Source organism: Pelophylax lessonae (assembly GCF_965119305.1).
Source record: "Pelophylax lessonae genome assembly, chromosome: 2".
NCBI classification, from domain to species: domain Eukaryota; kingdom Metazoa; phylum Chordata; class Amphibia; order Anura; family Ranidae; genus Pelophylax; species Pelophylax lessonae.
In genome coordinates, this window is record NC_138769.1 from 248,329,208 (window position 1) to 248,473,386 (window position 144,179).

Genomic DNA, 144,179 nt, shown 5'->3' on the forward strand with positions numbered 1-144,179 from the left:
AGCGCCAAGCATGTATTTATCTTCAATGGCACCTCCAACACACATCATCAGTAGTGTCCATAATACACTACAACTACTTTAAATATGTTGAGGCTCCATGCAATGCACCAGAATAGCAAAGCGGTAATGGGCCTTTAGGATGTCACTAATATGCTTTGCACTAGGGTTCAGCAAGCCGATGGGATCGACGGCAGGGGGGAGCGATAGGTGGATCATGACCACGGCTCTGCGTCCACCAAGTCGTGCCACTCTCCTGTTAACTTGAGAGAGCGGGGGGGGGGGGGAGCGCAAGAGCTGGATGGTGTGGGGGCTGCTTACTGATTGGTTGCTGGGCAGTCCTAGCAAATATTCACCAGCTTGCTAATATGAGCTCTGGCAGCTCTCCCCTTCAACCCAGCACCATGCTGTCTCCTGATCTCCGCTGAACACACTCTGGCAGGTAAGTGCTACCTACTCAGCGCTGTGTGTATGGGGGTGCCAGGGGTACACTGTTGGAGGGGGGAGGATACTGTTTTTGGGGGGGGGGTTACAGGACACTATTGGGAGGAGGTAGGGGGCAGAAGACACTAAAGTGCGAGGGTTGTGATGTAAAGGGGGCTGAGGACACTACAGTGGACAGAGGGGTGATGTGATGTGAAAGGAGCGGAGGACACAGCATTGGGGGGGAACAGGACACTGATGTCAAGGGCAGAGGACACTACGGGGGGGTGATGTGAAGGGGCAGAAGACACTGCGTTAGGGGGTTCAGAACACTATTGTGGGGGGAGGGGGCAGAGGATACTACAATGGGGGGGGTAATGTGAAGGGGGCAGTAGACACAGCACTGGGGGTACAGGACACTAATGTGGAGGGAGGGGAGCAGAGGACACTACAGTGAGGGGTGATGTGAAGGAGGCAGGGGACACTACATTTGGGGGGTTCAGAACATGATTGTGGGGGGAGGGGAACAGAAGACACTACAGTAGGAGGGTGATGTCAAGGGGACAGAGGACACTACTGTGATGCAGTTTTTTTATTGGGAGCTTGATAGTTTTTTTTTTTTTTAAAGGGTGCCATGTTGTAGCCCCCCCTCCGGGGATCTTTGCTTTCCTCCAAGTTGTCCAGGTAGATCTCAGCCTCTGAAAGGTTACCTACTCCTGCTATACACTGTTCTCCTGAGAGTTTGCTAGAGAGGAAGAGAATAAGAGAGACATGTGTACCTTGGCTTATATATCCCTATGGAATTGCGCTTAATATTAAAAATAAAACAAGAAAGAAAGTCCAATTATTGAACAAGTCCTTTAAATGGTCAGTGCACCATCCATCCTCTTAAAAAGTGCATGATCCTGAGTGAACACCTCCACCTCAAAAAGTGCTCACTTACCAGCTGATGATAACCCCCTATTACTGGAGGTCAATATCGCGTATGGCTCAATACCCAGCCAGGGCCTCTCTCCATCTAGGGGGACTTGAAATTGAAGATAGGAGATAGGAGAATTCACCTCTTTTTAAGAGGACTCAATCATATTGGTTACCCAAGAAAAGATAAAACTGTCCATAGCATAAAATCCTTTAGACATTTATTCCATAAAAAATATTTATACTTACAGACAAACTTATGACACGCATAAAAAGAAAAAGTCGGCCAGCTTCATAAAGGTAGCCCATCCTTCCAGGAATTGCGTACGCAGTGACGTCAGCATGTCGCTCCAACCGATTCATTTTTTCAAACTCGGACGTTGTCCTGGGGCATTGTGTCCCCATGTGTACCTTGGGATCTCCAGTGCAAGCATCTCCCCACTACTGCTTTGTTCAATTGTGGATATATGTCTCAACTTCTCCTGCTGCTTATTGATCATTACCTTACTAGTCATCAGGTAAAAAGCTATAATAGAAGGAGAAAAGCTCTGCTTCATTTCAAGATGCAAGGTAGAAAATGTGTCCATGACCTGCACATCACAAAGCAGACCTGTGTGGGAGAATGAGTGGCAGCCTCAGTCTGGGCTCCGGCCAGACCACCCTCCCAATGTGTTTCCCCATGATTGAGCTCCAGGGAGCAGAGTAAAATGCATTGGTGGCGTAGGTTGGCCGGAGCCCAAGCTTAGGCTGCTACTCATTCTCTCACACGGGCCTGCTTTGTGATGTGCGGTTCATCCTGACCAGCACTTATAGCGGATGGCTTTAGACTGCACCTCTAACCTAAACAGCACCTATATATTTTACTTTTGGGCTACCTCCACAGAGCACCACACAGTGTGCAACATGGCATGGTAAGTCAGTAAAAGGACAAAGATCAACTGCAGGGAACCCTTAGGCAATATTGGCGATTTGTCCTCCACTTGCCTTTTTTGGGCACAAATTCCCTAGTACAGATCCTCTTTAAAGTGGTCGTTAAGCCAATATATACTTTTTATATAATTTTCTCTGTTTCCTAATCCTGTGTGCTCCTGTGTGTGCGTTTTATAAAAAAAAATGCTGTCTATACCTGATTTAAGAGCATCACTCGGCGCTGATGTCAGTCAAGAGGAGAGCAGGAGAAAGGCAGCGGGTCACGTGAGCCCCGCTCTGAAATTAAGTATAGACAGCATTTTTTTTAAATGAAACTGCACACACAGGGGCACACAGGATTAAGAAACAGAGAGGATTATATAAAAATGTAAATGTTATTTTAGAGTGGAGGGTAGGTAGGAGTGGAGGGGATGACACTGTCACTAGCTGACAGGGAGGGGAGGGGGGAGAGGAGGACAGAGCAAGGCTGCAGATGACGGAGGCACACAAACTGACCAGGGTGTCAGGGCTCAGCAGCCATGATAAACCGTGGTCAGTTTACAGGGGGGGGGGCAGATCAAGGCAGGATTAGCCAGGTATTTCAGGTGTTACAGGGGGCCAAATTACACAGCACAAGCACTGCTTTAAAGTAACAGGATCCATTTTTTTTTCTTTAGGGTAACATATGCTTTAAGGGCCGCTTCACTATAAGGCGATGTGGGAATGGTTCCCTCTCACACCTTTGCGAGACAAGCGTGGGTGCCATTATTTTTAAATTATGCTTGCTTTCAGCTGGCCTGAGGATTAAGACTAACAAGCATTAAATCAGCATGATGGAGGTACAATGATAGGGGTGGCATGTTCTTGTCAGAAATCTTCATTTTATAAATTTAAAAAAATTAAATATTTTTTTCTTTAGTCATGCTTAACCAGTTCTGGACCAGAAGGACTTTCCCCATTATTGACCAGGCCATTTTTTGGGGATTTGGCACTGTGTTATTTTAACGGAAAATTGCACGGTCCCGTGGATCAGCATCCCTGCTGCCTAGTGGGCAGCAGTGCTTGCCCCCCCAGCACCACTCCTGTGACCGACGTACCCCTACGTCATTTCGCGCAGCCGAGCCAGCGGGCAGTCGGCAAGTGGTTAAAGCAGATGTCCAGGTTTACTTTCACTTTAGTTTGTTTGGGCCAAGCTGGCTCAAATTAACTATTATCCTCATTAACATGTGTGCCTGGTGGGCACACTGTATAATCTGTGTGTAGCCTCAACAACATGCAGTAAACAGCACTGAGTTCTGGGTGTAAGACAAGACCTTCCTGTCTCACACCTTGAATAAAATAGTGTAGAGTGCATTATACTGTATGTAGCTAAGGCTACGCTCTCCCTCCAGTCTGCTACCCAGCCTCTTACGGTGTTAGCACTTCCATACTGCAAACCCCAGGAGCTGTACACCTTGTCTTCATTCCAGGTCTAGATCTGCATTAATCTCTGCTGTATTGATTTTAGGCTTTTTCCTTCCAGTCACTGTGCTTTTCAGAGGGCATTTCACAGGTGGTGAAGAGGTGTTATATCGCCTCCTTACAGCCTGATTTAACCTTAAAGCGGTTGTAAAGTCAGAAGCATTCTATGCATTAAGATAAAAACCTTCTGTGTGCAGCAGCCCCCTTCAGCCCCACTAATAGTTACCTGTTACAGCTGCTTGCTGTAGGTGCATTAGATAGGAGGGAGGGGTCAGGAGCTCCAAAGAGCAGGATCCCGGCTGCTCTGGGCAAAACCACTGTACAGAGCAGGAAAGTATAACATGTTTGTTATTTTTAACTAGAGATGGGCTTGCTGTTTGAGTCGAACGTAAGTCGATAAACGAATACCTGGGGCGCTAGGCGACAGGTTCGCCGGACGCTGAGCGCCCCATAATGCACTGCACGATTGCAGTGCATTAAGTGCTTGTGATTGGCCAAAGCATGCACCTGACCTGTATGCTTTGGCCAACCACAGCACAATGTCCTGTCAGAGCCATGATTGGCCAAAGGCAGGGTGTCTTTAACCAATCATGGGTCAGGGGCTAAGTCCACACCCCACACTATATAAGGCTGCTGCTTACACGTCAGCAGTGTATAGTGTGTGACAATAGAGATTAGACAGGTAGTTAATGGATAGCGTGTTGAGTTAGTTTAGTGCAGTCAGTGTAGTGTGCAGGCATACCCCACTTTTAAAATGTATAGATATGTTGTAGTCATGGGTCCCCTCTTGGTGCTCCCCAAGTTGTGTGTCCTTGTCACTTATAGTTTGTGAGCAGTGCCATGCCAAGCTGACCAAGATTTCCCATAGACTCAAATGTTAAAGCACAGGAGCGATGCCATGTCAAGCTGACCAAGATTTCCCATAGACACCAATGTTAGACAGGGAGCAGTGCTATGCCAAGCTGACCAATACTTTCCATAGATGCCAAAGAGCACTGAAAGCTGAAAATTGGTCTAGGCAGGAAGGGGGTAAAAGTGCCCTATATTTAGGTAGTTAAGGGGAACCCTATGACAGAACTAGGCAAGGGGCGGGGCCACCCAGTTACATCACCCGGTGGCACCGCCCCCTTATGACGTCCCAAACCCGTTCATCCATGTTTTTATGAATCTTGCTTTGTACACTCCAAATAATTTGGTGGAGGGGGGATTATGGTGTGGGGTTGATCGTCAGTGGTTGGGCTTGGCCCCTTAGTTCCAGTGAAGGGAACTCTTAAGGCATCAGCATACCAAGACATTTTGGACAATTTCATGCTCCTAGCTTTCTGGAAACAGTTTGGGGATGGCCCCTTCCTGTTCCAACATGACTGAGCACCAGTTCACAAACAAGGTCCATAAAGACATGGATAAGCAAGTTTGGGGTGGAGGAAGAGTCCTGACTCCAACCCGATAGAACACCTTTGGGATCAATTAGAGCGGAGACTGTGAGCCAGGCCTTCTCTTCCACATCAGTGCCTGACCTCACAAATGCGCTTCTGGAAGAATGGTCAAACAGTCCCATAGACACACTCCTAAACCTTGTGGGCAGCTGTCTCAGAAGAGTTGAAGCTGTTATAGCTGCAAAGGGTGGGTCAACTCAATATTGAACCCTATAGACTAAGACTGGGCAGGCGTCTCAATACTTTTGGTAATATCCCAATACTTCAGAATATCACAATACTGCGCATATTGCCACAGCACTCAAAAATGCACATTCTTGTATGTGCGCTGCTGTGCCGTTCATTGTTATTGACACCCCAATTTGCCTTGCACTGCACTACGATGCATAGTAAATTATTATCATGCATTGTAGTGTACTGCGTTAAAAGGAAAAATAAATAAAAGCATGCACCTTTTTACTGTGATTTACACTGCTGTGCAAAAGTTTTGGGCAGGTGCGAAAAAATGCTGTAAATTAAGAATGCTTTCAGAAAAAAGAAGTTTTAATAGTTTTTCACTTAACAAAACGGAAAGTAAATGAACAGAAGAAAAGTCCAAATCAAATGAATATTTGGTGTGGCCACCCTTTGCATTCAAAACAGCATAAATTTTTTTAGGTACACTAGCATATCGTTTTTGAAGGAACTCAGCAGGTAGGTTGTTCCAAACATCTTGGAGAACTATACACAGATCTTCTCTGGATGCAGGCTGCCTCAAATTCTTCTTTTTCTGCATGTAATCCCAGGCAGAGCCCCCTTTACATCAGAGTCCACAGAGCCCCCCTTACACCAGAGTTCACAGAGACTCTCTTACATCAGAATCCGCTGAGTTTCCACTTCCACTGTGAGGGGGATCTCTGTGGACTCAGGAATTTCAATGGGAACCTTGATTTAAGGGCTCTGATGTAAAGGGGATTGCTATGGACTCTGGTGCAAAGGGGAACCCTGATATAAGGGGTCACTGCTTACTAAAGCTCCCCTTACATCAGAGTCCACAGAGCACCCCTTATATCTGAAATTAGTTTACTAACTGGGAGGCAGGAGAGAGAAGGGGGGAGACATCACTCACAGTGGACGGATGGAGAGGCATCGGCTATTGGCACCTTTCCTTTTCTGGCTACTGGACTTCAAATTTCCCACCCACACATCCTCATTGTCTGAGGCATAGAACTACAAGGGAGTGTGGGCAGGGCAGACACAGTAGGAGGGCGGGAGGAGGAGAAGCTGATCAGCTCTCTCTCTCTCTCTGTGCGAAGGGAGGGGGAACTGTCAGCACTCTGCAGCCGCTGTGGAGCGATAGCTCGAGCTCTTGGGACCCCTCCGTAGTGCCGTAACTACCAGGGTCCCAAAGGTCACACTTGCTTCCAGGACTCCTTGTTATTTTTTACACTGAAGATAGTTCCTAATGACATTGGCTGTGTGTTTGGGGTTGTTGTCCTGCTACACAATGAATTTGGGTTTAATCACATGCCTCCCTGATGGTATGGCATGATGGATATGTATCTGCCTGTTTTACCATTAACCCTGACCAAATCTCCAACTCAATTTGCATAAATGCATCCCCAAACTTGCAAGGAACTTCCACTATGCTTCACTGTTGCCTGCAGACGCTCATCGTACCGCTCTTCAGCCCTTTGGCCATCAAACTGCCTTTTGCTAAAGCCAAATATTAACAATTTTGACTCAGCCCAGAGCACTGGCTGCTATTTTTCTGCCTCCCAGTTCCTATGTTTTTGTGCATAGCTGAGTCCCATAGTCTTGTTTCCACATCCAAGGTATGGCTTCTTGGCTGCAACTCTTCCATGAAGACCACTTCTGGCCACACTTCTCCAGATAGTAGATGGGTGTACCTGGGTCCCACTGGTTTTGTACTGTTGGCACTGCTGGACATCTTCCAATGTCAAAGGGAAGTAAGCATTGATGAGTCTTTCATCTGCTGCATTAAAGTGGTTGTAAAGACTGAAGGTTTTTTTACCTTCATGCATTCTTTGCATGTAGGTAGAAAACCTTCGGTGTGCAGCTCCCCTTAATACTTGCCTAAGCCCGATTTCGATCCAGCGATGTACATGAGAGCCGAAGCTCTCTCAGGTCTCTCCCTCCTGATTGGCTGAGATGCAGCAGTGGGAGCCATTGGCTTTTGCTGCTGTCAATCATAGCCAGTGAGGTAGGAACGGGGGGTGGGGCTGACCAGTGCATTGTCTTTTACACACAGATAGCTGGTTCGGGAGCGAGCATGCATGAGCGGCTTGCTAATGGGGACACTCGGCAAGGGGGACTGGCCTAGAGCTAGGGTGGCCACCTTACCCAGTTAAAACAGAACACATATTAATTACACAGGTTCTGTGGCTGATTAAGGTGGTAACTAAACTCACTTGGTGCCTTATCTGCATTAAATTAGTCTCAGAACCCGTGTAATTAATATAAGTTCAGCTTTAAAGGGATGAGGTGGCAACCTTACTCAGAGCACAGGCAGGGGACCAGAGAAGATGATTGGGGCTGTTTTGTGCAAAACCATTGCACAGAGCTGGTAATAATGACATCTTTGTAATTTTTTTTTTTTTACAAATGCTTTGTTTCCGACAACTGCATCAAGGGTCCTCAATGGTGCCCCTTTCTTTGTGCTTCTTCAAGAGAGCTTGAACAGTACATCTTGTAACCCCAGTCTACTTTGAAATCTTTGCTTGGGAGAGATCTTGCTGATGCACTTGTGTCTTGTTGCTGCACTCTTGCCATGGTGTATGACCTCTGACATGAAACTGTTTTCCTCAACCTCACCTTAGTAGCAGATTTTGTCTGTTCATCACCAAGTTTTAAACCTCCTACACAACTATTTTTGTTTCAGGTAATGACTGTGTTTTAACCTACATATGAAATTGACGATCACTAGCACCTGCTTGGTATAATTGGTTAATCACGCACCTGACCCTAATCCAACAAAATCCCTCATGTGTGAAGTGTGCAAGAGCTGAAGCTGGTGTGAATTCAAAGAGAAGTCACACTAAATATTGATTTGATTTGAATTTTCTTCTGTTCACTCACTTTATTTTTATCAATTTACAAAATGCAAACAACTAAAATATCTATATTTCTATATTTTGAAAGCATTCTTACTTTACAACGTCTCTTCACGCCTGCCTAAAACTCTTGCACAGTAACGCATGTGCTTTGGGCCGCCCATTCAAATGAATAGTCTGCCCTAATGCAATGCACAATGTACATCTACATGCATGCGTTACTACTGCATATAGATTTGAATCCTACACCTGCTGCCAGGAAGCCCTAAACATCAGGAGGTGGGCTTTATGATCATGCGGCCACTGAGATTGGCTGTACCAGTGGTCACATGGCTGGGAGCTGTCTGCAGGCTATTAGCACAGAAGAGCGGTTTCCCACATACGTCCATGTGTGGCAGCTCTGCGTAAGGCCCAGCCACGCTGCCACATAAACCGGTTAGAATGCTTCCACACAAACTACTTGCATTGCTGTAATGCACATTTTGTGTGTCGGATCACACCAGCAAAACAAAAGAATAGCAGCACAGGATCCTCATTAGCATTATAAGAGTAATTTATTAAAAAATAAAAATAGCACACTTACATATAAGTACAGATAAAAATCTTGACATTCGATATAGGGAGTAGGTGAGAGCACTGCAAAGCTGTCAGGAAGCATCGCCATTTCTACTGTCTCCAGCTGGCATGAGAGAGACCTGTCAAAGAAGCCGCCAATGCATTACAACACCATTACAGCCTCCTGCAACCCTGACCTGCTTGTGAAAGGTGGGGGGTGCTACAGGGAGGGAGGGGCGATAACACGTTTCAGAGGCACATTTCCCCTTTGTCAAAAACCCACCCCTAGGTTGACAGATTGATTTTTATAGAGTTGGTTGGGGTGGGGGCATAATTAGCGCTGTATGTGACTAGCAGTGTTAGGGTCCTTTCACATGGGTGGTCTGATTAGGTCCACCTTTCAGTTTTTCAGGTGGACCTGATCAGACTCTCCATTCACCATTATGAAGCTACAGATGTCAGCGGTGACTTGTCCGCTGACACCCGCCGCTATCTGATCCGATCCTGTCCGCCAAATCCAGATGGATGGCGACCCTATTTTCCATCCGTCTGGAGGATTGGATAAGATCGGATGAAAATAGACAGGAGGTCGTTTTTCACCTGATTTCCCCATAGGGGACTGTTGAAAAAACCCTTACAGTGCTCTGTGTGTGACTGGCAATGTAATAGCGATCTCTTCCCATTTCAATTAACTCAATTGAACTTAACAATCAGAATATAACCAGAGAATGAAGAGTTGCCTGTGTCCTTAGTTAACCTTTTTTTATGCCATGTCCGAAGATTAAAAGGACAAATATATGAAATGTTTGATAAAATCACATAAAATAATTAACAACTAGAAAACATATTCAAGGTTAGCCCCCCCCAGGTAAAAAAAAAAATGTTCACTATAATAAAGGCTCAAACTAGTATAGTAATTGAATCAGTTACTATAATTAGTACATACAATTTTAACAAAAGGGGACAATGTACACAAATATTTTAATATAATACATAAATAAAATTTTTGTTTGTGTTACTTCTTTTAGTTTATGTTTTATGCAAATCAGATATACCGTATAAGTGAGGTATATGGTATACAGTATAAAGGGAGGTATTATCTATCTAAATAAATATATACTTAGAGATATATATATCTATATACTGTATATATATATATATATATATATATATATATATATATAGAGAGAGAGAGAGAGAGAGCTACATACAGTCATGGCCAGAAATATTGGCACCCCTGCTTTTCTATCAGACAATGCCCCACTTCGCCCAGAAAATTGTTGCAATTACAAATGTTTAGGCACTCTCATGTCTATTTCTTCTGTTTTTATTGGTATGACACATAAAGTGGAGAATAATTCCACTCAAAATTCCAAAAATGGACTGGACAAAATGATTTGCACCTTCTCAAAATTGTGAGAAATTATTGTATTGCAAGTTTGTGAGGCTCCGGTAATTTGTAATTAAACTCACCTGTATCAATTAACAGATGCTGACTATATATAAATCACACTGGCAACCAGTTAAAATGGTGATAAATTGACTCAACCGTTCTGTTGTGTGTCTCTGTGTGCCACACAGAGCATGCGAAGAGAAAGAGCAGCAAAGAATTGTCTGAGGATTTAAGAACAAGAATTGTGGAAAAGCATGGATAATTTTGCAGTTACATGTTCATTTCCAGAGATCTTAATGTTCCTGTGTCCACTGTGCGCAACATTGTCAAGACGTTTACGGCCGATGGCATTGTAGCTAATCTCCCTGGACGTGGATGAAAGAAAAACTTAAACAGGATGCAAAAATCCTTTTGTGCGAGTATGCTGTGGACAGAGGAAACAAGGTTACAGCTTTTTGGTAAAGCCCATCATGCTGATTTCAGGAAAAGAAACGAGGCCTTTAAAGAAAGGAGTACAGTACCTACAGTCAAACATGGTGGAGGTTCACTGATGTTTTGGGGTAGCTTTGCTGCTTCAGGCACTAGATGTCTTGACTGTGTGCATGGCATTATTAAATCTGAAGACTACCAAAGCCATTTCATTAGAAGGCTTAGCCAGAGGGAGTCCTTTTGGATTTTCGAAAACGGGGTCCAGTCTCCTTTGGGGTTTAAACGTAGAGTTTGACCTCAATTGTTTTATCTCTGACAGATGATTTCCGTAAAATTTTAAATATTTTAGTTTTCTTTTATTGGTGGAGTTTATGCTTTGTTTATTTTGTATTTATGTATTATGAGATGTTTATTATTATTGTTTGATCGATGAGGATTGTAGCGGGTGATTTTTTCAAGTCTGGATTGGACTAGGTATTAATTTTTGAGATAATGATATCTGTTCAAGTGATTGAATCACGTCTTACCACTAGATGGCACTGTGAGGTGTGTTTCCCCAGCCGCTCGTGGTTTCCATTAAGACCTTGACGCTACTTAATGAAGAGGCTTCACCTCTGCTGACACAGTCCCGTTGGATGATACGCGTTCGGGAGGTGGAGCTGCCTGTCACCCACTGCTATCCTCTCTGCCTTTGATGCCGGAAGCTGCAATCTTTGCAGCGGCACCGCTCTTGCCATCCGTGAGGTGCTTTCCAGGCTATTTAATTTACTGGATAATATTGGTGTGATATTCCTAGCTGGTGTTTTGCTAAAATGTGGGAGGTGCTTGTACTAAGGGAAGGCATATTTTCATGTCCCTGGTTTGTAGGAACACAGGATCAATGCCTTCCCTGCTGACAAAACGAACAATGAGCCGGTGCTGGGGGACACACAGTGGGAGCAGGCCAACAGTGGCGTGCCTGCACACCCCCAACCCAGGAGTGCTGTATCACGTACTAGGTACGTGATCCAGCGTAGGAGAGCCATCCTGCCGCCATATATGTAAATTATACGGTTGGCAAGTGGTTAAGGATCTTCCAATGTTTTTTAAAAAATCCCTTCTATACTATGACACTTGCAGTGGAATTGTGTTATGAATCTAAATTTCTTTTGTTCAGTCATGCCCTGTCCTCTGTTATTCCTGCCTTTATGAGAGGAGGTGTCCAAACATTCAGATTGTGCTATGAATAAATCCTCTTCCTGATATCCCTTATCTTTGAATTTCTGAATCAGGACGTCACTTTGCTTTATAAAGTCCCCCTTATTAGATACATTTTTTTCTGAGTCTATGAAACTGATTCTAGGGAATATTTCATACCCAGATAGGATGGTGGCAGCAGTTTGCATAAATGTAAGAATTACCAGCTGATTCTTTGAAATTATTCTTGCAGGTGATAGTGGTTTTTGTGTGTGCGAACTCTAAATTCAAAAAAACCTAATGTATCACAATTGTGTATGTGGCTACAGGACATGCCTTAGAGATTGCTATTGCAATGATTGACAAATGATGAAACTAGAGATGTGGGACCTTGCCAAATGACAATATCATCATCTATACAGCGAGCATGAAAATTATTTGCCTCGCAAATGGGTTGTTGTTTAACCACTTGCCGACCAGTCACGTTGACTGTACTGTGGAAAAGTGGCTCGTTATCGTCCGGCGACGTAGACCTATGTCACCAGACATTCCCCTCTCTCGGCGGCGCGCGCGAGAGTATTCAGTTACAGCGGGAGTCGGGCCAGGGGAGGAGCGGCGGTGATCACCGCCGCTCTTCCCCGATCGTCGGGGATCTAGTGTGGAAATCCGCCCGCTTGTGTAAACAAAGCGGGCGGATCTCCTAAGTGACATAGCTGAACCTGCGATCTGTCCCTGTGTCACTCAGTCACCTCCCCCCACACACGTCAGTAAGCACCAGGCATACATTAACCCCTCCCTCTCCAATAAAAATGAACCCCTTCCCTGCCAGTGTCATTTTACTGTAACAGTGCATATGTATAGCACTGATTACTGTAGTAATGTCACTGACACCCCCAAAAGTGTCAAAAATGTCAGTCAAGGGTCCGATCTGTCCGCCGCAATATCAAAGTCCCGCAAAAAAAAAATCGCAGATCGTCGCCATTACTCGTTAAAAAAAAAAACACCAAAAATGACAGAAATCTTTCCCTTAGTTAGTAAACGCAAAAACTTTTGCGCAAACCAATAATTGCTTATTGCAATTTTTTTACCAAAAATATGTAGCAGAAAACAAATTGGTCTAAAATGATAAAAAAAAATTAGATTTTTACATTTTTTGGGGGGGGAATTTCATATAAAAAAAAGTGAAAAATATTATTTTTTCAAAACTGTTGCTCTTTTTTTGTTTATAGCGCAAAAAGTAAAAATCGCATAGGTGATCAAATACCACCAAAAGAAAGCTCTATTTCTGGGGAAAAAAGGACATAAATTGAATTTGGGTACAGCATTGCACGACCGCGCAATTGTCCATTAAAATAACGCAGTGCCGAATCGCAAAATATGGCCTGGTCAGGAATGGGGTAAAACCTTCCGGTCATAAAGCGGTTAAAAATATGCTCATTGAGAATTTTTTTGTCAAAGACATGTAGCTTAATACATTTTGGCCTAAATATATGACAAAAATTGAATATATTGGATATTTTTTAACTGTCAAAGTAGAAAAATATTGTTATTTTTTCAAAATTGTCACATTTTTTTATTAATATCGCAAAAAATGAAAATCGCACAGGTGAGCAAATACTACCAAAAGAAAGCTCTGTTTGTGGGAAAAAAAGGACGTAAATTTCGGTTGGGTACGGTGTTGCATGACCGCGCAATTGTCAGTTAAAGTCGCACAGTGTCGAATCGCAAAAAGTGGCCTGGACGTAAGACAGCAAAATCCTCCGGTGGTAAAGTGGTTAAGATGAAAAAGTGTTCCCAGAACCCCATCATTAACTTCAAGTACCATGGCGCAAAACTAGTGCCCAAAGCTGTGCCACAAGTTTGGATATAATACTTTCCATTAGCAAAATTGAGTTGCATTCAAAATGAATAGTGCTTGTACATGATTAATCCCGCTCTCAGAAGTAGGGAAGCGTTCTGAAGCTCTCAGGCCTGAGTCATGAGGGATATACAGTATCTCACAAAAGTGAGTACACCCCTCACATTTATGTAAATATTTTATTATATGTTTTCATGTGACAATGGTGAAGAAATTACACTTTGCTACAATGTAAAGTAGTGAGTGTACAGCTTGTACAACAGTGTAAATTTGCTGTCCCCACAAAACAACTCAACACACAGACATTAATGTTTATACCTCTGGCAACAAAAGTGAGTACATCCTTAAGTAAAAATGTCCAAATTGGGCCAAAAGTGTCAATATTTTATATGGTCACCTTTATTTTCCAGCACTGCTTTAACCCTCTTGGGCATGGAGTTCACCAGAGCGTCACAGATTGCCACTGGAGTACTCTTCCACTCCTCTATAATGACATCAGAGCTGGTGGATGTTAGAGGCCTAGTACTCCTTCACCTTCCATTTGAGGATGCCCCACAGATGCTCAATAGGGTTTAGGTCTGGAGACATGCTTGGCTAGTCCATCACCTTTACCCTCAGCTTCTTTAGCAAAGCAGTGGTCGTCTTGGGGTGTGTGTTTGGGGTTGTTATGTTGGAATAATGGCCTGCGGCCCAGTCTCCAAAGGGAGGAGATCATGCTCTGCTGCAGTATGTCACAATACATGTTGGCATTCATGGTTGGCTCAATGAACTGTAGCTCCCCAGTGCTCCCGGCAGAACTCATGCAGCCCCAGCCAATGACACTCCCACCACCATGCTTGACTGTAGGCAAGACACACTTGTCTTTGTACTCCTCACCTGGTTGCCGCAACACTCTTGACACCCTCTGAACCAAATAAGTTTATCCTGGTCTCATCAGACCACAGGACATGGTTCCAGTAATCCATGCCCTTAGTCTGCTTGTTTTCAGTAAACTGTTTGCGGGCTTTCTTGTGCATCATCTTTAGAAGAGGCTTCCTTTTGGGATGACAGCCATGCAGACTAATTTCATGCAGTGTATGGTCTGAGCACTGAAAGGCTGACCCCCACCCCTTCAACCTCTGCAGCAATGCTGGCAGCACTCATATATCTATTTCCCAAAGACAACCTCTGGATATGAAGCTGAGCATGTGTACTCAACTCCTTTGGTCGACCATGATGAGGCCTGTTCTGAGTGGAACCTGTCCTATTAAACCACTGTATGGTCTTGGCCACCATGCTGCAGTTGAGTTTCAGGGTCTTGGCAATCTTCTTATAGCCTAGGCCATCTTTATGTAGAGCTACAATTCTTTTTTTTCTCTTTGCCATGAGGTGCCATGTTGAACTTTCAGTGAGAGCGATAACACTAAATTTAACACACCTGCTCCCCATTCACACCTGAGACCTTGTAACACTAACAAGTCACATGACACAGGAGAGGGAAAATTACTAACTGGGCCCAATTTGGATATTTTCACTTAGGGGTGTACTCACTTTTGTTGCCAGTGGTTTAGACATGAATTGCTGTGTGTTGAGTTATTTTGAGTGACAGCAAATTTACACTGTTATACAAGCTTTACACTCACTACTTCACATTGTAGCAAAGTGTAATTTCTTCAGTGTTGTCACATGAAAAGATATAAAATATTTACAAAGATTTGAAGGGTGTATTCACTTTTGTGAGATACTGTATGTATATAGTGAATTGACATCTAATGAGAACCAGCTATCATCTTCAGCCCAGGGATAATGTTTGAGGGAGGATCAATTATTATATTAGTTTGAGACCTTATTATGGTCCACAGCATTTTTATTTTGTAGCCTTGGGGGGGGGGGGGGGATAACCTTCAATATGTTTTCTTTATTTTATGTAATTTTATCAAGCATTTCATATATTTGTCCTTTGAAAAAGGCATAATAGGGGTTAGCAGACCACACGGGCAACTGTTCATTCTCTGGTTATATAGATAATTTGTGTTTTAGGTTCAATTGAGTTAACTGAAATGGGAAGAGATTGCTATCACATTACTGGCCACACACAGTGAAAATTATTACCCCCCCCCCCCCCAACCTGAACCAAATCCATTTGTCAACCCTATCGGAAGGTTTTTGACAAAGAATGATTGTGCCTCTGAAATGCATTACTGCCTCCCACAACTACATAGAGGTTGCCACAAGGCAAAGTGTAATAGTGTTGGAAGCTTGGCATTGGTGGCTTCTTTGACAGCTGTCAAAACCAGGTGTCTCTCATGCTGGCTGGAGACAGTGAAACTGCCGATGCTCACGGACAGCTTTGTGGTGCTCTCACCAACTCCTTATGCCAAATGTCAAGATCTTTACATGTAAGTGTGCTATTTTTATTGTTCAATAAATTACTCTTATAAAGCCAATGAGGAACCAGCACTGCTATTCGTTTGTTTGAGCTCACTGGATTTCCTTTGCAAGCTGCAGGACCCTTGTTACATGGAATTTGCTCCCATCAATATCACATTGGCATCATTAATTGATAATTGTAGAAGCTGGAACTTGCAGTGTGCTTAACTGGTTTGGGAATTTTTTTTTTCTTCTAATTCAGGTCACACGAGCAGGTGCATGTTATGGTGCACATGTTCTGTAGTGCATTGTCACAACACATTGCAGTGTTTTTCTTTTTTATTATATTCATGTAGCCAACTATTAAATGACCTACAAAACAAGTAGCACCATCTTTTTATTCTACCGGGCCTGTGTTTTCAGAAAATGCTCTATGAAAATAAAAAATAAAATAAGAATAAAAAATAAACAAAGGCTAAATACTGTACAAATGGTCTGGTCCAGTGGCATAACTAGAAGGGTCACAGGGGAGTCACAATTGCAACCTGCCCTCCCCCCCGGGCATATTTGGTTCTACTGTGCTGAGCTTTCCTAGGCAGTGCAGCAGTGGCCACACAGAGCCAATTTTTCAGCTGTAGCCGACAGTGGCATGAACAGCTGCAGCTGAAAGATCTGTCCTGTGTCCCGATTCTCCTTTCTCTGTCTCAAAGGTGAAACATCAGAGGTCTGTTTGGACCCCTGATATCTCACCAAAGCCCACCAACTGGGCTCCTAAAAAATAAAATTGTAAAAAAAAAAGTAAATAAATGAAATGGTAAAAAAATTAAACTAAAAAAAAAACTACTGACCCCGACCACTGCTTTACTGACAAAGTCTACTGACTCATACTATTCACAGAACTACACACCACCAGTGGCAGAACTACCAGGGTCACAAAAGGTCACACTAGCGACCGTGATGGGCCACAAGATGGGAGGAAAGGACCCCGGCAATGGGAGTAAAGTGCCCTGGAATCAGTGGGAAGGGACCCAGTGTCAGAGTTAAGGGCCTCGACAGGGAGTTAGAAAGGCCCTTTATGGTTTCTTGCACCGGGCCCTGAAGGTTCTAGTTATGTCTCTGATCTGGTCAGAAGTGGAATGCAGAGCCTGGCAGCAGAGAAGAGGTTAACCCCTTCTAACTCGCAAAACTAACCAGCATGAATTGTATCCCTCAGCCTGTTCAAAAGACACCCCTGTATCTCAGGATTTTTTGCTGCAACTTAGTCAAGCCTCAGTAAGGCTTCACCTTGTATAAGAGCAGTGTGAACAGCAAGCTTTTACAAAGCATTTTCAGAGCTTTCAGACAGCTCTGTGGAAGCTTTTAAAGCGCCCTTCAGCTACAGATTGTATATGCTAAACACCGATCTTAATGCCACATTAAACAAGTTGCTAGCAGGCTTCATTACTACTTGAAGCTTGTTGAAAGCCAGCTTGTTTAAAGGGACAATCAACATTCCCCATAACACCTGTGTATAATATTTTCAAACAGGAGCTGAAGCACACCTTAAATGCCTAGAGAAAGTGGCTGAAAGCTTGCTGTAAGTTCACAGTGCTCTTATACAAGCCCATGTGAAAACAGGCCTAAATCATTTTTTGTTGATGTATTTCCAAACATGGATAGTATTATAACAGAAAAACCGACACGCATTTGAAATAAAAACAGTCAGACGCACTGTGCAATCAAATTCTGCAGCACTAATAATGTGATACAAAGCCCACAAATAAAGTGCAAAAAATAAAAATAATGTTGCAAGTCCACTTTAAATACATAAGATGAAAGCAACAGTCCCAATTCAAAGATGCATACACCGCTGTGTGATAAAAGGTGTTCCATATTCACCACATGGGCTATAAACAACTGCATGGACTCTTATCAGAATCTATTACAGAGTCTAATTGGCCTGCAAACAGTATCCTATTATACGATGCAAAAGAACAAACAAAAGATTCCTCTTAATCCAGCCCTGGGGGTTGATAGCTACAAACCACTTGAGGCATACCTCAAAAAAGTCATAAAAATGTCTGTGGCGTGTTTGTGATAAAACGATTTATTGTAAAGTAAAAAGGATTCCAAAAATGGAAAGGGTTAAATTATGGCTAACATCCAATAATGTTAAACATCATGCTCGATTATGAACCTCGATCTAGCCCAAAACTTGGCAGGCTGACTCCGGCATATCAGGGCCAGTGCTGGGGGGCAACCAAAACGTGTGTAGGTGCCAGATGTCGCATGGGCATCCACCAATAGAAGGGATGACAGACCACTGGTTGAACCCGTGAGGGTCAGTTTTGTGGAGAGGCCCCCAATGGACCTGGCAGAGGACTCCAAACCACCAGATGGTGCAGCTGGTGTAGTCAGGTGGCGGGCTGGATGTGACATCACCAATGTCGGACCGACTCACTACAATGAGGCTTGGGATGGAACAAGATGCGGTGGTAGAGCAGATAGAAAGCTGTCAGCAGGCTGTAGTCATGAAAATGCATTTTGGGCGAGGCCCTTTTTTCAAATAATGTGACTTGGACAGCCTGGAAAGTTTAAATAGGTGCTACAGGGGCATGGAAATTAGGTCTTAAAGGCACAAAACATCCTTTTGGCACCCACAGCACCAAGCACCATAACATTATCTTTTGTACAAAATTACCATCCTACAAGGAAGACAATAATTAATAAATAATTAAACTTCAAATTTAAGACCCAAACTTCAAAAAATAAAATTTAAGAAGTTAATATAAATATATCTGTTACCATAACTATTCTATCAAAAAGACGAAGGCTTTTTGAAACGATTATGCGCATACCATCACACCGAACAATATTGGCAACAGCCAAGTGTAATGGAAAAAAAAAAAAGGGGGTGTAATAACAGATAGAAGAGGGGAGAGAGAGAGAGAGAAAAGAAGGGGGAAGCAGTAATAAGATAACAGATAGTAAGGAGGGGGGGGGGGGGGGGGGGGAATTGTAACGCATTATGAAATCCACTTCTCTGATCTCTGTTCATTGACGGACACAGCTCCTGATCTTTTTAATCATTGGGTTATACTGTCGGAGTAGGACACTAATCAGAAAGAGAGACTGCCTATGCCTATGGACTGTATTATGGACTGTATTATGTCTCTACAGGCAAAGAGAGCCTGTAAGCGGTCCAGGGACAGGCGCACGTTGGAAGGAAAGAACCTTTCCGGAGGGTAAGAACGAAACTCGATCTTGTAGCCGGACCGCATTACTTTGTGGACCAACTTGTCTTGCACCAAGTCCACGGGTCCGGGAACCAGCCAAGATGTCCACCCACCCCAGGTATCGGTGAGGGTGCACCTTCATGCTGAAGGAGCCTTGTCCGAGGGTCTAGAGAATACCGCTCTCGACTTGCTAGACCAAGGTCACTTGGATCCTCCCGAGGAGGCTTTGATCCCTTGTCAGCCGACCCTGAGGGATGAAAAAACTTCTTGAATGAAGAAGGATGGGCCATTTCTACGACGAGGATCCCTACCCTTACTAGCCTGAGGAACAAAGGTACTCTTCCCCCCGGTGAGACTCTTAATAATGTCATCCAGGTTATCTCCAAACAGGTGATCTCCTTGAAAAGGGAGACAGTTAAGGCTTCCAAATAGGCATCACACAAACTGCAGCCCCTGGACCAACTGGTCCGCCAGTTCAGCAAAGGCAGGGGGGGGTGCTGCTTTGCCTCTTGGTCACCGCTTAAAAGTTTAGCCCACTCGGTTTGTGACACCAGGGCAATGGTGAATAACCGCCTAAATGCCAAACAAGCAACAGTGAACATATTGCAGGCCACAGCTTCAGCCTTCCTGTCAGCTGGATCCTTAAAGGCCAGAGATTGTTCAACCGGAATCCTGGATGCCTTGTTCAATCTAGAAACCGGGGGGTCCACCACTGGTGAAACAGCATTGCAAAACGCTTAGGGACCACAAGGGGACGTTTTGGACATTCCCACTCTTTTGCGACAATCCTGTCAGGAGGGAAAGGGGAACACCTCTAGAAAGCTTATGAGTGCCAAAGGGGACCTGTGCCTCCGCCGTAGCTTCAGCTGCGTCCTCCACGCACAGACACAATAAGTGTGTCCACCAGTGCCTTTTCATGCGTGGCTACAGCTTTAGAGGAACCACCCCACTATCTGAGAATTCAGGGCACGTGGTCGCAGATCCTGCAGGGTGAGCCACGTCCACAGCGGCCGAATCAGATTCAGGATCTGAGGGGACAGATGAGGCAGGGGGGGTTCTTTTTTCTAGCCCACCGCCCAAAAACCTCCTCCACCTGGGACACAAAGGACTCCAGGAACACCGTCAGTGCACCAATGGCTGGTTGGGACCTGAAGCCTCTGAGAGGGGTTCAGGTGGGGAAATGTGCTCCAAGGATTCCATGAGAAAATAGGGGGACCCCCACAAAGGAAAACACTGCTAAGGGAAACCCCCACCGTGCTGGCCAAACCACCTGGTCGCCAGCAACAGAGCACTCGTCGATCATGCAGCAGAGAGGACCCAACCAGACTCCCCACCCCACAAAAATGGCACCGGCAGCACCAGGGTAAACTGCACTCCATGTGTGGTGTCCAGAGAAAGAAGAGAACCCAGGAGAGACTCCCACAGGCAAAATAGCTGCCCAGAAAGGATCCACCGTTATGGCCGCCATTATTTTAATTGCCAGACTAATGCAAAATGGCTGCCGGACTACACAAACATGGCCGCTGTGTATTACAGAATACAGGCCACAACAAATGGCGGCCTGGCGTGGCACCACGAGGCACTCAGGGACTCAGTAGGGATCCCTAGGCCTAAGGCAAGGCACAGAAAAGGAGGGCCGTGGCAGGAGCCCCCACCAGGTACAGCCCCTCCCCCTACAGCTGATCGCCCGGTTGCTGGCAGTGCACCTCCCCCCCGCCCCCATCGCCAGTACAGCACCCTGCCCCAGGCCAAGAAGGTATTCCAGTATAGGGGGGTGGAGGGGGCGGATGGGGGGCTATATGACCCACCAGACCCAGAAGAGGGTTGCCTCACAGGAAGGAGGGGAATCTGGGGGTCCAACTGCCCCATGGAAGGACCCACGTCCACCCCAAACCCTCCAGGGGGAGAAGGGGGACAGCTACTCACCAGGAACCAGGCGGGCATCACTCCAGACAGAACCTCCTCTCCATCGAAATGGGGGAGGGGGTGTCGGCCAAGAGGAACGCTGTGACACAGGCCGAGACCCGTTCGTATGCAACCTCGCATTTAACTCGCAGGCCAGCCCCGTCTGGTGGGGCTATGTCGCAGCCAACCTAACGCGGAGCTAAAGTCTGCACGCGATCGCTGGACAGACTGGGGTGACCACTAGATCTAAAAAAAAAAGGTTAGGGGGTAGAGGGGATAAAGATCCTCTCTAGAAGGTTGCAATAACTAGGCTCACTAATTTCTATAGTGCATAAATAATTTTATTAGGTCATATCAAGTAACATAGATAGACAAACAATTTCATAAAGCTGCCATTACAGCAAATATAAGGTAAAATCGCAGGACCCTATGGACCAGGAAAGGTATACTGCTTGATAAGCAGTATCCCTACCATACCAAGTCCACCCTGTGGAAATAATCTTGAAGTTGTAAGATTATGAAGAAGCTTGGGTGATCCATCTCTGTGGATCCTATTCACCTCTACTGGAGTCTAATCTTAGAGTATGCAGATATGCCTTTAAGAGTGCACTATACAGAATATGTTGATATTTGCATAATTATACAGAGATAATCAAGTACATATTAACATCATGTGCATATAATCATAGGCATTGAGCTTCTTCCAACCTTGGAAAGATAAGGAATGTAACTGGTTAAGAACCCAGTATGTGGAAAAAATAAATATAAATATAGAGTGGGGAGTCAAAAATGTCCCTTGAAAAAGAGTGTGTGTTTGTATCTCTTGCGCGTGGGTTTAATCGTTGGGAGCTCGTGTAGTGGAAAAATATTTGGAATGTTGTAATCCGGATTGGTTACATCCAGAGGTATGACACTATGCAGCGGCTTGGGGTACCATGGAGTACTATGTTGTGGAAAAGTGGTATAGATCAAATATCTGTGGAGACTGATGAGACTTCCTTTCTCTTTGCTGAGCAATGCATGAATGACTTCTTTTAGAGCTTTTTGCTTGCTCGGCTGTACAGAGGGGCTCGTGGCACCCGGGACCAGGACACCTTTGTTTAGGGGAGTATATCCTTGTGAGTATGCATACAAAGGTCTCTGATTTGGACTCAATAGTGTAGTGATGTTTAGGGGATGGTGAGTGTTTGCATCCGCTCACCGTTACTCACCCGTAGATGTCCGGTCAACCTGCCTCGGTGTCACTGAGCTACGTTACCTTGTTTCCTTCTGGGCACCTCTAGATCTGTGTCATCATGTGATGCAGACAGCCTTGATCGTATTTTTTACCACTGTCCACATATAATCACTGTCAGCCTTCTTGCTTTGTTTTTTATTGATGACCTACATTAACATCAATACGGACTGGAACTAGCAAAATAAACAGGACATTACTGTTTAAATCCACTAGATGGCACTTGTTCAGCTAAGCAATTAAGACTATCACAAAACCGTCCAATCAGAGAAAGACAATGGATACATAAACAACGGCTGAACGGTACATCGACGTTCTGAAGAAGCGTGCGTCATCACGCGAAACGCGTAAACGTCATACGCCAGCACCACGCCCACCCCACCAAGGAACCTCCGACCGCTCATGGAATGAAAGACACAGGTACGGCACATGCACGCGGCAACCAGGAGAGTACCAGAGACGCAAGAGATCACGACTCCAACCCCTCTCTTCAATCCCTCCCCCCACCTTAATCCCCCGGACCTCGGAAGACTACCTACATTTCAGTGACCGAAGGAACCGCATCCTGAGATGAGCAGCGGGAGATCAGATACGATCAAGGCTGTCTGCATCACATGATGACACAGATCTAGAGGTGCCCCGAAGGAAACGAGGTAACGTAGCTCAGTGACACCGAGGCAGGTTGACCGGACATCTACGGGTGAGTAACGGTGAGCGGATGCAAACACTCACCATCCCCTAAACATCACTACACTATTGAGTCCAAATCAGAGACCTTTGTATGCATACTCACAAGGATATACTCCCCTAAACAAAGGTGTCCTGGTCCCGGGTGCCACGAGCCCCTCTGTACAGCCGAGCAAGCAAAAAGCTCTAAAAAGAAGCCATTCATGCATTGCTCAGCAAAGAGAAAGGAAGTTTCATCAGTCTCCACAGATATTTGATCTATACCACTTTTCCACAACATAGTACTCCATGGTACCCCAACCCGCTGCATAGTGTCATACCTCTGGATGTAACCAATCCGGATTACAACATTCCAAATATTTTTCCACTACACGAGCTCCCAACGATTAAACCCACGTGCAAGAGATACAAACACACACTCTTTTTCAAGGGACATTTTTGACTCCCCACTCTATATTTATATTTATTTTTTCCACATACTGGGTTCTTAACCAGTTACATTCCTTATCTTTCCAAGGTTGGAAGAAGCTCAATGCCTATGATTATATGCACATGATGTTAATATGTACTTGATTATCTCTGTATAATTATGCAAATATCAACATATTCTGTATAGTGCACTCTTAAAGGCATATCTGCATACTCTAAGATTAGACTCCAGTAGAGGTGAATAGGATCCACAGAGATCGATCACCCAAGCTTCTTCATAATCTTACAACTTCAAGATTATTTCCACAGGGTGGACTTGGTATGGTAGGGATACTGCTTATCAAGCAGTATACCTTTCCTGGTCCATAGGGTCCTGCGATTTTACCTTATATTAGCTGTAATGGCAGCTTTATGAAATTGTTTGTCTATCTAGGTTACTTGATATGACCTAATAAAATTATTTATGCACTATAGAAATTAGTGAGCCTAGTTATTGCAACCTTCTAGAGAGGATCTTTATCCCCTCTACCCCCTAACCTTTTTTTTAGAGTTTTCCTTGGTTGCCTGTGGTTCCTGGTATAAACTACCATTTAAATTGTGATTTTTTTTCCCATAATAGGAAAATCTATTTCCTACACATTCTAAAATCCTCCTCTTTCCCCGGATTTTATCTTTTTTTGTGACCACTAGATCTAGATTATCCAGCCTGTCGCCCAGTCCAGCAGTTGATTGTAGATCTTGCAGGAAAAAAAAAAAAAAAAGCAGGAAAAAATTTAAAAATCTATCTATCTAAAGGGAAAACACTGGGGAATTAACCGCGCTAAAGGAATAAAACAGACAAGCAGCAACTTCAAGTGTGACCACACCCTATAGAAATATGTAAATTAAGTTGCGCTAATATGATCTATGGAGGTATAAAGTCCACAAAGTCCCAATGTTGATAACAAATGGAAAGTATCCTGGGTAAGGTCCTGAGCCCGACTCCCTTAAGAGTGTACGCTTACCAGATTGAGGTAAAATTGAAGCGGATATGCTTAATCTTGTCACTTTGATAGAAGATCCAGGCCCGTGTGAGCAGTAAACTCTGAGGTCATTGGATCATGTAAAAATACAAATAAACGCAATAGAGCGTAAAACCCAACAACTAAAATAGTATCACCTTGAGTGTGACTTATAATAGAAATTGGGAAAAGTGTAAAAAGCTACCACCAAGATAGCTAGGAAAAAAAAATTTTTTTTATTTTTTTGGAGTGTAAAACCCTACCAAAACAAATGTGAGATAAAGTGCAAAAGATATCCAGTTGGAGTTTCCTCTTACCAGACCAAATTATCTTATAAACCCAAGTGAATGATAACAATATTGAAGATAAGTGCTTGGACCATCACCAGCTAGATAAGCCTCTTACCAAAATCAAGTATAAGCAAGTGTGTATAAATAACTCCAAGTGACACAGGATGCAATGTCAGAAAAACACCAGTAGGGGTCGCCTCTTACCAGACCTTAATTCAGTCAAGTATGTATGGAAATCACTAGTCAAGGTCCAACCAAGAATTCTGGGACAAATCCTCGCTCTAATTTCCCAGCATTTGACCCTCACAGCACCGTGTTGTCATTGTTCAGCCTTGATGGTCATTTCACCATCAAACAAACATGGAGGCAGAAGCCATGTGCTCACATCTGTAGGCCACTCCGAAAAAATAAATTTTTTTTTTTTTCCTAGCTATCTTGGTGGTAGCTTTTTACACTTTTCCCAATTTCTATTATAAGTCACACTCAAGGTGATACTATTTTAGTTGTTGGGTTTTACGCTATTGCGTTTATTTGTATTTTTACATGATCCAATGACCTCCGAGTTCACTGCTCACACGGGCCTGGATCTTCTATAAAAGTGACAAGATTAAGCATATCCGCTTCAATTTTACCTCAATCTGGTAAGCGTACACTCTTAAGGGAGTCGGGCTCAGGACCTTACCCAGGATACTTTCCATTTGTTATCAACATTGGGACTTTGTGGACTTTATACCTCCATAGATCATATTAGCGCAACTTAATTTACATAAAGGGAAAAAACTGCCAGGACCAAAGATCCCATCCCAGCAAGGAGTACCTATAGCAGAGAAAAGGAGTATACCTCCTGGGACTGCCCACAGGCATAGTCAGTCTTTTTTTCTGCCTATTGTCCTACTCCTGTAGGGGGCAGTATAACCCAATGGTTAAGAAGATCAGGAGAGGTGTCCATTAATGAACGAAAGAGAAACTAAAAACGAATGATACAATATGAAAAAAATGTAATAATGATATGTATACTAATATAAAAAGAAACTCAAATGTGCCTTATATCCTAGGTCACAAGGTCTCAACCCCTATAGTCAAAATTACATGAGACATATTAATGGAAAGAAAAGACAAACCGGGAGCTGACTAGAGGGACTGCATCATAGAATAGCGTGTACTTCTAGTCCCTCATTTAACCTATTAGGGGACATGGTGGACAATTTGTATATCCAAAAGGTCTCCCTTTTGCACAACAAAGCTAACCTTTCATTCTCGAGTTTGCTAGGTGCTATGATGTTTTTGACCACATGTGGTCTCTTAAAGGTAACTTGAGGAGCTGAGGGAAGATTAGGACCTAACTTAGGATCCATTTGGAGGAGAATTTGGCAATGTTTTTTAATGATTTAAGTAATAGGCCTGTAGCTACTATTAAACCCTGTTATGAATCTGACATTGTTAGTGATGTCTTTTTTTTTACCAGAGAGGGGCCTTTCAAAAACTTTTTTAATTATGTCTCAGGATATCCTTTTTGTTTGAATTTAATAACCAGCTTAGGACCCTGATGGACTTAATCCTCTCTCCTGGTACAGTTCCTGCGCAACCTTTGGAACTGCCCCGGGGGAATGTTATCTTTCCACACAGGGTGGTGGCAGCTAAAAAAATGAAAATAGGCGTTCCCAATAGTGGGTTTAGAGTCATTTTTAGTTTTAGTCACTCCTCCTTCATGAAACAATTCCAGATCTTAAAAGATCGTGTACATTTTAGACCTAGTTCATTAGTTACAGTGTCTAGGGGATCTTAGAAGTTATTTTAAGGTGGGTGCGCATCCGAGAACCTCCACTATATCACATTCCATCACTCAAGATAACCCAAAAAGAGTAATGTTTTTTCAGGACTCACATGCAAGTTCGGAAGGAGAACCACCTGCTGGACAGCAAAAGATGAATTGAAGCATGAAACTTGTCCAGAGGAAGGAACACTCTGGCTAGAGCTGAATCCAGAGTTCCGAATTTTCTTGATGGAATCAGCAGACTTATGGTAGTTTAGAAGCCAAATGAACTCCTGCAGGGTCTGTATAGTGATCTCCATGTTGTCCAATAAGGCAGAAGAGGACTTCGCTTGCAAGAGGAGGTCATCCAGGTAGCCCAGTACCACAATCCCCCGCTGACGTAACAACGCCAGCAGTAGGGCCAACCCTTTTGTGAATACCCGAGAAGCAGAGGGGAGACCAAAGGGTAACACCACAAACTGATAGTGCTCCTACTGCAAAATGGAGGAAATGCTGGTGTTGGGCACATATCAGAATGTGCAAGTAAGCCTCCCTAATGTCGATAGAGCCTAGAAAATCCCCTTGATATAGGGATGCCACTACCGAGCGAATGGACTCCATTCTGAATTTCTGTACCCGCACAAAGCAGTTCAGGGTCTTGGGGTTCAAGAATCAGACTGTCTTTAGCCCTCCTTTTTTGGGACCGTAAACAGGTTTGAATCTTGAAACCGTTCCAATACCAGAACCGGCACAAACACTCCCTGTGTAACAGGTCCTTCACTGCCCGAAGAGAGCTTGCAGTCGGTCGGGGGACAGATTTATATTGGAAGGAAAGAACCTTACCAGAGGGCAAGAATTAAACTATCTTGTATCTGGACAGAATAACTTAGTGGACCCATTTGTCATTTACCAAGGAGGTCCACAGGCCTGGAAATCAACAGAGCTCATGGCATGGGTGAGGGCGCACCTTCATGCTGAAGAAGCCTTGTCTGCGGGTCTAGAGAATCCCGCTCTCGGCTTGACAGACCAGGGCCGATTGGAACCTCCAGAGGAGGACTTGAAAGGTTTTGAACCCGTGTCAGTGAACCCTTAGGTACGAAAAAACTTTTTGTGTGCCTAGAAGGGCAACGTCTGCGACAAGGTTCTTTCCCCTTCCCAGACTGTGGAAGAAGGGTGCTCTTCCCCCCAGTGAGACTCTTATTGATCTCATCCATGTAGCCCTAAACAGGTGATCACCTTAAAAAGGTAAATTAGTCAGAGTTTTTTTTTTTTAGAAGTCTGGTCCGCAGACCAACACTTAAGCCACAACACATGCCTAAGCACCACTGCTGAAACAGATAGTTTAGAAATCAAGGGAGCCACGTCCAAAGAGGCATTCCAGACAAATTGCAGCCCCTGGACCAATTGGTCCGCCAACTCAGCAATAGCAGGGGGAATCTGCTAACCCCACAGATCATGAAGCAAAAGTTTAGCCCACTCAGTGTTTGCGACAACAGGGCAATGGTCAGGACTGGCCTCAGCGCCGAACCAGCAACAGTGAACATATTGCGGGTCGCAGACCCTGCCTGTCAGCCGAATCCTGGGGATTCCTCCACCCAAATCATAATAGCCTTGTTCCATCTAGAGACAGGGAGGGTCCACCACTGGTGGGATAGTCTACTTCTTGAGGAGTGACTCTTCAAAGGGGTACCTCACCGCAAAGCATTTAGGAACCACAAAAGGGACATTTTGGACGCTCCCAATCTTTTTATACAAACTTGTCAAAATAGGAGGGATAGAGACACCTTTGCTGTGCGAGAAAGCTTGTGGTTGCCAAAAGGGATAGCCACCTCCACAGCCGCTTCAGCTGCATCCTCCATCTTCAAAGTCGCCCACACAGATGTAATCAGTGCATCAACCAGCGTCTTCCCGTGCACAGCTACAGTTGTGGAGGAATCATCCTCACTATCTGATAGATCAGGGAGCATGGCTACAAATTCCACAGAGTGGTCCATGTCTGCAGAGCCAGATTTAGGATCTGAAGAGACAGATGAGGCAGAGGGCACTTTCTGCTAGCCCGTGGCCCAAAGGCCACCTCCACCCAGGAAACAAAGAACCCCAGAACCGCTGTCAGAGCATCAATGGAGGGTTGGGACCCCGTGGGACCTGCTGCCTCAGAGAGAGGGGGTCAGGTGGGGAAACATGGTCCTGAGACTCCATGAGTTAAAGGGGAACCCACCAGCAAAAGTGTCTAGCACCACTAGAGGACTCCACCGAAGGCACCGCACTCATATCTCCACAGGGGCAACCGAAAGCAGAGCATCCCACAGCCTGCAACAGAAAGAGGGAGGGACCCAACCAGAACAGCATCAGAGATAGCCAGTATCCATGTGCAGCTTCCAGGGGAAATATCCATGTGCAGCTTCCAGGGGAAAAGGAAACCCAGGCGTCAACACCAAGGAAATCACCGCCCAGGGGCTCCACTGTCATGGCTGTCGCTCTCAATGCACGCCAGACCAACAAAAAATGTCCACTAGACACTGGCCGTTGGTATAAAGGAACCCAAGGTAATGGCCGTCATGTTTGGAGTTCACCCCAGCCAGGAAGTTCATCCCGCCAGCATGCCCAATATACCAGTACAGTGCTGCGCACCATCCCCCATCCACCTGCCAACCCACCGTGCTTCCCTGGAGGGGGTCAAAGGGGAACCCGCAGGTCCGAGGGGGTACCTGCGTCCCCCCCACACCTCATCAAGGGGGAGAAGGGGGGACAACTTACTCCCATACTTACCATACCACGGAGCCAGGTGTGCGCCACTCCAGACAGAACCCCTCAATGAAAGGGGGGCTGTCGGTCACAAGGAATGCTGCAACTGGGGCCCGGCCAAGATCTGGTCATATGCAACCTCGCGAGGCATTTAACTCGCAGTCCAGCCCCCCCGTCCAGTGGGGTTATGTCACGGCCAACCCAGCGCAGAGCTCTGGTCTGCACGCGCTCACTGGCCAGACTGGGGTCGGGGGGTGGGGAACACTAGATCTGTCTATCCAGCCCGTCGCCCTGCAGTGATTGTAGATCTCACAGGAAAAAAGCAAGGAGAAAAAATGCCAGGACCAGCGATCCCAGCAGGGAACTAGGTCCTTGTTCCTGACTAGGTGGAAAAAACTGAAGCCCTATAGAAGAGAGGGAGATATATACCAGCTAGGGATGCCCATAGGCATAGCCAAGTCTTTTCTCTGCCTTATGTCCTTCTCCTATAGGGTGCGATATAACCCTTTGTTATGACTGTGGAGTGCTGTGTCCCTCAATGAACGAAAGAGAAATAACCTTCCCCCGAGGGGCAGTTTCAAAGGTTGCACAGAAACTGTTCAAGGAAAGAGGATTATGTCTATCAGGGCGCTAAGCTGGCTGGTAAATTCAAACAAAAAGGATATCCTGAGAATGTCAGATTTAGAACAGTGTTTAACAGTAGCTACAAGTCTACTATTAAAATCATTAAAAAACATTGGCATAGTCTCCAAATAGATCATAAGTTAGGTCCTAATCTTCCCTCAGCTCCTCAAGTTACCTTTAAGAGAGCACACACGGTCAAAAATATAACACCTAGCAAACTCAAGAGCATGTTTAATAGGGGGTCCATAGATATACACTCCTTATTTTGACAGTAAGATGGGCTCTTCAGTGCAAGAAGAGGGGCTGCCTTCCTCAGACATGGACAGACTTCCTTTACTGACAGAGAAGGCAATACCTATGACATCAAGTGATTTATAACTTGCTTGACTGAGTATGTTGTTTATATGCTTAGGTGCCCTTGCAATCTCTCCTACATAGTATGTACTATGTGTAGTCTTGGAAAACGCATAGGAGAACATTGTTGTTTCATTACAAAGGGCCATGACAAACACAGTGTACCTCAGCACTTTCAAATTCTTCAAAAGGAGGACATAAGCAAGCTATACGTAGCAGCGATTGAGTGCATACCAGAAGGCTCCCTTACTGCCATTGAAAGATTAGCTTTGTTGCGCTAAAGGCAGATTTGGATATACAGATGGTCTACCTAACAGGTAAAGGAAGTACACACCATCCTATGATGCAGTCCCTCCAGGAAGCTCATGGTTTGACTTTTCTGGCAATTCTCCCTAGCTTCTCTCTGCATTGGACAAAATGACCCCCACAGCCACTCTAATTCCCCCTGGTCAAGGCAGCACCGGATTCTGCCGACATTAATGTACTGTAGCTGCCCTGCAGTTGCAAGCTTCCCTGCCTGCCTTCCCGCTGGCATTAGGTGCAAGGGAGCCACAGCAAAGTAATACGGACTAAGCAGATGGCCTGAATACACTTAATATACCAAGAAGTGTATATCATTTGATTTGATTTGTGTGTCTACAAACTACTGTATATATTTCAAAATTGATCAATCCTGATGTACTGACGGCCTATCATTTCTTGAGGTCCCTAAAATGCCAGGACAGTAGAAATACTCACCCAAATTACCCTTTTTTTTGTAAATTAGGCATTCTGAGGTATTTAGTAAGAGGTATGGGGAGTTTTTTTAATTTGTAATTTTTTGGAAAATGAAGAAATTGAATAAAATGTATTTTTTTTCCACTTTTTTTTTTTACATATGGTTTACCAGAGCAGTGTCATAATATGACTGGTGTGATAGTGGTTAGGGATACTGAATGGTGACAGTGTATAAAAGGGATTATATATATTTTGCCAGGGGTGCTGTGATTGGCCCAGGTACCATGTGATTGCTGTGCGTCAAATCACAGCATCACAATGCTAAGTACAGCTATCATGAAGGAAACCCATTCAGAGTCATTGTGTTTACAAGCAATCAAGTGATACCTTTGAGCGTCTTGTACCAGGAGCCACAATCCGTTGTTTAGTGGACACAGTGGTTGTGGAAACGACGTGCTGCACGCCCACTAGCCAGCAATTCTACAGATGGTGCCTGGTTGTGCTGCTTGCAGTAAAATTACTGTGGGCAGAATGGCGAGTGGTTAACTGAGGTCATATGCAAATCAACGGTAACACATGAATGTTGATACATTGCATTTCTAAATAAAGCTTTGAAACATTGTACCTAAGCTTCATTTTATACAGTAAAATATAGAACTTTGTTGCTTTATAGGGCATATCACCTATGATATGATCTGCAGATGGGTAATTTAGTCAGTGTGAGAATCTGCTAGGTTTATTTTGATTCTTCGCCCAGTGCGAGAGTTAAACAGCCCTGGAAGTGACTGAAAATATCTTCAAAGTAGACCCATGGGGGGATTTAATATAACTTAGAATCTGAAGTGGCTGTGCATAGTAACCAATCAGCTTCTAGTTTCAGCTTGTTTAGTTAAGCTTTGAAAACGAAAGCCAATAGCGGTTTGGTTGCCATGCACAGCTGCTCCAGATTTGGTCTGCTCCTGTTTTAGCAAATACTCTTAAAAAGAGTAGTAGAAACTACAGAGACAGTCCTTTCAAAAATAAATACGGCTTAAGCAATACAAGGAAAGTACTTTTTATTTTATTAGGCATTTTTTTCCTCTCACAAATACTGTATTTGATAGTCTGTAAAAAAACAAAAACCCACAAAAATCTTGTTTACGTGCACATACAATTGTTTATTCCATGGGTACAAAATAGCCTTATTTAGTATACCTAAATCACAGAAAGTGATACTTTTACCACCAACTTCTATTTAAGTCATGGTTGTGTAGCACCTTATTCTTGATTTTAAAAATCAGATGAATTGCAATGATGTATTCTTTTTAAAAGCAATCTCTTGTTGGTATTCTCCTCTCCTTCTACAAAGTCTGTGCAATGAATCAAAAGAAGGCACTGTTATTAATAACCTAAGGGAATGTTAGATTTGAAACAAGATAAATTAGAATGTGATATTAAAAAACAAAAAACGTGCAATCTCTGAAGAGGTACAAATCTGCTCCACAACTTATACTTGGAAAAAAAGGCATGGTTTCATAAAAATGGGATTTTTGACTTACCGTAAAATACATTTCTCTGATGTTCATTGATGGACACAGCACCTGATCATCTTAACCATTGGGTTATACTGCCCCCTACAGGATTAGGACACTAGGCAGAAAAAAAGTCTGGCTATGCCTATGGGCAGTCCCAGGGGGTATACTCCCTCCCTCTACTATAGGTACTCAGTTTTGTTACAAGCAGTGTCAGAAGAATTACAACTCCAGAGGGGTGGGTGCTGTGTCCGTCAATGAACACTTTCGAGAAATTGATTTTACGGTTAGTCAAAAATCCATTTTCCAGGTAAACAGGAGCTCAACCAGAACAACTGAAGCTCACCTGAAAAAAACAATACACCCTCAAAGAAGACCAGATCCTCTAAACAGCAGCCAGCAAAACCTTGCGGCCAAAGGAAACATCCGCAGATGCCAACACATCCACTTTATACAACTTGGTAAAAGTGTGCACTGACGACCAGATGGCCGCCTTGCAAATCTGCGTCAGACGCCTGATGGCCCAGGAGGCACTGAGCACCAGAGTAGAGTGCGCCTTGACAGGGAAAGGAGGAACCTGACCCCTGATGGAATAGGCCTAAATCATTGTGTGTCTGTTCCATCTGGAAATGGTCGCAGAGAAAAAATGGACAACCCTTTCAAAGGCCCATCTGTGAGAAAAATAGGGAGTCCGAGTTCCTAAAAAACACAGTAGCTTCCAGGTTCACCTTAACTGCCCGGTCCACATCCAAGGCATGCAAAGCAACTTTCTTCAGATGTGTTAGCCTGGGACACAGGGAAGTTAACACAATGTCTTCATTCAAATGAAAATCAGAGACAACCCGAGGAAGGAACGACGGACAGGGGCGAAGAACCACCTTATCACTGTGAACCACCAGTAAGGTGAGCGACAGGATACCGCCGCCAATGCAAACATCCAGCACACAGAGGTGAAAGCCACCAAAAAGGCCACCTTCTGGGACAACATAAGCAGGGGAGTCTCCCAAAGATTCTCAAGCGGAGGCTTCTGGAGGATTGAGAGCACCAAGTTGAGATCCCAAGGTGGAAACAGACCGCACTGGAGGGGTCAAGTGCCTAACTCCTTGGAAAAAAGCATGCGCCAGGGAGTATTTGGCCAAGGGCTGTTAAAAAGAAGGCCGCTAAGGGTGACACCAGACCGTTGAAGGTCAAGATCCGAGCCAACGAAAAAGAGCGAGGATGAACCCCAAGAGACTCACCACGCAATGTACGTCTTCAACGTACGATTGTAGATCTTCCTAGAAGTAGATTTCCTAGCTTTTAACAGCGTTGGACAGCCAAGCCATCAAAGCCAACGACTGTAATGCAGGAAGGAAGATTGGGGCCTCGGGACAGCAGATCCTCCCTGAGAGGAAGCTTCAAAAGGAACGCCAGCGACCAGCCGCGTACCAAGCCTGGCGAGGCCAGTCCAGGGCCACTAAGATGACCGGAATCCCTTCTGCCTCGATCCTGCGTAAAGTCTTGGTAGAAGCTTGAGAGGAGGGAAGGCGTAAATCAGATGATACTGGCTTAACGGGGCCAACAGTGCGTCTGTGGCGTTAAACCAGAGGATCCCGTGACCGAGCCACAAACCTCTGCACCTTTCTGTTGATTCGAGACACCAACAGATCCACCTGGGGGATGCCCCACCGGAGACATAACTGATGAAAACAACTCCGAAGAGACCACTCCCCTTGGTCCAACTCCTACTGACTGAGGTAATCTGCCTGCCAGTTTTCCACCCTGGGAAGGTGTACGAAGGAGAGGACCGGAACGAAACTAAACGTTCTGCCCACCTTAGAATGCTGGCTGCCTCCATAACCGCCAGGACACATTTCGTGCCCCTCCTGGTGATTGACATAAGCCACAGCCGTGGAATTGTCCGATGTAATGTGCACTGGTCATCCCTGAAGACGATCCGTCCAATGTTCCCGACACAGTCTGATCGCTTGGAGTTTCGGGACAATGATCGGTAGTCTGGACTCTTGTAGCGTCCAGACCCCCTGAGCACAATTTGTGCAGAGGACTCCTCCCCAGCCAGACAGGCTTGCATCTGTGGTGACCACTGTCCAATACGAGGGGAGGAAGGATTTGCCTAGTCGAAGCGCTGAAAACTAAGCCACCACCATCTGTGGCGTCCGCCAGAGGATCCCATGACCAAGACACAAACCTCTGCACCTTTCTGTTGAGCCAAGAACCCAATAGATCCACCTTAGGGATGCCCCACTGGAGACGAGACACAACTGATGAAACACCTCTGGATGAAGGGACCACTCCCCTTGGTCCATCACTGTCAAATACAAGGGGAGGAAGAATTTGCCCAGCCGAAGCGTGGAGAACGAAGCCACCATATGAGAGACTCCTTCGTCCCCCGGCTCAGCCAGATCTCATTGTCCAGAGACTGCGGGTCTTGTCCTATTTGGTCAGAAACTCCCTTTGCAGGGACCTCATATGGAACTGTAACGGAACCTCTTTGAAGGTAGACACCATCAGCACCCTCATGCAAGTCCGGACGGATAACCATCTGCTGGACAGCAGGAGAGGAATTGCAACCTGCAGTTTCTGGAGTTTGTCCAGAGGAATGAGTACTTTGGCTAAGGTTGAATCCAGAGTCAGACCCAGATAGTCCAGCTTTGTGGATGGAACCAGAGACTTTGGAAAATTCAGAGTTCAGCCAAACTCCCTCAAGCTCGTATGGCGATTTCAAAGTTTTCCACTAGAGCAGTAGGAGACTCCGCTCCCAGAAGGAGGTCATCCAAGTAACCCAATACCACGATCCCCCATTGGCGTAACAATGTTAGCACCGGGGTTAACACTTTCGTGAAGACCTGAGAAGCAGAGGCGAGACCAAAGGGTAACGCCACAAAATGAAAATGCTCCTCTCCCACGGCAAAGCGGAGGAAGCGCTGGAGACCGACGCATACTGGAATGTGAAGGTAAGCGTTCTTGATGTAGATGGAGGTGAGAAAATCCCCCTGATGCAGAGAGGCCACCACTGTGCGAATGACTCCATTCTGAAGTTCTGCACGCGCACAAAGCAGTCAAGCGCCTTGAGGACCAGAATTGGACGCAGCTGGTCATTCTTCCTGGGGACTAAATAGGTTTGAGTAAAACCCCTGAAAACATTCCGAAGTTGGAGCCATCACCCTTTAAAGTAAAAGTTCTTGCACCGCCCCAAAAAGAGCCTGTAACCGGACCGAGGACAGTCGCACGTTGGAAGGAAGAACCTTACCGGAGGGTAAGAATGAAACTCAATCTTGTAGCTGGACCGAATAACTTTGTGGACCCACTTGTCTTGTACCAGGGGAGTCCACGGGTCCTGGAACCAGGGGCGTCCACAGGTCCTGGAACCAGCGAAGAAGTTCCCCCACCCCAGATACGGGTAAGGGCGCACCTTCATGCTGAAGGGGCCTTGTCCGCAGGTCTGGAGAAGCCCGCTCTTAACTTGCCAGACCAAGTTCGCTTGGATCCTCCACAGGAGGCCCCATAGGGCTTAGATCCCTTGTCAGTCGACCCTAAGCAACGAAACAACTGCTTATGAGCCAAGGAGGGCACACGTCTACGACGAGGGTTCTAGCCTTTAGTAGCCTGCGGAAAAAAGGTACCTTTCCCCTGTAAAATCTTTAATGGGGTCATCCAGGGTAACCCCAGTAGGCAATTTCCTTGAAAGGAAAGATTACTCAAGGCCATTTTAGAAGTCCAGCTGCATTTGAGCCAAAAGACATGCCGAAGGACCACTGCTGAAACAGAGCCGAGCCACTAGGGGAGCCGCATCCAAAGAGATAAACTGCAGTCTCTGGACCAGCTGGTCCGCCAGCTCAGCAAAGGCTGGGGGGAGCTACTACCCCTCCAGGTCATGGCGCAAAAGCCTAGCCCTTTCAGTCAGAGTCTGCGACACCAGGGCAATGGTGATGGCAACGCCTCAGTGCTGAACCAGCCAGGGTTTTCATAATGCAGGCCACAGCCTCCGCCTTCCTTTCACCTGGGTCCTTAAAGGCCAGGGACTCTTCAACAGGAACCATGAATGCCTTGTCTAATCTGGAAACCAGAGGGTCCACCGCCAGTGGAACAGTACACTTCTTAAGAAGGGACTCCTCATAGGGTTATCGCCTAGCAAATCGCTTAGGGACCCCAAGGGGACGCTTTGGTCGTCCCCACTCTTTAGTGACATTTCTGTCAAAACAGGAGGGGAAAGGAAACACCTTTTTCCCTGTGGATGGCTTGTGAGTGCCAAAAGGGAACCTGCACCTCCTTCGCAGCTACATCCTCCATCTTTAGGGTTTCACGCACAGCTACAATCAGTATGTCCCCCAGCGCCTTTTCGTACGCAATTGCAGAAGCGGAGGAATCAGAGCACGTGGTCACAGACCAAGCAGGGTGACCCACATCCTTGGTGGCAGAATCAGATTCAGGATCTGATTCGACAGATGAGGCAAGGGAAGACGGGGGGCTTTTTGCCAGCCCGTCGCCTAAAAACCAACTCCACCAGGGACACAAAGGACTTCAGGACTACCGTTTATAGTAGTGCATTAATGAATGGATGGGACCCTGAGGGCCCCGCAGCCTCAGAGAGGGGATCAGGTGGGTAGATGTGCTCCAAAGACTCCATGAGTCAACAGGGGACCCCACAAGAAAATGTAAAACACTGCTAAGGGACACCCCCACCGCTCTGGCAGCACCACTCGGTCGCCAGTAACAGAGCACCTAATCGATCCTCAGCAGAGAGGGCCAGGACCCCACCAGACTCATCACCCAGCAGAAACAAGGCACCGCAGCCACCAGGAGAATCTGCACTGCACGTGCGACGATCAAGAAATCAAAGGAGCCAGAAGTCAGCACCAGGGGATGAGGAGGGACTCCTACTGCCGAAATCGCCACCCAGAGGGCTCCACTTTCAATAGCAAACCACTGCAAAATGGCAGCCAGAATACACAAACATGGCCGCCGTCGGAGGAATTCCTAGGCCTCAGAAAATGGCACAGGCAGGAGGGGGGCCTGGCAGGAGCCCCCACCAGGTACAGTCCCCCCCAGCCGATTGTCCGGTCACCAGCACATCACCCCCCTGCCCCCATTGCCAGCACAGCACACTGCCCCCACCCCAGGAGGTGGACACAGCCACCCACAGCCCCAGTGAAGGGGGGGTGGATGGGGGGGATATGGACCACAAGGACCACCAGACCGATGAGGGGGGTGCCTAATGGAAAGGAGGGGAACCTGGGGGTCCGACTACCCCTTGGAGGGGCCCACATCCACCCCAAAACCCTCCAAGGGGATAGGGGGCCAGCTACTTGCCATAACAGGAACCAGGCGGGCACCGCTCCAGACAGAACCCCTCGACATCGAAATGGGGGGGGGGCTGTTGGCCAGGAGAAATACTGTGACTCGGGCCGAGACCCGGTCGTAATCATCTTCACAAGGCTTTTAACTTGCTGGCCAGCCCCCCGTTCGGTGGGGCCATGTCGCGGCCGACCTAGTGCGCAAGCCAGGTCTGCACGTGCACGCTGGCCAGACTGGGGTGACTCCTCCCATATGGAAGAAAAATGTATTTCCAATATATTTAGGGAAAAAATATTTTGAAATATATTGAATATGGCCAAAATTTTAGCATTTCAAATATATTTCCAATATATTTGGACTAAAAATTGTAGAAATATATTGAATATGGCCAAAATTGTAGCATTTCAAATATATTTCCAATATATTTGGGAAAAGTTAAAAATTTTTATTTTAAAATATATTTTTAATATATTTTTCTTCCATGTGGGCTGGATCTAGATTATCCAGGTCAAAGGTTGTTCAAGAGATGAAACTCCCTCAACAACCAAGTCCCCTGCACTGCCATTGTACACAGGGCTCTTCCCCAGCTTGTCAGGTTGGCGTCAATCATGAGCCTCTTCCAAAAGATGGAAATAAAGAACTTCCTCAATTCCAGGGTCACTAAGCCAGAGACAACCTTGTTGTCTGTTCCAAATAATTCAGTCTGTCCAGGAACCTGATTGACCTCTACAATGATAAAAGATGCTGCACTGCAGAGAATTAGAGTGAAACTGGGAAAATGGGATCGCTCCAATAGAAGGCTACCAGAAAGCCCAAGACTCATTCAAGAGAATAAAGTCAGATGAGTCTTGAATTGTAGAGCTTATATCGGATATCAGAGCTTGAAATTTCCCTTGTGGGAGAAAGACCCTGGCACCTGAGCTGTGTCAAAGAGTAGACCCAGATACTCTGGACAATGTCAGTTACAATGCGGGTTGCTGTAGTAAAGGATCCATCCAAACCGCTGTAACGTCTACAGTCTGAGGCATTGTCCGATGCACTGTTCCTGCAACAGGATTTCATCCTAGTATCCCCTGAGTGAGAAACAGGGCTAGTACTGGGGTCAGCACCTTGATGAACATCTGGGAGTTTGTGAGGATAGTTTAAAAGGTCATGAACTGGTAAAGCAGAGGCCCCACAAAAAAAAAAAAAAAAAAAAAGTTCACAAAATGTTAACAAGCAGGCGTTTTCCATTCATTTCAGTGTGGAGATGCGTTTTTGGTGCGCTTTTGAAAAGCGCATTAAAGATGCATGCAGGACTTTTCAAAACGCACCACATCCACAGCTCAGTTATGTGAAGAATTCCAGAGGATTTAAAGGAAAATAATTTTTGCAAGGTAAAAGCAAAGCAAACAGTGTAAAAGAGCCCTATCTCTTGAGTTCATTGAACATGGTTGAGCTCTGTTTGGTTGGAACCTGGAGTTACAGAAGTGGGGTATTTTCATGCAGGCTAGGAGCAGTAACATTCCTCTACATGTCTATTGTTAGTAAAAATCGGTATTGGTTAGAGCTGTGGAAAAGATTACCATTTTCTTAGGACAGCATTAAAAAAAAAAAAAACTGAGGCATGCTGGGAGGAGTTATATTGGGTCAGATCCTCCTGCGGGTGGCAGTATAACTCAAAAGGTGAAATAATTTCCATGTCCCTTAATGGACATGAAAGAAAATACATTTTAGGACAGTGGTTCTTAAACCTTGTTGGAAGTACTGAACCCCACCAGTTTCATATACGCATTCACCGAACCCTTCTTAATTGGAAAAATAAAATATGATTTTTTCAAATTTAAAACATAGGTATATATTTATACATAGGTGCACAAAATGAACAAAACCATTAAAGAACAAGGCAGACTAGTCTTTCCATCGAATCTGGCTCTCCTCACCTTGAATTCAGCGAGCGTTGTGTTCTTGTATTTTCCATCTCCATGCAGCTTAACCACTTGCCGACCGCCGCACGACTATCTACGCCGGCGGTCAGCCCCTCACAGGCAAACTGACGTAGGTCTACGTCGCTTGCTTGTGAGGGTCTAGGGAGCGAGCGCGCGCCCCCGGAGGCGCGCGCCCACGTGGTCACGGACCCCCCCGCGCGTGTGACCGGTGGACCTGATGTCCGCCGGCCACTCTGCGATCGGCGGGGGAGAGGGAGAAAGTCAGGCGGCTTGTGTAAACAAGCTGCCTGTCATTCTCCCCTGTGTATGAGAGATGATCATACGGTTCTACTATGTAGAACCGTTGATCACCGTTCATACAGCTGAAGCCACAGCCAATCACAGTAGAAAGCACGCCCCTAGGGACACACACAGCCCCTCCCTCTCAAATAAAGTTAACCCCTTCACTACCAGTGTATTTTTACAGTATCAGTGCATATATATAGCACTGATTACTGTAGAAATGTCACTGGTAACCCCAAAAGTGTCAAAAATGTCAGTCAAGGGTCCGATCTGTCCGCCGCAATGTCGCAGTAACGCAAAAAAAAAAAAAAAAAATCGCAGATCGCCGCCATTACGCGTTAAAAAAAACAAAAATGACAAAAATCTTTCCCTTTGTTAGTAAACGCGATAACTTTTGCGCAAACCAATCAAAATACGCTTTTTGCGATTTTTTTTTACCAAACATAGGTAGCATAAAACAAATTGGCCGAAAATGTTAAAAAATTTTGATTTTTACATTTTTTTGGGGGGGAATTTCATATAAAAAAATGTGAAAAATATTGCTATTTTTGCAAAATTGACGCTCTTTTTTTGTTTATAGCGCATGATCAAAAAAATCGCACAGGTGATCAAATACCACCAAAAGAAAACTGTTTGTGGGAAAAAAAGGACGTCAAATTCGTTTAGGTACAGCGTCGCACGACCGCGCAATTGTCCGTTAAAGTCACGCAGTGCCGAATCGCAAAATACCCCCTGGTCTTTCAGCAGCCAAATCCTCCGGGGCTTAAGTGGTTAAGGAAGTGTTCTCTTAGTTTTGCCGGAGCTAGACTAGAATTGCTCAACTTGGCATTGCAAATCATGCAGTTAGGACGCTGACTCCCATCACGTTCCTTTATACATGTGAATCCATATTGTACATATTCGTCCGACCACTTTCTTTTTTTGCTCGACATAGTATGAAGGGATTAATATTAAGAAAAAAAATCACACGACGTACCATCACGACAGTTACAATTCGACTACTGCGCGCACCAAATTCCCTGCAGCACAGATATTCCAAGCGATGTTGCGTGCTCACCTGCAGCCAATGAGTGGGGCATGTCATCACGAATCATGAGTTGGGTGTGTGTCTTGACCTCCGCCGAACCCGCGAGACTGACTCACCGAACCCCTGGGGTTCGATCGAACCCAGGTTAAGAACCACTGTTTTAGGAGTAAAGAAATTTTGAATGCTTAAGCTGGAGAAGAGCTCAAAGTACTTAACCCCTTAGCGCCAACAGAAGGCAAATACGGGGCTTCGGCTTTAGGGGGTTATACCGGGGTGATGTCTGCAGCTAGAGGCATCACCCTAGTACCGTTGTTTAGAGCCGACGGTCGGCTTTCTTGTAATGACAATTGATGCGGCTCATCGGGGAGCAGGAGGGGGGGAAAAAATAAAAAAATGTAATTTAATTTTAAAAAAAAGCAAAAATTTAAAGCGCCCCATCCCTTTGTGCTTTCGTGCAGAAGCAAGTCACACCCGCATATGTAAACGGTGTTCAAACCACACGTGAGGTATCGCCGCGATCGTTCAAGCGAGAGCAACAGTTCTAGCACAAGACCTCCTCTGTAACTCTAAACAGGTAACGGTTAAATATTTTTAAAGCATTGCCTATGGAGATTTTTTAAGTACCGAAGTTTGCTGCCATTCCACGAGTGTGCGCAATTTTACAGCATGACATGCTCTGTATCTATTTACTCAGTAGAACATCAGCTTTAACATTATACTAAAAAATTGGGCTAACTTTATTGTTTTTCTTTTTTTTTTTAATTCATGAAAGTGTATTTCTTCCTTAAAAAATTGCATTTGAAAGACCACTTCGCAAATACCGTATGACATAAAATATTGCAACGATCGCCACTTTAAAAAAATTATACATAATGTTTGGAGTTCTAAGTAATTTTCTAGCAAAAAATACTGATTTTAACTTGTAAGCAAACAATGTCCGAAAAAGACTTAGGTTCCAAGGGGTTAAATATAAAATAAAAATATTTACCTCCATCATCACTTAACCAAATCCAATTATTCTCTCCCCATAGAATTAAATCCCCTTTTACACGATCGGACTGATTAGGTGGAACTGATCGGGCCACCCATTCTACTCTATGGGGAGGCAGATGTCAGCGGAGATGTGTCCGCTGACACCAGTCTGTCATCCGATCGGATCCGCCTAAAACAGACGGATGGTGATACGTTTGCCATCCGTCCAGTGGGTCGGATCGGATGAAAAACAGACATGCTGTCCATTTTCATCCGATCTCCCGATAGAGGAAAGTGGGACACTGACAGGTCCGTCTCTGCACAGTGTCATCCGCCTGCTCAGCGGGGATCAACGGAGCGATCCCTGCTGAGCTAGCGGAGTTGGCAGAGTGAATCCACCCCGTGAGAAAGGGGCCTAAGAACCAAACCAGGCTCACAGAGGGGAAGGGGTTGCTTGAATAAGCCGTCAAAGTGAAAGTGTAGCTGGAAAGCAGAAGTTACTTTGTCAAAGTCTTTCTACATATTGGTGGTCACACACCTCAGACTTTAAAGCAATGTCAGACCCCAGGACTGGCTACACAGAAAACGGAATGTTACAGTAAACAATGGTTATGATAAATGTTTGAAGTAAATTTTAGAACATTAGACTTGCTTAACCACTTGCCGACTGCCTAACGCCGATCTACGTCGGCAGTCAGCCCCTCACAGGCAAAGTGACGTAGGGCTACGTCACTAGCTTGTGAGGGTCTAGGGAGCGAGCGCGCGCCCCCGGAGGCGCGCTCCCGCTCCCGCGTGGTCACGGACCCCCCCGCGCGTGTGGCCAGCGGACCCGATGTCCGCCGGTCACTCGGCGATCGGCGGGGGAGAGGGAGAATGTCAGGCAGCTTGTGTAAACAAGCCACCTGTCATTCTCCTCGCTGTAAAGACACTGATCAAACGGATCTAGTATGTAGATCCGTTGATCAGTGTCCTTACAGCTCAAGCCCCAGCCAATCACAGTAGAAAGCACGCCCCTAGGGATACACACAGCCCCTCCCTCCCAAATAAAGTTAACCCCTTCACAACCAGTGTATTTTTACAGTAACAGTGCATATGTATAGCACTGATTACTGTAGAAATGTCACTGGTAACCCCAAAAGTGTCACAAATGTCAGTCAAGGGTCCGATCTGTCCGCCCCAATGTCGCAGTACCGCAAAAAAAAATCGCAGATCGCCGCCATTACGCGTTAAAAAAAACAACAACAAAAATGACAAAAATCTTTCCCTTTGTTAGTAAACGCGATAACTTTTGCGCAAACCAATCAAAATACGCTTTTTGCGATTTTTTTTACCAAACATATGTAGCATAAAACAAATTGGCCGAAAATTTTAAAAAAATTTGATTTTTACTTTTTTTTTTGGGGGAATTTCATATAAAAAAATGTGAAAAATATTGTTATTTTTGCAAAATTGACGCTCTTTTTTTGTTTATAGCGCGTGATCAAAAAATCGCACAGGTGATCAAATACCACCAAAAGAAAGCTCTGTTTGTGGGAAAAAAAGGACGTCAAATTCGGTTTAGGTACAGCGTCGCACGACCGCGCAATCGTCCGTTAAAGTCACGCAGTGCCGAATCGCAAAATACCCCCTGGTCAGGAAGGGGGTAAAATCTTCCGGGGCTTAAGTGGTTAAGGAACTCAAAGAATCAATATAACTGATAACTTATGTAACTTGTTTTGAAAGATATATAGATAGTGAATGAGACATAGAAATTCATGGCAGAAAGCCTTAGAGCTCTATTGGTGGGAGAGAATTATATAAAATATAATGAAGGTGGTGATAATTCAGAGAGTATACATGCATGTTTAGCACATAGTGTAAGAAAAAAATAAATCTTAGCATATGGATAGTTTCTTAATGACAAACTGCTGCCTAGTGCCTAAGAGGACCTGAAAACTACCAAGCTGAGATATTTGTGACTGTACATCATCTGCATTTTAGGGCGTTTGAAAGCATGGGAGAGCAGAGTTTCATTACTATATAATGCCCATATATTTGATATTGAATACCTTGTAAAGCAGATCGAACGTTAACCTTTAAATACATTTATCAGCCTAATTATGCACAGGTAAATGGACAAAACCATTTATTCAGCAAAAATACATATATGAACACACACCAATATATACATATTCCAAGTACAAAGAATTAACTGTTGAACAGTAGCTAGGAAAAAATAGTCCATTATAAAAATGGTTTGTTTACCTTGGCAACAAGTAATCATGGCTTTAGCATTTCATGAAGGTAGACAGAGTGCATGCGATAGGCAGACATCCAGTTGGAGCATTTGTAAAATTTCCTGTAATAGGAACTAGAAATCGCAGAGTGGTATGTTTGCCATGCTTGATAATATGATCGCCAATAGTCAGCATAGCTCATTGTGCCATATGGAAACCCAGATGGATTTCTATAGTCCAGCTGGTACATATCACCCTGAATTTCCTGGCAAAGCTCATTTCTCGAAATATGGGTTACTTTTTTGCTGCGTTTTCTAGGCTTTATTACATTACTGAAAACAGGCTCCTCAACATAATGAGTTTTAGCTTTGACTAAGGTTGACTGCTGCACCTCCTCTAGGGACATGTTCAAACCTTTTACATTTAATTTGCCAACATCAGCTCCATCTGTCCTTTCAGTAAAGAGGTCTGGGCAAGAACTTGAAAGTTCCATAGACCTCAAATTTCCTTGTGAACAAGTAGATTCTTCACTATCACTCTCTGATAAAGAACTGGAAGAAATACTTTCAATCTTCTCATCTGAATTCCCACTACAGTCATGTATTTCAGAGGTGCTAGCAGTGTCTGAATGCACCACCATATTACTTTCTTTTTTAAGGGTTTCAGCTGTTTGAGTGTTTATATGGCTTCCACTACCTGTGTACACACGTATGACTTCTACATGTTTTTCAAGTCCTTCTTTAATAAACTGCTCGTAGTCTTCAACAAGTTCAGCAAAGGACGATGTGCAAACCACAGGACGCTTGAATGATGACAAGCTTGGGATTTTAGGTAATGAACTTTCAAGCATGTCCTGAACTCCATTGTCAATTCCCACATTCTCCACTGTTTCTGTAGGCTTGCCAGTATCTTTTGGTTTCTTTGGTAAACTAGAAGTCTCTAGATTTGGCAGGCCCTCAGAACTGGCTCCCTCTGTAGTCTTCTTTTTGACAGCCTTTTTAGGCTTACGTTGAACAGCTTTTGAACCAGTTTTGTTCATGGAGTGTTCTGGATAAGGATTTTTATCAAGATTAGTTTTTACCACATTATCTTCTTTGGCTTCTACAGGTATACCGCTACATGCAGTTAAAAGATCAGACGTAGCCTTCACTGGAGTCACTTCAATATCCCAGTCACAGGCCTCCTCCATCAGTCCATCAGGAATTGGTTCTGTACAAGAAGAATATTTAGGTTATACTTAAGTGAAATTAAGGGTAGCCCCCAAGCTAAGTGTATGGATCTGTACAAGATTATTTATGTTTCATTGAGTGAAATTAAGTATAGTCCCTAAGCAAAGTATTTTCAAATGTATAAATATAAAATAAAACTTTGCGCTCAGTGAAAAGGTTCAGAAATAGCAGCACTCAAAACGTCAAAATACAAGATAAAGAATAAGTTAAAAAAAAGGTGCACTATCCCTCCTATAACCGCTTGCCGACCGCCGCAAGTACATATACTGTGGCGGTCAGCCCCTCACAGGCAAAGTGACGTATGGGTACGTCTCTAGCCTGTGAAGCTCTGGGGAGCGAGCGCGCGCTGCCGGAGGCGCACTCCCGCGTGGTCACGGACTCCGCGCATGTGCCCGGCGGACCCGATGTCCGCGGGGCACTTGCGTTCGTCCGTTAGAGCGGGAGAAAGGCAGGCGGCTGATGTAAACAAGCCGCCTGTCATTCTCCCCTGTGTATGAACAGTGATCATACAGTTCTACTATGCAGGACTGTTGATCACTGTTCCTACACATCAAGCCACAGCCAATCACAGTTAGAATCACGCCCCTAGGGACACACACAACCCCTCCCTCTCAAAAAAAAGTTAACCCCTTCACTGCCAGTGTCATTTTACAGTAACAGTGCATATGTATAGCACTGATTACTGTAATAATGTCACTGGTAACCCCAAAAGTGTCAAAAATGTCAGTCAAGGGTCCGATCTGTCCGCCGCTATGTCGCAGACCCGGAAAAAAAAAAAAAAAAAAAAAAAAACACAACAGAAAATTACAAAAATCTTTCCCTTAGTAAACGCAATAGCTTTTGCACAAACCAATCAAAATACGCTTTTTGCGATTTTTTTTACCAAAAATATGTAGCATAAAACAAAATTGGCCGAAAATGTTAAAAAATTTTGTTTACATTTTTTTTTGGGAATTTCATATAAAAAAATGTGAAAAATATTATTTTTCCAAAATGTACGCTTTTTGTTTATAGCGCATGATCAAAAAAAATCGCACAAATGATCAAATACCACCAAAAGAAAGCTCTGTTTGTGGGAAAAAAAGGACGTCAAATTCATTTAGGTACAGCGTCACACAACCGCGCATTATTTCGAAAAATGTGTGATGAATAATGAACCATATATCAAACTGGAAAAATCGGAATAAACCAAGCTCATTTATGAATAAGTCCAGTGTGACCACTAATAATACACTCTAAACAAGTCATGTGAGAAAATCCACTTCAGTCACGATACTTCCGTATCCCCACATCCCCAAGTGCACAGGCTTTTCATAAAAAAAAATTAACTGAATTATGCTTGGAATGGTACATATGCAGTGTTATGAGGAGCTGTGATATATACTACCACATATGCTGAAGACCTCCTATAATTTAGAGTTCATCTGTTTTTGAGAAGAAGCCTGTGCACTTGGTGGTGTGAGAGCACTGAAGCGTCACGTGACTGAAGTGGATTTTCTAATATCACATTATTTAGAATGGTTCATATTTGAACAGTCTGTTCATATTTTCCTAAATAATCCTTTTTGATAAACTATATGGCTCATTCATCACATATGTTTTAAAATAATTTGATATATGGTTCAAGATTCATTATTGATTTAGTAGTCCCTATTATATATGCTCTTAAAAGGGATAGTGCGCCTATTTTTAACTTTAGACCAATACCAAATTGTTACTCACATTTGTAAGATACTGAAGCTAAACATATGTACTATGAATGGAAAGGTGTTTACATCTCAGTAGTACATTTTTTGAATAGGAGTCTACATGTCTACTCCCACCACAAATCACTAAATAAGATTTTGTAAAAATAGAATTTTTGTAAGAACTGTAAAATTATTTTCTCTGAGTCCTCAGACAGTCGCTGCCCACTCATACAATCTGCACGTCGGGGTATTGGCCTTCTCCACAGGAGTAAGCTAGACAGAAGATTTTGTTAGAATATTCACAAAAACTTTGTATACACACACCTACAGGAGGCTGTCCCTTCTGGTCAATACCCCCAGCTAGCTCCATTCCCAATTCAGTTTGGTAGCAAGCAGTATAGAGATCCATGAACCCCAAAAGAGGGGTGGGGGGTGGCGACTGTCAGAGGACTCAGAGAAAATAATTTTACGGTAAGTTCTTACTATGTCCTCTGACAGTCACCACCCACTCATACAATCTGTACGTCTGGGACGTCCCAAAGCAGTGTAGATGTGAGGGGTGGGAAAACGTAACCGTCAAAAAAGGCAACGCAGCACCCAGGTCAGAGAAAAGAACCTTTTCTGAACCAGAAAGGTAAAACAATGGGCAACAAGAAAGCTCAACAGGAGCGAAAGCCCAGGAAAACAAACCAAAAAGGGAAACCCCCCAACAGGAGACAGGCCAAAACTACCCCGTCTCCCCTAAGGCACTGCCGCTCTCAAAACTTTGCGGCCAAAAGAGGCATCCGCTGATGCCAAGACATCAAGTTTGTAAAATATTGTAAAGGTATGCACGGACGACCAGGTCGCCGCTTTGCACACCTGAGTCACCGACGCCTGATGGCGGAAAGCCCAAGACACACTAATCGCCCTGGTAGAGTGCGCTGTGACAGGGAAAGGTGGAACCTAATCCCTAATCGAATAGACCTGCACAATCGTCTGCCTGATCCATTTTGAAATGGTTGCCGCAGACGCAGCCATACCCTTCCAAGGTCCCTCAGGAAGGATAAAAAGAGAATCCGACGTTCTGAAGGATTCAGTAGACGACAGGTAAACCCTGATCGCCCGGACCACATCCAAGGAATGCCAAGGCAAACTCCTTAGGATGCTTAGGCTTCGCACACAGCGAAGGTAAGACAATGTCCTCATTGAGATGGAAGTCCAAAACCACCTTTGGAAGAAAGGACTGTTTAGGTCGCAAGACCACTTTATCCCTATGAACAACCAAATAGGGAGAGCGGTGAGACAGGGCCGCCAACTCCGACACTCTGCGAGCAGATGTGATCGCCACCAGAAAGGCAACTTTCCGTGACAGCACCGGCAGAGGAATCTCCCGGATGTTCTCAAAGGGAGGACGTTGCAAAACGGAGAGAACCAAATTCAAGTCCCAAGGGGGCAAGGGTGCCCTCCTAGGGGGAGCCAGATGATGCACCCCTTGAATGAAGGTGCGAATCAAGGAATTTGACGCCAAGGGGGGCTGAAAGAATGGCCAGCGCAGACAACTGGCCCTTAATAGTGGTCAGCGCAAGACGCTGCTCCACACCAGTTTGCAGGAAAGCCAACACTCTCACCACTGAAAAGGAGCGTGGATGGAAGCCCTGCGACTCGCACCAGGTGAAATAAGCCTTCCAGGAACGATAATAAATCTTACCTGAGGAGGCCTTCCTGGCCTTGAGCAAAGTAGTAATGACCACCGAGAGACCTCTGTCTCTCAAGACCTGGCTTTCAACAGCCACGCCGTCAAAGCCAGCGACTGTAAAGCAGGATAGAAGATGGGCCCTTGAGACAGAAGATCGTCTCTTAGCGGGAGCCGCCAGGGAGGCTCGACGACCAGTTGCATGATGTCCGCGTACCAAGACCGGCGCGGCCAGTCTGGGGCCACCAGAATCACCAACCTCGGTTCTGAAACCAACCTGTGAAGGAATCTGGACAACAACTGAATCGGGGGAAAGGCATAAATCAGCCGATAACGATTCCAAGGCACCACCAACCCGTCCGAGGCGTCCGCCAGAGGGTCACGCGTTCGTGCCACGAACCTTCCCACCTTGTTGTTGAGACGAGATGCAAACAGATCCACGTCCGGGGATCCCCACAGCGCACACAGCATCTGAGGGACCATTCCCCTTGGTGCAGGGTCTGGCGACTCAGATAGTCCGCCTGCCAGTTCTCCACACCTGGAATGTGAACTGCCGAAATCGCCGGGACCTGCGTTTCGGCCCAGGACAGAATCTCGGCCACTTCCCTGGTGCCCCCTTGGTGATTGATGTAAGCCACCGCAGTTGCGTGTTACGTCTGCACACTCACTTGGCAGCCACGAAGACGATACGACCAACAGAGCAAACAGAGCCGATTGCCCGCAGTTCCAAGACATTTATCGGCAGGGAGGATTCCCCCTCTGACCAAGTGCCCTGGGCAGACAACTTGCCCAGAACTCCACCCCAGCCCAACAGACTGGCATCCGTGGTGACCACAGTCCATAGCAACGGATGAAAGGGCTTGCCTTCCTTCAGAGCTGGAGACTGGAGCCACCACAGGAGATCCAATCTGACTTGGGGGCTCAAAGTAACCCTCCTTTCCAAGGACTGAGGATGCCTGTCCCACCGGACCAGAATCTCCGCTTGAAGACATCTCGTGTGAAACTGTGCAAATGGGATCGCCTCGAAAGCCGACACCATCAAGCCCAGGGACCGCATGCAGGTCCGAAGCGAGGAGAACTCATTGTCCCTGAGGGACCTGACCTCGTCCTGCAGGATCCGGAGCTTGTCCTCCAGAAGAAAGACCTTCGCCTGGGCGGAGTCCAGAATCATCCCCAGGTAAGGGAGGCGAACAGAAGGGGACAAAGTCGACTTCTGAAAATTGATGGTCCACCCAAACTCCTGGAGCGTCTGAACCGTGATTGACAGATCGCGCAACAGAGTGGCACTGGAACTCGACCTCAATAGGAGATCGTCCAGGTAACCGAGGATAGCAATCCCCTGCACCCGCAACAAAGCTAGAACAGGAGCCAAAACTTTGGTAAAAACCATTGGAGCCGAAGCAAGGTTGAAAGGCAACGCCACAAACTGATAGTGCTCCTCCGCTATCGCGAATCGGAGGTACCTCCGATGATCCTCGTAAATAGGGATGTGTAGATACGCATCCTTGCGGTCAATGGAAGCCAGGAAATCCCCTGGACTCAGGGATACCTACCACCGACCGGAGGGACTCCATTCGGAACTTCTGAACCCGCACAAAGTGGTTTAAAACTTCAAGTCCAGAATCGGACGCACCTTGCCCTCCTTTCTGGGCACTGTGAACAGATTTGAGTAAAAACCCCAAAACCTGCCCCGCTGTGGAACCGGGACAACCACCCCTTAAGGAGATCCTGAACCGCCCGATGAAGATCTCAGAAACGATCTGGGGTTCAATGAAGATTTGAGGGAAAGAATCTGTCTGCTGGGCGTGATCAAAACTCGATCTTGTACCCTGACCGAATGAGTTCTTGAACCCACCTGTCCTGAATCTTAGCCAGCCAAGGTTCGGGAAAATAGCGCAGACGTCCCCCCACCCCTGAAACGGGTGAGGGCGCCCCTTCAGGTCGAAGCGGACTGAGCCGATGTGCCAGTGTGGGCGGCTTTGGCTTGCCCGCCCAAGGCTTCTTCTGTCCACTAGAGGCCTTGAAGGACTTACCTTTGTCTTGTGCCTTGAAGGCATGAAAGGACCCCTGGTTGGGTTTGAAGGAGGGACCCCGCTTGCCGCAGAAAGATTTTCCACTGGACACCTGGGGCAACAGTGTGCTCTTGCCCCCAGTGATCCCCTTGACCAGTTCATCCAGAGAGTCCCCAGAAAGACGACTCCCCGCATAAGGGATGTCAGACACTGTCTTCTTGGAAGATTGGTCGGCCGACCAGCTTTTTAACCCCAACGATGCGACGAATCGCAACTGCGACCGCTGAAAGTCGTGCGACTAAAGGGGCCTCATCTAAGGCCGCGTCACGCAGGTATAAAACAGCCTGACTCATTTGATCCACCATCTCCAGAGCAGCAAGAGAGGCAGCGTCAGCAATCAGAGTGCGCTTAAGCGCCTTGGCCCACTCCGCAACAGCCTGAGAGAAAATTACCGCAGCGAACACAGGTTTCAGCAAGGAACCCGCTACTAGATAGATGTGGTGGGAAAGAGTTTCCACCCGCTTATCCGCCGGGTCTTTAAACACCGGAGAATCCTCCGCGGGCATCAAAGTGGCCTTATTTAACCTGGACCCAGTGTGGTCCACCTTATGGGCCGCAGTCCAGCGAGAATCCACCGGATCCGTAAAGGGATAACGGTACTGAAATCTCTTTGGCACCACAAAATTAGGTTTTAAATGGCGCCATTGTTCATTCACGGTTTCGTGAAACTCTGCAGGACAAGGAAAAACCTGACCCGATTTTTGGGCTTTGCTATGGGAAAAGCTCTGAGAAAATGGCCGCTGACCACATAAGGACATTTTGCTCACACTAAAGATGGCGCCCGATCGGCGCCAACAGCATAGTAGAAAATGGCTGCTGCCCTCACTATGGGGCCAAACAGCCTGCCCACACCTAAAATGGCGGCCATCCGGTTTCGCGCCGATTGCCACCCCCACACACCATGTACTGTACCCCAAATAGTTGCACAAGCACCTCAGGGACATAGGAGACCCCCGCAACCCCCCATACAGCGGTGGAACCGCCACAGCACCCCTGCAGGGACCGGGAAGGGACACGCAGGGACCGGGAAGGGACACACAGGGACCGCACCTACAGACATGAGGGGGACATCACAGAACCCATACCGAACTGCCATCCCCATAAAACAGAGGGCCCACATACACACCCCGACAGACAATGCCAGAGACAGAGGGGTAGCATGGTACTCCCCGGTCCAGCGAAAACGTGGGTACCGCTCTGTGACAGGAAGCCTCCCACTCTGGGTGGTGGGGCTGTCAGCCAAAGGGGACGCTAGCAACACGCGGGCGTACCGCAGTTGAGACATCCCGGCGAAGATAGCAACTTCGCAGGCTCGACCCTGAGGACAGGGACATTGTCGTTTGCGAGGCCTGGGCGTACCAATAACCTGCCAACGCTCGATGGCAGGCTGGGATTCCGTAAAGCTCTAGAATAAACAGTGCGATTCCCAGCTCCGCAAACGCTGTAATCTTCTGAAGTCCGACTAACTAAGCGCAGGAACAATTAAAAAGCTGTCTTTTAAAAGAAAAATACTTTTCTAGAGAGAAAAAATAAAAAGAAAAAAGTCTGGGACCGCAGCCCCAGCCATGGAAAAGCCAGCCTACTCCTAAGCTAGGCAGCAGCAAACTGAATTGGGAATGGAGCTAGTTGGGGGTATTGACCAGAAGGGACAGCCCACTGTAGGTGTGTCTATACAAGGTTTTTGTGAATATTCTAACAAAATCTTCTGCCTAGCTTACTCCTATGGAGAAGGCCAATACCCAGACGTGCAGATTGTATGAGTGGGCGGCGACTGTCAGAGGACACAAGAGAAATATTTTTCTTCCGTTGAGGGACAAGGGAATGGGAATGCAGTCATTCTTAAATATTTGGGTTATATGGCCATCTTCAGAAGGTTTACACACTGGCAAAAAAAATTTAAGCCAACCCCCATATGACCCTGCCTCCAACTGTCATACCTTTTGTGAGCAAGCAGCACGCAAGTAAAAAAAGTGGGATTTTTGACTTACCGTAAAATCAAATTTTCTGCAGGTTCAATGACGGACAAAGCTCACAGGAAAAGCTTGACTACGCCTATGGGCAGTCCCAGGGGGTATACACCAACAATCAGCTATAGGCACTCAGTTTTGTTGCAAGCAGCGTCAGAAGAAAGCCAAGTCCACAGAGGGGTGGGTGCTGTGTCCGTCAATGAACATCAGAGAAATGGTTTTTACGGTAAGTCAAAAAGCTGGACTTTGTACTTTGCACCAAATCCTTTTCTCTGAGGTTCATTGACAGATGCAGCACCATATCTTCTTGACCAGTGGGTTTACTGCCCCCTACAGGAGTAGGACACTAGGCAGGAAAAAGCTTTACAACGCCTATGGGGCTGTCCCTGCAGGCATATCCCACACACTCTGCTATAGCCTTCAGTTTTATTGAAAGCAGTGTTTTAGAAGACCACAACCCCATTCCACACATAATAGAGGGGCGGAGGCTGCATCTGTCAAACTTCAAAGAAAAGGATTTTATGGTAAGAGATCCAGTTTTCTCTATCGTTCATTGACAGACGCAGCTCCATTATCTTCTTGACCAGTGGGACGTTCCAAAAGCAGTATTTGCATGAGGGGTGGGAAAAAAATGCAAGAAAAAAGGTAATTCCCCAAGGGCTAACCTTAGCCAACCAGGTAACATGGAGCTCAACCAGGAACAACTGGAGCTCACCCAAGAAAAACAAAAACAAACATACACCCTCAAAAGAGAAAAAATTTCCCCTTTTAAAGAGCAGCCTGCAAAACCTAGCGGCCAAAAGAGGCATCCGAAGATGCCAACACATCTACTTTTTAGGAATTTGTAAAAGTGTGCACCAACGACCAAGTTGCCGCCTTGCAAACTTGCATCACTGATGCCTGATGAGGAAAAAACCCAAGAGGCACTCAGCGCTCTAGTAGAATGCGCCTTCATAGGGAAAGGAAGAACCTGACCCTTGCTTGTAGTTCGCCAGGAACTCTAAAAGAAATTGTGAAAAAAAAGAAAAAAACAAGGATCCCAAAATTAAACAGCTAAGACTGAAGTCCCAACCGGGAACTAGGTCTTACTCCTAAACTAGGCAGAAAAACTGAGGGCTATAGAAGAGTGTGTGGGGTTATGCCTGCAGGGACAGCCCCATAGGCGTGGTAAAGCTTTTTCCTGCCTAGTTTCCTACTCCTATAGGGGGCAGTATAATCCACTGGTCAAGGAGATATGGAGGTACGTCTGTCAATGAACGATGGAGAAATACCATTTTCTCTTTCGTTCATTGACGGACAGCTCCTGATTCTTCTTAACCATTGGGACGTCCCAAAGCAATAGTAAGTCTGACTTCCTAAAAGACTCCGTAGCTGCCAGGTACACCCTGATTGCCCGAACCACATACAGGGAATGCAGAGCAGAGAAATTTCCTTAGGATGATGTTTAGGCCTGAGACATAGGTAAGGCAACACAATGTCTCCATTAAAATGGAAATCAGAGACAACCTTTGAAAGGAACAACGGTCAGGGAAGAAGAACCACCTTAGCTTTGTAAACCAACAGATAAGGTGAATGACAAAACAACGCCGCCACCTCGGACACCCTGCACGCAGTAGTAATAGCCACCAAAAAGGCCACCACCTGGGACAACATAAGTAGGGAAAACGCCTGAAATTTACAAAGGGAGATTCCTGGATAACTGACAACAACAATTTGAGAACCCACTGCAGGAATAGAGACCACACTGGAGGAACCAGTGTCAAGCATCTGGATAAAGGTACATACCAAGGAAAGAGTGGCCAATGGACTTTGAAAAGAAAAACCACCAAGGCCAAAACCTGGCCCTTGATGGTACACAAGGCCAGGCACTGCTCAATCTCTCCCCCCCCCCCCCCCCCCCCGTTGGAGGAAAACAAAGATTAGAGCTACCGAAAAAAAGTGAGGGTGAACCCCAAAAGACTCACACCACGCAACCTACATCTTCCAAATACGATGGTAGATCTTCCTAGAGGTAGTTTTTCTAACCATTAACAACGTAGGAATCACCTGATTCAGACAAACCTCTATTCCTCAGCACCTGGCTTTCAACAGACAAGCCGTTAAAACCAGCGGCTGTAAAGCAGGATGGAAGATTGGTCATTGAGACAGCAGCTCTTCCCTGAGAGGAAGACTCCAAGGAGCATCGGCGACCAGCCATACCAGAACGGCGTACGAAGACCAGCGAGGGCAGCCTGGAGCCACCAGAAATTCCCTTGCTGCCTTGACCCTGCACAGGAGTCTTGGCAGAAGTTTGAGAGGGGAAAAGGCATAAATCAGACAATACTGATGCCAAGGAGCCACTAATGCGTCTGCGGCCTCAGCCAGAGGATCCCGACCATGCCACAAACCTCTGTACCTTACATGGAATTTGTACAGCAGAAAGGCTGGAACTATCGTTCTACCCACCTTAGAATACCGGCTACTTACTGATCCGCCAGGACAGTTCTTGTGCCCCCATGGTGATCGACATAGGCCACGGCATTGTCCAATTGAATTTGTACCGGACACCCCTGATCATTGTCCAATGATCCAGACAAAGTCTGATAGCTCAGAGTTCCAGTACATTGATCGGCAGTCCGGACACTTCCCGAGTTCAGACCCCCTGAGCACAAACTCTGCCGAGGACGCCTCCCCACCCGGACAGGCTGTCATCCATGGTGACAACCGCCCAGTACAGGGGGAGAAGGATTTCCCTGTCGAAGTGCCGGAGAACGAAGCCACCTCTAGAGACTGTGGATTCTTGTCCCATTTCACCAGAATCTCTTTTTGAAGAGATCTCGTGTGGAACTGTGCAAAACGTAACTCCCTCGAAGGTAGACGCTATCAGGCCCAGCCCCGGGGGATTACCATCTGCTGGACAACAGAAGCTGAACTGCCTCCTGCAATTTCTGGAGTTTTTCCAGAGGAACAACACTCTGGCTGAGGCCGAATCCACCCAGATAGTCCAGTTTTGTGGACAGAACCAGAGCAGACTTCTGAAGGTTCACAATCCAACCAAACTCCCTCAGAGATCGCAGAGTCATTTCACAGACGATCGTCCAGGTACCCCAGTACCGCGTTCTCCCGCTGATGTAACAATGCTAGCTCCAGGGGCCAACACTTTGTGAAGACCCGAGGAGCAGAGGGGAAACCAAAGGGTAACGCCACACACTGATAATGCTCCTCGCCCACGGCAAAGCGGAGGAAGCGCTGTTGACTGGCACATATTGGAATGTGAAGGTAGGTGTCCTTGATGTCAATAGAAGCAAGAAAATCCCCCAAATGTAGGGATGCTACTACCATGCAAATGGACTCCATTTGGAACTTCTGTACCTGCACAAAGCAGTTTAGCGCCTTGAGGTTCAGAATTGGACGTGCCTTGCCTTCCTTTCAGGGAACTATAAACAGGTTTGAGTAAATCCCCTGAAAACATTCCGAAGCCAGAACAGGGACAATCACCCCATGAAGTAACAAGTCTTGCGGTGCCCCAAAGCGAACCCAGTAAGGGATCTGGGGACAAGTGCAGGTTTAAAAGGGAAGAACCTTTCCGGAGGAAAAGATCAAAACTCAATCTTGTAGCCGAATCGAATTACTTTTTTTTTTTTAATTGTCCATTGAGATATATAAGAATGTAGTCATTTTTAGATGTCCAGAAAGTCTGAAAACCGTTCAGCTGAGGAATGGGCAACATTGAAGAGTGAAGCAAAGTTCAGTTTCCCTGAACATAGCACCCATACCCACTGATATAATCAAATCTCATAATTTCTTTCTGACCTTTTTCAAGTCCAATTTGCAAGCTTTTGGTAAAACAACAGCATAGTTTCTGTCACATGTACCAAAGCAAAATGTATTTTTTTTTTTAATTCCTATTTAGTGGGGACCAGGTCTTTTACTTTCAAATTCAAAAGGAAAAATTTAAAAATACACAATTCCTTTATATAACAACATGCTTGGGAGATGCCTTAAACCTGCACATTAAGTGGGACACCTTTCAGGGTATACTTCAGCAAATATTACAATTAAAAAAAAAAAACATTGCCGCTAAGTGAGAGATTGTGCCGGCGTCTGTTTGCAAATAAAGTCACCAGAAAATTCCAGGTGATGCCATTACCACAATGTTGCACAATATAAATTCAGTGTCAATCATAGAAACTGTCAGTAAAGCCAGAAAATCGGACATTTAGTTAGACATCCTTAATATTCACAGATACCAGGAAGTCTTTCTGATGAAGTAAAGCAATCACCAACCAGATAAGATTCCATCCTGAATTTCTGTACCTTCTAAAATGTGTTAAGACCCTGGAGGTCTAGAGTAGGCTGGACGTCTCAATTTGGCTTAGAAACACTAAATAAATTACAATAAATGTCAAGAGACTTCTCTTCTAGCACTGCAAAGAAAACTGCTCTTTTCTGTGGATTGGAAAATACCCTTAAGTAGAAGTAAATTTCCATTGATTGTTTGTACCTATACGTAAGCCTATAATAAGGCTTACCTTTAGGTACTGTAAAACCGTTTAGGAGATATTTACTGCATATGCTGCTGATGAAGTCATAGGCGCATGCGCTTTGAGGGAATGGCCACCCGTGCCATTTCTTCAGATCCCTGTGCCATGACCGGCGGGCTCCCACGAACATGCGTGGGAGTGTAGCCATGCGGCTCTTGCCAATCACACAGCCAGAATTTGCAGACCCGGATGGAAGACGGGCGAAGATGGATACAGCCTCCAGCAGTGACGAGGGCTTCATTTAAAGGCAAGTTTCACATTATGTGCTAGTATGCGATGCATACTAGCAGATTATGCCTTTAATTTGCAGGTCAGGGAGGAAAAAAAAAGCCAGCAGTTTACTTCCTCTTGTTCGCCATGTCTACATCGGCAGACCGCCGTTCTGTCTCCATGGGGAAGCGATCGCGGGTGCCTGGCGGACATCGCGTCCGTCGGAAATGCTAATTGGCTCCTCCCCTGGCCCATCGGTGTGTGCGCGCACCTCCGGCGGCACACGCGCCCCATCTATCCGCTACACTAAGCAACGTACAGATACATTGTTTCGCATAACAGAGCCAACCTGCCGCCGTAAAACTATGGCGGCTGGTCGGCAATTGGTTAAGATGGATATTTTCTTCCAAGGAAGAAAGATGCCACACTCACAGGCAGGACCCTCCCTCTAAAGTGAGAAACATACAAAGATCTTTAAAGTTTACAGTGTGGACACAAATGGCACACACAACAGTGTCCAATGTAAGAACACAAGTCAGCTGCAGGGGCAGTTCTCAATCTTTCCAGAGGTGAAGATCTTGAAGCCTTCAGAGGAAGTCAAGCATAGGTCCGATTAAAAGAATGACCAACAGAGAGATTCCCCCAAAACTTGGGAAAATGCAGAACCAGACTCCTAAGTGGACACATCCATTAGGAAAATTTTCACAGGATGAGGAAAAAAGGGAAGGAATAATTCCCACCCCAAACAGAATCTAGCAAACAGCAGAAATGTTTGGTCCAAAAAAAGTCCAGCTTTTTGTTCACCCAAATTCCAGATTCTCTACACTTAGTAGGAAGATTAATATAACAGCATGAGAAGGGGCACTACATGAAATGGAGTTCCCCAACAATTCACAATCACTAAGAAGTAAATGTGAAAAGAAGTTGCTATACTCAAGGAGAACAAGTGTTATTGTCCTTGGTTTACTAAGAACTGTAAGCATTTCACAATGGAAAAATAAGCACTGGGGTGGACATAAGAGTTCAAAATTACCTGAGTACACTGAAGAGTCAGGCTTTCCACAAAGCAGTAGGAACTGATGCTGGTCAATTTTGCAAGTCATGAAATCCCTAGAGTGACAGGGTTTGAATGGAGTCTAGCAAAAGTGCAACCAACTTCGACGGAAAAGCACTCCACTGTGGAGAGTAGTGTGAGAGCAACTGAAATTCCATTCTCAAAGACAGATTTTCTACCAGCAGCTATGAAAGATGTCTGATCCAAAGGATTGAAAAGCGAAACCTACAAAAAAGGGAAACCTGAGCATCCAAACTGAAAATATATAAAAGAAAAAAAACCCTAGGCACTCAAATGACAAGATCTTAACCCACAACTCCTCATATGCTCCTTTATATACACCATTCCACCAGAATCGAAAAATCATAAGCAAATGAATTTATTGAAATAAAATACAAATAAATTGTATTCAACAATAACATATCATACATATGGCAAAAAGGTAATAAATGAAAAATCCCATAAGTGTTTGTTTGCCAAGCTGTACGTCTATGAGCTCTATTGTCTCCTTCCAGACTGGGCATCTGGAAACAATGCCTAAACAAAAAGAGGGACGCAATGCAGCCACATATTGCAGTAATTTATTTACCAACACACATAAAAAAAAACAATACATACTGCATTCAAAAATCTGCAACAGAGGGTGCATGTATGAAAAAAAGCTTTGTCCTTACTGGCTATATCACACATAAGATGTAGGATCTGTGCAGCAATCGCCGGAGTGCTGGGTGACAGCCCATGCTGGTGATACCCAGGATCGCTGATATGCAAGTCGACACCACACTGACTCCTTCCAGCTTGAGTCACAACTGCAAAGAATCATGGGAACCTTTCCCGTAAACATTTAAACCAAATGTTCCTTAAACACACCCTGAGTGTGCCAGGCATGAAACCAAAGCTCCCTATGCATCTGAGCAGACATAATGCCAAGACACAAGTCAGACATTTGATCTAAGAACTCTAAGACAGAGGACTGTACTCAAGTTGGAGTGGTCTACTTTAAAAAATCTGATCCAATGTGACATGGATTTACAAATGTGAGTTACTGCCAACAGGAAATGCAAAAAGAGGGGGGGGGGGGAACCAGAACTCTAAGACTGTCACAAGGGGACACAAGTAATGGTAGAAAGGCTTTATTGAAAAAATTAAATAACACCAATAATACAAAAAAATACGACCACCACCTCCCAGATTAAAAATAAACAACGTTCTTATAAATAAAAAAAGACCAGGATTGGAAAAGCACAAATGGGTCGCTCTCTGCATTTACACGATCATTCAAATTGCATAAAGATGTCTGGTCAGTCTCAGATATAACCACTGAATAAGATATGCTAAAGGTTGTGTATCCTGTAAGGAAATTGCAGATTAGAGGCAGCAGCAGTTGTGGCACTAACAGTTCACCCTAGTGCTGATGCAAATAGAGCAAGGGAAATTCCACACAGTCACGGGACTGCATCAAACCTTCGGCTTTGATGATAAAAGGTATATTAAGGCGATAGGAGTACCATGGATACCGTGTAACCTCCCTTCAACAATGTGGTTTTGATCCAGTGGAGACCCCCCCCCCCCAGTTTCTTGCTGCCAACAGGGGACTGACAGTTAATGCAAATACCCCAAACAGGAAAGCCAACTCCCTGACAGAGATATCCCTAAGGTAAGATCATCAATCTGCTTGGTATTTTTTTTTAAGTGGATGCCTGGATCATCTTTAGTGGTCACAGACCACAAACTCCTTTTCAAAGGAAAAAAAAAGCCCTTTCACATAGTCAAGAGACAATGTAGTACTGTCCGTGATACTTTTTAAGTGTTCTTGCCTGTGGCAAGTACACTCACTATTCTTTCACATATATATTATTCTTATTATAGTGAAAGAATATGGGAAAATTTGGCACCCTAACTCCTCCCACAGTTTTTACACTACATAGACAAGTAATATACTGAAGCGAGCGGATCGTTCCCAACCGCATCACTATTACTTTTTGGAAGGTTTTGCCGAATGGTTTGCAAAATATCGTAATTTTTGTGGCGAAATTGGCCCCATAGGAATGAATGGCGGAATGTTCAAAACTAGAGTGGGGCCTGAAAATAGAGGATGAGCAAAGAAATCTTGCCACAATTTCTAAACTGCTGCCACTCCCTCCTTTTTAAGGCCACAAATGTTACATCAAAACGTTCGCCTATCCCTGCTGCCACTTAACATGTTTACATCTAAGCCATAGCCCTAATAGTTTTTACACTATGACCATTTGTTTCCAACTCATGCCGTCCATTGACATTCATTGAAACTGCACTCAAACCATCTCAAATGTCAAGGCCATTTTCTAACCTGTGACTGTGCCTTCAGTTTTAATGTTTCATAGACATACTATACAACAAAATGTCGGCCGGGGTCTTGCGATTCCTACGGTATAAGTCTCTAAGCTGTGAGATTTAGAGCTTTTACACTAGAGCCGTATGAAGATGGGCACCTCCAACTTTGGTAAGTTGCCCCATAAGAATGAATAGCGGAATGTGCTGGAATGTTCAAAACTAAACAGTTTGTTTCCAACTGCCAAAATTTCTTAACTGCTGCCACTCCCACACACACCACCACACACTGCTGCCACTCCGACACACACAGTTACTCCACCCACTCAAGCTGGAGACTACCGGTGGTGGCAAGAACACTTCACACAATTTCCCCGGAAAGTGTACGTTTTCTAGTTTTATTTGCAACATATAATTTTTCAGGAGAAGCTTTTGGGGTATGCCCCCTTCATCAAGGTCTAAGCAGTACTGATTCACAAACGTTTTAGCAGATTTTCCCCCATCGATCAAACTAAAAATGGATTATTCTAATAGACATGTCAACTTCCTAGACGCCACAGTATAGATCAGGGATGACAAGCTTCACACTTCTATATACAGTTCCAGTTTTTCACCCCCAACATACTAAAACGGGCCATCATACACAGCCAGGCCATCAGATACCACCGAATCTGTTCAGACCCAGAAGACAGAGAAAAATCTCAGAACACTAGCAGACTCCTTTTATAAGAAAGTTTACAAAGTCAAAACCATCAACGCCTGCATAAACACAGCCTTGAAAACCCCAAAGAGAAAATCTTCTCCAATACAAAGAGAAAAAAAAACAAATAACTGTGTACCTCTAGTCACCACATACAATCCAGCACAAGAAGGGATAAAAAAGATAATCAAATATTTACAACCCATCATAACAGAGGATGAAACTCTGCAAGGAGTATTCGAACAACCACCAATACTGGCTTTCAGACAACCACCCAGCAGGAAACTTCATTCCGATTATTAAGTCATAAATAATGGAAGCAAACCTGCAATAAAAAACGCTGCAAAATGTGCAACACGATCAATCTGTCTAAAAGTGTCACGCACACACAAATGGGACCTCGAATAACACTGGGTCATACAACTGCACCTCCAGTAATGCCGTGTACCTCATCCAATGCAAAAGATGTAGCAAAGGATCTTATGTAGGTGAAACAGGACAGAAGTTGCAAGGGAGGATGAATTTGCACACCAATGGGACATCATTTATCACAACCGGACCACACTATAGAAGACCTCAATGTTTTCGTTCTTAAAGGCTAAAGTGTTTTTTTTTTTTTTTTTTTACCATTCTGCTAAAACGTTTGTGAATCAGTACTGCTTGGACCTTGGATAAATGGGACAAACCCCAAAAGCCTGTCCTGAAAAATTGTATGTTAGTCCGAATAAAAAAAAAAAGTATCACGGACAGTACTCAATTGTCTCTGTCGCAACTGCACTAATACAGCTACAATCACCTCAAACATAGTCAAGAGGAAGCCATGATTCCACATTTGCAGTTGTAAAAGCTCTAAAATACCCTATTCTTTGAACAGTAGGATGATCCTTAATACTGCAAGGAAGATTACACTGCATTAAATCAGATTTTAAGAACTCTGTTAGCTCCACTGAATCACAAGGTGCTTGCTGAAATACAAGCGCCTCAGGAGAAGGCTGCAAGAACTTTGAATCTGATTTAGAAATGGCAGTAGGGGCTTACTTAGAGGTGGAGGTCCAGTAAGGTCAAAATTGGATTCGGTCAATGACAGCATTAAAGCCCATACTGAACTGAATTTCCCCTAACAAGGATAAGATTATGGACTGAGTCTTTTAAAAAGACATGTTGAATTTAGCTACGAACAAACTAAGCAGAAGAGAGATAAGGCCTTGTAAACTTGCAAATCACAGCAGCTGATGGGGTGGTGACCAAGTCACTGAATGGGAACCATGGAGCGGGAACAGAGAAGGGTTCATTGACAAAGTATTTTGAAGGAGGAGCAGCAGCAGCCACAAAATGTGCTTCTGCAAACCTGGATGGCATCAGCACTCAGAATACTACTCAGCTTTAACTTTTAATGTTGTAAGATAGCAATGATTTTTTTCTTTTTTTTTTAAAGAACAGAGCCGAAAGAAAACAACTGGAGGTAAGCTTCATGTGCTTCAGCCTGGCCAACCTTGCTTAATATTTGAGTACTAAGAGGCTTGGGCACAATCTCAGATGTGACACGGTTCTAGACCTGAACAGCAGCTAACACAATACAGAAAGGTCTGGAAAGTACCACTGTACAGAGCTTAGGGCTTGAAGGTAACATTCCAGATTAACCCCATCAAGACAAGAGGCCCATTCACTGTGCGAGTTTTCAGAGACTGTGTCACCAAGAGGCCTACACGTCTTGTGCCCCCTTGGTGATTGACATAAGCCAGGGCCGTGGCATTGTTCGATTGAGCGCGCACAGGGCATCCCTAAAGACGATCCGTACAATGATCCAGAATCAGTCAGATCGCTCGGAGTTCCTGGACATTGATCGGTAGTCTGGACTCTTCCAGCATCCATATCCCCTGAGCAGAATGCTTGCTGAGGACGCCGGACAGACTGGCATCCCTCGTGACCACTGTCCAATACAAGGGAAGGGAGGGTTTTCCCAGCCGAAGCGCTGGAGAGCGAAGCCACCATATCAGGGATTCCTTTGTTCCCCAACTCAGCAGGATATGATTGTCCAGAGACTGCAGAGTCTTGTCCCATTTGGTCATAATCTCTTTTTGTAGGGACCTAGTATGGAACTGTGCAAATGGAACCACCTTGAAGGTAGGTACCATCAGGCCCAGCACCCACATGCAAGTCCGGAGGGATGACCGTTTGTTGGACAGCAGGAGGCGAATTGCAGCCTGCAATTTCTGGAGTTTGTATAAAGGAAGGAGCACTCTGGCTAAGGCCGAGTCCAGAGTCAGGCCCAAATAGTCTAGCTTTGTGGACAGAATCAGGGCAGCCTTCCGACAATTAAGAATCCAGCCAAACTCCCGCAGAGTTCGTATTGTGATCTCCAGGTTCTCCACCAGAGCAGATAAAGACTCTGCTCGCATAAGGACATCATCCAAGTTGCCCAGTACTGCTATCCCCCGATGGCGTAGCAAAGCTAGTACCGGAGCTAACACTTTTGTGAAGACCCGAGGAGCGGAGGCGAGACCAAAGGGTAACGCCACAAACGAATAATGCTCCTCTCCCACAACAAAGCGTATAAAAAACGCTGGTGACTGGCACATATTGGAATGTGAAGATAAGCATCCTTGATGTCAAGGAGGCAAGAAAATCCCTGACGCAGGGATGCCACACCGTTCGCACGGACTCTGAACTTCTGTAGCAAACCAGTTTAGCGCCTTCAGGTTCAGGATTGGACGCACTTTGTCTTCCTTCCTGGGGATTGTGAACAGGTTTGAGTAAAACCCCTGAAAACTTTCCGAAGCGGAAACCAGGACACTCACCCTTTGAAGGAACAGGTCTTGTACCGCCCCACACAGACCCTGTAACCGGTCTGCGGGCAGGCACAGGTTGGAAAAAACCTTGCCGGGGAAAGGAGCAAAACTCGATCTTGAAACCGGACCGACCACCTTAGTGGACCCACTTGTCTTGCACCAGGGAAGTCCACAAGTCCGGAAACCCGCGAAGACGTCCCCTACGCCTGATAGGGGTGGGGGGCGCACCTTCATGCAGATGGAGCCTTGTCCGCGGGTCTGGAGAAGCCCGCTCTTGGCTTGCCAGACCAGGTTCATTTGGAGCCGCCAGAGGAGGCCATGAAAGGCTTCAAGCCCTTGTTAGTCGACCTGAGGGATGAAAAAAACGTATCTTGAGCCGAGAAGGCAGGTCCACATTTACGACGAGGTTCCTTACCCTTAGTAGCCTGTGAAAGAAAAGTACTCTTCCCCCCTGTGAGACCTTTATGATGTCATCCAGGGTAGCTCCAAACAGAATCTCCTTGAAAGAGAAGCCAAGGCCTTCTTAGAAGTCTGGTCTGCAGACCAGCATTTAAGCCAAAAGACATGCCGAAGGACCACTGCCAAACCCGCTAATGTTTACATAATGCAGGCCACAGTCCCTGCCTTTGGATCAGCCGGATCCTTAAAGGCCCGGGACTCTTTCCCTGGAATTATGGTTGCCTGGTTTAATCTGGAAACTGGAAGGTCCACCACCGGTGGCACAGTCCACTTCTTAAGGGACTCCTCAAAGGGGTAATGCTTAGTAAATCGCTTAGGAACCCCATGGGGACGCTTTTGGCACCCCCACTCTTTAGCGACAATTCTGTCAAAATAGGCGGGGAAAGAAAACACTTTTGCTGCTCTGGATTGCTTGGGAGTGCCAAAGGGTACCTGCGCCTCTATTGTAGCTTCAGCCGCATCCATAAACCTGTCGGGTTATGCTTTCTTGAAAAAAAAGAAAATTTAATTTGATAAAATTGCAATGTTGTGCTATTTAGGCCAAGATAATTCAGAACGGAGAGGAGAAGGCTGCCAAAGGCAAAATACCTACCTTTTACTCAGCACAATGTAGAAATTGACACAGGGCAGCCAAGGAGAAACTGGAGCTATAGCTTTAGCAAATCATAATGCATGTACAAAAACTTATCATTCAGATATGCATGCCATGTGTAGCTTTTTAGCAGAACCCTTATCATGGAATAAACAGTATATCTTGGTAAGTGTCTTATTTGGGTAGATAGTAGGTTCAATCTCAAGCTTTTTACATCTCTTGGGTGCTTTGGTTACAAAACTGAATTTCCAAGTCAATGTCACATCCAATACAGTGATGGTGAAGTTTATGTTTTACAGGCTAAAGCAGAGGCAAGACTCCATAGTGGAAGCTTGTGGATCTGGGAACTTAAGTAAACAAATATTGCAGGGGGAGTCCTCATGAGATACAAATTCATTCAATTAGTCTTCTGTTTTTCTTTGAAGCAATTAAGCCACACTGATAATAGACTAATGTCAAGTGTGTAAATTATATATATATATATATATATATATATATATATATATATATATATATATATATATAGTAAAAAATAAAAAAAGGAACAGAAAAATATCACTCACAGAAGTCAATCAAGGTTTTACATTATATAGCCTGCACAAGTGTAGCACAATTTGTATCAACTGGCTTATTTTGAAAGGACAAAAATAATGTAAAATTAAAAAATAAAAAAACGTACAGTTTGTGCTTCACAGCGGACAGATTTTACTTTCCAAATATACATTTAAGTCAGTGAAATTAGCAAAAACCCTTACCAGGAAGAGGAAGTAGGCGGAGATTGCACTTTTGAGCTATAGACATCATTAGATTTTCTTCTTCTCCTCGAACACAGTAAGAGATAGATAGACCATAGGTACCTGGAGGATCAGACAAATGGTTATACATAACATGCAGTGCTCGGTTATGCTATGCTCCATACAAATCCAGAACAGGTATGGAGGTACTTGCTGGTCTTGAAGAAGAGATAAATCAAAGCAGCATTTTGGTAATGTCTCAAAGGAGCTCAGTCTATCTTTCTAAAACACGAAGGTGAAATGATTAATAAACCCAAGGCCCCACCAACCAACAACCCCTAGCGATGACATTACACAGTGCAAAGGCAAAAATTCACATTCAGAGTAGAGGTCAACAAAAGGAAAGGTCCCAAAAGGAAGAAATCATAATATAGTCTACCAAAGAAAAAAAACAAACTCTTACAGCTTCAGATATTACTAAAACATCTACCTTGCTCTCTCCTAGGAAATCTAGTTGTTACACCATTGCCCAGACTATTACATGTTGTCATATGTTCACCAGCTGTCACAAAAGGACAGCCAAAGGATCCATGAAATACAAACTTTGTCTCCTAAGGGGCTTGATGAACTACCTATGAATGCTTTTGGCAATGCTTGATTGATTTTCTATGTGGTGTGATGCATCTCAGTTTTATGGTTTTCAGATGAGCACTGCATTTCTTACTACTTATCGTTTTTCCTGGTGCAGGAGGTCTTCCTCCTTCCAGCTGGTTACCAATTTTCAATCACAGTCCATGGCGCTGACATTTTTCACATCTGCTCTATTGTATGTACCTTCCCTTTATCTGGGATGGTGCATTCTTTTTCCAGTGGTGTTAGCTTTGGGGTTCTCACCACCATTCTTAGTCTGCAACTGCTCATATGTCAGATTCCTCTGTTTTTTTTCTATCTGGCTACAGAGTACTGATACACATTAAAAACATATGTGTAAACTGTGCACGGTCATTGTCTTTTGTGGATCTACTATAAATGTCCTGTCTAGGCTGCAATCCATATCCTCCCATTTCTTTATTTTTCCGTTTGTTTATTAATCGCGCATGTAGGGGTGTTTTGCAATGTTTTTCTGTGGCTATTTTGTAACTTTTTATGAGGCACTTTATCGTTATGTTGTCCTAGCACATCACTTGCTGTTTTAATACTGTTGTTACAAATTATGGCTGGTCCGCTCCTGCCCTGTATTTACCATGTGCGCTGGTGGCCATTTTGTAAGTGCTACAAATATGCTTTGTTTTTTCTACTTCTTCTGCCTTTGCCATTTTTATGCAGTAGGCATTTTCTTCTAGTTTTATTTCAGGTAGGATTTGGTATTTTTTTTTTTTTTGGTGTACTATGATGATTTGTAATATTTAGGGCCTTTCACCTTCTTCTGACATCTTTGCACTGTGTGATGTCATCACTATGGGATGTCTTTAGTGGGTGGGACTTGCGGTTTGTTACTCTGTTAACCTCTACGTCTTGAGAAAGATGGACTGAGTTCTGTCTAAATTGACAGTAAAATGTTGCTTTGATTTATCTCTGCTTCAATATCCCCCCCCCCCCCCCCCCGCAAGTGCCTCTATAAATGCTTTGGGAGATATACAGAATATATATCACACACACACACAAAGATAGAGTTGTGTGTGTGTGTATTATATATACACACACATATACATATATACACACACATACATACACAAAAATATGTAGCTGGAGAGAGCGCGTTCAATGCAGGCTTCCAGGATAACTTCGATCCCTTTGTCAGATAAGTGTATAAGAAGATTCTAATGCCCCGTACACACGTGCAGATTATCTGAAGACTTTTGTCTTCAGATTTACCTTTTCTATGTAGTGCAAGGGCCTGCCGGATTGCATACAAATTGAAAGTGTTTAGGTTTGACCTCATATTAAATGGTTTTGGTAAGTCTGCAGACAAAAGTCTTCAGATAATCTGCACGTGTGTACGGGGCATAAGTTATCCCAAAAGTTTGCATCTTTATCTACCAAAGCCCCTTTCACACTTGTACGACTTGTCCTGCGATTTGGGACTGCAAAGTAACATGACAAGTCATACACCTCGATTTCCAATGAGTACCGTTCATATCTTTACGACTTCATGTCGCAACGACTTCAAAGTAGTCCCTGCAATACCTTGGAGAAGATTTTAATGCTTTTTGGAGGTCCAAAGACATAGGTATTGCTTCAAGTCCAGTCAAAATCATGGCAAAAAAAAAAATCACAGTAAAATCGCGCAACTTTTAGGTTGCATAAGTGTGAAATCTTACCGTTAGTTTACCGGTAACGTCTTTTCTCATGAGCCTTCCAGGACGGCCCAACATGAGAGATGATAGGCTCCTCCTACCGGAAACACAATCAATTAAAACACAGTTAAAAGGCCCCACCCTTCCCTCTATCCTCAGTTGTAAAAAAGTATCTTCCACAACCAAATTCCTTGAGGGAACCGTGTATCACAGTCAATTCATAGGCACTTACCCTTTTTAACTTGTTTGCACCCTTTGATAGGGCGGGTAGGCCGGCCGTCCTGGAAGGCTCATGAGAAAAGACGTTACCGGTAAACTAACGGTAAGATTTCTCCAATCGCCTTCCAGGACGGCCCAACATGAGAGGATACTAGATTACCCTCAGCCTACCTTAGGGTGGGACAGCTGCCTGCAAGACCTTGCGTCCAAAGGTCAGGTCCTGTTGAGACAGTACTTCTATCCTGTAATGTTTCAGGAAGGTGTTCTGGCTGGACCAAGTGGCTGCCATGCGGATCTGTTCCCAGGATGCTCCTGCCTTCTCGGCCCAAGATGTTGCTAGGGCTCTTGTAGAATGAGCTTTAACTTTAACAGGAGCTGGGACACCTGATGCCTCATAAGCGATGGTAATTGCTTGCCTGATCCATCTAGAAATTGAGGGCTTGGAAGCCTGCAATCCTTTCCTAGGTCCAGAATGAAGGACCAGAAGATGGTTTGACCTTCTAAAGTTCTTTGTCCTGTCTAAGTAGATGAGTAGAGCTCTTCTAACATCAATACAGTGGAACTTTTCCTCCTTCCTGTTCTTTGGGTTGTCACAGAAGGTAAATTGATCTCCTGTACTCTGTGAAAAGGAGATGCCACCTTTGGGAGATATAGTGGATCTGGTTTTAGGACTATCCTGTCTGGGCATACAGTCATAAACGGTTCTTTGATAGAGAGGGCCTGGAGATCCCCTACTCTCCTAGCTGAAGTGATAGCCAGCAAAAACGTCAGTTTTAAAGACAACCGTTTGAGGGAAATCTGTTCCAAAGGTTCAAAGGGAGACCTAGATAACGCCTCTAGGACCCTTGTCAGGTCCCAAGGAGGGAACCTGTCTTTAGACAAAGGAGTAACTCTTTGTCTGGCTAACAAAAATCTGCTTATCAGTGGCTCTCTTGCCAGACGAGTGTCCAGGAACACCGAGAGAGCCGCAATTTGTACCCTAAGAGTGTTAATGGCCACACCCTTATCCACCCCGTCCTGTAGAAACTCTAGGATTACAGGGGTAGAGGGGGAGTCAAAGCCTCTTTGCTTACCCCAGGTACAAAACTTTTTCCATACCTTAGTGTAGATTTTCTTGGTAATAGGTTTCCTGCTCAGCAGGAGAGTATCTACAACTCTCTGTGAGCAACCTTTTGAAATTAAGAGTTGGCTTCCAGTAGCCAAGCTGCCAACTGAAAAAATTCCGGGTCTTGGCATAACACTGGACCCTGGGATAACAGGTTTTTTGAGACCGGCAGATGCCATGGGGGAATCATTGCCATGGTCTTCAGAGTGGCAAACCAAGGTCTTCTTGGCCACCAAGGCGCAATTAGTATCAACCGGAGGTCCCCCGAGTGATTCAGTTTCTGAAGAACTCTCGGGATCAACATTAGAGGGGGGAAGGCGTAAGCCAGACTGAAAACCCAAGGTTGGGCCAGGGCATCCAACCCCATCATTCCTCTGGACCTGGTGAGGGAGAAGAATTTTTCCACTTTCTTGTTCTGCGCTGTGGCAAACAGATCTATTTCTGGTGTTCCGAACCTCTGTGTTATCTTTTGAAAAATTCTGGGGTCTAGCTCCCATTCTCCTTCCTGAATCAGATGACGACTGAGGAAGTCTGCTTGCAGGTTGTTTTCCCCCCTGATGTGGACTGCTACTAGAGAGACTACTCTTTCCTCGGCCCAGCTTAGGATTCCGGAAGCTAGATCCAAGAGGGGTCTGGATCTGGTTCCTCCTTGCCTGTTCAGGTATACTACCGTTGTAGTATTGTCTGAGAGAATGAGGACCTCCTTGTTGTGGATGTTCTCTTTGAAAGCTTTCAAGGCTTCTCCTACAGCTTTCAACTCCCTGAAATTGGAGGAAGCTTGAGTTGTCGCCAACTCCCAGATCCCCTGTGCATGAGCTCCTTCCATGTGTGCACCCCAGCCCTTGGTACTGGCGTCTGTAGTGATCTCTACAGGATCCCATTGTCCCCAGGGCCTGCCCTTCCCTAGGTTGGTCTGTTCTTTCCACCATATCAGGGATTCCCGGGCCTGAGGGGTGAGGACGACTTGTTCGTCCAACGAGTCTGTTTTTCTGTCCCAAGATGACAAGTGGAAAAACAGAAGTTCCCTTGCGTGCAGCTGTGCCCATACCAAGGCTGGTATGCTGGCTGACATCAAGCCCAATACTCTCAAAACTTCTCTTCTGGAGCAGGATGGGGAGTCTTCTAACCCTTGGACTGTGGTGACAATCTTGTGCATCCTTTCTTGGGTTAGGAATAGTTTTTGAGCCTTTGAGTCTACTAGGAACCCTAGAAAGTTCCGAAGCTGGGATGGGACCAAAGCTGATTTTTTCAGATTGATAAGCCATCCTAGGCTCTCCAAAACCTCTATTACACGATGGGTATCCAGGTTTACCTGGGTCTCTGATTTCCCGAAAATCAGTAGATCGTCCAAGTAGGGGATCAGGGCAATCCCTAACATGTGTAGGTGGGCTACCGCTTCTGCAAGAACCTTCGTAAATATTCTTGGACTGGCAGCTAGACCAAAGGGTAGTGCCCTGAACTGCCAATGAGTCGTTTCCCCATTGTTCTCTAAGGCAAACCTCAGGAACTTTTGATGTTCTGGGTGGATGGGAATGTGTAGGTAAGCGTCTCTGAGGTCTAAGGTGGTCATGAAGACATCCTTTAGCAAGTTCTTTCGTACTGAATAAATTGTCTCCATTGAGAATTTTTTGTACGTCAGGAAACTGTTGAGTTTCTTCAGGTTTATTATTAGGCGGAATTTGCCTGATGGTTTTGGGACCACGAATACATGAGAATACACCCCTTGTAGATGCTGATCCTCTGGTACTGGGGTTATTACTAATTGCTCTGCCAGTTCTTGAATCCCCTGAAGAAGAGCTTCTTTGACCTGAGGTTTCTTGGGGACCTGAGTTATGGTAATTGTGGTGGGTGGTATTGAATTGAATTGAAGGCGATAGCCTTCCTGAATGAGGTTGTAAATATATGGGGAGACTGAAATTTCTCCCCACTGAGGGAGAAATTTTTTCAGTCTCCCCCCCACCTTGATGGTGGCGTCACTTGTTGTCTCTAGAGCCCGCTGAGGAGGGAAAGAGCAAATTATTCCTTTGTTTTCCCTTCCTGAAACCCCATCTCTTGTTGGGTTCTCTTTTACGTCTATTTTGACTATGTTCCTGGGGGCCTCGAAAAAATTTTCTGGGAACATCCTTCCTTTTAACTGGAAATTTCTTCCCTTTTTCTGAGGACCTAGCTAGAACCTCATCCAACCCAGAGCCAAATAATAATGATCCTTCAAAAGGCAAGGCACAGAGCTTCGACTTTGAGGTGAGGTCACCCTCCCACTCCTTCAACCAGATAGCTCTTCTGGCTGAGTTTAAAAGGGCACCTGTCTTGGCCGAAGCTACAACCGACTCAACAGCTGCATCTGCCAGGTAAGTTACTGCTTTCCCAATCAGGGTCAGTGAGTCCTGTAAATCTTGAGTCTTATCCTGGGATAAGTTTTTATTCAACCTGTCTAACCAACAGCAGGTATTCCTTGCTACACAAGAGGCAGCCAAGGCTGGGGCCATGGTAGAGGCATTGGCCTCCCAGGCTTTTCTCAGGAGAGACTCCGCTTTCCTATTCATGGCATCCTTAATGCTGCCTGCATCAGCAAAGGAGAGGTCAGATTTCTTGGTTACTTGAGCCAAGGGTGCATCTAATTTTGGACTTTTAATCAGCTGTTCGATATCTTCCTCCTTAAAGGGAAATCTGTGTTTCCATGACACTGGTTTCTTAAACTTAGTCTCTGGACGCTGCCATTGCTGAAGAACCAACCCTTTGAGGGATTGGTGGATGGGGAAAACTCTAGAAGGAGTCTTACCTAGACCCTTGTAGAGTCTGTCCTGAGCTGATGACCCTACTTGTACGTCAGGTATTTCTTCAGAGGCATACACAGCTTGAAGAAGCCCTTGCATGTTATCAAGTCCAAACAGATTCCTGGAAGGTTCTGCTTCCTCTGTTTCATCTGAGTCCCTATCTCCTTCTCCCTCTGAATTGGACTGGGAGATTGAGTGGTTCAAATCCTCTTCTTCCTGTCTATTTCCTTGCAAACCTGAAGGTAGACTCTGAGAAAGAGACTGGCTAGCTTGTCCTGCTTTAACAAAAAAGCTCTCCTGTGAAGAGATCCCTTCCCCTGCCTGAGAGGCTGGGGGTGCTAGGGAAGTTTTAACAGTCTGGATTGTTGTCAGCATTTCCTCCCGGACTGTTTTTAAAAAGTCTTTCATAAGGGCTGATGATTCTTTTCCTGCCAGTTTGTAAATGCATTTGTAGCAAAATGGTTTTGTATGGGAGGGAGGTAATTTGTCTGCACAGTTACCACACTTTTTAGAGGCAACAGATCCTGGCCCTGAGACAGTAGAAGTTTCTTGAACACCACTCTGGGACTCTGGAAGACAGGATACAACATCAATTAGTATCCTGTTCCCACATATGCAAAGGTATGAGGCCCTATAGAAAAGACACTTAACAGTCCTACTATGGGCAGGGAGAGGGAACATCAAGCATTTTTTAGGGAAAATACATCAGCAGACTTTTTCTATTGAAAGTGAGTTTCTAGATGCACTACAGCACTTACCCGGGTCCGACCTGGGTTTGGCTGCCTTTGCTTGGCCCAGCGCTTCTTCCTTCCCTGGTGGGTGAGTAGAAGGCTTCATCTCCCTGGCAGCTGTCCGAGCTCCTATGGCCTGGGAGCTGCACTACCGCATGTAAAGCGGTTCCGGCGTCTCCTCCACCTTCTCCTTCCGCGTTCGTCGGAACTGACGTCACCGGATGTCCGACTCCTTCCGCTCCGACCGCGAGGCTTGAGGCGCTCGCGTCTGACGTCACTTCCCGCGGGAATTTTGAATCTGTCTTCTGTGGAGGAGAGCTGCTGGCGCCGGGAAAAAACTGAGAGAAAGACCAGAGGGATCACCCAGGGTGACCGACGGTTCCCCCGATGGAAGAGGCGACCTGTGAGAGACCCGGGAGGGGTGGCAGGTAGAGCTCTACTCTCAATGGCTTCGCTGAACCTGGCTCACAGGGGGACCATAGGACTATCACAAAGTCTGCAGGTCAGTAAAAAACAACAAACGTTTCGTAGGAAGAAACACAATCTAAACTGAGGATAGAGGGAAGGGTGGGGCCTTTTAACTGTGTTTTAATTGATTGTGTTTCCGGTAGGAGGAGCCTATCATCTCTCATGTTGGGCCGTCCTGGAAGGCGATTGGAGAAAGGGGCCTTAAGGACCAAGCCTATTTCTGCCACATGCTGTTTACAAGTTAAAATCAGTATTTTGTTTTTGCTAGAAAATTCCTTAGAACCCCCAAACATAATATTTTTTTTTAGCAAAGACTCTGGAGAATATAATGGCGGTCTTTGAAATATTTTTTTGTCACGCAGTATTTGCGCAGCGGTCTTTCAAAAGCAATTTTTTGGGAAAAAATAAATTTCACGGATTTAAAAAAAAAAAACAACAGTATATTCGCTTCTGGGTTACATGATCGGAGACCCGATCAAAGCCGACTCCGAGCCGGCGGATGTGTCAGCTGGCTGCTCGGGTCTCCGGGTAGGACAGGAGAGCCAGGCAGAGCTGCAGAAGGCGGTGGGCGTCCCTTCCCACTCGCTGGGATAACGCCCAAACGGCTGCTGAGCCGCATCAGTTGTTATCTTCTGAAAGCCGACACCCGTCTCTAAAAAAAACGGTAGTTGCAGTTGCAGGCATCTCCCCGGTACAACCACTTCATTAAGCCGATGTACAGGTACGTCAGATTGCGGGAAGTGGTTAAAGTGATGCTTAAGTCTCTTTTTTTTTTTTTTTTATAAATAGCAAACCTGTTATACTTGCCTGCTCTGTGTAGTGGTTTTGCACAGAGCAGCCCAGATTCTCCTTTTCTCAAGTCCCTCTTCAGCTCTCCTGGCCCCTTCCTCCTGTTGAGTGCCCCCACATCAAGCAGCTTGTTATGGGGGCACCCGAGCTGAGGCTCCCTGTGTCCACTCACTGACTTTGACAGCAGCGGGAGCCAATAAGGAGGGAGAGTCCTGGGCAACCGAGACACTCCTGCAACATCTCGGGATCAAGATGGGTTCAGGTATTAAGGGGGGCTGCTGCGCATTTATCTTAATGTGTAAAATTCATTCAGATAAAAAAAACCTGACTCTACAACCGCTTTAATAATTTAAAGTGAACCAGTAAAAGCGATCACCTGAACTTCAAACTTTATGCATTATGAACTTATATGGTCCAACACTCTACTACTCAGATATACTGTACAGTATTCACAGTGCTTCACTTTTTCTACATTTTATGTTACAGCCTCATTCAAAAATGCATTAACCACTTGCCAACTGTCTAACGTACATGTACCACAGCAGGTCAGCTCTTTTGCGCAAAACCACAAACCTGTACATATGTAGATGGTGCACGTCGATTGGTCGATCAGCAGGTGCGGCGGACTTGATGTCCGTCGACCAGGGCTCGACAAATCCCAGGCACCAGGTCACATTGCTGACTAGAGTTAGCAGCCTGGGCTACACTGCGCCCCCCCCCCCCTGCGGGGGCACAGACTAAGATGCCGCGCCGGCCGATAATTGAGGCCGCGGCTTTGTGGCCTGCTATAGGGAAACACTTCCATTGGGGAACTGGCAACCCCTTGTGGCGGCTGGGGCTGCAACAAGCAGTCACCGGCAGAGCGGAGATGGAAAGTTTTTTTTATTTTATTTTTTTCCATTAAAATTCACACAGCCATAGTCCCCTTTCACAAGGGCCGTCTGATCAGGTCTGCCTGTCAGTTTTTCAGGTGAACCTGATCAGACCCTCCAGTCTCCTTTAAGGAGACTGGAGGGTCTGATCAGGACCCTCCAGTCTCCTTTAAGGAGAGGCAGATGTCCGCTGATAACTGCTGCCACCTGATCCAGTCCGCCATAAACAGAAGGATGGTGGTCCTACTTTCCACCCGCTTGATGATCAGAAGGCATTGGATTGAAATGGACAGGCAGTCCATTCCCATCCGACTGCCCCATAGAGAACGGGACTGTGTCCATGTTTGCTCTGCATAGTGGAGCGGACAGGGCCCACCATCAACCTGCTCAGCGAGGATTAGCAATGAAATTCCTGCTTAGCAAGCGGATTCCGCTTAGCGGAGCTGCACATGTGAAAGGGGCCTAAGGTGGCATGAGTTACTGGATCTCCTAATCGCCTCCAACTTGCTGCACTGTCCTTCCCTAGTGAGAGCCACTGCCCATCACACAATCAAGCCACACGGGCCAAATGCTGGGCCACATCAGCTGGTTCATTAAAAATTGTCCGCTATTGAGCCCTTGTATATGGCAGCCGATCTGACAGAAGCCGCACATTCGGCATGCCCGGAAAAAAAACTAGCTCTTAATTTTTTAACTGGTTCCTAAATTTCAAGCAAATTTGTCAAGCCCTGCCGCCGGCCATCTGTGATAGTTCCAGAGACTGGGCAAAACGGTAAAAAAGGTAAATCGCCATTCTGACAGGCAAGATAGAGATCTTGTGTTCCTGCTGACAGGAACACCGATCTCGGTTCTCATCCAGTCAGAGCAACACAGTTAGGAAGCACCCCTATGGACACATTTAACCCTTTGATCACCCCTGATGTTAGCTCCTTCCTTGCCAGTGTCATTAGTTCAGTAGCAGTGCATATTTTTAGCACTGATCCCTGTAATATCACTGATCCCCAAAAATGTGTCAAAAAAAGTGATCTATTTATTTTATTTTTAAAAATATAAATAAATAAAAAAAATAAATTAAAAAAAAATAAATTAAAAAAAAAAAAATTACTGATCGCCGCCATTACTAGTAAAAAAATAAAAAAAAAAGGCCATAAAAATATCCCATAGTTTGTAGACACGATAACTTTTAGGCAATCCAATCAATATACGCTTACTGGGGTTTTTTTTTTACCAAATTTTTTTTATACCATTTTTTTTATTGGATGCGTTTTAAAGCAGAAAGTAAAAAAGTTTTTTTTTTCTCTCCAAAATGGTTGTTCTTTTTTGTTTATAGAGTAAAAAACAGAGGTGATCAAATACCACCAACGAAAGCTCTATTTGTGGGGAAAAAAGGACATACATTTTTTTTTTTTTGGTACAGTGTCGCACGACCGCTAAATTGTCAGTTAAAGTAACGCAGTGCCAAAGTCGCTGATCGCCGCCATTACTAGTAGAAAAAAAAAATACATAAATATATCTCATAGTTTGTAGTTGTTATGACTTTTGCACAAACCAATCAATACTCGCTTATTAGGATTTTTTTTACCAAAAATATGTAGCAGAATACATATTGGCCTAAATTGATGAAGAAATTAGATTTTTTACATTTTTTTTTATTGGATGTGTTTTAACCACTTGCCGACCGCTCACATGGAGCGTACTGCGGCAAAGCGGCTCGTTCCCGTCCAGCGACGTAGACCTACGTCGCTGGACTCCTCCCCCTGTAGGCGGCGCGCTCCCGCTGTTTTCATTCACAGCGGGAGTCGGGCCAGGGGAGGAGCGGCAGCAATCGCCGGTGCTCTGCCCCGATCGTCGGGGAATCGAATGAGGAGATCCGTCCGCCTCCAGAGCGGGCGGATCTCCTAAGTGACAGGGACTGACAGATCGGAGTGTTCAGCATAGCTGAACATCCGATCTGTCCTTCTTTCACTCAGTCACCTCCCCCCCCCACACGTCAGTAAGCACCAGGCATACATTAACCCCTCCCTCTCCAATAAAATGAACCCCTTCACTGCCAGTGTCATTTTTACAGTAACAGTGCATATGTATAGCACTGATTACTGCAGTAATGTCACTGGTACCCCCAAAAGTGTCAAAAATGTCAGTCAAGGGTCCGATCTGTCCGCCGCAATGTCGCAGTCCCGCAAAAAAAAAAAAAAAAATCGCAGATCACCGCCATTACGCGTTAAAAAAAAAAAACACCAAAAATGACAGAAATCTTTCCCGTAGTTAGTAAAACGCAATAACTTATGCGCAAACCAATCAAAATACGCTTATCATGATTTTTTTTTACCAAACATAGGTAGCAGAAAACAAATTGGCCAAAAATTTAAAAAAAATTTGATTTTTACATTTTTTTGGGGGAATTTCATATAAAAAAATGTTAAAAATATTGTTATTTTTTCAAAACAAACGCTCTTTTTTTGTTTATAGCACGAAAAGTAAAAAGCGCACTGGTGATCAAATACCACCAAAAGAAAGCTCTGTTTGTGGGAAAAAAAGGACGTAAATTTCGTTTGGGTATGGCGTCGCACGACCGCGCAATTGTCAGTTAAATTCGCACAGCGCCGAATCGCAAAAAGTGGCCTGGACGTAAGACAGCAAAATCCTCCGGTGGTAAAGTGGTTAAAGCAGAAACTTAAAAATATTGTTTTGTTTTTTAAATTGTCGTTTTTTTTTGTTTATAGCACACAAAAAAAAAAAGAAAAACGCAACAAATGCCACCAAAAGAAAGCTCTATTTGTCGGGAGAAAAAAAACAAATTTGGGTACAGCGTCGCAAGACAGCGCAATTGATAGTTAAAATAACACAGTGCTTTATTGCAAAAAAATGGCCTGGTCATTAAGGGGGTAAAACCTTCCATGGCTGAAGTGATTAAATTAATTATTTTCCTCAAAATTTTACAAACAATACCCCATTAATGACAACGTGAAAGAAATTTGTTTGAAATCTTTGCAAATTTATACAGGAAAAAAAAAAAATCACATGTACTATACAAGTATTTACAGCCTTTGCCATGACACTCAAAATTGAGCTCCGGTGCATCCTGTTTCCACAGATCATCCTTGAGAGGTTTCTACAACTTGACTGGAGACCACATGTTGAAAACTCAGTTGATTGGATAGGATTTGTAAAGGCACACACCTGTCTATACAACGTCTCACAGTTAACAGTGCGTGTCAGAGCACAAACCAAACCATGAAGTCCAAGGAATTGTCTGTAGACCGCCAAGACAGGATTGTATTGAGGCACAGATCTGGGGAAAGTACAGAAACATTTCTGCAGCATTGAAGATGCTCTTGACGTTGGAGACGTGGTCTGTGTTCCAGAAACACGGCTTAACTCCTTACAAGACTGGGCTGTTTGTATTCATGCCGATCCTCTTGCTTAGAGGTACACGGTCCAAAGAAAAGGTGGAGGGGGGGTTCTCTATGTTAGATGTGATCTGAAAGTAAGGAAGGAAGATGATCTTGTGAAGGAAGGGTAAACCACCAGAACTCTTCCTAGAGGGGCCACCCTGCAAAACTGAGCGATCAGGGGAGAAAGGCCTTAGGGAGGTGACCAAGAACCTGATGGTCACTCTGACAGAGATCCAGAGTTTCCCTGTGGAGAGAGGAGAACCTTTCAGAAGAACCACCATCTTTGCAGCACTCCACCAATCAGGCCTGTATGGTAGAGTGGCCAGACTGAAGCCACTTCTCAGTAGGCTCATAACAGCTCGCCTGGAGTTTGCCAAAAGGCACCTGGACTCTCAGACCATGAGAAACCAAATTCTTTGGTCTGATGAAACAAAGATTAAACTCTTTGGCCTGAATGGCAAGCGTCGTCTCTGAAGGAAACCAGGCACCGCTCATCACCTGGCCAATACTATCCCCTACAGTGAAGAATGATGGTAGCAGCATTATGCTGTGGGGATGTTTTTTAGTGGAAGGAACTGGGAGACTAGTCAAGATTAAGAAAAGATGAATGCAGCAATGTACTGAGATATCCTTGATGAAAACCCACTCCAGAGCGCTCTGGACCTGACTGGGGTGAAGGTTCATCTTCCAACAGGACAATGACCCTAAGCACACAGCCAAGATAACAAAGGAGTGACTACGGGACAACTCTGAATGTCCTTGAGTGGCCCAGCCAGAGCCCAGACATGAACCCAATTGAACATCTCTGGAGAGATCTGAAAATGGCTGTGCACCGACGCTCCCCATCCAACCTGATGGAGCTTGAGTGATCCTTCACAGAAGAATGGGAGAAACTACCCAAAAACAACCCATGTGCCAAGCTTGTAGCATCACACTCAAAAATACTTTAGGCTGTAATTGGTGCCAAAAATGCTTCAACAAAGTATTGCGCAAAGGTTGTGAATACTTATGTACAGGTGATTTGTTTTGTTCTTTATTTTTAATACATTTGCAAAGATTTCAGACATTCTTTTACGTTGTCATTACGGGTAATTGTTTGTAGAATTTTGAGGAAAACAGTGAATTTAATCCATTTTGGAATACGGCTGTAACATAATAAAAATGTGGAAAAAATTAAGAGCTGTGAATACTTACTGAATGAATTGTATATATCAGAAACAGAGATAGATACATGCACACACACACAATCTTAGAACATTGCTAAGTGTTAACATCATGCTCCTATTTGTCAAATTAAACAACAAGGCCTGTCTGACACACTTGCATACATATTAAATAATTCAGGAGCCAGTTGGTCTAATCTAAGAGTTAAAGGATAAGTTGACCTTCAAGAACATGTACATGTTCAATGCGTTTTTAGGTGCCCTGTGACAGTGTGCCAAGGAACTTCTCCCCGCCCCCACTGTCACAATTTGAAAAAAGCACAGCCATGTGGGATTCTGTCCACCCAGCCGTATCATAGACTACAAGTACCAACATCCTTTGCGGCTGATGGCTGTTGTTCTCAAACTACTGGTGAGCATCCTCATAGTTAATTAACTCTGCCTGGACTTAAGTAGCTGCCTGCCTGTGTCAGAGGTATGGGCAGACAGCTATACTGACAGTCTGCAGGAGCCTGATAATGCACCTGCAATATGCCGATTGCAGGTGCAATGCTTTCCCGGCTCCCAAAAAAAAAAAAAAAAATAGTAAATACAAAGTTTTTTTACCTGCAAATATGTGCATTTTTTTTTTTCAAAAAAGGTGAACTTATTTTTTAAAGACCTATGTCCATGGAAATTTTTAGAACAGGAAAAAAAACCTAACCACTTCTTAAAGGTACTTGGAATACATCCTGTTCTGTATATAGCATATTGATACAGTCAGGTCCAATACAGTTAGGTCATTTTGGTAAGGTTTAAACAAATATGGTCAGGTCTTAAAATCAGGTTTGCTGCAGTAGTAGTTGCAGATGTGGTTTACCAAATCTTCCAGCTCTGCCAATTCGATGCATGTATGTCTCCCAATCATGCGGCACATCCAAGTTTACCACCAAATTCACCTTCTCTGCATCAATTCCACGTGAAGTCTTAAAAATATAAAAAGGAGTTAATGTGCAACTCTATCATATATACTGGCAAAAACAGAAATGCTGACAACTCTTTGACTATGTAAAATCTGTCTTTATTATTATTATTGGATTACTTATGAGAATCATCTGTATCTAAGTCATGTAAGCAGTAAGCACACTGACATTTTTTTTTTTTTGCTTTTGTTTGTAGTTTTTACTGACAGAATTTTGAAAGTTGAACTGAAACACTGAAAAAGCAAAGGAAAGCTTCATATCATCGGAAGTTCAAAAATGGAGTTGGAAGAAAGTCAGTTGTTCTTACCACGTGATCAGATTTCAGCCAATGACAGCTGATTACGTGATGTAAACAGCAGTCGGCGATCAGCTTTTTTTTCTCCTCATGCGCCGCTGCTGTCAGAGGGACATCAGTCCCAAAGGGGAGAGAAGCATCTGTGCCCACCAGCGCCACCTACCAGTGGCAACAAGTGCCACCTACCAGGTTATCATGCTAATGTTATTTTCAAGTCAAATACAAGAGACTGTAAAACCAGTCAAACGAATTACTTACAAGATCAGTTGAAATCAGAACACGACAGTGATACTGCTTAAGTTTGGCCATTGCGTCAAGTCTTTGGTTTTGGTTCATACTACCTGCCAGAGAAAACAAAGGATTAAAAACCACAGACTTTCACAGGTATCTGTCGATTTTTTTAATTAAACAGGATAATACAGATAAAAATCCATTAACAGTCACAGAATGATTGCACTAGAATGAAACAACTGAACCTCTCATGTTATTTTATATAAAGGAAAGTACTTTTTAATGCAGTCAGTATAAGTACTAATAGTAGGAGGGAAAAAAAAAATTCACCTTACTAGAATCTCACTTCTTCTACAGTACAAGGTATAAAAAAAACAAAAAACTAAAGACAAAAACCACATGTGGTATACCTAGATATATTCATATTTTCAATCATATCTCGCAAAGTCAGAGATTATACCACATAACTGTGTCTGGTTGTTGGTTCAGTGAGGCGCGATTACCCTTACTGAGTGATTGTTGTTATATAAATCTTTTAGTAAAAAACCCAGAGTTGAAAAAACGATTTCCAGTATTAAAGTGGAATCGTGACTTTACCAAGTGCAATCAATATTTTTGCTATATCTTGTAGTAGGATGCAGTGTACCACTACTATCCTGTGTAGACACAAGTTTGGTTTATGTTTGACTCTGAATATGAAAACGGTTTAAATTATTTGAAAGTGCAATTATGCAGTTTCAAGTGCAACCAAACAAATGTGCAAACCAATGCTAGATGTGCAACAATGCATAAATGTACATCAAAACAATTTTCCATCATAAATGTTATAATAAATTAAAAAGCGCAATAGTGCAATTCCCAGTGCAATCAAGACAAATGTGCAATTATGGCAATGTGTGTAAGTTTCAAAGTGCATATAAAAGGTGCAATTACAGCTGCAAGAAAAAGTATGTGAACCCTTTGCAATGATATGGATTTCTGCATTCATTGGTCATAAAATGTGATCTCATCATCATCTAAGTCACAACAATAGACAATCACAGTCTGCTTAAACTAATAACCCACAAATAATTAAATGTTTTTTTATTGAACACACCATGTAAACATTCACAGTGCAGGTGGAAAAAGTATGTGAACCCCTAGACTAATGACATCTCCAAGAGCTAATTGGAGTGAGATGTCAGCCAACTGGAGTCCAATCAATGAGATGAGATTGGAGGTGTTGGTTACAGCTAACCTGCCCTATAAAAAACACACACCAGTTCTGGGTTTGCTTTTCACAAAAAGCATTGCCTGATGTGAATGATGCCTCGCACAAAAGAGCTCTCAGAAGACCTACGATTAAGAATTGTTGACTTGCATAAAGCTGGAAAGGGTTATAAAAGTATCTCCAAAAGCCTTGCTGTTCATCAGTCCACGGTAAGACAAATTGTCTATAAATGGAGAAAGTTCAGCACTGCTGCTACTCTCCCTAGGAGTGGCCGTCCTGTAAAGATGACTGCAAGAGACTACTCAATGAGGTGAAGAAGAATCCTAGAGTGTCAGCTAAAGACTTACAAAAGTCACTGGCAAAAGCTAACATCCCTGTTAGCGAATCTACAATACGTAAAACACTAAAACAAGAATGGATTTCATGGGAGGATACCACAGAGGAAGCCACTGCTGTCCAAACAAAACATTGCTGCACGTTTACAGTTTGCACCTGGATGTTCCACAGCAGTACTGGCAAAATATTCTGCGGACAGATGAAACCAAAGTAGAGTTGTTTGGAAGAAACACACAACACTGTGTGGCAAAAAAGAGGCACAGCACACCAACATCAAAACCTCATTCCAACTGTGAAGTATGGTGGAGGGGGCATCTTGGTTTGGGGCTGCTTCAGGGCCAGGACGGATTGCTATCATCGAAGGAAAAATGAATTCCCAAGTTTATCAAAACATTTTGCAGGAGAACATTAGAATGAGTAGTGCAAGTTTAAGGTAGTCCAAAAAGAGCAATTCAATGTAATCCAAATGTGGGGAAAGATTGAAATTTAACGACTAAAATGATACAGTTTTGATTGTATGACTATGTAGTAATTGTGCTCTTACACATATTTAACCAACCCAATAACATTTTAAATATTGGACAGATGCGGAAACAGAGAATCTATTAACTCAGATAAAGGCAAAATAATCCAGTGTTACCTGATATACACACAGCTGGGAAGCCTTTGGCTGTAAGAATATCTGCCAAATGTTGAGCTCTGTAAAATAAAACAAAAGTACTTTTCAATTTCACACCTATGTCAGTAAAAAAAAAAAAAAAAATACCTTAGTAGACAATATCCACCAATGTATTTTTTAGTGTAATCCACGATCAGATCTCTTTTTTTGCTTTAATGAAAACTTCAGGCAGAGAAGTTCCTCTAGTGAGATTTATGCCATGTTCGGATCACTGCTCTGTAGTGTAAAATTCATACATTCAAAATGCCACATTAGTACAGCTAGATATGTTTTTTCAGCCAACTTCAGCTCTCATAAACAGAAGCACTAGTGTTGTTGATCTGCCCCCTCGTCCATTAAACAGAATTCCTTGTATTCAGTGAACTGTTTAAAGATACAAGGTTTTCTATAATAAACAAAGGGTGAGGATAAGCGACATTAATGATTCTATGCATTAGAGCTGCAGCTCCCATAGTCACAGTGGTCCAAAATACCTGCACCATCCAATGTCAACGAATAATAGAGTTATTACCTGATAACTCCTTTGAGGATTTTCTAAATTGCTTGGTGGCTTCAAGGTAGGCCAAAGTGCACCTCCTGACATCCAGGGTTGAAAATTTTTCTTCCCCCTGGTTCGTTGGGTTTTGACAGAAGGATGGTAGTAGGACTTCTTGTGTACGATGGAAGTCTGAAGAGACTTTAGGGAGGAACAGTGGATCCGTTTTGAGTATCAGTTTATCTGGGAATACCGTGAGAAACTGTTCTTTTATGGAAAAAGCTTGGATTTCGCTGATCCTTCTGGCTGATGTGATGCCAACAGGAAAGCCGTTTTCAGTGTTAGGTTTTTTGTGGAAGATTCCGAAATTGGCTCGAAGGGTGCTTTGGTAAGTGCCCTGAGTACCAGAGAGAGGTCCCATGGGGCCACGTTTGTGGTTTCCACTGGGTGTGTTCTGGCAATTGATTTGAAAAATCGTTTGATTAGCGGGTTTACTCTGAGTTGGTTGTCCAGAAGGACAGAGAGCTGCCGTATGCACTTTAAGGGTGCGTATCGCCAGCCCTGCTTCGGCTCCGTCTAGTAGGAATTCTAGTACCGTACCAACCTCGTGTAGGTCTTTGTTCCTCTGGCGCATGTTATCGGAGTATTTGTTCCAAATTTTTCCGTAGATTTTTTGCGTAACCGGTTTTCTGCTTTTCAGCAGAGTTTCTACCACCCTTGGGGTAAGTCCCTTTCCCCGTAGGATGCCCTGTTCAACAGCCAGGCCGTCAACTTTAAGGTTTGGAGTTGGGGATGGTAAGCTCCTGACTGTAGGAGAAGATCTTCTTGCGTTGGTAGGGTCCAGGGTTTTTCTTCTGTCATGTTTCCCATAACCGAGAACCAAGACCTTTTTGGCCAGTAGGGCGTTATCAGGATTATCCTCGCCCTCTCCGTCCGTATCTTCCAAAGTGTTTTGGGGATTAGCTGTATGGGCGGAAAAGCGTACCCCAGTTTGAAAGACCATGGGAAGCCCAGTGCGTCTACTCCTAGGGAGTCTTTCTCCCTCTTTAGGGAGAAGTATTGCTTTGTCTTCCTGTTGCTTGCTGAGGCGAAGAGGTCCACCTCCGGGGTTCCCCACCTTTTGGTTATTCGGGAAAAAAACCCCCTGTTCAGCTCCCACTCTGTTGGGTCTAGCTGTTGTCGACTTAATATGTCTGCTAGCGTGTTGAGTGAGCCCTTTATATGTATTGCTGATATCGACTGGAGGTGTACTTCTGCCCAGGAAAGGAGCAAGTATGTCGTCTTCATTAGGGTTTTTGACCTTGTGCCCCCTTGACGGTTGATGTAAGCCACTGTCGTTGCATTGTCCGACAGGACCTGGACATGTTTTCCTAGTATCATCTCCTGAAATGCCTGCAGGGCCTCCCATACTGCTGACAATTCCCGCAGGTTGGAAGATGCTTTTGCTAGCTGGGGTTCCCAGGGCCCCTGTCTGACTTGCTGCCCTATATGTGCCCCCCACCCTGAGACGCTTGCGTCCGTGGTGACCCGAACTTGTGTGTGAGGTAGCCACAGTCTGCCTCTGCCTAGGGTGATCTTCCCGGTCCACCAATTTAGGGTTTCCCTGACCATTATTGGAATTGGAATGACTTCTTACAGGGACTCTTGACTTTTGTCCCAGCCTTGCAGCAGATGATGTTGTAGAGCTCTCATATGCTGTTGGCTCCACTGGACCGCCGGGATTGCTGCCGCCATCAGTCCCAGGAGTGACATGACTGCTCTCCTTTTCCCCTGTTTTTCGGTTAGAAGTTGGTTTGCTTTGTTGCCCAGCTTCGTTATTTTTTCCTCCGGGAGGATAATTTTCTGCTCTATGGTGTTGATGGTGTAACCCAGGAACGTGGTCACTTGGGAGGGAACTCTGCTTGATTTTTTTAAATTGATTTGCCACCCCAGATAAGTTAGGAACTCTTCTGTAGGTTTGCCAGGGTTTCTTCTCTGGAGACCCCATAAATTAGGAAATCGTCCAGGTATGGGATTATCTGGACTCCCTTTAACCTCAGTTCCTGCACTACCTCCGCTATTATTTTGGTGAAAATGCGTGGGGCTGAAGAGATGCCAAAGGGAAGCGCTTGGTATTGAAAATGGCGTGTTTTCGCACCTTCCTGTGTGGCGAAACGCAGGAACTTTTGGTGATCGGGATGGATTGGCACGTGAAGATAAGCGTCCTTCAGATCTAGTGTTACTAGGAAGGCTGATGGTGGTAGAATTGTTCTTAGCGAAAAGATGGTTTCCATCTTGAACTTTCTGTATTTTATGGATTTGTTTAAATTCTTTAAATTCAGAATTAAACGAGACCTGCCCGAGGGTTTCTCTCTGATGAATATGTGATGAATATGTGAGAGTAGTGCCCTCTGGTGTGAAGTGTTGGTTGTATCTCCACTATCACGCCTTCGCTTAGGTCTTTGATTGCTAGGTCCACGAGTTTTTTGCCTTTTGATCCTACTTGGACCTTTGTAGTTTTGAATGTGTACTGGGGTGCTGATTCGAATTCTATCATGTAACCCAGTGCGATTATCTGTAAAATAAATTGGTTTGAACAAAACGTTTTCCATTGTGGGAGGAAATGACGTAGTCTGCCTCCCACCGCCATCCGGCTGGCGTCATTGGGTTTTGCTGGTGGATGCGGGTTTGGGGAACAGAAAATTGGTCCTGCCCCTGTTCCGGTTGAAGTTCCACCGGCGTTGAGTCTGGGGTCTTTCCCTTTTCGCCTGGTTTTCTCGTCTTGGTTGACGAAAGGACTATTTTTCCCCCCGTTTGGGTTTTTTGAACGGGAAGCCCTTTGTTCTATCGGCTGATCTTTCTAGCACTTTCTCCAACTCTGAGCCAAAGAGTAGGTTGCCGTCAAAGGGGATGTTGCATAGTTTGTTCTTTGAGGCATATTCGTCCTCCCAGGTCTTTAGCCATAGTGCTCTCCTGGTTGCGTTGATTAAGCCTGTTGTTCGGGCGGCGAATCTTACCGCTTCTGCCGAGGCGTCCGCCATGTATACCACACTTTCTCGGTGAGTAGGAGGGAGTCAAGGGCTTCTTCTGTCCCTGGAACCTTGCTCAGATGACCTCTGAGTTGTTCCAGCCAGAATGAAACATTTCTGGCCACACAGGTATTCGCGATATTAGGCTGAAACCCCGCAGCCCCTGCCTCATAGGCTCGCCAGAGTACCACCTCCATTTTTTTTATCTATTGGGTCTTTCAATTGGCCCATGTCCTCGAAGGATAGATCCGATCTCTTCGAGACTTTCGCCAAAGATGCGTCCAGTTTTGGGCATTTGGTCGCGGTGATCAGGTTCTCCTCGAATGGGAATCGTCTCTTCAGCGCCTTGGGGAAGAAAAGTTTATTTCTTCAGTTTCCTCCGCCGGGAAAAGGTGTTTGGTCATTCTTTGGGTTTCCGCCGTTCCCGGATCGTCCTCTGAATCAGAGCTGCTTTTATCTAGCAGTTCCCCCTCTTCCGATTCCGAATCGGGAGTCGGAGGAGCTTGGTTGGGGTACCGGTTTGGGTTTCCCCTTAAGTTTGGGGGTTTTGCCTTTTGCTGCCGTGGAGGGCTGGTCTTCTCCTTTCATGGCATTAATTGTAGCCTGCAGGGACTGCATTGTGGCTGTCATTTCTTTTTTGAAATCCAAAAAATCCTTTGCTAATGGATTTGCTTCCTCGTTGACAATCTTTTTAATGCATTTACTGCATAAAAGTTTGTCGCTTTCTGTTGGCAGTTTTGTGCCGCATGTACGGCAGTATTTACTCTTTTTTGGTTTATTGAGACTGTCCATCTGTTCCTGGCTTTTGGTCTGCAGGGATGCAGGTGGAAAGTAGGGGAGAGAGGAAGAGTAGGTGAGAGAGGATTGGGTGAAAGAAAAAGCAGGGGTAAGCAATTTAGTCTTACTTCTGTAAGTCCCTCATTTTTCTATCTGCCCCTTGCTCAATTACCAAGTGAGAGTCCCGGTGAGTGGCGTCAGGGCTGTGTAGCCATCCCCTACTAGGCCTAAAGCGGGGATGGCTTCTTTTGGAAACCCCTTGGTTCAGCTCCCCGTCCATAACTTACCTGTGTCTCAGGGGAGGGTTGCTGTGGGGTTTCCGTGTTGGGGGGCTGCGCTGGTCTCCCCCCACTTTTGTCCCCCTTTTCCTGGTGTCTGAGACTGACGGCCTCGCCAGTCGTAGTTCAGTTGGTCTCAGGGGGTATCCAGGGACGCCTGCCCTGGGTAATAAGAACCTGTTTCCAGGTCCTAAAAAAAACAAACTGGGGAGTTATCCCCTGGTGCTGTGCTTGCAGGACGCAGGAAACACAAGAACTGAAGGGGCAGCCTAGGGCGGCTTGTTTTAAACTTGTGTGCTTGTGTTTCCTGCAGGAGGTGGAGCCTATCTCTCATGTGACCGTCCTGGAGGATGACTGGGGAAAGTATGAATTTTATACTACAGAACAGCAATTGTGCTGCCTTGAAGTGGTAATTAAAGCTTCCTTTTACTTTTTTTTTTTTTAAACAACAAACATGTTATACTCACCTGCTCTGTGCAATAGTCCTGGCTCCTCTCCCTGGAGCAGTGCTCCCAAAGAAAGCTGCTTGCCCCAGGGTCACTGCTGTGCTCACTCCCGCTGAATTCGGACACAACGGGAGTCGGGCCAGCGAAGGAGGCGGTGATCACCGCCGCTCTTCCCCGATCGTCGGGGATCGAGTGAGGAAATCCGCCCACTTGTGTAAACAAAGCGGGCGAATCTCCTCTGTGACAGACAGGGACAGATTACAGGATTCAGCATAGCTGAACCTGCGATCTGGGTCTCTGTCACACAACCCCCTCCTCCCACACACGTCAGTAAGCATGAGGCATACATTCAACCCCTTGATCACCAACAGTGTTAACCCCTTCCCTGCCAGTGTCATTATTACAGTAACAGTGCATATATATAGCACTGATTACTGTAGTAATGTCACTGGTACCCCCAAAAGTGTCAAAAATGTCAGTTAGGGGCCCGATCTGTCCACCGCAATGTCACAGTCCCGCAAAAAAGAAAAAAAAAAAAAAAAATCACAGATCGCCGACATTACTAGTAAAAAACAATAAACAATAAAAATGACAAATCTTTCCCGTAGCTAGTAAACACAATAACTTTTGCGCAAACCAATCAAAATACGCTTACTGTGATTTTTTTTTTACCAAAAATATGTAGCAGAAAACAAATTGGCCTAAAATGTTAAAAAAAATTCGATTTTTTTGGGGAATGTTATATATCAGAATGTAAAAATTATTGTTTTTTTTTTTTTTCCAAAATTGTCGCTCTTTTTTTTAAAAATTAAAAGTCGCACAGGTAATCAAATACATCCAAAAGAAAGCTATGTGTGTGGGGAAAAAAAAAAGGACATAAATTTCGTTTGGGTACAGCGTCGCATGACCGCACAATTGTCCGTTAAAATAACGCAGTGCCAAATCGCAAAATATAGCCTGGTCAGGAATGGGGAAAAAATCTTCCGTTCTTAAAGTGGTTAAAAATATGCTCATTTAGATTTTCTTTTGTCAAAGACATGTAGCTAAATACATTTTGGCCTAAATATATGACAACAATTGAATATATTGGATATTTTTTTAACTGTCAAAGTAGAAAATGTCAATTGTTTTTTTTTCGCAAAATTTTCACTCTTTTTTTTATTAAGATCGCAAAAAATTAAAAGAGGTGATCAAATATCACCAAAAAGCTCTGTTTGTGGGGAAAAAAAGGACATAAATTTAATTTGGGTACGGAGTTGCATGACACCGCAATTGTCAGTTAAAGTCGCGCAGTGCCAAGTTGCAAAAAGTGGCCTGGACGTTAAGCAGGAAAATCCTCCGGGGCTAAGAACCACTTTGAGCTTGCTTTAATTCTAAGCTGTACACCAGCAAAAAAAAAAAAAACCAGGAAAAACTCTTATGCTGACCATACATACATTCATATGGCAATTTTACCACTTTGACCCATCTTTCGATTGCAAAAAATTATGGAATAGATCAAAACAGTCTAAAGGTCGCAAGACATAACCTGATTTGATCCCCCATTTGGATATCATGATGAGGTGTCTGCACATACCAGCAGTACATAAGACCAATAAAAACACATAGGGGTCTGGGCTAAAAACTTAGAAACAGAATTTATGGTAAGTGTAAAAATCGCCATCGTGGGACACAAGAATTTATAAACAGTTGGGATGTCTAAAAACAGTCCAGTTGATGAGTGGATAATAGCAATTGGCAGAACCAGGGAACAGGGTCTATCTGTACCACTGGACTACCAGAAGGATGAATACCTGAATCTGAACCAGATGAAGATAAAGACCCCTGCAAGACAGCGAAATCTGGCAAGGACCATGAAAGGCTACAGACCAGGACAAAGAACTCTGAACCTGCACCAGTAAAAAGACACCAACAAGAACAAGGCAACTGCCTGACAAGACCAACAATACAACACAATCAACAAAAAAAAAAAAAGATCAATGGGTCAAAATCCCAAGAAAACAGGCCCCCAGTGGTAACCATGGGCTAAACAGTTTCACAAGAGGAGACCAGTCAATCTACAAATGCAAGGTCAGTGGAAGATGCCCAAGATATGAATGAGGTTGCTTGGTCAGAGCAACCATCCAGCATGAGATAAACAAAACATCGTCAAGGTGATAGCCAAAAGGACCCCTGAGTCTGACAACCCAGGGGTACCAATCTTGAAGTCTGTTTGGGTAAGGGAGGTAGGGTGCTCGGGAGGTGTCCTTAAAAGTATAGGCAATTGCTAAGGTATACTATTTTCCCAGACTGATGCACATAAAACACTAGAAAAAGGAGGAGGAGGATGAGCAAAACTCATCCAAAATACCCAAAAGTATCTTTGGGGCATGACAGAGAAAGCTTGGCATGACCTGCCTAACCCAATACAGAATATGGTTATAAGAGACATCTGGCCCTTCCCCGGATAGATACCATAGTGGAACAGTTAAAAATGTTGATCTGTAAAGGGTCAGAACCTTACAGGGAAGGAATCAGGAGAAAATTTCAGAGACTGGAGATCGGCCACAGAAGAATGATTAGATACAGATCAGGCCTTTACATGTACTCTATCCACATCAGAGTATATGCAGCAAAAGACATGTGCCACCTGCTGATAATAGAAAACAGGGTCCTCTGTCGATGGGGTCTTCCAGCCATGCAGGCGATGGGGAAAGTGTTACCCTTGAAACATGTAAGCCAGTTCTGGATTGCGGACATTATCTTCTTGGCGTTGGCCTACTATGGGTCCCACTATTCGCTGTGCCACATGACTGACTTGACATGATGTATACCTTTGTTTGTGAGTATGTTTTTGCACTTTCTTATAATTAAAGTACCCTTGGGATAATGCACTAGGCTGGTGCACCCTTGGTTTGTTCTTTTGCAGGTGTTAGCTGGTCTACTCTAGTTGGACATGAGGTCCAATGTCAAAAAAAATATAACCTGAGTGGTCAGGTCCTTGCTAGCGAAGGGAGCAGTAGGGACTGGTTATTATACACAATAGGGCATGCACACCAGTAGAAGAGTACCTAAAAAATATCCTTGCTTTCATACAGTTCAAGTATATGTGCCATTGTTTAGTTTTTAATTGAAATATTGGTGACATTTCAATAAAAGCACAAGGAGATAGTTTGTGTATTCCCCTTTGGTACACACTCTCTTTTCTGGCTTTCCCTCGAAATGCCTTTTTTTTCCCTAGGTTTTCTAGGATTTCTATAGTGCTGCCTCTGTGGAGCTCTTCCATGATGAATATGCACCGAACAGAGAGATCTCCATCTCTAACACTGCTGTTTTCTCTGCCTTTGGTATTCCAGGTCACTACACACTGTTTGCGTCTAGCAGCTATCTGTCTGCGTCCCTCAATATAACTCAGCATGTCCCGCACCTGGTTGGCAAGTCCCCCAGTGGCTGGCATACTGCATTTGAATGAGGGTGCAACTAACAGAGAAAATGCCTCAGGTGGGGTACAGCCTCCAAATGTAACGCTTAAGAAAAGCAGATAGGAAAAGCTGCTATATAGAGGAAATGAAAAAAAAATTCCAGAGACAGGAGAGGCTAGCAAAATAATAATCTACACATTGTTTCAGTAAACCTCAATAAAAAGGCACCTAACCTAGAAAACAACAGAACAAAAAAAAAAAAAAAAAAAGACATACTGGGTAGAGAAAGAGTTCTAAGTTGGCACTGACTCTTGATTTTTCTGTTTTCCAGTGCTCCAAACTCCTATAACAGAATAACCTAACGGTTTCTAAAATCCTATGTTCTGCAAAGAACTATAGAAAAGTTTATTTATGTGCATGGTATCGCCAAGGTAAAAATGTTATTACTCAGTGGAAATACATATATGTAAATCATCTTACCTGTGAAAAGATTTTATACTATTCAGACAGTCTTACTACTTAGACACCACTGCCACACTACACAGCCAGGTCCAAAGGTCCCTGAGGACCCTGTACAGAATGCAATGCAGTTCAGAACAGCAGCTCACGAACAAAGTCATTGCTCTGCATTCTCTCATTAGGAAGCTTCCAGTGTGGCAGTAGTGCCTGACTGAATTCTCTCAGTCTGATAGCATTACAAAGGAACACCTTATCCTAATGCTTTGGTAGAAGGTGTCTTTTTCACGGATATTAAAAAGAGAAAAACATGAAGTTACCTGGTATGAAGATTAGAGAACACTAAAGCTTGGTTAAAAGGAATTCTGCTGAACAGTTCTTGCAAATGTTGTACTTTCTCTTCAAAAGTCTTGTGTGGAAGTGGGTGTGAATTTACCACCTTATAATATTGCTTTAACCCTAAACCAAAGCAATAAAGGATAAAAATCAGACTCCAATACACATACATTTAAGTTCAGTCTTTGCTATTTAACGTACCAAGAAGACTAGGGTCAGTTGCATTCAACCTGACAAACATTGGCTCTCGCATGTACGTTGTTAGTGCTCTTGCTAGGGATTCTGGGTATGTTGCCGAAACTGCCAGCATTTGCTTGGTAGCCGGAAGTGATGAATAAATCCAGCTGATAAAACAAAACATTAATGAAAAAAAAAATAATAATAATAATTTAATTTGTATTTTAATGCAAATTAATTGTACAGTTCCTACTTAATTTGATCCTGGAAACTCCCTTCTTCTAGAAGTTTATCTGCTTCATCAAGAATAAAGAGACGAATACTGGCTGTGTTAAGGAAACCGATTTCTATCAATTGTTTTATTCTGCCTGCAACAAGGAAAAAAAAAAAAAAAAAAGACACTTTCATGTAAGACCCCATTGCCAGCATAAGGGTGACGTTTATTAGTACAGGGAATTAAAGTGAAGCAGTTACACAAGCCAATAATCTATTTCAAGTAAAAATAATTAAAAGTGCAGCTCCATCCATCCATGGTGGGATTCAACATGTAGCACATAAAGCCAAATAAAAAGGCAATTCACCTTGTGCACTGGGATTTTTAAGTGCACTTGAGTATTTTTAATCGTTTGGGCTTATTAATGATTGAGTGTTTATTTACTAAACCATGAGAGGTTTTTTTTTTGCTGGCTAAATGTGCTACACCTTGAATCAAACAATGGATGGATGAGCTATCTGAGGCTGTTTGAAGGATTGCTGCAGATTTTCAACCCTGGCTGGGAAAGCCCTTTATGTCCTTACCTGAGTGTAAAAGTAAGAAGCTGCAGTGACAGGTGGTGGGTACTGCGGTGGAGCACAGACTGCAATATATTGTGGATCACATTGAATTCAAGGAGTCAGAATACATTTGATGAAAGACTTTTTGAGATTAATATGTGGACTTCACTTTATGAGGTTTGTTTCAATTATGGCATCATTATTTTTGTTTCATTGCACATTTTATAGATTTTTTTTTATATTGTTGCACTGTACTTTGAATTATTTTTACTTTTTTGTGATATGGGAAGAAATGAGCTGCGGGCTGCAACATCTGTTTACTTTTTGTATCTAAGGTTTGGTTAGAGTGGGGAAAATCTGTTTCTGATTTAAGAATCTATTTCAGTTGAACACGTTCCAAAATTCACAAAAATGACAGTAGATTTAGAGGAAGTTCAGTTAATATTTTTGTGTTACTCTCAAAAGGAGCCACAAGTCGAAAAAATAAATACCCAATTTATTAGCATGTAACAGATTCACTTTAACAGCTTCCTGCCCGCCGTACAGAAAAATGACAGCGGAGTAGGGAAGCTCTTGTTCTGTGCCGACGTCAGTTTCGCCGCGGGGGCGATCACGGTTGCGCTGTGTCCCTGAACACGACGCAACCCCGATCTCGGTAAAGAGCCAAAGCCCTTTACCTATGTGATCGGCTGTGTCCCAATCACAGCCGATCACTTGTTTACATGGCAGAGTGTGAGGAGAGGAGGGCCGATAAGCAGCATCTCTTCAAACATGTATAGGTAATCAGGTCACTAATCATCAGTGCTCTGATTACAGTGCCCATCAGTGATGCCACTCTGCCCATCTGTGATGCCAACCTGTACCCATCAGTGACACCAATTTGTGCCCAGGTATGCCAATCTTTGCCCAGCAATGCCCATCAGTGCGCCCTTTCAGTGCCACATATTGTCCATCAGTGCCACCCCATCAGTGCAGCCTCATCAGTGAAGGAGAAAAAAAATTATTTACTAAATTTTCTGACAGAAATAAAAAAAAGATTTTTTTCTTCTCTTTTTTTTCTTCTTCAAAAAACGGAATTTTGGTAAAATTCCTTTCTCCGAGTCCTCCGACAGTCGCCGCCTCTCCATATTCGTCACTATGGGGTTATTGACCTTTGCTCCGTAGGAGTAGCTAGGCAACAGAATATGTCAATATTAAAGCTTTTAGCATATCCCACCCCCAGGGGGTGGTCCCCTCAGTCAATACCCTCCTGCTTCCTGTATCCATACCTCAGTTTCAGTAGAATAGCAGTAGAGTACATAAACAAACCCCAAAAGAGGGGCGGGGGCGGCGACTGTGGAGGACTCAGAGAAAGGAATTTTACAGGTAAGATTTTACAAAAATTCCGTTTTCTCTTAGGTCCTCCGACAGTCGCCGCCTCTCCATATTCGTCACTATGGGGACGTCCCAAAGCAGTGCATACATGAGGGGTGGGAAAACGCAGCCGCGCCTAAGGCAACACCGGACCCACATCAGAGAAAGGAACCTTACTAAAGGAAGGAAACCAGCTGGGCAGCATGAAAAAAACTTTGCTCAACAGGAGCAACAACCCAGGAAAAACAAATAACCCAGGGATAAAAACATCCCAAACAGCCAAGGGCCCAAAAAAATAAGGGACCCTAAGGCACTGCCGCACTAAGAACCTTGCGGCCAAAGGAAGCATCTGCCGATGCCTGAACATCCACTTTGTGGAACTTTGAGAAGGTGTGAACGGACGACCAAGTCGCCGCCTTACACACCTGGGCCACAGAAGCCCGATGATGACAGGCCCAAGACGTACTCAGCGATCTGGTAGAGTGCGCCTTCACAGGCATAGGGGGAACTTTTCCCTTCAAAATATACTGTATATCCTATACTTGGGAAGATTATATGTGGGCCTCCCTTGATGTTACATCTTTGTACACTTCAATACCACATGATATAGGTCTTCAAGCTATACAACATTTTTTGGTTCAATCAGATTCGTTTAATTCTGCACAATCCATTTTTATCACTGATTGCACTGATTTTTGTTTGAGGCACTACAATTTTTCTTATCTCAAACAGTTTTATCTACAGATTAAAGGCACCGCTATGGGCGCCAATTTTGCCCCGGTTTACGCCAATCTTACAATGGGCCTATGGGAAGAATTGTCCATCTGGAGTAACAACCCTTACTCTCGTCATATCGTCTATTATGGACGATATATTGACAATATCATCCTCATTTGGAATGGGGGCATCGAGATCTTCAATTCCTTTGTGGCCCACTGTAATGCCAACTCCATGGGCCTTTCATTCACTTCGGTGACCGATCCGAGGGAATTGGTTTTTTTAGATCTGGTACTTTCCCATGATGGCCCCCTCATTACAAGTAGTAACCGTATTAAATCTACAAGTGGTAATTCCTGCCTCCACTATACGAGCTGCCACCATCCAGCCCGGAAGCGTAACATCCCTGGGGGCCAATTCCATAGGCTCCGGAGGAATTGCTCCGATCCCATGGACTACTGCAATCAGGGTGCCAGGATGAGTAAGTGTTTTTTTGATAAAGGTTATCCTTCATCATTAGTCCAAAGTGCCTTTCAGGCTCATTTGGAACCTGCACCATCCCGTAAATACACCCAGCATGAAAACAAGAACACTGTGAGGTTCATCACGGGGTTTAACGATCAGTATAGGGCCATCTCCAACATCATTAAAAAACATTTTGGCATTCTCCGCCTTGATAGTAGATTGGCTCCCGTTCTACCACCTACCCCACAGGTCACCTTTAAGCGGGCACGAACCATAAAGAATATAGTGGCCCCCAGCAAATTAAAAACCCAGTCACGGGCCCCTCTTGATATCAGATCTTACTTCGACAGTAGAACAGGAATTTTCCGATGTAAGAAGAGGGGATGTCTGATGTGTCAGTCCGTCGTTCACGGTTGCACTTCCATCAGCAACAAAGGTGACACGTTCAACATCAAACACTTCATCACGTGCTCCACTGAGTACGTGATTTATGAATTACGGTGTCCCTGCGGGTCGCTTTACATAGGACGGACCATGCGCACCCTACGCAAACGTGTGGGTGAACATCGTAGGTTCATCCAAAAGGGCTGTGACAAACACAGTGTCCCCCGACATTTCGCCTTGAAACATGAAAAAAATTTCAAACATTTGGAGGTCATGGCTATTGAAAGTATTCCAAAAGGTACATTAACGGATAACGAGCGTTACTCCCTTTTATGTAAAAGGGAGGTCTTTTGGATTTACAAATTCGGTTCCTTGGCTCCAAATGGGTTGAATGAAGAATTAGAGATCAACAGTGTGGTGTGACACTTTGGCCCTTCATTAGGTTCCTGCCAGTTAGCATATTTATAGATACCTCCTTCTGCCTTAATCAGTTCCCTTTTATATATTTAAATACATGGATTTTTATACCTACAAAATATATTTTTTATTGATTTTAGCTTTCTATTCGATAATTTTCACATACCGTGCTTTTATGTGGATTATATATGGTAATACGCATCTCAGGACAATGGCTATTTTTATTGTGTACATACATATATATGCTTAGCATAATGAAGTCATTTTATTTTTATGGATAATTTTAGCTAGACATTATATTACATAAAATATTACATATTTTTTATTACATTTGATATATATTTTTAATATACCATGATCTCAATGCATGAAGGTTTATCATTAGTTAACCATCATTTAGTATATTGTATTTTACAACATATATATTCTTATTGTCATCATTGTTTAGTGCATGACGGTATTCTGCAAATAAGGCGCAATTTGTCATTATCTTTTATGGAATCATATAGATTGTTCAGCATTGGGTATTGACTTTTGTATATTCCTTGTGAATTGTATGTTATTCCCAGGGTTGTTGTGGGATCCCGCAATATACACCTTTTGTTTTTCCTTTTTCCCCTCCTTTTTCAGCTTTGGTTGTTTGCTATTGGACAATTTTTTACTAGCCCGCCCATCAGTCCGGCTTAAAAGGCTTTCCGGTTGCCGATTGCCGCAACTTGACAAAGCGCATGGCGCGAAACATGTAGTTGCGGCAACCGGAAAGCAAGTCTGTTTACATCCGCGATCGGCCCTGACTCCCTGTCCATAGACCATCGTCACTTCCGGTGACGCGATCCCCACGTCACTTCCGGCCACCACGGAAGCAACGGAGGACTCAGACATCTGTACACAGGCGGACTGTCATCAACTGTGGGACCGTGCGGCGGCCGCGCACAGTGTCCCCTTCCGAGCCTGGTAACAACGCTTCAGCGGCATCCGAGGTATCTACTGCCACCCTATTGTCACCAAGAGTGATGTCAACATTTCCCTAGGTCTTTTTGGAATATTTACATTCTCCCTGATCTTACAACAACCCTAGGAGACTCAGGAATGTCAGGAATGTTGGGGCTGTAGTGGCTTTTTTTATCATTTTTTATGGTTCATTATGTATTCAATAAACACTATATTTATTTAAAGAGACATTCCACAGTCTTCCATAGAGTACAGTCATTCACTGACGCCAGTGAGCGCCACCCTCTGTTTTCTACTACTACCCTTCAAAATATATGCCTGCTCAATAGTCTGTCTGATCCATTTGGCGATGGTAGAGGCCGATGCCGCCAAGCCCTTCCGAGGCCCCTCAGGAAGGACAAATAGAGAATCCGTCTTGCGAAAGGATTTAGTCGCCGACAGGTAAACCCTGATCGCCCGAACAACATCCAGAGAATGTAAATCCACCTCCTTCGGATGTCTAGGCTTCGTGCAAAGTGAAGGCAAGACAATGTCCTCATTGAGATGAAATTCCGAGATCCTCTTCGGAAGAAAAGAAGGGTTAGGTCGCAAGACCACCTTATCCAAGTGAATCACCAAATACGGAGACCTGCAGGACAAGGCTGCCAGCTCCGACACTCTGCGAGCCGAAGTGATCACCACCAAAAAAGCGACCTTCTTGGACAACAGAGGCAACGAGATCTCCCTGATCTTTGCAAAGGGAGCATGCTGCAACACGGACAGAACAAGGTTCAAGTCCCATGGAGGCAAAGGCTCCCTCCTAGGAGGGACCAGGTGTCGCACCCCTTGAACAAAGGTGCTAACCAAAGAATTAGACGCCACAGGGCGTTGAAAAAGAACGGCCAGCGCAGAAATCTGACCCTTAATCGTGGCCAACGCCAAACGCTGGTCCACACCCGGTGAAGGAAAGACAACACCCTAGACACCGAGTATGAGCGAGGGGGAAAACCCCCTGGACTCACACCAGGCAAAATAGGCCTTTTAAGTACGGTAGTATATCTTCCCTGAAGAGGCCTTTCTAGCGTTGATCAAAGTGTGAATGACTTCAGGGGAGAGACCCCTATCCCTCAGGACCTCGGTTTCAACAGCCAGGCCTTCAAAGCCAGCGACTGTAAAGCAGGATGGAATATCGGTCCTTGAGACAGAAGATCTTCTCGAAGAGGCAGACGCCACGGAGCGTCGACCGCCAGATTCACGAGGTCTGCGAACCAAGACAGGCGAGGCCAGTCTGGCGCCACCAGAATCACCGTGAGCGGTTCCGAGGACAACCTGCGAAGGAACCTGGACAGTAAGTGAATCGGTGGGAATGCATACATCAGTCGATACTGATGCCAAGGAGCCACTAACGCGTCCGATGCGTCTGCCCGAGGATCGCGCGTCCTTGCCACGAACCTTCCCACCTTGTTGTTCAGACGAGACGCGAACAGGTCCACATCTGGAAGACCCCACTTCGCGCACAACATCTGGAAGACATCCGGGTGGAGTGACCATTCCCCCTGGTCCAGGGTCTGGCGACTCAGATAATCCGCCTGCCAGTTCTCCACCCCCGGAATGTGAACCGCCGTGATCGCCGGGACGTGCGTCTCGGCCCAAGCCAGAATGTCGGCCACCTACCGAGCCGCTCGGGCACTCCTGGTGCCCCCTTGGTGGTTGATGTAGGCCACCGCTGTGGCAATGTCCGTCTGCACCCGAACCGGACGGCCCTGAAGCCTGTCCGTCCAACGTCGAAGGCAGAGATTTATCGCCCGCAATTCCAGAATGTTGATCGGAAGGGAGGATTCCCCCTCCGACCAAGTACCCTGGGTGGACAGAACGCCTAGAACACCACCCCAGCCCGACAGGCTGGCGTCCGTGGTGATCACCGTCCACGAAAGAGGACGAAAAGACTTGCCCCCCGACACCGCCGGGGACTGTAGCCACCACAGAAGATCCCTTCTGGTGCGAGGACTCAACGAGATCTGAAGATCCAGAGATTGTGGTCGCCCGTCCCACCTGGACAGGATCTCCGCTTGGAGACCCCTCGTGTGAAACTGGGCAAAGGGGATCGCCTCGAAAGCCGAGACCATCAATCCCAGACACCTCATGCCCGTCCGGAGGGACGAGCACGGAACGTCCCGGAGGGACCTTACTTCTTCCTGAAGTGTCCTGATCTTGTCGTCCAGCAGGAAGACCTTCGACTGAACAGAGTCCAGGATCATTCCCAGGTAGGGAAGACGAACCGACGGGCACAGCGTCGATTTTGGAAAATTTATCGTCCAACCAAACTCCTGTAGAGTTTGCATCGTGACGGACAGGTCTTTCACCAGACCCTGACTGGTCGCAGACCGAACCAGAATGTCGTCCAGATACCCCAGGACCGAGATGCCCTGGGCTCTCAATAAAGCCAGAACCGGGGCAAGCACCTTGGTGAACACCCGCGGAGCCGAAGCGAGACCAAAAGGCAGCGCCACGAATTGGTAATGATCCTCCACAATGGCGAATCGAAGGTACCTCTGGTGACCCTCGAAAATGGGAATGTGAAGGTACGCATCCTTCAAATCGATGGATGCCATGAATTCTCCCGGAACTAGAGCAGCCACCACCGAGCGCAGCGATTCCATGCGGAACTTGCGAACCCGCACAAAGCGGCTCAGAGCTTTGAAGTCCAGAATTGGACGTACCTTGCCCTCCTTTCTGGGCACAGTGAACAGATTTGAACAAAACCCCCGAAATCTGTCCCGATGGGGCACCGGAACCACCACTCCCTGAGCCCGCAGGTCCCGCACCGCCAGGTGCAGATCTCGCAAACGCTCCTGAGAAAGTTGAAGATTTGAGGGAAAAAATCTGCTCGCCGGCCGAGAGAGAAACTCGATCTTGTAACCGGACCGAACGATCTCCTGAGCCCACCTGTCCCGAACGCGGGCCAGCCAGGGTTGAAGAAAACCAAGCAAACGTCCCCCCACCCCAGAACTGGGTGAGGGCGCCCCTTCAGGCCGCATTGTTATGGGCAGCGGACCCGGACTGGCCGGACTTCTGCCTACCTGTCCACGGCTTCTTTTGGGAGCCTTGACCTTTGAAGGGTTTGCCCTTATAGTGCGACCGAAAGGCACGAAAGGACCCCTGAGAGGGTCTAAACGAAGCATGCTTCTTACCTTGAGCACCCTTAGTCTTGTGAGACTGGGGCAAGAGCGGGCTCTTACCCCCAGAGATCCCCTTTATCAGCGTATCCAAGGAGTCGCCAAAAAGGCGAGATCCCGTATAGGGCAGATTAGCTAAAGTTTTGCGAGAAGATTGGTCCACAGACCAACATTTCAGCCAAATCAAGCGGCGTGTCAATACCGCCACGCTGTGCACACGTGCAGCCAAAGGGATTATATCTAAGTCCGCCTCACACAAATACATGACACCCTGGTGAATTTGATCCACCATAGCTAACGTCGTCGGCGGGGCAGAATCAGCCACCAGGACGCGCCTGAGCACCTGCGTCCAATCTGCGACAGCCTGAGCTGCCATAAGGGAAGCAAAAATAGCTTTTAGCATGGAACCGGTAACCGAGTAAGTATGGCGGGCAAGAGACTCCAGTCTCCTGTCCGTGGGATGCCGGAACACCAGGGTATCCTCTGCCGGAATCGCAGTAGATTTATTCAAAACCGCCACCGCGTGATTCACCGGAGGCGGCACACACCAACGTTCATCAGTGGCGGGTGTGAAGGGGTAACGCAGCTTGAAACTACTTGGCACAGCAAAAGGCTTCTTTATATTGCGCCATTGTTCACTAACAGCGCGCTGAAAATCCTCAGTGCAAGGAAAAACCTGCGATGATTTGCGTCTCCGCTGCGTCCCATAAGAGGCCAGGACGGCAGGAGGACATGGTTCATCCTGCAAATGCAGCGTTTGTTTGATAGAAGCAACCAATTCATCCATGATTGCAAGCTCTTCAGACGAGCCAGGGGGGGAATCATCAACCCCTTCAACCTCTGCCTCCCCTTCCGACCCTACAAGGTCCAGGGACGAACGGGACCCCGATAAGGGGACCCCCGCCATAGCAGCCCCATCACCATCACCCTCTGAATCAGAGGAAATTGAAACTCTGGGCCGTTTTGTGGATTGAGCAGCCACAAGCATCTGCACCTGAGCAGCTAGGTTAGCCACAATGGTAGCCAAATCGCCCCCCTCGGGGGAAACAGCAGACCCTTGGCCCCCCACTAAAGTGGGAGGAAATATGCTTTCCTGAGAATCCATGCCCCAAAATGTTGCAGGAAAAAAAGGGGTACTGCCCCTTTAAGAGCACGGCGAGCTTAGCCCCCCGCACACACAGCACACACCGACCCCCACAGGGAGAAGTACAAAAACTTAGGCAAGGAATACAGGAATAAGGAAGGTAAACCTGGAGAGATCCCTCAGGCTGCTGCAACGATCGCTGGTCTCAGGGCAAAGGAAGTGATGTAATACAGACCGCTCCTATAAAGCCTATGGAAGGCTCCACAAAAATGGCCGCCGGTGGGGGACTGCAAAGGCAGATCCTGCAGCGCTGACATGTGGCCTGAGCGATCGCCGCCAAAATGGCGTCGCTTGGCGCCAAAAACGCCGCTCTCCTCATGCAGTAATGGCCATCATAAGCTATTAATAAAAAAAATGGCGGACCGCAGCAGCGGCCGCCGCATGTATGCATAAACATGTCTCACAGCATGCCCCACAGCATACAGCATGTCACACAGAAAAAATACACCACTTGCAACACAGCACAGTGCATGACAGCCCCCCTCCTTGCAGCCCACATAAGGCAGCAAACCAGCCAGGGAGCCCCATAGTGTGTACAGGAAAGCAGGGTTACACAGTCCCAGACTGACACCCACTAAACAGACAGGTCCCCACACAGAGTACACTTACCTTCTGACTGGCATGGGGAGCCCGCCCAAGCGATCAAGCCGCTGCACAAAAGACAGGGAGAGTCGCAGCCAGGACGCAGTAGAACTGCGGTGCGAAACCGCATGGCGTCCAGTGAGGTAGCCACCTCACCGCAGCATCCCTGCAGCGAACAGGGATGGGTCGTTCAAACATGCCAGGAAAAAACCTGACTGAATGCTCGATGGCAGGCTGGGAAGCCACTGGCCCACAACCTGCGACCAGGGGGGCCAGCCCGAGACCCAGCCCGCACGATCCTCTTCATCAGAAGAACTAACTAATGCTGAAGAAATTAACAGCTAAGTAAAGAGAGAGAAAAAAACTCAAATAAAATCAAAAAAGAAGATAAAGGCTGAGACAAAAAGCCCCAGCACAGAAACAGCCTGCTACTCCTCATAGCTAGACAATGAAACTGAGGTATGGATACAGGAAGCAGGAGGGTATTGACTGAGGGGACCACCCCCTGGGGGTGGGATATGCTAAAAGCTTTAATATTGACATATTCTGTTGCCTAGCTACTCCTACGGAGAAAAGGTCAATAACCCCATAGTGACGAATATGGAGAGGCGGCGACTGTCGGAGGACGTAAGAGAAATTATTTTTTCTTTTTAGCAAAAAATAAACCCAGCGGTGATTAAGTATCACCCAAGTGTGACAGCGCCGAAAGATGAAAATTGGCCTGGGCAGGAAGGGGGTAAAAGTATTGAGGTGGGTAAACTCAATGACTCTGAAAACCACAAATTTTTTTTTTTATCTACTCAGATAAGCAATAACATAAAGAACAAAAATGTAATATAATGCAGTTTACCAGTCCTTAGTGGTGGCCACATTAGATTTTTCATGCTAAAAACATTTTTAGAAAGTACAAAAAATAAATGTTCATCTTGCCAGGAATGCAGTGCCCTTGTCACTTCTTGTTAGTCCAACCATAGACAATTAGAATCTTGTATGTGCAGGCTGTATGTAAGTTAATTGATCAACTTGGATACAACCAGCCTGGCGATTTTTACTTGCGATTATCGCCAGTGGCTGCTATATGTCTTCTCCTGCCTTGACACCACAACGCCCCCCCCCCCCCCCACACCGGAAGAATATTATTTCTCGGCCGGAGGGATTCCCGTCAGAGCCGTCTGTGTTGCTGGGGGAATTGCAACCCATGATTTCCGGAAAGAAATTCACATAGTCTATGGCCTGCCTTTGTTGCTAAAAGCAAAAAAATCTCATCTTTCCTCTGTTAACTACCCATCCCCCATGTAACGGAGATGAACACAGGCAGACATATTTGTAACCCAGCCTTGGAGGCAACCAAAGCTAAACACAATGGAGGAGTGAGTATAGCCATCCTACGACAGGAAATGTGTTACTAACAGGATAACCGGATGAAGGTAAAAGAAGAAAAGTCTCAAAGAAAACAAGTGCAGACACCACATCTAGGGACCTGTAATCAGCAATATGCTACATTTTTGTTTTTGGACTTTGATTCACCTTAAGTTTGATTCTATGGAATGTCATCACTATCTTACTATACAACAAAGCTTACTTCTTGATTTAAAAAAGGCACACACTACTTACATCTACACTAAATATGTAATCGATGTGCCTTTGATATGGATTTAAAATGCCATTTTGGGGTAGGTGAAGTAAGGATGTAAATGGGTGTCTTCTAGACCTTTATTTCTACAAAACAGGACTATAATTTCTCAAATGCAGCCTTTTCTATGCACAAACAACCCTGCTTAATGCATGCATTTGAAAAGGAAACGCAGCCTTTGTCAAGAAAAGACTGCATTTGACCTAGTTTGCTTTCAGTTCAAACGCACATCAATAGCACGTGTGGCCGTTATCTACACTAATACACCAACGTTAACCACTTCCCGCACGTCGGCTTGCAGAAGTAGCTGTACCGGGATGATGCCTGCAGCTGCAGGCATCAACCCAGTACCGTTTTTTTTTTTTTTTAGACCCGGCAGTCGGCTTTCAGGAGGTAGCAGCCGCTCGTCTGTTATCCCAGCGAGCAGGAGGGGACGTCCCCTCCCGTGGCTCTGCCCGGGTCTCCTGTCCCACCGGGAGGTCCGAGCAACCAGCCTGCATGTCCCTCGGCTGGTTGGAGTCCCGAACAACGCCAGATTCGTCTTTGATCGGGTCTCCAATGTAGTAAGCCGAAAACGACATCACAACGCCACTTCCGGTTTACTCGGCTGCTAATGGCGCCGATTTTTAAAAAAAACTGTCAGTATTCAAAAATGCCAATTTCTGCATTTTGAATACTTTGAATCACAGAGGGTCTGGGGCAATAAAAGTATTCAGACTTTTTTTTTTTTTTAAACAGTGCTAAAAAAAAACAAATAAAATAGGACAAAAAAATAAATAAAAAAATGTAATGTGTCACCATGAGCTCGCACACGAAACAAAATGCGCACGTAAGTTGTTCTCGCAAATGAAAACAGTGTTCAGACCACACGTGAGGTATCGCCATGATAGTCAGAGCGAGAGCAATAAATCTAGAAAAAGACCTCCTCTAACTCTAAACTGGTAACCTTTAAAAAAATTTTAAGCGTCACCTATGGAGAATTTTAAGTACAGTAGTTTGTCACCATTCCACAACTGTGCATAATTTTAAACTGTAACATGTATCTATTTACTCAGTGTGACATCTTTCACAATATACAAAAAAATTGGGCTAACTTTACTGTTTAGTTTTTTTTAAATACAGTAAAATGTATTTTTTCCAAATAAAATTGCGTTCGAAAGACCGCTGCGCAAATACCGCATGACAAAAAATATTGCAACGACCACCATTTTATTCTCCAGAGTCTTTGCTAAAATATATATATATATATATATATATATAGTTTGGGAGTTCTAAGTAATTTTCTAGCAAAAAATACAGATTTTAACTTGTAAACAACATGTGTCAGAAATAGGCTTGTTCATTAAGTGGTTAATTTTCTTTTCTTACTTTTTATTTATATTTTTATAGAGCTTTCCTCTGTTGGGGACTCAAAGTGCTTTATCTGCTGAAGATGGTGAGACCGCCATCTTGGGCTCACTAAGTAGAATATAGAGTAAGTTGAGACAGGAGCCAATTTACCTACCAGCATGGCTTTGGAGTGTGGGAGGAAACTGGAACCCCCAGGGGGAACCTATGCAAGCACAGAAAGCATGTGCAAACTCCATGCAGACAGTGTCTTAACAGGGACCAAGATCCCTAGTGCTGCAAGGCAGACCTGCTAACCACTAAGCTTCTGAGCTGTCTATAATATGCTGACTTGTGTTTGAAAAAAAACAAAGAATTAAAATGTGTGATTTTGTGGATAAAGCATTTTAGAAATGTGCACACAGCTATAAATATCTAATCGGACCACCATTTAGAATATTTTAAGAATTCAATACCAGGGGAGCCTACAGCTATATGGCACTTCTTCAGCTTTGCTTTGTCCTGAGGCAGTGGAGTCCCTCCAATAAAGACATGACACTCCAGACCTTCCATGCAGCTACCTATAGTAATAATCACTGAATGGATCTGAACTGCAATTTCTCTTGTAGGGGCCAAAATCAGGATCTAAAAAACAAAGAACATCTTTAATAAATGTTACTTAAATACAAAGTAGCATACAATATATATATATATATATATATATATATATATATATATATATATATATATATTAGGAATGCAGGAAAAACATACCTGTGTAGCAGTATTTTCCAGAATCAGAGAATCTAAAGCCACTGTTGAGAAGACGCATGTTTTTCCCGTCCCTGACTTGGCCTGCACTATTAAATCTACAAATTTAGTAGAGTAAAAAAATGAAAACAGTATTAGTTATACGATTCAGATTAAGGGCCAACTCAGTTAAGCAATCTAGCTCAGTTGCTGGTGAAAATCAGACTCTTGCTGATGGGCATGCATGCATGCAGTATGTGTAAAAAACCACAGTCAGAAGCCTGTACAAATCAATGATAGGCGCTGCTGCTTGCATGTAACCACTAATCTGATTTATTACATACAATTAGAGTCCAATCAGCCCGGATGCAGACACCTTGGGGTTGATTTAGGAAAACTGGAGACTGCAAAATCTGCTGCAGATCTGCATAGAAACAAAGCCGCTTCCAGATTTTATTTTCAAAGCTTAATTGAACAAGCTGAAGGTAGAAGCTGATTGGCTACCATGCAGAGCTGCACCAGATTTTGCATTCTCCAGTTTTAATAAATCAATCTCTTTGCTTCCATAAACAGCTTTTCTGGTTGCAGCTAATCAACCAGTTTGCACACACCCATAGCACGGACAGCTGCCCCCTCTGAATGCAGCAGCTTTCTGCAACGCCTTAATGAATAAGCCCTTAAACAGCAGTCAATAAAACAAAAAGGTAACTGTGTACTTTTAACTCTAGTGACATTTTGTCCAAACAAGCTTCTACATAGTTAAATTTTATGGTAGGCACAATAAGCATTCTAGAGGTCGCCAATTTTAATATAAAAACAAAAAACAACCAACCAGTTTTTAGTACAAATACTTTAACCACATTCTTAAGGGAGCATACACTTCACTAACATGCAGGGAAGAGCGGCTGTTGGTATTTAAACAGTTGCCTATATTCTACCCAATTCTTCTATTACTAAATAACTGAAGCGCAATGCACAAAAACTGGATTTTTGTCTTACTGTAAATCCCTTTTCTCTGATGTTCATTGACGGACACAGCTACATATCTTCCTGACCATTGGGTTATGCTGCCCTCTACAGGAGTAGGGCACTAGGTGGAAAAAAATTGACTACGCCTATAGGGCAGTCCTAGGGGGTATACTCCCACTTCCTGCTATAGGGCTTCAGATTTGTAACAAGCAGTGTCAGAAGAAATCATAACCCAACTCAACAGAGGGATGGGTGCTGTGTCCGTCAATGAACATCAGAGAAAAAGATTTTACGGTAAGACAAAAACCCAGTTCTCTCTTTTATTCAATGATGGACACAGCTCCATATCTTCTTGACCCTTGGGACATCCCAAAGCAGTGTCAAACATGGGGGGTGGGAAGAACACAGCAATAACACACTTCCCAAAGGCTAAACATAGCCAATCAAGTAAAACAGGAGCTCAATCAGGAATAACTGGAGCTCAACTACCAAAAAAAGAGGCATCGCCATCAGTCACGTTCACTCCGGCTGGCCGGGAGGAGGGGGGGGGAGAAGGAGAATGGCTGGCCATGATGGCAATGAAAGATCAGAGATAATAATAAGGTAAGAGAGAGGCATCAGTTTACATTAACCCTTATACACTGTAGGAAGGGGTCTCTGAAACTGATTCACTGACACCGATTTATTTTAACTTTAGAGTGCGCTGGCAGGGCTGTCCTGGGGGAGCCGGGATGACATCATCCATGAATCGATGCAGCCGTTCCTCAGCATCGAATTCGAATTGTTCAAGGCTGCATCGCGATGCATCGATGCTATGATTCATTTCAAGACCCCTAATAAAGATATTCTAAAATGGCCTAGACAGAATTGTTAGTACCCCTAGAAGCCTTTATAACTAACTGGATCATAGTGATATTTCAAACTGTTTCTGAAATTATCACACACCTTCAATCTTTAAAATCAGCCCATTTAAATGAGTTAGCCACTCTGCTGTTTGGCATCATCGTGTGCACCACACTGGACATGGATCAGAGAAAGCAAAAGGAGAGACTTGTTTGTGGCAATCAGAAAGGAAATTTAAGAGCGGAGAGTCTAAAGGCTATGGGGTTGAATTACTAAAAGGCAAGATCGATTATTCACTTTGCAAAAGAATTTGAACTTTAAAAGGGCATTTTCCCTTAGCTTACCCACTTGCTGACTGCACTATAGCCGAATAACGGCTACAGTGCAGTCGTACAGTTGTGCCCGTTGTGGAGTGAGGGCGGCACGCTCTATGATGATAGTGTTCTGTGAATACAGATTAAGATAAAGAGCCAATCAGTGGCTCTTTACCACATGATCAGCTGTGTCCAATTACAACTGATCACGGAGGTAAACAGAAGCCAGCATTGGCATTCCTTTGCTGACAGCATAAGGGGAGAGAGAAAAGGAGACAAGACAATAACTGGCTTGTGTAAAAGGGATATGTACACTGATTATCAGTGCAGTTCCAACAGTGCCCACCAGGGCTGTCATTCAGTGCCCCCTATTAGTGCCCATCAATGCCTCCTCATCAGCGCATAACAGTGAAAGAAAAATTTAAACTATGAAAAAGATTACATACCACCAAAAGAAAGCTCTATGTGTGTGGGAAAAAAAAAAAATTCTGTTTAGGAAAAATATTGCATGACCGTGCAAATGTCCTTCCAAGTTCGACAGTGATGAAAATTGGTCTGGGCAGTAAGGGGGTAAATATGCCCAGTAAACAAGTGGTTAATGAACATTGGGAAGCTGTGCCAACTTTATCAATAATGTGTAAGAAAAACATTTTTTTTTCCTTACACATTCTTTTTCTTAGTATATAGAGAACTTCCTTGCAATCAACCCTTCTAAGACCATCTCCAAGCAGATTGATGTTCTTAAGGTTACAGGTGCATAGTTTATTATTAGTTGTAAGGTCCATTAGAGTGTAGCCAACCTCCTTGGATAAGGCCACAAGAGGAAAATTGACACCACATTAAAGAAGATAGTGAATGATAGACCAAAAACTTCTAATAAGATACATGCTGAGCTCCAAGGTCAAGGGTACGTCAGGGTGTGATTGCATCAACTGTCACTTTACCCCTTCATCTTCCAGGAAAGATGGTTGACTCTGCCCACTATAGGAAACAAATCGAAAAGTTTAAAAGGCCCCTCCTCTTCCCTTATTCTCAGCTGTTTTGTGTTTCCAGATCCTCCAGGACACACACCACAACGTTTGTTGTTTTTCCTTGGCTCTGGTAGCTGTGGTCATCGGACCCTCTTCTAGGTGTTCAGTCTAGTCGAATCTAGTTCCGGTTACATTTTGTCTAAAGTGTTCCCCTTTGGTTACTTTCCTTGTTTGCTACAAAAGGTGACTTACTGCAGCCCAGCGCTCTTTCAGGCCCTGGGAGTGCTTCCTGCCCCTGGTGATCCCAGAGTTCAGGCTGGGATGGTAAGATGGCAGAGAGGCCTTCCTCTCGTTTTATTGCCTTCTCTGCGTGTACCAATATGCCACTGGGTGACGCACTTCTGGTTAAGCGGCAAGATGGTGTCAATGAAAATTGAGCATTCCATTTTTAATGGAAAAGTACCAGCAAATGTGTCCATATAGGTATACCTCAAAGTATTCATTTACCAACTCACCCAGTCCACATCTCCCAAGTGGTATAGCCTTGCTCTGTACTGGAGATGGTTTGGTAAATCCTGCAGCCTCCAAGCCTTCAAGTACAGGCTGTGACAGCAGTAGAGTTTTAAAATCTTGAGCCTCCCCTGTAGCTTGTAGCACATCTTCAGTTCTTGGCCGAGAGCCCAATGAGTGTGCGGCCATGTTTGTACAGAGATGGTAGAGTACAAGCTTCAAATTTACAACCTAAAATAGAATGGTTTACAGCTATTATACATGAGAAACAGAAATAACAAAATTAACTTGAGAATACCAAATTTTAATATGTAAAATAAAACACAACAGACCAATCATTTGTGACTTTGCATCTATTTAAGAAAACAGGATTATTTTGAGCAAAGTAAAATGCAAAGGTTTTAAGTTTGTTTTGCCACTCCATAATTGATTCTGGCCATTAGCGTGCATATGTGTTTCTTGTTTTCTCTGCCCAAATGATCCGCTTTTAAAATGCTCCTCTTCTAATAAGCCTATAAACACCTATGCGTGCATGGCCACATAGCCCAACATAAAGGGGCATTTAGAGGCTTGAAAAAACCAAACACCTGTAAAAGTGGCTATTTTAAAGCCTAGTGTGCAGGAGGCCCAAGTGTGCCTGCTGATTTTTACACACACTCTTCAGAAAAACTAATCATTTAGACAGACTAATGCCTCATACACACGCAACGATTATCGGCCGACCGATCGGCCGTCTTTTGTCCAGTGTTGTTGTGTTGGTTGGAATGTGCTCGACTGCACACGAATTTTCTCGGCCAACAAAAACCAACTTCAGAAGTGATGTCATGTTCTGGTTTACTTTCCGTGTGTTTTTTCTTCTCTGAGCATGCCCAGTCTTGCTCATCAGATTTTTGTCTGCCGAAATCTGTACTGACTGACGGAAAATCGGCCGTTCTGTTGACGGCGAACAAAAATTTTACAGCCTGCACACCAGATTTTGTTCGGCCGAAAAGTCGGAGTCGGTTGTCGAAAGCATCATACTAACAAGCCGAAAATCGGCCGATCGGACGTTGGCCGAAAATTAACGGCCAACTATCGATGCGTGTGTACGAGGCATAACGCTCCTCTGCCTTCACGTATGTAATAAAGCAGGGCAGTACTGGCTCTTCCTGAGCATGGAAGAGGGGTGGAAGATCAGGAACAGAACCTACCTGTCAGAGCGTGTGTTTGTGGGCCCAAGAACCAGGCACCACCCGCACAAACCAGCAGAAGCAAGGAAAAAAAAATTCAAAAACCAGAATAAGGTAATTGAACCACACTATAAGAACAAATCTGAAAGCGTACAGCTCCCAAGCAGGTCTTATGCTGTAGGAAACACAAAGGCTCTGTTCACATTTATATATGCAAATAAGATGCAAACAGCATGCATCCAATTCACATAACATGTGAACCGATAGCCTTTTTAACGCAGCATGTTAACACATGCGCAGAGCGGCCACAATGTGGTTTTAAGAGAGTCCTGTGTGTTTTTCATTCTGGTTCAAGTGTGATTTCATTGTCAAATTCGCACCTGAATCAGTGAATAAAAACTGCACCAGACTCGGCAGAGAAACCGGTACCTCATATATGTGAATGGAGCCTAATGCCTCGTACACACGCAACGATGATCGGTCGTCTTTTGTCCAGTGTTGTTGTGTTGGTTGGAATGTGCTCTAGGACTGCACACGAATTTTAGCGGCCAACAAAAACCAACTTGATGTGAAGTGATGTCATGTTCTGGTTTACTTTCCGTGTTTTTTCTTCTCTGAGCATGCCCAGTCTTGCTCATCACATTTTTGTCTGCCGAAATCTGTACTGACTGACGGAAAATTCGGCCGTTCTGTTGATGGCCAACAAAAATTTTATAGCCTGCACACCAGATTTTGTTCGGCCGAAAAGTCGGAGTCAGTTGTCGAAAGCATCATACTAACAAGCCGAAAATCGGCCGATCGGACGTTGGCCGAAAATTCACGGCCAACTATCGATGCGTGTGTACGAGGCATAAGGCTTCTTGCACACTGCTAGCATTTTTTAGGCATACAGGGTTTTTTTTTTTCTTCTCTAACTGCAAAACCATTGTTTTCAAAGTGCCTGTACATGCAGGTGTATAAAATGTCCCCTGTATACGGTAAAAAAACAAAAAAAAAAATCAAATCTGAGTTGCCAGTCAGTATTTTATGCGCGTACACATGTATGCACACATTTAAACATAAGCAAGTTAGAGCTGCATTATTTTGGATAAAATGAGAATCACAATTTCTTTGCTTAGAATAAATATCACGATTCTCAGCGTAACATCATCTTTTACATTATACAAAAAGATTGGGCTAACTTATAGTTTTTTTTTTTTTAAATGAAAGTGTGTTTTTTCCCAAAAAACTGCATTTGAAAGAGCGCTATGCAAATACAGTGTGGCACAAAATATTGCAAAGACCTCTGCCAAAATATATATATCTCTATCTATCTATAGATACACACACACATATATATATATATATATATATATATGTGTGTGTTTGGGGGTTCTAAGTAATTTTCTAGCAAAAAACACAAGTTTTAACCACTTCTGGATGGCCCCCCGTGTATTTAAGCCTAAATACCAGGGTTACCAGAACAGGCAACTTCCATGCACTAGTTTCTCGGTAGAGATTTGAAATCAGGACCTAGTGCTGAAAGACAGAAGTGCTAACCACTAAGCAACGGTGCTGTAACCTTTGCCCAAGCTGGAGTTGGGCTTCAAAAAAAAAAAAAAAACCTCCAGAAATGAGATAACTTTGAACATTTACTTTGGGCTGGCTTGATCCATGGAATTATCCAGATGCCACCACTGTGTGGACAATGGCAAGGCTGTAATTTTTTGTTCCCCTCTTCTGGAGGGTGGATAAGTGGCTTTATTTGTGAGCCCTGAATATTTAATGTCGCTCGCTCCTGCACCTCCGCCACTCAGGAGATCCCTTATATTCTTTTCAGAAAATGCAAGGCATTCCCTGACTGGTCGAGGTGGATGACATCACAATCTCTCTATCAGGGAATGCCTTGTATTCATTGAAAAGTTACAGGGCTTCAGCATCAGCCGCATGGAGGTGATATTGGGGTAATTTCTTTGAGCCAAAGTGTTTAGACTATAACTGAAGGCAATACTCTTTTTTTTTTTTTTCCCGTTTTGGATAGAGATGAGAGGCATTAGAACCCCTGTGTAGGTTTTTATTGTGGTCTGTCTCCGGCTATTCGTCCCGGTGATCATTAATCTGTAAAAGGGAAGAAAATCCTACATTTTTAATGGTCATCAGAACAGGATTAGAGGGGGAATACTCCAACTGCGTCAATTGATTTGGTGACTACCATAGATTTCCCCTGCTTTGAAGGGATTTACTCTCACTTACTGTTGTAGCTATGGGACAGAAAGTGAAGAAAAATCTCCCCAAGGGGATAAAGTCGCACACACATTTTGCCTAAAATTACTACTACTACTACTACTTTCTTCCCTGCCTGTGTCATTATCACAGTAACAGTGCATATTTTTAGCACTGATTAATGTAGTAAATGTCACTGGTCCCCCGCAAAAGTGTCATAAATGTGATTTAGGGGTCCGATCTGTCCACCGCAATGTTGCAGTCCCACTAAAAAAAAAAAATCACTGCCATTACTAGTAAAAAAATTAAAATGATAAATCTTTCCCCTAGTTTGTAGATGCGATAAATTTTGCGCAAACCAATCAAAATACTCTTATTGGGATTTTTACCAAAAAATATGTAGCAAAATACAAATTGGCCCATAAATATATTGAAAATTTTTAAATTTTAAAATGTTTTCTTTTAGGGAATGTTATATAGCAAAAAGTGAAAAAAAAAATTCTGAATTGTCGCTCTTGTTTATAGCACGCAAAAAAAAAAAAAAAACGCACAGGTGATCAAATACCACCAATAGAAAGCTCTATTTGTGTTGAAAAAAGGACATCAATTTTATTTGGGTCCAGCGTCGCATGACCGCGCAATTGTCCGTTAAACTAAAGCCTAGTACACACGCAACGAATTTCCGCAGACCCGTCGTCCGTCTTTTGTCCAGAGTGGTGTTTTGTTGGTTGGAATGTGCCTAGACTGCACACAAATTTTCTCGCACGACAAAATTCTACTTCAGAAGTGATGTCATGTGTTGGATTGCTTTCTTTGTGTTCTTTCTTCTCTGAGCATGCCCAGACTTCCCTGTCGAAATCTGTACTGACGCAAATCGGACGTGTTTTGACGGAGGACAAAAATTTTATAGCCTGCACACCAGAATTTTTTCGGCCGAAAAGTCGGAGTCGGTTGTCAGAATCATCATACTAACAAGCCGAAAATCGGCAGATCGGTCGTCGGACGAAAATTCCCGGCCGAATTTCGATGCGTGTGTACGAGGCTTTAGGCAGTGTCAAATCGCAAAAAATTGCCTGGTCATTAGGGGAGAAATCTTCTGGTCCAGAAGTGGTAAAAGTACTCTACTTTTTAGACTTGTGCTTTAACCCCCTAGTGAATAAAGGCCCATACACACGTACCGATTGTCGGCCGAAAAGATTCGGCCGATTGTAGGCTTGTTAGTATGATGCTTCCGACAGCCGACAGCGCACTTTCGGCCGAACAGAATCTGTCGTGCAAGCATTAAAATTTTTGTATGTCGACACCAGAACGGCCGATTGTTCGCCAGTCAGTACAGAATTCGGCCGACAGACAGCAGATTTGTAAGACTGGGCATGCTCAGAAAAGAAAAAACACAAGGAAAGTTAACCATCACATGACATCACTTCTGCAGTCGGCGGACAAAATTCGTGTGCAGTCTTTTGCACTTTTCAGCGGACACGACAGCCCGGGGACAAAAGACGGCCGATCGGTCGGCCGACGATCGGTACGTGTGTACAGGGCTTAAGGGTAAGAAATGTTATAGCTTAAACACAATTTTGCAACTTTGACATACATGTGCTAGCAAATTCCAACTACTTTATGTATCCAGGTGGATTATACCTTGCTTTTTTCAGGACAAATTTGGATTTGTCCTGAACACCAAGCTGTAGTATGGAGGTGGGCTTAAGCCTCGTACACACGCGTCGAAAATCGGCAGGGAATTTTCATCCGACGGACCGATCTGCCGATTTTCGGCTTGTTAGTATGATGCTTCAGACAACCGACTTTTCGGCCGAAAAAAATCTGGTGTGCAGGCTATAAAAGTTTTGTCCGCCGTCAAAACACGGCTGATTTTCGTGCAGTCAGTACAGATTTCGACAGGGAAAAATCTGATGAGCAAGTCTGGGCATGCTCAGTGAAGAAAGAACACAAAGAAAGCAAACCAACACATGACATCACTTCTGAAGTGGAATTTTGTCGGGCGAGAAAATTCGTGTGCAGTCTAGGCACATTCCAACCAACAAAACACCACTCTGGACAAAAGACGGACGATCGATCGACCGATAATCGTTGCGTGTGTACGAGGCTTTAGGCTGGCCATAAATTATACAAATTTCTTACAATTTTCTTTTGATTTACCTTCAACTATGTAGTACAAAGGCCTGCCTAATAGGCTACAATTGAAAGTGTTGTTTAGTTTTGACCTCATATTATATGGTTTTTGTTAAATCTAACAAAAAATTTTACAAGAAAATTGAACATGTATGGCCAGCCTTAGTTGGGCACTCTTGATTGGTGCACATCACACCTCCCTCAGCTTTATTTACCCCCACTGCACCGAAAGATAACAGCAGTGGGATTAGGGGGAGATCAGAGGAGGAAATCTCTACTAAATCAGGGGACAGCAGCAAAAGGGAAACATCACACAGATAGGAAAAAAAAACCAACATCATAAAGGACTAACTAAATGTATGCTTAAAGTATAACTAAAACGCAAAACTTTTTTTTTTTAGTTTTATCTTTTTAGTTTTAGATAGTTAAGATAGTGGAGAGGGATTAGAACACTGGTCAGTTTTTATTGCTGTCTGTGTCTGCATTATGGATATTCACCCTCTCTAATTGTCCTGCTTCATTGAAAGTAAAAGAAAATCTCAAATTTTGGGTTGTTCCCAGAAAAGTAATAGAGGGGAAATCTTCCAATGGGGATACTAGTTCTTGTGACCTGGGGGTCCCCAAGAAGTTGCCTTAATTTGCAGGGATTTCTATACTTCCTGTTTAGCTTTACGACAGGAAGTGGAAAAAACTCTCCGCAAAGGGACACAAATGGCATGAAAAAAAAAAAATCTGACAAGGGTTATAACCCTCCCTTTCTCTATCCAAAAGGAATAAAAAATGTCCCCCTAGTTCTTCTTTAACCACTTGCCGACCGCTCACGTTGAGCCTACTGCGGCAAAGTGGTTAGTTATCATCCAGCGACGTAGACTCCGAGTAGGGACTCCTCCCCTTATGGGCGGAGCACGCACGCCACTGGAGGCTCACTCCCGCTATATTCAGTCACAGCGGGAGTCGGGCCAGGGGAGGAGCGGCGGTGATCACCGCCGCTCTTCCCCGATCGTCAGGGATCGAGTGTGGAGATCCGCCCGCTTGTGAAAACAAAGTGGGCGGATCTCCTAAGTGACAGGCAGGGACAGATTGTGCCTGTGTCACACACTCCCCTCCCACCACCAACGTTAGTAAGCACCAGGCATACAGTAACCCCTTGATCACCAATAAAAGTTAACCCCTTCCCTGCCAGTGTCATTTTTACAGTAACAGTGCATATTTTTAGCACTGATTACTGTAGTAATGTCACTGGTACCCCCAAAAGTGTCAAAAATGTCAGTCAAGGATCCGATCTGTCCGCCGCAATGTCGCAGTCCCGCAAAAAAATGTTGTTGGCCAACAAAGAACGGCCGATTGTTCCTCAGTCAGTACAGATTTCGGCAGACAAAAATCAGATGAGCAAGACTGGGCATGCTCAGAGAAGAAAAAACACAGGGAAAGTAAACCAGCACATGACATCACTTCTGAAGTTGGTTTTTGTTGGCCAACAAAAGTCCAGTGCAAGTCTAGAGCACATTTCAACCAACAAACACTGGACAAAAGACGGACGATCGGTTGGCCAACAATCTGTGCGTGTGTACGAGGCTTAAGCTTTTGGGGAGGAGAAGGGGAGAAGGTACCCAATTCTGACTGGTACTTTGCTCCCACATCCGTTCTGGTCGCCTTAGGCGATCTGAAGTTCTCCTTCCCAAAGTCTTCTGGGACACATGACAGGTCCTAGAAGACTTTGAGACCAGTCAGAGTGCAGCACCGCTCGTGCATGTGCAGTGAGGACCCGGCTGTGAAGCCACAAGCTGTCACAGCCAGGTGCTCATAGTAGAGATGCCGGCACCATCGAGGGAGAACACGCCTGGGATGAATACACAGCTGAATCATGGGACAGGCGAGTGTCTGTTTATTAAAAGTCAGCAACTACACTTTTTGTAGCTGCTGACTTTTAATAAACAAAAAAAATGACTGAAACTCCACTTTAAAGTTGAGTTTCACCCATTTTTGGTAGTGTAGCTTCTGTCTTTTATTAAACAGACACTTACATGTCCCACGATCCAGCTGCCTGAAGGCCTTCTCCTCTCTGTGGCGCCGGCATTGCAAGTGTGGGAACCCAGCTGTGAAAGCTTGTGGCTTCACAGCTGGGTGCGCACTGCACATGCGCGAGCCACACAGCACCTCGCCATTGGTCGGCCAATCTTCTGAGACCCGTGATTCTCCCAGAAAATTGCAAGGAGGGAGGGGGAGAGAACTTTAGTTTAAGCCGCCTAGGTGGCTCACACAGAATTGGGAGCAGGCACCTGTTCCCCACCCCCGAAAAACGATGGCACTGCTGGCTGATATTGCTGGTGAGGAGTGAGTGTGAGGAGCGGCGCAGAGCCGATGTTTCCTATAGCTCTTCTCGGTCTCCTCACAGGCAGAGTGCATTTGATATCACTCTGCCTGTGACAGAGCAGAGCCGGTGTTCCGTGAAAAAACCCTACCTGTGAAAATTCCCTACCCTCGTCACTCCCGGTGCACCTGTGTCATTTAAAAGCTGAGCAGCCTAGCAGTGCGCATGCTCTAAGCTCCGGAGGGTAGGGAATTCTCACGGGGTATGTTTTTTTTTACGTTACACCGCATCAGCTGTTGCCGCGGTTAGATGAAAACATCTCTGCTGCAACATGAAATCATCTCCGCTCCTGCCCGTCACTTCCCTGATCTCGGCTACTAAATGTAAAAGCAGGTGCGGGTCTATGAAAATATAAATCACGGAGCCAAGATCTCTGTGATTTATATTTTCAGACACCCCCCGATTTTACATTTAGTAGCCGAGATCAGGGAAGTGACGGGTAGGAGCGGAGATGACTCATGTTGCAGCCGAACTGTTTTTATGTAACCTTTAATGTAACCGCCGCAACAGCTGAGGCGGTGTAACAATACACACACTACCGTGAACATTCCATACCCTCCGAGCATGCGCACTTGTAACCTCCTCAGCTGTTCAATGACGTATCCGGAGCTGTGAGTATGGGCACTGCTACGCTGCTCAGCTGTTCCATTACGTTTCTGACAGGAATTGACGTGGGTATGGAATTTTCACGAGGTATGGTTTTCTCACGGAACACCGGAACTACACAGGAAGCATCGGCTCCGTTCTAACAGGTGAGCTCTTACACAGACAGCCGGGACATAACCTGGGCGTCAGGCAGCCGCAGCCCGCATATTCCCGAGACTTGGGATGTTTGACCATGTGTCATATTAACCCATCATGTGAACGGTGATTTGGGATTGAGATTGCGTGGGGGAATCAAGATTGCAATTATTATACGATTAATCGAGCAGCTCTACTGCGAGCGCAGCAAAACATATGCTAAAAAAAGAAACACACTAAGCTCAAAAACTGAAAAGGGTCGAGAGCTTATTTTGTGCATTGGTCAGGCTTAGGGAAGCCCACTCAAGTAAAAGGGGGCGCCCCATGCGCAAATCACATTCGAGAACGCGGATTTCCGCTTCACTTTGTATGAATGGGACTATAAAAAGATTGTTGCTGGGGTAGTCTAATATTGCTCCAGTACCTCGTATAGTACATAGTTCAATGACACGTTTAGGAAAAGAAAATGAAAATATCTTCCAGATATAAAACGTTGTGGAATTGCCTCAGACAGACCCCACTGTGTAGAACATGAGCCATGTGCGGCTGTATCACGGTTATCTTACACCTACTCATGATGTGCCATGCTTCAGCACACATTATAGCTGCTCATGTTGTCAGTATAAAGCGCCTTCCTTGTAACGGTACATAGCTTATTTCTCCCTCATCCCTGCCCCGCTCACCACTGACAGCAGCTCTACACTTCCTCCTCCTCACTGAGCCGGAAGTCCACGAACTGCAATGCTCCCGGTGCAGCATGGGAAAGGGCAAATGTGAAACTGCACAGTGGGCGGGGCTTGACGAGAGCGAGCCGTTTTCTCGGAGCTTGAGAATGAGCAGGAAGGAGGGAAGAGTTGTCTGTCAGGCACTACTAGGCACTAGCTGTGCAGACTGTGGGTTGTAATTGGTTTGCTGTGTGAGGACTTGATAAAATCATTAACCACTTATATCCCAGGCGTATGCAGTCAGGGGAGGGCTGGCAGCCGTAGACCTGGGGGGAAAGTCGTCAAATGGCCCATTAAGCTACCCAATCAGCTCATCATCCATCCATGCCCACCTGCTTTTATAACAGATATTGATGTTATGAAGCAAGACATATATGATACAATGTGGTAACATCAATGCCTATCATTGCAGCCTGATTAGTGCCCACCAATGCAGCCTCACCAGTACCCATCAGCTCAGCCTCATCAGTGCCTATCATTGCAGCCTGATTAGTGCCCATCACATACAGCCTGATCGGTGCCCTTCAATGCAGCATCACCAGTGCACATCAATGCAGTGTCACTAGTGCCCATAAGTGCAGCCTGATCAATGCCCTTCAATGTAGCCTGATCAGTGCCAATCAATGCAGCCTGATTAGTGCCCATCCAATGCAGCCTCACCAGTGTGTGCCCATCCAATGCCGCTTCACCAGTGCATGCACATCCAATGCAGCTTCACCAGTGCGTGCACATCCAATGCAGCCTCACCAGTGCGTGCCCATCCAATGCAGCTTCACCAGTGCATGCACATCCAATGCAGCTTCACCAGTGCGTGCCCATCCAATGCAGCCTCACCAGTGCATGCACATCCAATGCAGCCTCACCAGTGCGTGCCCATCCAATGCAGCCTCACCAGTGCGTGTCTATCCAATGCAGACTGATCAGTGCCCATCCAAAGCAGTCTAGTGCATGCCCATCCAATTCAGACTAAACAGTGCCCATCCAATGTAGCCTCACCAGTGCGTTCCCATCCAATGCAGCTTTACTAGTGCATGCCCATCCAATTCAGCCTAAACAGTGCCCATCCAATGCAGCCTCACCAGTGCATGGCCATCCAATGCAGCCTCACCAGTGCGTGCCCATCCAATGCAGCCTCACCAATGCATGCCCATCCAATGCAGTCTGCAATGAAGAGAGAGGAGAGCCGCTGGATTACACAGAGCGTGGATCTCCCGCTTACCCGGCGACCGCTGTCATACAAAGTCCTGCCTCCTGGAGCGGCTCCTATGATAGACGTCACCAATGTGCTGTCTATCATAGGAGCCAGTCCAGGAGGCGGGGCTTCATACCACAGCGGCCGCCGGGTAAGCAGGAGATCCCCGCTCGGTTTGTAATCTGGCGGTGCTCTTCCCTACCCTCCGAGGCAGCCCAGCAGGGTCCACGGTAGGGCCGGCCCTGGGTGCCCCCTCTCTCCCTCTTCCTACAGTTAGTTAGAAGCCGCTGTGGCCATGCCCCATCCCCCCTCCTCCCCAAGAAAAAAAAAAGTCAGCGGGCAGCAGCCACCGGCCGTTTTGAATATAAGCAAGTGCGGCCTGGGGGGAAATTGCCACCCTGCCCCTCGGCCCAGCCCGCCCCTGTGTGCAGTATGTTCGCAGCGGTTATTCCAACACAAATTTTTGGGGAAAAAAATACACTTTAACCACTTGAAGGCCAGGCCTTTTTCTGACATTTGTTGCTGACAAGTTAAAATTTGTATTTTTTTGCTAGAAAATTACTTAGAACCCTTAAACGTTATATCTTTTTTCTCTTTTGTTAATTGACGGACACAGCTCCTGTTCTTAACTATTGGGTTATACTGCCCCCTACAGGAGTAGGGCACTAGGTAGAAAAAAAAGTCTGGCTTCGCCTATGGGCAGTCCCAGGGTGTATACTTCCTCTCTCTGCTATAGTTTCTCCCTAGTCAGGAGTAAGGACCTAGTCCCTTGCTGGGATCTCTGATCTCTGCTGACTTCCTGCTGGATCCCAGGGGCTGCTGGAACCATCCCAAGCCAAACCCAAGACAGCTTATGAAAATGGCGGCACGTTCACACGCAGCGACTTCTCTCTGTCCCAATAGAACGGTGTTTTCATAGTCGTGAGGTTCTGCTGGATGTTGGCAGAACCGCATTTTTAGAGTTAAACTCCGTGCACAGATCTCGGACTGCTCCGGAAGCTTACATCATTACCGATCCCCACTGCTGCATCTCGCCTACAGTGGAGGCGCCACAAGAGGTGTGAGAGGAAGCAGAAGAGGGGTAAGCGCGGAGGTATCCGGGCTAGGCTAATGGCTAATCCATTCAAGCCATCTATTCCCACCATTGTACTGGCTAACATACGCTCTTTGGACAATAAACTGGACTTCATCCGATTACTACGTTCAACTCAAAGGACTGTAAGAGACTGTTGTGTTTTTGTGTTCATGGAAACATGGCTTAGCAGCAGCGTTCCGGACTGCGCCATTCTGCTCGATCAGCTGACGTGCTATCGAGCAGACAGAGCTCTCGTCGCGGGAGGAAAAACCCGTGGCGGCGGACTGTGTGTTTACATCAATGACGTGTGGTGCCGCGATGCTGTTGTGATTTGCAAACACTGCTCACCTCTGGTGGAGTTTATGATTATTAAGTGCCGGCCGTTCTATCTGCCGAGGGAATGTACTGCCATACTGCTTGTTTCAGTTTACATTCCTCCGAATAACAACAACAGCAATAGGAACGATGCACTAAATGAACTGTATCAGTACATCAGTGAGCAGCAGACAGTACACCCTGATGCTTTCCCCATCATAGCTGGGGATTTCAACCATGCTGACTTAAAGAGTGTGTTTCCAAAAATACATCAACACATTAATTTTCCAACAAGAGGAAATAACATTTTAGACTCTGTTTATACTACACAGAGAGGATCTTACAAAGCCCTCCCCCACCTTGGTGCTTCAGACCACATCACTGTTATGCTAATGCCTGCATACAGACCGCTCGTTAAAGTTGTCAAACCAGTTCAGAAACAGATTCAGGTGTGGCCGGAAGGGCCCTCAGATGCTCTTCAAGACTGTTTTGATACAACTGACTGGAATATGTTTAAAGCGGAGTTCCGGGCACAAAATCGATATTTTTTTTTGTGCCCGTCCGCTTGTTCCCCTTCACCTGAAAAGGAATTGGATAGTTAGCTTTTTTCTTTTATTTACTCACCTTGTAATTGAAGATCGAATATACTCACCTAGTCTTCACTTCCTCCCTCTGTGCCGCGGCTCCGCCGTCACTTCTGGGCTTGCACTGATTCCTGGGAGCTGAACGTCATCGCTCCCAGGAATCAATGCGACGGCACCGCCCCCGCTCGTCACTTCCGGGTGACGCCGCATTCCCCTGCTAAACAGCTCTGGGCATGCCCAGAAGCTGTGGAGGAATGCGGCGCCGCACCGGAAGTGACGAGAGGGGCCGGTGTAGGCGCATTCTGGGAGAAGAAGACGCTGAAGTGGACCTCGCCGGCTTCAGCTGCCCACAAGAGAGATGGAAACGCTGTGGAAGAAATTTTATAAGTGAGTATTTCTTCTAAAAGGTAAGTGCGAGCCGGGACAGATCAGAGGCTAGCCATTGTGGAATGTACTAGCCCTGACTGTCCCGGGGGTATGTTTGTTGAAAAATGATTTCTGTGCCCGGAACTCCGCTTTAAGCAGGCTGCCACTTGCAATAACATCATTGACCTCCAGGAGTACTCGGAGACTGTCACTGCCTACATCAACAAGTGTATTGAGGATGTAACAGTCACAAAAACCATCACTGTCCGGACCAACCAGAAGCCGTGGATGACAGGGGAGGTCTACAGACTCCTGGAGACACGGAACGCTGCCTTCAGAGCTGGAGATAAGGTCGGCCTGAGAACAGCCAGGGCCAACCTATCTTGCGGCATTAGAGAGGCTAAGAGACAGTACTCCAGGAGGATAGCCCATTGTTTCAGCGACAGCAGAGACACTCGGAGCCTGTGGCAGGGGATACAGTCTATTACGGACTACAAGCCCCCGCCACGGACCGGTGACAGTAACATCTCTCTGCTGAACGAGCTGAACACTTTTTTCACTCGCTTTGAGGCACAAAACAGCACCACTGCACAGAAGATTCCATCTTCTCCCGGTGACCAGGTGATGATGCTGACCCCAGACAGCGTGAGGAGATCCTTCAGTAGGATCAATGCACGCAAAGCTCCGGGTCCTGACAACATCCCTGGGCGTGTACTGAGGGACTGTGCAGCAGAACTCACTGATGTTTTCACAGATATTTTTAACATCTCACTTAGTCAGGCTGTTGTTCCCACATGCTTCAAAGCTACTAACATCATTCCAGTCCCGAAGAAGCCATCTCCATTCTGTTGCACTTACTTTCATCATCATGAAGTGCTTTGAACGGTTAGTCATGCATCACATCAAGTCTGCCCTCCCCTCCTCCCTGGACCCATTCCAGTTTGCACATCGGTCCAACCGGTCGACCGATGATGCTATTTCAACTACCCTTCACTCAGCACTTACACATTTAGAGAAAAAAGACTCATACGTTCAAATGCTGTTTATAGACTTCAGTTCAGCATTCAACATAATCATCCCTCAACAGCTCATTCATAAATTGATCGAGTTGGGGCTCAATACTTCGCTGTGCAACTGGCCGTTGGACTTTCTGATTGGAAGACCTCAGGCAGTACGGGTCGGCAGCAACACATCCAGCACCATCATACTGAATACTGGGGCCCCTCAAGGATGTGTGTTGAGCCCCCTCCTTTTCACTCTGCTGACCCACGATTGCACACCGTTCCACAACTCCAACCTCTTCATTAAGTTTGCGGATGACACGACTGTGGTGGGTCTCATTAGTAACAGAGATGAGACAAACTACAGGAGTGAGGTGAGCCGCTTGGCCGGGTGGTGCAGTGACAACAATCTCTCTCTGAACGTGGAGAAGACGAAGGAGATTGTTGCTGATTTCAGGAGAGCGCACACTCAGCATGTTTCTCTGACCATCTCCTGGACTGATAACACTGCAGCACTGGCCAAGAAATCACAGCAGTGTCTCTACTTTCTCCGCAAACTGAGGAGAGCCAGAGCCCCATCCCCCATCATGTACACTTTTTACAGAGGCACCATCGAGAGTATTCTGACCAGCTGCATCACTGTGTTGTATGGCAGCTGCAACGCGTCTTGCCGGAAGACTCTGCAACGCATAGTGAGAGCAGCTGAGAAGATCATTGGTGTCTCTCTCCCCTCCCTTCAGGATATTTATGGAACCCGTCTCACTCGCAAAGCTCTATGCATTGCAGGTGATCCTACCCACCAGTTACACAGCTTCTTCAGTCTGCTGCCATCAGGGAGGAGACTGCGGAGTCTCCAGGCCAGGACCAGCAGACTGAAGGACAGCTTTATCCATCAGGCTGTCAGGAAGCTGAACTCGCTCCGAACTTGCCCCTTTGTCCCTTTTCTGCCATAGGCACCACTGAACTATGCACCTCCCCTTCCCTAGATCCCATATCTCTAGGTCCTTCCATCCCCCCCTTCCGCTAGCATTCAATGACTTGCACCAGTCACTTTTGCAGCATTGGTCTGCTCACTACCTCATTCACCATGGAACTGAAGTCATTGGTCTGCACTTTATCTGTTATGTGCTTTGCGCTGTTTTTATTTTAACCTTATTTTTATTTATTTTTTTGCGTTTTTAGATTTTTAGGCTATATTGTTAGTGTTATCTGTATGCACCGGGGGTCTAAGAGTAACGTAATTTTGATTCTCTGTATGTATGTATTGTACATGTGGAAGAATTGACAATAAAGTAGATTTGACTTTTGACTTTGATCCTTGAAAGAAAATTTGTTTTTTACTGTGAGATCTACAATCAACTGCCTGACTGGGTGACGGGCTGGATAATCTAGATCCAGTGGTCACCCCAGTGTGGCCAGCGAGCGCGCGAAGACCTCAGCTCCACACTAGGTCGGCAGAGACATAGACCACCAGACAAGGGCTGGCCTGTGAGTTTAACGCCTCGCGAGGTTGCATTAGACTGGGTCTCGGCCGTTTCGCAGTGTTCCTCCTGGCCGACAAACCCCCCATTTTGATGGCGAGGGGTTCTGTTGGGAGTGGCACCCGGTATGGTGAGCAGCTGTCCCCCCTCTCCCCCTGGAGAGTTTTGGGGTGGAAGTGGGCCCCCAGGATCCCCTCCTTCCCGTCAGGCACCCCCCTTTATCCACCTCCTGGGGTGGAGGCAGGGCACTATGCTGGAGATGGGGGGGCAGTGCCCTGCCAGCAACTGGATGATCAGCGATGCGGGGGGGGCTGTACCTGGTGGGGTCTCCTGCCAGGGCCCCCCCGTCCTGCATTGGCCTGTCCTTGAGACCTAGGGATCCCTCCTGAGAGTTGCCATTTTGTTGTATCCTTGTGCTGAAATGCATGGCGGCCATGTTTGTGTAGTCCGGCGGCCATTTTGCGGTGGTCTGGGTGCTGGGAGCCCCTCCTCACCCCCCGTTGCTAACTCCTGGATCCTTTCATTTCCTGATCATCGCTCGTGCAGTGCAGATTCTCCTGGTGGCTGCGGTGCCTGGTTTCTGCGGGTGGTGAGTCTGGTGGGGTCCTCTCCATCTCTGCTGAGGATCGATTAATGATCGAACTAATGTGACTGGCAACTGGGTGGTTCTGCCAGAGCGGTGGGGGGGTTGTCCCTTAGTAGTGTTTTACACTTTTTTGTGGGGTCCCCCTGGTGACTCATGGAGTCTTTGGAGCACATCTCCCCACCTGATTCCCCTCTCTGGGGCTGCAGGGCACTCCGGGTCCCATCTATACATCGATGCACTGACGGCGGTCCTGGAGTCCTTTGTGTCCCGAATGGGGGTGGCTTTTGGGCGACGGGTGGCATAAAGTGCCCCCCGCCATCCCCTGCCTCTGATCCTGAATCTGATTCGGCCGCGGGTCACCCTGCTGGGTCTGCGACCACGCGCCCTGAATCCTCAGATAGTGAGGAGGATTCCGCCACTCCTGCACCGCGCACAAAAAGGCACTGGTGGACACAGTAATTGTATCTGTGCTTGAGACTTAAAGTTGGAGGACGCGGCTGCGACGGAGGCTCAGGTTCCCTTTTGGCACTCACAAGCCATCCAGAGCAGAAAAGGTGTTCCCTTGCCCTGCCTATTTTGACAGAATTGTCACTTAAGAGTGGGGACGACCAAGGCATCCATCCCCTTGGGGTCCCTAAACGAGTTGCTAGGTGATACCCCTAGGAGAAATTCCTTTTTAAATAATAGACTGTTCCACCGGTGGTGGACCCTCCGCTTTTTAGGTTAAACAAGGTATTTTTTTTTTTATCAACTTTATTGCTATCACAAGGGATAAACAACAACCCCAGTGATAGCATGGGCAGTGACAGGTACTCTTTACTGAGAGAGCTGGGGTCTATTAGCATAGCTCCCAACTGTCCCTGATTTTCAGGGACCGTCCCTGATTTGGAACAAAAGTCCCTCTTTCCTCTTCATTTGTCCCTGGTCTAATCTATATAATTGTATATAAAATGCACTATTTACATTTTTCATAAAGTGTTTCCCAGTACTAAACCTTTAATCCAATTTCTAAATTGCTGCATTTGTAAATTTCAAAAACCAGTATAAAGGAATAACAGTGGTAGAGAAAAAAAAGAACTAATTTTTTGTATAATTCCGCTTTAACCACTTGCCTACTGGGCACTTTCACCCCCTACCTGCCCAGGCCTATTTTCAGCATTCAGTGCTCTCATACTTTGACAATTACTCAGTCATGCAACACTGTACCCATATGAAATGTGTGTCCTTTTTTCACACATATAGAGCTTTCTTTTGGTGGTGTTTAATCACTACTTGTTTTTTTTTTCTGATTTTTTTTTACACAAAGTTGTCCATTTACACAATATTTCAAAGACACAGCATGTGCATAGCAAACATTACACCTCAAAATACATTATGCTACTCCTCCTGAATATGGCGATTTCACTTGTGTGAGACTTTTACACAGCCTAGCCACATAGAGGCCCAAAATCCAAGTAGCACCTCCAGGTGTTCTAGGGACATAAATTACACATATAATTTCATGAGGAACTCTCATGCTTTTGAAAGCTCTGGAACACTAGGCCAATGGAAACGCCCACAAAATGACCCCATTTTGGAAAGAAAACACACCAAAATATAATTTGAGGCATAATGAGTCTTTTGAACATGTCAGTTTTTGGAAAATGTGGAAAGAAAATTAAAACACATTTTTTTTACACAAAGTTGTCCATTTCTGAAATAATGCAAATTGGTTGGTGTGGTTAGCTACTGGAGGCACTTAGCCGCAACCAAAAATAGTACAAAAGAAGAGAGAGGACCCCACAGGGATTTTTTAGACATAGGCCAACCAGATGAGAGTAATAGAAAGACTGAGAAATATGTAAGATCAACAATTAAGACATAGAAGCAGTCTGCCATACTCACAGTGTGTGCATGTGTCATTACATGGAAAGAGGTGGTAGCCCAAAGCTCTTGAATCTGCCCTTCCCAAAGAGGGCGGAGGTGGTCCAAAAATTTGAGGTTTATGAAACTTTATGTGGTAGATGAAACATTGGCATACAAGGGGAGAATATTTGCCTATGGTCCCGTTGGTGTGCAAGAGAGAGAGAGACTGCACACGAGGATCACCAGGAGGAAGGAGCCATCCTGGAGGCAAAAAAAAAAATGAAAAAAAAAAGGATATATATCTGTATAATATTATAGTAAAGTAGAGAATGTGTATGCATAAACCCATATGGAGTATAGTCCATCATGGGGGCGACTCACAGGTATGGCTGGCTCAACGATCACGTAACACCAGATCCATCAAAAGAGCGGTGAGGGACTGCCCATCAATGTGGGGGGAGAAAAAGTGTCCCTATTTATGTGTTGGAGGCCATTAATCAAAAGAGCCTCACCTGCGTAGTATCCCCAACAGTCAGAAAAACAGGCCCAGTACATGTGCTCTCTCCACATGGGCCTTGCGTGTGGAGAAGTCTCCACATCTCCATGGCTCCATTGCGATCCCCCTGCCTCGATGGCATCTGGCGTCGCTGCGCGTTGATGTCAGATGTCAAGGGGCCGTCAACACGTGTGGGAGAGCCAAAACAAACCTGTGTCTGTGTGCCCAAAACAAGCCGGCATCCGATGACGCCGGCACATCACACGGCCCAATGACTGCAGGCGGATTTGGGCCTGTGCTTGCCAGGTGTAAGATTCTGGTACCTTTGGTTCCCTTATTGCCCATTTTCCTTTTCATATTGCGTCCCACCTTTTTAGTTAGGTGGAACGCATATACCTTTAAGCCGTATGACATCATCACTGAGCGCCGCTCTGAGCGGCTATTTCAATCGCCGGCTTTCTCTCTCAGGTAGTTCGTTCAAGCCGCCAGTATACAGCTATGCCTGACTCTACCTGGGCTTGTATCTCGCTACCTGTTCTTGTGCTTCACTTTCTGATCTTGTATCTCGCTACCTGATCTACCGCATGCTTACAAGCCTTGTCCTATGCTGCCGGAGCCTCCAGCTATTCTCTTTACCTGGAACAGACCGGAACCTCGATACTGATCCCGTATCTCGCTACCGGATCACTCCCTCACTACCGGACCCCTCTACTTACTGACCTTACTAGTGATAAGTACCCCACAGGGGATTCCTCCATAACAAACTTACACTATCTACTTCTGCACATTAAGGACTGTTATTATCTATGCATTACTAATTCTATCATCTGCACTGTTACATAGATTGCTAGCTCTTGAGTCTACTACCATCTATCCTTGCACTGGGTTAGTCTCTCCTGTATATCATCTGCTGTCCTTACCACCTATTACCATACATGATTACTAACCTATCTGCATCCTACCTATTACCGTCTACTACTCTCCTGAACATTACTATCAAGTGCTTATCATTGCTATCACTGCTCACCCCTGTCCCTTCAGCACATCACCTCTATACTGTCATATACATCCTATCACTCCAGGAACATCTTATTGAGTGTGTGTATATCTGTATGCTGAAGCAGGCGGGTCCACAGTGATGAGTCTGGAGAGTTGGATCTGGTAATTCAACACATCTCTACATGACTACTGAGTGGAGATTCTGCAGCTGCAAATCTAGCTTACTCTAAAAATGCAGGAGCGTTACAGATTGAACGAACCCAAAAAATGGATTCAGCAGAATTACCCACTCAAGTGATACAATTAACACAAAAAGTAAATGCATTAATACTTGCTCTTACTGAAGTAAAAGATGAAAATCAGACTCTGAGACAGGAGATAACCCGTCTTTCACAGCTTACTGCTGCTCAGCCCCCTGAACCTAAAATAAAACCTCCTCTAGTGTTTACAGGTGATCGGAAAAAATTTTGTGAATTCAAAAACGCATGTCAATTGCTTTTTTTGCTAAAATCTCGTACTTACCCTACTGATCAAATTAAAGTCTGTACCACTATCTCATATTTAACGGGTGATCCACGGGCCTGGGCAGACTCTCTCTTTGAGAAAGATGATCCTCTTCTCAACTCCTATCCCTTATTCCTAGCGGAACTCGCTAGCTTATATGAAGACCCCAATAGGCAGAGTACTGCTGATATTCAATTGAGGGCTTTAAAACAAGGAAGGAGACCGGTTGAAGACTTTGTTGCAGAGTTCAAAAGATGGACCCTTGATTCGGGGTGGAATGATACATCTCTGCGAACTCAGTTCAGGCTCGGGTTGTCAGAAGCCGTTAAAGACGAGCTCGCCCGAGCGGATTTACCTGGCACTTTATATGCCTTAATACAACTTAGTATCAACATTGACAGGCGACTGCGAGAAAGAAAGGCTGAGAAAATGGGAACGCCATTGTCCAGTCCTTCTCGGATTTGGGCCGTTGACCCTACTCCTATGGAGGTAGGAACCATACGCCCACCTTTATCGACCACTGAACGAGCCATGAGAAGATCCAGAAATCTCTGCATGTACTGCGCATCCCCGGATCATTTGATAAGCGTCTGTCCCCTTGTCCGCAAAAAAGAGGGTGAGTGTTCACATGTCTTACTAGGGGGATTAACGACTTCCTTTTCTAATCCCTACCTCTTTGTTCATTTGACATTGCAGTGGGACCAGACTAGGATCACCACCAAGGCTATGATCGACACAGGATCTTGTGGGAACTATATCGATACACGTTTTGTTACTTTAAATAAAATACCTATTATTTCAAAACCTAAACCTGTCTCTGTTAGTTTCATTAACGGTATTCCGTTATCTTCTGGTCCAATCACCAATCAGACACAAGCACTCCTTGTCACTGCTAACGAGTCTCATATGGAGACCACCACTTTTGATGTACTACCTTCACCACATTTTACCATTATTTTGGGACTTCCCTGGTTACACATACATTAACCAACCATAGATTGGAAAACACAGACTCTAACCTTCCCTTCTCACTATTGCGAGATCACGTGTAACCTCCCATCTTATGGAAAGATCCTGTCTGTGGTGTCAGATGAGATTACACCACTATGCTATCAGGATCTGTCCGAAGTCTTCCTTGAGAAAAATGCTCAAGTGTTGCCTCCCCATAGGGACTATGATTGTTCTATCGATCTACTCCCTAATAGCAAATTGCTTTTCGGCCATGTTTATCCTCTTTCACAGGATGAACTTTCTCATCTCAAGGAATACTTGGATGAGAATTTGGCGAAAGGGTTCATCAGACCCTCTACTTCTTCCACAGCTGCAGGACTTTTCTTTGTCCGCAATAGGGATTCAAGTCTTAGGCCTATTATTGACTATAGGCAACTAAATACCATTACGATAAAGGATCGTTATCCTTTACCGCTCATTCCTGAACTCATTGAACAAGTGCGTGGGGCTACTTACTTTTCTAAATTGGACCTAAAAGGGGCATACAACCTAATCCGAATCCGTGACGGAGATGAGTGGAAGACAGCATTCAGAACCAGATACGGATTATTTGAATATCTTGTGATAACTTTCGGGTTGTGTAATGCTCCCGCAGCTTTTCAAAGATTCATAAATGACATCTTCAGAGACTTACTTGATGTCTGTGTTGTGGTATATCTGGACGATATACTTATCTATTCTCGATCTTTGTCCGAACATATAAAACATGTAAGACTTGTGTTATCCAGATTACTCGCACACAACCTATACGTGAAATTAAAAAAATGTCTATTTCATAAAGAAGAAATACTATTCCTAGGATACATCATATCTAAAACCGGAATCAAGATGGATATGAGCAAGATATCGTGTATTCTGGATTGGCCTATACCAACAACTCGTAAGGCATTACAGCGATTCCTCGGATTTTCAAACTTCTATAGGAAGTTCATCAAGAACTTCTCTGCTATTGTGAGACCTCTCACACAACTTACAAGTATAAAGAAACCATTCAAATGGTCAGAAGAAGCAAATGGAGCTTTCCGCTTGTTAAAATCAAGCTTTACTTCTGCTCCCATACTACGCCATCCAGACCCATCCCTCCAATATATTCTGGAGGTAGATGCGTCAAACATGGCAGTAGGAGCAGTTCTCTCCCAACGACCAACAAATACTTCACCACTCCACCCAGTTGCTTTTTTCTCTAAATCACTAAGCAGCCCAGAGGTGAATTACCCAGTGGGTGAAAAAGAGTTGCTTGCCATAAAACTGGCACTAGAGAATTGGCGACATTTACTTGAAGGTACCCGATTACCAATACTCATATATACAGATCATAAAAATCTTCAATACCTTCAGACTAACAAAACTCTTTCCCACCGGCAGGTACGATGGTCATTATTCTTCCTAAGATTCAACTTCCTAGTGACCTACACACCTGCAGACAAAAACAAAAAAGCGGATGCGCTATCACGATTAACCGAAGATAACTGCGCTGAAGTTCCTTCTATTCCTATAATACCCTATGAACGTATTATTGGTGTTGTTCGTTCCCTGAAGGAAGAGATTTTGCACAGTATAGGATTGGATTCACCTCCACCACAACTAACTACTGATGCAGAAGGCTTCCTCTACTACAACGACAAACTCTACATACCCCCTACTATGCGCACCAAGATCTTGGAATTGTCACATGATGTGCCTATGGCAGGACATATGGGTATGACTAAGACCCTTAATTTGCTTACCAGGCAGTTTTGGTGGCCTGATATGAAGACGTCTGTACAAAAATTTGTTTCTTCATGTGACATCTGTGCAAGGTCCAAAATTGACACTACAAAACCATCTGGTCTACTCTGCAGTCTACCAATACCCCAGGTTCCATGGGAAGTTGTGTCCTTAGACTTTATAGTAGAACTACCACCTTCCAAAGGATCTAATACCATTCTAGTGTCAGTGGACCATCTGACAAAGATGGCACATTTCATTTCTATTCGCAGACTACCTTCATCTAAGCAAACAGCGGAATTACTAATGAAACATGTGTTTAAGTTACATGGAATTCCAAAGACTCTTTTATCCGACCGTGGTTCACAGTTCATCTCCAAGTTTTGGCAAGCTCTATGTCACATACTACGGATTGAGCGAAAGCTCACTTCTCCTTACCACCCTCAGACCAACAGACAGACTGAAAGAGTCAACCAGTGCAATCGAACAATATCTACGTTGCTACACCACATACCTACAGGATGATTGGGTGGATCTCCTCCCTCTGGCGGAATTTGCTTATAACAACGCAACCCACAGTACTACTAAGCAAAGTCCGTTCTACTTAAACTATGGGTTTCATCCCACACTTCTTCCACCACGCATCCTACCATCAAGTAACCCAGTAGCCTCGGATTATCTTACCCAAATAAAAGACTCTCTGGGTTTACTTAATACCACCATCTCACATGCTCACAGTCAACAAAAAAGGTACTACGACCTTCGTAGAAGACCTTCTCCTCAATATGCTATTGGGGACCTCGTTTGGCTATCGACGAAAAATTTAAGGTTAAAGATCCCTAGCAAAAAGCTTGGACCTTTATTTCTGGGACCCTTCCCAATTAAGAAACTCATTGGAAAAGCTGCAGTACAACTCACTTTACCGGCAGATCTCAGAATACATCCCATCTTTCATGTGTCGCTACTGAAACCACATGTTCCTAACCAAGGAATAAGGCCTACCATCTTGCCTCCACCTCCAATACAAGTTGAAGGTGGAGAAGAATTTGAGATTAGGGAGATTTTGGATTCTCGTATCCACAGAGGAAGACTCCAATATCTCATAAGATGGAAGAACTATGGACCCCAAGACGACACCTGGTTGGATACTTCTGATGTTCACGCACCTAGGCTTATACGAAGGTTTCACTCTAAATACCCGGAGAAACCAGTGCTATAGGCCTTCCGGAGCTGGCCTTAGGGGGGGGGGGGGTACTGTAAGATTCTGGTACCTTTGGTACCCTTATTGCCCATTTTCCTTTTCATATTGCGTCCCACCTTTTTAGTTAGGTGGAACGCATATACCTTTAAGCCGTATGACATCATCACTGAGCGCCGCTCTGAGCGGCTATTTCAATCGCCGGCTTTCTCTCTCAGGTAGTTCGTTCAAGCCGCCAGTATACAGCTATGCCTGACGCTATCTGGACTTGTATCTTGCTTCCTGTTCTTGTGCTTCACTTTCTGATCTTGTATCTCGCTACCTGATCTACCACATGCTTACAAGCCTTGTCCTATGCTGCCGGAGCCTCCAGCTATTCTCTTTACCTGGAACAGACCGGAACCTCGATACTGATCCCGTATCTCGCTACCGGATCACTCCCTCACTACCGGACCCCTCTACTTACTGACCTTACTAGTGATAAGTACCCCACAGGGGATTCCTCCATAACAAACTTACACTATCTACTTCTGCACATTAAGGACTGTTACTATCTATGCATTACTAATTCTATCATCTGCACTGTTACATAGATTGCTAGCTCTTGAGTCTACTACCATCTATCCTTGCACTGGGTTAGTCTCTCCTGTATATCATCTGCTGTCCTTACCACCTATTACCATACATGATTACTAACCTATCTGCATCCTACCTATTACCGTCTACTACTCTCCTGAACATTACTATCAAGTGCTTATCATTGCTATCACTGCTAACCCCTGTCCCTTCAGCACATCACCTCTGTACTGTCATATACATCCTATCACTCCAGGAACATCTTATTGAGTGTGTGTATATCTGTATGCTGAAGCAGGCGGGTCCACAGTGATGAGTCTGGAGAGTTGGATCTGGTAATTCAACACATCTCTACATGACTACTGAGTGGAGATTCTGCAGCTGCAAATCCAGCTTACTATAAAAACGCAGGAGCGTTACACCAGGGAGCAGAACAAACGCACCACCAGGGACATCTAGTGACCAAATTGTAGAGTACATTCGGCGACATGATTAATTTCACTATATTGTTTATTTTTTATATATATATAGTATCTAAAAAAAATAAGTACACCCTCACATTTTTGTAAATATTTTATTATATCTTTTCATGTGACAACACTGAAGAAATGACACTTTGCTACAATGTAAAGTAGTGAGTGTACAGCTTGTATAAAATAACTCAACACACAGCCATTATTGTCTAAACCACTGTCAAGAAAAGTGAGTACACCCGTAGGTGAAAATGTCCAAATTGGGCCAAATTAGCCATTTTCCCTCCCCGGTGTCATGTGACTCAGTGTTACAAGGTTTCAGGTGTGAATAGGGAGCAGGTGTGTTAAATTTGGTGTTATTGCTCTCACTCTCTCATACTGGTTACTGGAAGTTCAACATGGCACCTCATAGCAAAGAGCTCTCTGAGGATCTGAAAAAAAGAATTGTTGCTCTACATAAAAATGGCCTAGTTTATAATAAGATTGCCAAGACCCTGAAACTGAGCTGCAGCACGGTGGCCAAGACCATAAAGCGGTTTAACAGGACAGGTTCAACTCAGAACAGGCCTCGCCATGGTCGACCAAAGAGGTTGAGTGCACATGCTCAGCGTCATATCCAAAGGTTGCCTTTGGGAAAAAGACATATGAGTGCTGCCAGCATTGCTGCAGAGGTTGAAGGGGTGGGTGGGGTCAGCATGTCAGTGCTCAGACCATACGCCACACACTGCATCAAATTGGTCTGCATGGCTGTTGTTCCAGAAGGAAGCCTCTTCTAAAGATGATGCACAAGAAAGCCCACAAACAGTCTGCTGAAGACAAGCAGACTAAGGACATGGATTACTGGAACCATGTTCTTTGGTCTGATAAGACTAAGATGAACCTATTTGGTTCAGATGGTGTCAAGCGTGTGTGGTGGCAACCAAGTGAGGAGTACAAAGACAAATGTGTCTTGCCTACAGTCAAGCATGGTGGTGAGAGTGTTATGGTCTGGGGCTGCATGAGTGCTGGGGAGCTACAGTTAATTGAGGGAACCATTAATGCCAACATGTACTGTGACATACAGAAGCAGAGCATGATCCCCTCCCTTCGGAGACTGGGCCGCAGGGCAGTATTCCAACATGATAACGACCCCAAACACACCTTCAATACGACCACTGCCTTGCTAAAGAAGCTGAGGGTAAAGGTGATGGACTGGCCAAGCATGTCTCTGGACCTAAACCCTATTGAGCATCTGTGGGGCATCCTCAAACAGAAGGTGGAGAAGCGCAAGGTCTCTAACATCCAGCAGCTCCATGATGTCATCATGGAGGAGTGGAAGAGGACTCCAGTGGCAACCTGTGAAGTTCTGGTGAACTCCATGCCCAAGAGTGTAAGGCAGTGCTGGAAAATAATGGCCACAAAAAATATTGACACTTTGGGCCCAATTTGGACTTTTTCACTTTGGGGTGTACTCACTTTTGTTGCCAGCGGTTTAGACATTAATGGCTGTATGGAGTTATTTTGAGGGGACAGAAAATTTACACTATCATACAAGCTATACACTTACTACTTTACATTGTAGCAAAGTGTAATTTCTTTAGTGTTGTTGCATGAAAAGATATAATAAAATATTTAAGAAAAAATGTGAGGGGTGTACTCACTTTTGTGAGATACTGTATATATATATATATATATATATATATATATATATATATATATATATATATTTTTATAATTAGCCATTTGAAATAAAGCTGTGACTAGGATAACCCCCCCCCCCCCCCTCTGTCATGGATTACCACCTCCTCTGTCATGATAATAATGAGTTAAACAAAGACAGCTCACATTCGAAAAAGCATGGCATGAATGTACACTTCACGGAGAGGGATGAAGGGTGCAGTGTCCCCGGGGCCTTTGTCTTAAGAAGAAACACGGTACCGTCCATCTATCGCATCACGTTGTTTCTCAGCTGACGTCAGTTCCTGTATCGGCGCCATTTGCGTTCCATGCTGGCTCTCCCACGGCTGACAGCTTCCCCTTCGGTCCCTCTATGGTCACATCTATGGTGACAAGAATAGTGTCAACAGATTCATGGATTCCATCAAGTACTTGGAGCAGGTGAATCGTGCCCCAATGTATGACAGGAGACTCAAGACAAACGATCTGAGGTTTTCATCTATTACTCAACTCAGATTCTCTGTAATAGCTCCCTTACTGGAAATGATGGGTCTCCCTGGTGATCCTTTTGTACTTTTGTCTATTTTAGGTAGGGAGTAAAAGGTAGTTGTGACGGTATTCCCAATCACTGGAATTTAAAGACAGATAAGTAATGGTTTGGATTGCTTCATATTTGCCAGCAATATCTCCATATAGAAATATTAAGATTTATTCCCATTTGCCATGAAATGTGTAATTCCTAAATGCTGTGTATATTACATATCTTTCAATGTCAGCAAGGTTTTCCTTTTGTTTGTGTATTGGGAATGTGGATTGCCCTGTCTCATTGTAAGTGCTAATGACCTCCCATTGTTCTGTGTCTGGCTATTGTGTACATTGATTGCCCCCTGGGGACTTCTGTCTCATTGCACATGGCAGTCCTTCTGGTCAAGCTATCTGACCAATCCCTGCTGACTCATTTTCAAGTCCTCATTTGCATGGCTAAGGAGGACCTGAAGGAGACCACAGGTACTTTACAATTGACCAATAGGAAAGCGGTTGTTGGGGGTGGGATGTTCCAAATTCTGTATATAAGTCTTGTTCAATAAAGTTGTTTTGAGTTCCTTCACCTCAATCTAGAGTTCTGTCTCTTATTGGGGGAATCTGCTGCAAGGGATTGCTATGTCCTCCATACTCCCTTGGATTATCACTGAGCTCTTGTAAGAGCTTGTGTAAGAGCTTGTTCGTGCTGCACTCTCTGGGGAATAAGAGGTTCACCCACAGGAACCTGGAGCCTTGTCGTAGGTCCAGGGTGGGTAGGAGATGCCAAGACCCTAACCAAGCTGCGGTGGTTCTTGGAGTCTGAAGTGCTTACGGTGTCTGGTGGAGTGCTTGGAGCCCTCGGGAAGCACTAGGAGCATCTGTCAACGGAGGTACCCGCTCAGGGGTGCCCTGTTCCGTTACAGTAGGTATCCTAGGAAAGCTGGTCCTAACAAAATCCCACATTTGTTTTGATATAATGTTCTCATAGTAGGCAGCATCAACCAATATGTAGAGGTCCCTTGTCAATCAGTGATCTACTGTATCTATTGGTTTCTACCAATCCGCATTATTTAAAATGATGATGCACATTTGCACATACTGCTTATTGTGCATGAGGACGATGTTTCCTCCTATATCTGTGGGTTTTGTGGTGATTGAGTGATTGTAGGACATTGCCTGTAGTGTTTTTTACTCTTCAAGGGTCATGTTCCTGTAACGCTCCTGCGTTTTACGTATGATGTGTATTTTCAGCTGCAGAAATATTCCACTTCAGTAGTCATGTAGAGAAACGCTGAGACACCAATCCCAACTCCCAATGACTCATCATGTGTGGAGGATCTCAATTCAGCAAGTAAATACACACACTCAATAAGATGTTTCCTAGAGTGACTTATGTATATAGTAACACAGTGATGATAGGCTGAAGAGACAGGTTGGGTAGAGATGGTAGATGACAGACACTTGAAAGGAAATGTTCTTGAAAGTAAGATAGTAGCAGATGGGATGCAGATAGGTTTAGCAATCATGTATGGTAGCAGATGACAGAGTAGCAGGTGGACATACAAGAGAGATCAACCCAGTGCAAGAACAGGTGGTAGTAGGCTCAAGAGCTAGCAATCTTAGATAATGCAGATGTAGTAATAGTCCTTAGTATGCAGAGCTAGATAGTGTAAGCTTTAGTATAAAGGTTATAGAGGTTTCCCCTGTGGGGTACTTATCACTAATAGCAATGTAGCAGAGGAGAGGTTCGGCAAGAGCGGATGATCCGGTAGCGGTATACAGGGATCAGCGCAGCGTGGTTCCGACAGCGAGGTATGCTTGCAAGCATGAGAGCTTCAAGACAGGTTAGCATCAAGGCACAAAGCAGTTTGAACGAACACATGTGAGTGAGAGCCGGCGATCTAAATAGCCATCCAGTCCGGCGCTCAGTGATGACAGCATCAGTCTTAAAGGTGTATGCGCACCTTACCAAAAGAGAATGGTGGGGCGCATACACTTATGAAAGAGTAATTAGGGTACCCAAAGGTACCAGAACATTACATTACAGTACCCCCCCCCCCTTAAGGCCGGCTCCTGAAGGCCTCTGGAGCTGGTTTGTCTGGGTACTTCGCATGAAAATTGCGGATTAATCTAGAGGCATGTTAGTTCTTCCATCGAACCAAGTACTGAAGTCTTCCTCTGTGGATACGAGAATCCAGAATCTCTTTTATCTCGTATTCTTCTCCACCTTCAACTTGTACAGGAGGAGGAGGTGGGATAGTAGGCCTTATTCCTTGGTCAGGAACATGGGGCTTCAGTAGCGACACATGGAAAATGGGATGTATTTTGAGGTCTATTGGCAATGTAAGCTGTACTGCAGCTTTTCCAATAAGCTTCTTGATTGGGAAAGGTCCCAAGAACAGAGGTCCAAGCTTTTTGCTAGGGATTTTCAGTCTTAAATTTTTTGTTGAGAGCCAAACGAGGTCTCTGATAGCGTACTGAGGAGAAGGTCTTCTGCGAAGATCATAGTACTTCTTTTGTTGACTATGAGCGTGTGCAATGTTAGTATTAAGCAAACCCAGAGAGTCCTTTATTTGGGTAAGATAGTCTGAAGCTACTGGGTTATTTGAAGGAAAGATGCATGGTGGAAGAATAGAGGGATGAAACCCATAGTTCAAGTAGAACGGACTCTGCTTGGTCGTACTGTGGGTTGCGTTGTTGTAGGCAAATTCTGCCAGAGGGAGAAGATCCACCCAATCATCCTGTTGGTAAGAAGTGTAACAACGTAAATATTGCTCGATGCATTGGTTGACTCTTTCAGTCTGTCCGTTGGTCTGCGGATGGTAAGGAGAAGTGAGCTTCCGCTCGATCCGTAGTATGTGACATAGTTCTTGCCAGAACTTGGAAATAAATTGTGATCCACGGTCAGACAGAAGAGTTTTTGGGATACCATGTAACTTAAAGACATGTTTCATCAGGAGTTCTGCCGTTTGTTTGGACGAAGGTAGTCTGCGAATAGCAATGAAATGTGCCATTTTTGTCAGATGGTCCACTGACACTAAGATGGTATTAAATCCTTTGGAAGGAGGCAATTCCACTATAAAGTCCAAGGACACAACTTCCCATGGAGTTTGGGGTATTGGTAGACTGCATAGTAGACCGGATGGTCTCGTAGTGTCAATTTTGGACCTGGCACAGACATTGCATGAAGAGACGAATTTTTGTATAGATGTTTTCATGTCAGGCCACCAGAATTGCCTGGTAATCAGATTAAGAGTCTTTGTCATACCCATATGTCCTGCCATAGGCACATCATGCGATAATTCCAAGATCTTGGTGCGTATGGTAGGTGGTATGTAAAGTTTGTCGTTGTAGTAGAGGAAGCCTTCTGCATCAGTATTTAGTTGTGGTGGGGGTGTATCCAAACTTATACCATGCAAAACCTCTTCCTTCAAGGAACGGACAACTCCAATAATGCGTTTGTGAGGTATTATAGGAACGGAAGGGATTTCAAAGTAGTTTTCTTCAGTTACTCGTGATAGTGCATCCGCCTTTTTGTTCTTATCTGCAGGTGTGTAGGTCACTAGGAAGTTAAACCTTAGAAAGAATAGTGACCATCGTACCTGTCGGTGCGAGAGAGTTTTGTTAGTCTGAAGATATTGGAGATTTTTATGGTCCGTGTATATAAGTATTGGTAATTGGGTGCCTTCGAGTAGATGTCGCCAATTCTCCAGAGCCAATTTTATAGCAAGCAGTTCCTTTTCACCCACGGGGTAATTTATCTCTGGACTGCTTAGGGATTTAGAAAAAAAGGCGACTGGATGAAGTGGTGAAGTGTGAGTTGGTCGTTGGGAGAGTATTGCTCCTACTGCCATGTTTGACGCATCTACTTCCAGAATGTATTGGAGGGATGGGTCTGGATGGCGTAGTATGGGAGCAGAAGTAAACCTTGTCTTTAACAGGTGAAAAGCTTTATTTGCTTCATCTGACCGTTTTTTTAATGCTAGTGAGCTGTGTGAGGGGTCTCACAATGGCAGAGAAGTTTCTAATGAACTTCCTGTAGAAATCCGAAAATCCAAGGAGTCGCTGTAGCGCCTTGCGTGTGGTTGGTGTAGGCCAATCCTGAATGCAGGATATCTTACTCATGTCCATCTCGATTCCTGTTTTGGATATGATGTAGCCTAGAAACAGTACCTCTTCTTTATGAAACAAGCATTTTTTCAGTTTCACATAAAGGTTGTGTGCAAGCAATCTCGATAATACTAGTCTTACATGTCTTATGTGTTCAGACAGGGATCGTGAATATATACAGTGGGTACGGAAAGTATTCAGACCCCCTTACATTTTTCACTCTTTGTTATATTGCAGCCATTTGCTAAAATCATTTAAGTTCATTCTTTTTCCTCATGAATGTACACATAGCACCCCATACTGACAGAAAAACACAGAATTGTTGACATTGTTGCAGATTTAGTAAAAAAGAAAAACTGAAATATCACATGGTCCTAAGTATTCAGACCCTTTGTTGTGACACTCATATATTTAACTCAGGTGCTTTCCATTTCTTCTGATCATCCTTGAGATGGTTCTACACCTTCATTTGAGTCCAGCTGTGTTTGATTATACTGATTGGACTTGATTAGGAAAGCCACACACCTGTCTATATAAGACCTTCCAGATCACAATGCATGTCAGAGCAAATGAGAATCATGAGGTCAAAGGAACTGCCTGAAGAGCTCAGAGACAGAATTGTGGCAAGGCACAGATCTGGCCAAGGTTACAAAAAGATTTCTGCTGCACTTAAGGTTCCTAAGAGCACAGTGGCCTCCATAATCCTCAAATGGAAGACGTTTGGGACGACCAGAACCCTTCCTAGAGCTGGCCGTCCGGCCAAACTGAGCTATCGGGGGAGAAGAGCCTTGGTGAGAGAGGTAAAGAAGAACCCAAAGATCACTGTGGCTGAGCTCCAGAGATGCAGTCAGGAGATGGGAGAAAGTTGTAGAAAGTCAACCATCACTGCAGCCCTCCACCAGTCGGGGCTTTATGGCAGAGTGGCCCGACGGAAGCCTCTCCTCAGTGTAAGACACATGAAAGCCCGCATGGAGTTTGCTAAAAAAACACCTGAAGGACTCCAAGATGGTGAGAAATAAGATTCTCTGGTCTGATGAGACCAAAATAGAACTTTTTGGCCTTAATTCTAAGTGGTATGTGTGGAGAAAACCAGGCACTGCTCATCACCTGTCCAATACAGTCCCAACAGTGAAGCATGGTGGTGGCAGCATCATGCTGTGGGGGTGTTTTTCAGCTGCAGGGACAGGACGACTGGTTGCAATCGAGGGAAAGATGAATGTGGCCAAGTACAGGGATATCCTGGACAAAAACCTTCTCCAGAGTGCTCTGGACCTCAGATTGGGCCGAAGGTTTACCTTCCAACAAGACAATGACCCTAAGCACACAGCTAAAATAACGAAGGAGTGGCTTCACAACAACTCCGTGACTGTTCTTGAATGGCCCAGCCAGAGCCCTGACTTAAACCCAATTGAGCATCTCTGGAGAGACCTAAAAATGGCTGTCCACCAACGTTTACCATCCAACCTGACAGAACTGGAGAGGATCTGCAAGGAGGAATGGCAGAGGATCCCCAAATCCAGGTGTGAAAGACTTGTTGCATCTTTCCCAAAAAGACTCCTGGCTGTATTAGATCAAAAGGGGGCTTCTACTAAATACTGAGCAAAGGGTCTGAATACTTAGGACCATGTGATATTTCAGTTTTTCTTTTTTAATAAATCTGCAACAATGTCAACAATTCTGTGTTTTTCTGTCAGTATGGGGTGCTATGTGTACATTCATGAGGAAGAAGAATGAACCTAAATGATTTTACCAAATGGCTGCAATATAACAAAGAGTGAAAAATTTAAGGGGGTCTGAATACTTTCCGTACCCACTGTAAGTATATCGTCCAGATATACCACAACACAGACATCTAGTAAGTCTCTGAAAATATAGTTTATAAATCGTTGAAAAACTGCAGGGGCGTTGCATAGCCTGAATGGCATTACAAGATATTAGAACAATCCGTATCTGGTTCTGAATGCAGTCTTCCACTCGTGTCCATCACGGATTCGAATGAGATTGTATGTTCCTTTCAGGTCCAATTTTGAAAAATAGGTAGCTCCACGCACCTGCTCAATGAGCTCAGGGATAAGCGGTAGAGGATAGCGATCTTTTATTGTAATAGCATTCAATTGCCTATAGTCGATGATAGGCCTGAGACTTGAGTCCTTATTGCGGACAAAAAAGAGTCCTGCTGCTGTGGAAGAAGTGGAAGGTCTAATAAAACCTTTTTCCAAATTCTCATCCAAATAGTCTTTGAGATGGGAAAGTTCATCCTGTGAAAGAGGATAAACATGACCGAACGGCAATTTGCTATTTGGGAGTAGATCAATGCTACAATCATAGTCTCGATGGGGAGGTAGTGCTTGAGCATTTTTCTCAAGAAAAACCTCAGAGAGATCCTGATAACATAGTGGTGCAATCTCATCTGTCACCACAGACAGGATCTTCCCGAAAGACGGGAGGTTACACGTACCCTCGCAATAGCAAGAGAGGAAGGTCAGGGTCCGTTCCTTCCAATCTATGGTTGGTTGATGTGTGTGCAACCAGGGAAGTCCCAAAACAATGGGAAAGTGGGGTAAAGGTATTAGATCGAAGGTAGTGGTTTCCATATGAGACCCGTTAGTAGTGACTAGGAGTGCCTGTGTCTGATCAGTGATCGGACCAGAGGATAAAGGAACACCGTTAATAAGACTCACTGAGACAGGTTTAAGTTTAGAAATAATAGGAACTTTATTTAAAGCAGCAAAACGTATGTCAATATAATTTCCACAAGATCCTGTGTCAATCATGGCCTTAGTAGTAATCCTGTTCTGGTCCCACTGTAATGTTAAGCAAACAGAAAGGTAAGGGTTAGTGATTGAAGTTGTCAATCCC

At 44.9% G+C, this 144,179-nt stretch overlaps 1 protein-coding gene across 1 annotated transcript; it reads right to left on the minus strand.

Annotated features, from left to right (window-relative positions):
• Positions 1-44,018: 44,018 nt before the first annotated feature.
• DDX20 (DEAD-box helicase 20) lies at positions 44,019-110,471 on the minus strand (the record flags this gene model as incomplete). The annotated part of the gene is made up of 11 exons (XM_082248472.1): positions 44,019-45,351; positions 66,166-66,267; positions 80,817-80,922; positions 81,473-81,555; positions 83,632-83,690; positions 92,832-92,970; positions 93,049-93,191; positions 93,278-93,392; positions 106,402-106,570; positions 106,700-106,794; positions 110,288-110,471. The coding sequence occupies 11 exons, from the start codon at positions 110,469-110,471 to the stop codon at positions 44,186-44,188; spliced, it is 2,361 nt and encodes a 786-aa protein (XP_082104598.1). The 3' UTR covers positions 44,019-44,185.
• Between the last annotated feature and the right edge of the window lie 33,708 nt (positions 110,472-144,179).